Source organism: Macaca mulatta, chromosome 3, assembly GCF_049350105.2.
Source record: "Macaca mulatta isolate MMU2019108-1 chromosome 3, T2T-MMU8v2.0, whole genome shotgun sequence".
Classification (NCBI taxonomy): Eukaryota; Metazoa; Chordata; class Mammalia; order Primates; family Cercopithecidae; genus Macaca; species Macaca mulatta.
Window position 1 is genome coordinate 194617842 of NC_133408.1, and position 110385 is coordinate 194728226.

The 110385-nt window shown below is 48.2% G+C and overlaps 2 protein-coding genes across 35 annotated transcripts; one reads left to right on the top strand and one right to left on the bottom strand.

Moving 5' to 3' along the window:
* Positions 1-48348: 48348 nt before the first annotated feature.
* On the bottom strand, positions 48349-109547 carry LOC114677074 (uncharacterized). Of its 27 annotated transcripts, XM_077997795.1 has the most exons (12): positions 108701-109198; positions 106979-107039; positions 102974-103129; positions 100664-102870; positions 79181-79284; positions 78598-78931; positions 71651-71835; positions 64132-68853; positions 62202-62348; positions 60800-61521; positions 59799-60014; positions 48349-50907 (listed from the first exon to the last, which is right to left on the bottom strand). In XM_077997795.1, exons 1-4 carry the CDS (start codon positions 108736-108738, stop codon positions 102529-102531), a joined length of 597 nt encoding a protein of 198 aa, XP_077853921.1. In that variant the 5' UTR covers positions 108739-109198; the 3' UTR covers positions 48349-50907; positions 59799-60014; positions 60800-61521; positions 62202-62348; positions 64132-68853; positions 71651-71835; positions 78598-78931; positions 79181-79284; positions 100664-102528. The 27 variants fall into 27 exon arrangements, 6 of the variants coding, with proteins under 6 accessions (XP_077853921.1, XP_077853923.1, XP_077853924.1 ...); XR_013415737.1 differs by lacking the exons at positions 100664-102870; positions 102974-103129; positions 106979-107039; positions 108701-109198 and adding exons at positions 82845-84520; positions 84667-84846; positions 92175-92367; positions 94836-97498 and having other exon boundaries at positions 64132-71835; XM_077997797.1 differs by lacking the exon at positions 71651-71835.
* Positions 66832-79750, top strand: LOC106997743 (uncharacterized). 8 transcript variants are annotated; one of them, XR_013415727.1, is made up of 7 exons: positions 66832-67168; positions 68757-68939; positions 69078-69226; positions 69664-70050; positions 70406-71100; positions 73022-73181; positions 77411-79750. XR_013415727.1 is itself a non-coding variant. In XM_077997794.1 (6 exons), the coding sequence occupies exons 1-5, from the start codon at positions 67226-67228 to the stop codon at positions 70407-70409; spliced, it is 624 nt and encodes a 207-aa protein (XP_077853920.1). In that variant the 3' UTR covers positions 70410-70481; positions 70586-71244. The 8 variants fall into 8 exon arrangements, 1 of the variants encoding a protein (XP_077853920.1); XR_013415730.1 differs by lacking the exon at positions 77411-79750 and having other exon boundaries at positions 69030-69226; positions 70406-70481; positions 72629-73824; XR_013415731.1 differs by lacking the exon at positions 77411-79750 and having other exon boundaries at positions 69030-69226; positions 69912-70050; positions 73022-73824.
* Positions 109548-110385: the final 838 nt, after the last annotated feature.

A 110385-nucleotide genomic window follows, 5' to 3' on the forward strand; every position in this document is an offset into this window, starting at 1 on the left:
TCACATGCTGTGTAGGAAGTTTAATGACTTTTGCAAGCAATTAAAAAAATGACAAATCCTAATTTTGGTGAAGGAATGTGGGATACAGGACCATCAGCAGTGGGGGACCCTTGAAGGTTATGTCATTTGTATTTCATTTCTATTCCAATCGTGCCACTGGCCAACCTGGAAGCAAAGCGTACTCCCTTGAGCAGTGAGATGAAAGGTTTCTGGGAAGAGAGGGGGAGACATGAGATCACTCAGCAGGCACAGTCTCTAGTTTTTTACTCAGCTTCCACCACTTCCCACATCCCTTCTGGGGTCTGAGTATCCCCAAGGGTCCCAGAAATGCTGGTGGAAATTTGTAAAAGAATAGACCTGTGTTTTTGTCCATAATTTATTTTGTTTTTATTTACCAATAAATGTTTGATATATGTGCCAGAATTTGGTGTGAGCCTTGCTGTCTTCGGCACCAGGATGTGAGGTGTGGGGAGTGACTGGCACTCAGTTGTCTCAAGCACTATGAGTCACACTGAGCCCCAGCATCCTTTAGCCCCAGTATCCCTAAGTCCGAGCACCCCTCAGCACCAGGATCCATTAACCTAGCATCCCTGAGTCCCAACATTTCTGAGTCCAAGCACCCCTGAGTCCCAGCATCCCTGAGCCCCAGCATCCCTGAGCCCCGGCATCCCTGAGTCCCAGCATCCCTGAGCCCCAGCATCCCTGAGCCCCAGCATCCCTGAGCCCCAGCATCCTTGAGCCCCGGCATCCCTGAGTTCAAACATTCTTGATCCCCAGCATCCCTGAATCCAAGAAATCCTGAGTGCAAGCATCCCTGAGTTCCAACACCCCTGAATCCCGGCATTACTGAATCCAAGTATTCTGAAACTCAGCATCCCTCAGCCATAGTCCCTCTGAGTTTCAGCACCTGGGAGCCCCAGAATCCCCGAGTCCAGGCATTCCTGAGCCCCAGAATTCCATTCAAGCATGCCTGAGTCTCAGCATCTCTGAGTTAAAGTATCTCTGAGTCCAAACATCCCCGAACCCCTGCATTCCTGAGCTTCAGCATCTCTGAGCCCCAGCATCCCTTAGTACCAGCATCCCTCAGTTCTGACATCCGAGTCCAAGCATCCCTGAGTTCCAGCATTCCTCGGCCCCTGCATCCCTGAACTCCTGCATTCCTGAGCCCCAGTATCCCCAAACTCCAAACTCCCTCAATCCCAGCACCTCTGCACCCAAGCATTCGGCAGTTTTTCCTTTCAAGATTCAGATTCAGAGTCTGGAGCAGGTGCAGCAATGGCAGAGCCTGGTCACATGCTTGCACCCTGACTGCAAGGAAGGCTGGAATGGGAATAGATGTATCTTAAATTTCCGTGGTGGAAGGCAGGCCATGCCTTGGAAGAAGAGAAAAGAGTCCCCAGCAGAGTGAGAGGAAGATGTGGCTGCTCATGTACTTGTTCTCAGTAGTGAGAAGGGCCAGATCACACTTTCAAAGTCTGGGTATGAAGCACTTCCAATCGATGAAACAATACACTGTTAGCAAGAACACTTTGAAGGCCCCCAGCCTGCAGCTACGAAGTCCCTCCCTGAGCCAGGATGCAAGACTGTGCTGGCTGTGATAGCACAAGAGCATGTCCAGGCTGCCCTGCGGGTCTGTGCCGCCTGAGAGCTCCACACAACAATTCTCCCAGCACCCAGCTGAGCCCACGCCCACAGGGCAGACTGTTTACTGTGCTCCTACTGTTTCCCCAGCTGCTCCCCTAGAAGCTTGCTATTTCCTCAGATTGCAATGCGATTTCTCGGATTAAAACAACAGCCACGGGGTTTCCTTTCACCTCCTTGCTCCAGTTGCCCGAAGGAAGGAGTCAGAGGCTGAAAAACACCCAGAGACCATCGTCCCCACCCAAAGATCATTCTGGCTAAGAGGCCCCAAGCCTTTTCCCAGAAGCCTTATGAAGGGCATAGTCCCTGGATGTGCTTTTATCTGTCTCCTGCCTCCTTCCCTCTTCTCCCTCTCTAGCTCCATGGAATTTAGAACACTAGTGCCAGACCCACTTTCCTAGGATATGATTCAATGGCATACTGATTTTTAGTGACGTTTCTACTCATAATACTTGGGAATAACTGCATGTAGGGTCCAACATGCAGAACTGTGTTTCCTTCCCTGTGGGTGTGCATACACCCGCACACGCACACACACAAACACACATGCATGTTCATGCACAGGCACAGACACCCACACGCACACATGCATGCACACAGTGCATACACACACATGCACGTACACACACGCACGTACACACACATACACATACACACTTTGCCAGAGGCATCAAAATAGTAAGTAACTGCCCCAGATTACACAGCTCGTCAATTTAACTGGTGTCTTACAAATTGTAACAGATAAGAAAAGTGTGGCTCTTTGGGTGGTTTTGCTAATGGATAGCGTAAGAAAGTTACGGGGAGAATTTTAATGTGTGCCCCATACACGATTTCTGAGAAGGCAACATTCAGACCCTCGGAACTTTTGGCCAAACTCAGACTTTCCATGCCTGCTGTCTGGGTTCTCCCTGACTAGGGGTTGTTAACACCCTCCCGGGCTCTCAGGCAACCACGCCCATGTCAGTGCTTTCCAGATCTGTGTTTCCTCTGTCCCCTCAAAGTCAGGCACTCATTTCCTAAGGCTTCCCTGACATACCCTTGGGGTCAGAGGAGTAGGGAAAGGGCTCTCTGATCAGCCCAGCAGAGCTGCTCTCTGGCTCAATGTCTTAATAACAAGAAAATCTCCTCACAGTACAGAAATCCAGCAGAAATTCTAACTTGTTCCTCACCCTCACTTTATCGTAGCAAAAGATCCCTCAAAATTCTGCACATTTTACTTGGTTTACATCAAATATAATCCACGTGGTGTAGCCCTAAATGTTTCCATTGACCCCACAGACACGCGGTAAGAGCTGAGTGCGTGAAGAGCAGTCTCTGATCTTCATGCCCAGGCTGGGTGCACAGTTTCTGATTTCCAGAGACTGGTCTCGCGGCACACAGGGCGTGAAGGCGTGCTGCCTGTGTCTGCCCTAACAAGTCCTCCTGAAGGCGTTCCGCAGCCTTACCTGTGCTAGGAATTACAATTTTACTTAATAAAAAATAAGTGACTGGACTAATTATTAACTGAATGACTGAATGATGCCTGTCATTATGCTAACTATTTTACACATAATATCCATTTAATTCCTTACAAAACATCTGAGAAAAAGACCAATTTATTCCCGTTTTATTGACTGGACCCAGAGTAGTTGTCAAAGATGATGTGGCTGGTCAGTTTAACTGGTGTCTTAAAAATCGTAACAGAAATGAATTGTGGTTCTTACAGAAGTTTTGCATTAAGGGCACAGTACGGTGAGCCCAGTGGGACAGTCTTCTGCAGAGGCAGACAACCCCCACCCAGAACGTGCTTCAGGTGACATCATACATGGAAGGGCAAGGAAAGTTTATGACTCCCGTAACTGGGGACTCTGGGAAAAGCCAGTCAGCCTCTAGCTCGTGTAAAAAGGCTTAAAAGTAGGAACAAGAGACCGACCTGGGTTTCTCTGTGGTTAGGACGTGTTTTGATGTAGACTTTATTATTATTCAGGTCAGATCTGGGAATGGCTGCCATTGAAAAGATGGTGTGTTACAGATCCCCAGAGGAGGGGTCAGGCCACGCCATGGGGGCCACACAGGGATGCCCCAGGGTTGGTCAGGAAGCTGAGGGGAAGGGAAACTGAGCAGAAGTTTCTATTGTGGTTTCCACGATAAGGGAGGCCGAGGCAGGGTCAGCAGGCTCAGGACTGCCCAGCTTGAATGATTCTAGTCCTCTGGAGACAGGAGTTGCCCTGTGTCTGGTCCCGGAACAAGTGTGGGTGGACAGTGGCCTGGAGTGTGAGCCCACAAAGGAGGTGGCAGGTGTGGGCTCTGGATTGCAGGGTTTGCATAGGGAAAGTCTGTGTGGGGTGGACGATGGTTCAGGGAATTATATGTTTGTGGGAGGAGCCACTCCCCAGGGTCAGCAGGGTCCCAGGTATCAGAACACCACATACAGAAAATAAGAGACAGCTCATACTGATGGTGGGCTGGGGCGAGAGTTCCCAATGGGAGGGATTTGTGGGGTTTTAATCTCCCACTAGTGCCAAAGGAGGGAAGCATCCCCCACCCCTGGCTTTCCCAACAGCTGCCCAGATGTGGAGTGAAGGGGAGGAGGGAGAAACTTCAATGCTGTCAGCAGCCGAATATCAAAGAGTCGGGTCAGACTCCTGCTCACCCCGCTGAGGGAAAGAGCCAGGTCTCAGGCTGAACGCTGAAGGACCTCCCCAACTCTGGCGGGAAGCACAGACTCCTGGTCTGCAGACCCCGGGAGGTGTCTGGCTGCCCGTGCACCCTCAGCCCCTTCTGACCACCTGGCAGGCACTGGCTGCAGCTAGCTGCGTGCTGGTTCTGAGGACCTCCACTAGAGCAGGAGAGCTGGAGGCATCCTCTAGCAAACCTGCCTTTGGCTGCCTGCATCTACCCCTGAAGGGCACATTAAAATGAGGGTGTCCAGGAAGCACCCAGGCTTTGGGAGTAAGAGCATCTGGAATTATCTTTGCTTCCTTGTGGCAACTGATTGCCATGTGTATTAGTTTATTTTTAAGCTGCTATAAAGATACTATCTGAGTCTGGGTAACTATAAACAAAAGAAGTTTAATTGACTCACGTCCTGCATGGCTGGGGAGGCCTCAGGAAATTTGCAATCACGGCAGAAGGCGAAGAGGAAGCTAAGACCTTCTTTACATGGTGACAGGAGACAGAGTACAAGAAAAACTGCCACTTTTAATGCCATCAGGTCTTGTAAGAACTCCTTCATTAGCATGAGAACAGCGTGAGGGAAACCGCTCCCGTGATCCAGTCACGTCCCACCAGGTCCCTCCCTCCACATGCGGGGATTACAATTTGAGGTGAGATTTGGGTGGAGACACAGAGCCAAACCGTATCACCATACTAATGGCCTGGTTGGCACAGGGTGTGAGTGAAGGACTCTGTGTAAGAGGGGCCGGTGGCTTTCACATGCTGTTAACCATCACTCACAAGAAGAAGTATATTTTCACGTGGCAAACCACAAAAGCATGTGTACAGATAACTGACAAAGTTTCATGAAGCTTACTGTATGTGAAGAATTCCATTATTTTCTACTGTGATTGATTCCAACTTGTAAAAACACTTAGTCCTCAGTTTCTCAATTGATTTCACTATCTTCAGCATGAAAAAAGCTGGGCTAGAATACTGTGGATGGGTCTGTAGAGAGCACCCTTGACTTAGTGACTCCTACTTAGAGAAAGACCCCATCTTACACTTCAAAGTCATCACACCAGCAGGGATCAGATGTTCACCCAATCAATAGAGATGGCACCCAACCAGACAAGGGCATACATAGGCACACTCTTTACCATCTGTCCTCACCAGAGGACTCATGGGCTGTAAAAGAACAAGACCTCACCAGCTCGACATTGGCATCTCCAAACACCCCGCCTTACTGTCACCCATGATCAGCACCAGCCATCTGCCAACGAAGGCTATGCCCAAATCAAAGACTCTTCCTTGCAAGAGGTTGAGGACCGTCAGGATCAGGCCAGGACACTCTTCGTCCACGCCTCTCTCATCGAATTGGTTCATTCATCCTTTTTTTCCTATGCCCTTTTCTCTTGATGTTAAATGTTACCCTGATGTGAAAACTTTAATCTGTAACATGTATATATTGATTAAGTATGTTATCATGTATGGTTTGCAATACTGATTGACCTGTGGTGTGGCTTGAGCCTGCATGCTTGTGGCTCTGACTCCTGAGTAAACAGGAAGCTCTAAGGAGAACTGCCTCCTAGGGAAGCCCATGGAACTCGTGGCTTTTGTGATTGAAATAGGATCAGTAGAGTCTGACCTTGTGGAGAGACACAAGTGTGCGTGGACCTGGTTACATCTGACCTTGCACCACTCACAGCAGGACCCACCGCATCAGTGAGGCAGCCTCTGTAGGCTCCAGGCACTCTCCTGGGGGATCCGAAGGTCCTCTAGAAATTCCTGAATTGGAGGGTGTATGTGTATTTTTGTTTTCAAGTAATTATTACTGTTAATCCTCCCCACCCATATCAAAGCAACAGATGTTAACCATTGAATATTTGGAACATTTTCAACAAGGCAAAGGAGAAATTAAATCTGCAATAATCTCACTACCCAGAGAAATCCACTAAGTCCGGTAAAGGCATGCTTAATTTCACTTCTTTTTCTATCCTTTCTCTCTCCTCTATTCCTCCCTCCCTCCCTTTCTTTCTAAAATGACTGTCTTTATTAATCATTATGCTAGGAGCATTTTCTCATATTGTTCTTCAGAAAGGGAATTTAAATAGCTGCATGTATCATTTAGATAGAATTCTATCACTTATTCATTTCTTATTTTGAGACATTTAAATGATTTCTTTTATAAATAATATTGAGATGAACATCCCATTACATCAACGTTCAGTAATATCTTTCATTTTCTTAAGATATATTATTAGAAGAGAAAATTACTGGGTCAAACCACAGTTATTTTAAATTCTCTTGGTTTTGTGAAAGGGGAAAATAATACAAATGAAAAACATATTGAGTTGGGTTTATGTTCTCAGAAAATAAATAGTCAAAAAGCATCTGTATTTAATTGCACTACAGTAGGACAGTGATCACATGGGTTATTTTTCTTAATACCATCAAGATGGGTAGATTTTGTATAGGTTTTGAATATGTTATCTTTATGAAACGCTTTTGCATCAACCAGTAAAATTTAGAAATTACCATTCTTTTTCACACCAACTCTTAGCTCCGTGACACACGAATTATCTTAACCATGTTTTAAAACTTATGAAGTAACTAAAAGACTAAGGGTCCTTAATGTACCTAACATGAGAATTTATATTTCCTGCTTGGGTTTCAGAAGCTTAAGAAGTATCAATATGGTATGATGGAATTGCAAAATGTATCATCTTGGAAACTTTTTCTTAAAACCTCAGTGTTGTTAGCAATCACTAAATTGCGTAGACGCTTCATCATTTTTAAAGGACAGTTCATATTTCTGGCATTTTTATAAGTAAAGATGCACCCAAATGGCTTTTGTCTACCACTCATATTATCAAACTGTCTAACAGATTCTATCAGTTCATCCTCCTACATATATGAAACTGCCAAGTCATTACACACTTACTGCCAGTGTTTTTTAATTGTTAATAACTTAATAGGTTATAAAATGGCTTCTTCTTGTCTCCACCGAATTTTCTTTGATTACTAATAGGTTTGAATTTTGGGGGTTTTGGCCATTGTATTATTTTGCCAGATATCTTTAAACTTTTTCTCCTTCCTACAGACTTGAAAGAGCTCTTTATACAAGTATATTCACTGTTTGTTATATATGAAAAATATCTTCCCCAATTTGCTAAAAGTGATAACCAAAATTAAAACACAATAATCAATACTATAAATAAGCTTGTTAAATAGACAATAACATGACAACTCTACTGATAAAGTTTGGACCTGTGTTCCAGCCCAAATCTCATGTTGAATTTTAATCACCAGTGTTGGAGGAGGGGCCTGGTAGGAGGTGACTGGACCATGGAGGCAGATCTCTTATGAGTGGTTTAGCACCATCTCCTCTTGGTACCATATAATGAGTGAGTCGTCACGAGATCTGACTGTTTGAAAGGATGTGGCACCTCCCTCCTCTCTCTCTTCCTCCTGCTCTGGCCGTGTAAGACAAACCTGTTCTCCTTCGTCGTCCACTATGATTGTAAATTTCCTGAGGCCTCCCCAGGAGCTAAGCAGAAGCCACTACACTTTCCACACAGCCTGCAGAACCCTGAGCCAATTAAACCTCTTTTCTTTATGAATTATTCAGCCTCAGGTATTTCTTTATAGCAATGTTAGAATGGACTAATACAGAAAATTGTTACCAAGAAATGGGACATTGCTATAAAGATACCTGAAAATGTAGAAGCAGCTTTGGAATTGGGTAACAGGCAGATGTTGGCACAGTTTGGAGGGTTCAGAAGAAGATAAGAAGATAAGGGAAATTTTGGGATGTCCTAGAGACTTGCTGAATGGTTGTGGCCAAAATGCTGATAGTGATATGGACAATGAAGTCCAGGCTAAGGAGGTCTTAGATGGAGATGAGGAATGTATTGGGAACTGGAGCAAAGGTCACTTTTGCTGTGCTTTAGCAAAGAACTTGGAGGCATTGTGCCCCTGCCCTAAGGATCTGTGAAACTTTGAACTTGAGAATGATGATTTAGGGCATCTGGCAGGAGAAATTTCTAAGCAGCAAAGCATTTAAGATGTGATCTGACTGCTCCTAACAACCTATACTGATAGGTGAGAGCAAATAAATGATCTAAAACTAGAACTTATATTTAAAAGGGAAGCAGAGCATAAAAGTTTGGAAAATTTGCAGCCCAGCCATATGGTACAAAAGAAAGGCCAATTTTCAGGGGAGGAATTCAACCAGGCAGCAGAAACTTGCATTTGTAAAGAGGAGCCAATTGCTAACAGCCAAAACAATGGGGAAAAGGCCTTGAAGGCATTTCAGAGACCTTCCCAGCAGCCTCTCCAGAGCATCACAGGCCCAGAGGCCTAGGAGGGAAGAATGGTTTCTTTTTTTTTTTTTTTTTTTTTTGAGACAGAGTCTCGCTCTGTCGCCCAGGCTGGAGTGCTGTGGCCAGATCTCAGCTCACTGCAAGCTCCGCCTCCCGGGTTCCCGCCATTCTCCTGCCTCAGCCTCCCGAGTAGCTGGGACTACAGGCGCCCGCCACCTCGCCCGGCTAGTTTTTTGTATTTTTTTAGTAGAGACGGGGTTTCACCGTGTTAGCCAGGATGGTCTCGATCTCCTGACCTCCTGATCCGCCCGTCTCAGCCTCCCAAAGTGCTGGGATTACAGGCTTGAGCCACCGCGCCCGGCCGGGAAGAATGGTTTCAAGGGTCAGGCCCAGGGCCCCACTGTCCTGCAGAGCCTCAGGACGCTGCTACCTTCATCCCAGCTCCAACTGTGGCTCAAGGGAGCCCAGGTACAGCTTGGGCTGCTGCTTTAGAGGGTGCAAACCATAAGCCTTGGTGGTTTCCAGGTGGTGTTAAGTCTGTGGGTGCACAGAATGTAAGAGTTGAGGCTTGGGAGCCTCTGCCTAGATTTCAGAAGAGATGTGGAAAAGCCCAGAGGTCCAGGCAAAAGCCTGCTACAGGGTGGAACCCTCAAACAAGACCTCTACTAGGGCAGTGTGGAGGGGAAATGTGGGGTTGGAACCTGCACGCTGAGTACTCACCGGGACACTGACTAGTGGAGCTGTGAGAAGAGGGTCACTGTCCTCCAGACCCTGGAATTGTAGATCCACCAGGCGCTTGCACTGAGTGCCTGAAAAAGCTACAGGTACTCAATGCCAGCCCATGGGAACAGCTGCAGTAGCTGAATGCTGCACAGCCACGAGGGCCAAGCTGCCCAAGGCTTTGGGAGCCCACCCCTTGCTCCAGTGTGCCCTGGATGTGAAACATGGAGTCAAAAGAAAGTATTTTGGAGCTTTAAGGTTTAATAACTGCCCTTCTTGGTTACAGTACATGGGGCCTATAACCCCTTTCTTTTGGCCAATTTCTCCCTTTCAAAGCAGCAGTATTTACCCAGTGCCTGTACCTCTGTCATATCTTGGGAGTAACTAACTTGTTTTTGATTTTACAGGCTCATAGGATGAATGGACTGGACTTTTCTCAGATGAGACTTTGGACTTTTGAGTTAATGCTGGAATGAGTTAAGACTTTCGTGGACTGTTGGGAAGGCATAATTGTATTTTGAAATGCGAGAAGGACATGAGATTTTGGAGAAGCCAGGGACAGAATGATATGGTTTAGATCTCTGTCCCCACCCACATCTCATGTTGAATTGTAATCCCCAATGTTGGAGGTGACCTGGTGAGAGGTGATTGAATCATGGGGGTGGAGTTCTCATGAAATGATTTAGCACCATCTACCATTGGTACTCTATAGTGAGTGAGTTCTCATGAGATCTGATTGTTTAAAAGTGTGTGGCACCTCCCCTCTCTCTCTCTTAGTCTTACTCTGGCCATGTGAAGTGCTGGCTTCCTTTTTGTCTTCTGCCATGTTTGTAAGTTTCCTGAGGCCTCTCCAGAAGTGGCGTGGATGTCAGCATCATGCCTCCTGTATAACCTGTGGAACAAACAAACCTGTGTGTTCTATAGATTACCCAGTCTCAGGTGTTTCTTTATAGCAATGTGAATATGAACTAATACATCTACTACAAACCCAAAAGCAAACAGTGAAATCTCCTTTAATTCCACCAATGAACAATTACTGCTTTCATCTGTTCAGGTTCTATTCAATTCTTGACCTATGTGGATATTTAACATTTACCTAATTACAGTTAAGCATAATATAATATTCTAGTTTAATTCACTTGAATAACTTGTTGTAAGTACATTATTTTGACATTGTTTCGTGGTTTTCATAATGTAGTATCTACATCCAACTTAAGAACATTTTGATGGTATTGAGAAATAGAAAAAGCTATTAAATCAGCCAGAGTCCACTGAGCAGATAGCAAACATATCGGCTTTTTTTTTTTTTTTTTTTAACAGAAAAAAGCTAACATAAAGATTATCGACCAGTTACTTTAGATTTTTTAAAAGGCCAAAGAAAGCACCCAGGTATCACAGTAGGGGAGTGAAGGAGGGAAGTCACTCTAGGCCTGTAGAAGGAGCACTGTGAGGCCGAACCCCAGACCTTGACGGGGGTGCACTGCCCAGTGGGTGCTGGTGACTGTGGTTGGGTGCAGGAGGGTGCTAGATAGAGCAGCAGACAAATGCCAAATGGAGTCAGATGGGGCAGCTGCTGCTGGTAGAGTAAAGAGGCACTGCTGGAAGGCACTCACAGGGTACAGGAAGAAGGGGGCCATCCTCCTCTGCCTGGCAGAGCCTTCCGGGGAGCCAGTGGCAAAGCGAGTGTGTCTGCAGTCCCAGCATAACAACAGTAGCAGGGCTTGTTTTGCCCTTGCAGACCATTTAATCAAAAGAGCCTCTTAGGCCTCAGTCATTCACGCCTGCAGCAAATAATAATATTATTATTATTATTTTGAGACGGAATCTCGCTCTGTCACCAGGCTGGAGTGCAATGGCGTGATCTTGGCTTACTGCAACCTCCACCTCCCCGGTTCAAGCGATTCTCCTGCCTTGGCCTCCTGAGTAGCTGGGATTGCAGGGGCAGTTTTCTCCCCTATTAATCCATATTTGTGTAAGCCTTAAGGTAGTTCAGGGGAAATGGTATTTAAGGCAGGTGACTAAAACATAAGCCCTCTTAAAAAAGTAGTTTTAGCCTCTTAAAAATAATATTTTGCTTTATTTTCTGTATGAGTGGACATAGAGAAAGAAAGCTAAAGCAGTCCCTTTGCACCATAGCCCAGAGCAGTCTCTGCAGATGGAATGTGGAACCCTGTCCTGGCTGCTGAGGACTCACTGGCTTGCACAGGACTCAGTGCATCAGGTCTCCTTCATCATCCCAACACTTGGGAGCTACTCTTGGCCATCTTTTGACAGTGAGTATTAATGTTTAGTCTCCCAAACTCAGCTGTTCTTTGTAGGCAGCACAATACTGCATTGGTGTTATTGTTATTGGATATTTTGAAGCCAAAATGTGATCCTCAGTGGAACAATGTACTCTTGTCTGTCTCTGAATATGTGTGCTTTTTCCTTCTGCAATAATCAAATTATAACAGAACTGAACAAATGAGTGAGGTATGACAAAGGCAGGGCAAGGACATTTGAAAACGTGTGCTTAGAACTGTGAGAACACAAAATGCCCTGACTTCCGTGAGTCTGGAGCCCTTAGATCTCCCTAAAGATGCCACGTCTGGCTTCTTGCACCATTTCATCACTGTCATGTGAGGGCCGTCTCTTCCATGAACAAAATGTTTACTGATGGAGATGCTCATTGTCTTAGTTGTGGGGATGATGTCATGGGTGCATAAATATACATCAAAACTCATCGAGGGTGCACTTTAGGTATATGCAGTTTATCATACACCAATTATACTTCAAAACGCTGTGCAAAATGTTTACTGAGGTCCTACTACATGTAATGCCACATAGGTGGAACAAAAGTCCCAAGTGGCAATTCCTGCCAGATAGAGCTTATAATCTCAGCAGGGGGTCAAGGGGTAAATGTACAATAAAGCCATGGAGAGCACAAACCCCAGAGGAGTGGTACCCAGAAGGGAGGGTGCCTGGGCTCCTCCTGGCCTTGTCGCTGGCCATCCCGGAGGTGTCCATCAATTGCATCCACTTTTCTTAGCAGTAACACTAAGGGAGAAGCCAGACCCCTACGTATCCTTCAGGTGCCAAGATTTTACGTCTATGAATTCACAACTAGACTGTTCACAGGATATAGTAACATTTTTACTGGACCTTTATAGACAAATAAGATTGATAAGTGGAAAGGCAGAATGGATTGATCTGATTGGGTGAGAATGTGAAGAGCTTTTGACTAAGGCCACAGATTTGTGAAGACACCATTTATTTATTCAAATACAAGTTTATTTCCTTTTTCTTCACAATAGAGTAGTTTGCATGTCCACTTCTCATCTTTGTCAAATGAAATTATTTGCAAATGAAACTTGGACAGGGACCTCTGTGCACATAGTAAGGGCTCAGTAAATACTTACTTAATTGAATTCCAGTTAGTGCCCTGAACATAGTTGAACATCAACAGATTGGTATGTTTCAAACTTTCAACATTTGGATGGAAATAGTAAGTCCGTTTTCCTGGTATGACCAGGGATAGTCCGTGATACAGACTAGAGTTGATAATAAGTCATGATTTGTTGTTTTATTTTGTCTTGAACATGTGTGAAAATGAAATGCAAATGTGAAACACAGTTTAAATGAAAGGTGATATTAATTAATTACCATGTGCACATTAGGGCTGTAAGATATTTGTTGCAGGCTGGGCGTGGTGGCTCACTCCTGTAATCCCAGCACTTTGGGAGGCTGAGGTGGGTGGATCACCTGAGGTTAGGAGTTTGAGACCAGCCTGGCCAACATGGCGAAACCTGTCTCTACTAAAAATACAAAAAACAAAACAAAAAAATTTAGCTGGGCATGGTGGTGGGCACCTGTAATCCCAGCTACTTGGGAGGCTAAGGCAGGAGAATTGCTTGAACCCAAGAGGCAGAGGCTGCAGTGAGCTGTGATTGTGCCATTGCACTCCAGCCTGGGCGATGGAGTGAGACTCTGTCAAAAAGAAAGGAAAAGAAAAGAAAAGAAAAGAAAAGAAAAGAAAAGAAAGAAGGAAGGAAGGAAGGAGAGAGAGAGAGAAGAGAAAAGAAAGAAAGAAAGAAAGAAAGAAAAAGAAAGAAAGAAAGAAAGAAAGAAAGAAAGAAAGAAAGAAAGAAAGAAAGAAAGAAAGAAAGAAAGAAAGAAAGAAAGAAAGAAAAGACGTTATTCAGCTCATGGGTCTGGAGGCTGAGAAGTCCAGGAACATGGTGCTGGCATCTGACGTGGACCTTCCTGCTATATCACATGGCAAAAAGGTAAGAGCATGACAGCTCAGGTCTCTTTTCTTCTTTACGAGGCCACCAGTCCAATTACGGGAGCCACCCTGATGACCTTATCTAATCCTAGTACCTCCCAGGCCCCACCTCCAAATGCCATCAACATATAAATCTGGGGATTAAGCTTCCAACACATGAGACTTGGGGGACACATTTAAATCACAGCAGGTGGCCAGAACATAATACCACAGATGGAATGGCTTACACAGCAGAGATTTATTTTCCCACAGTTCTGGAGGCAGAAAGTCCAAGATTGAGGTGCCAGCAAGGTTGATGTCTCTGAGGCCTTTCTGTTTTGCAGTCACCTTCTCAGTGTTTTCATACCGTCTTTCCTCTGGGCATGTGCAGCCTGGAGGTCTTTTCCTCTCCTTAGAAGGACATCAGTCCTATTGGGTCAGGGCCTCACCCTTATGACCTCATTTAACCTTAATCATCTCCTAAAAGGCCTTATTTCCAATACAGTCACATTGTGGGTTTGAATTTCAACCTGTGAATTTTTAGGGGGAGACACGCCATGTTAAAGTGAGATTTATACTAAGAAGAGAAATGTTGTTCAATATTAGGAAATATATTACTATCATTTTTCATATTAGTAAGTTAAATGTATACATTTTATATATTATATATAATATATGTATATATACATCTATTCTTGGTGTCCTTTAATGACTTTTTACAGCTTCAGACACATAGACATATGCACACTGACATATGTGCATGTCAGTGTGCATATGTTCATATGTGACAGATACATACACATGCACACACCCCTTTGCTCAGGAAATCAAATTCAATTTATCTGAGATTTATCTACTTTGCTTGAAGTACTAATGACTAATATAAGGAACTTAAAAATAGGCAGAGAATACCTCCAGAAAAGCCCTCTTGTAATTAAGGGCAGCAAGCTAAGATGTAAAGGAAATGTACACTCTCTCTCTCTATATATATATACATATATACACACACACACACAAACATATACACATATTTATAGATTGATAAATATAGATATATATCTCTATATATGTATATCTATAATTCAAAGTGATCATTACAGTGGTGACTGTCTCTCTCTCAAGCTCTGTTATAATTTGATTATTGCAGAAGGAAAAAGCACACAGATCTAGAGACAGACAAGAGTACATTGTTCCCCTGAGGAGCACACTTGGGCTTTAAAATCTCCTATAACAATAACAGTCATGCAACATTGTGCTGCCTGAGAGTCATCATTGTCATGATCACTTTGAATTTTTTTTTGTTCTACATTTACAAGAGTAAGATTACTATTTTAAATTACTTGAATATTTTGTGGACTTTTATATAATAAATAGTTTGCCCCAAAATTATATTGGTATATACTACTAATAGTCATACAATAAGCATGCCAGTTTCATTGCAATCCCACCACATTTTGGTTGTATAATTTTTATTTGTGCCATCTAACAGTTATGAAACTATATTTTATAGTTAAAATATAGGTAACTATGTCCTATATTTTAATTTTCACCATCTGAATTACTAGACTTTCTATCACTTTCCTTGTATTAATTCACAACTCGTTTAGGATAACCCAAGGTCCCCTTCCTTTTATTCTACCAACTTTTGTCCCTCAATACAGGTCCCCTTCCTTTTATTCTACCAACTTTTGTCCCTCAATACAGGATACCTGGAGCAAGATTTTACTTCTATTTGGTTTCTGCTGGAAAACCTAGGTTGGAACTGAAGAACTTCAGTCTTAAAACATCAGCTGTTTGCCTGACCTGTTAAGGAGACTATTCTTACCTTTAACTCCTTTAACTTATCTTGGAAATCTCCTGCCTTTGTTGGGCTCTTTTATTGAGTTCATCTATCTAACCTATTCCTAACCACCCCTCCCTTGGTTCCCAGGCCATAGAACCTCAGAGCTGGCAGCAGCCCTAAGAGCCACATTCTCCAGACTCTCAGCCCAAGCAGCCATCCCCGTTGTGTATCCGTGGACTTAGTCAACCAGCGTTGGTGCAAATGACCAAGAGCTCAAAGTTAAGATGGTCAAAAATAGTTTTCTAGCCATTCTCCATGCATGGAGCTCCAGTCTGCTTGTGTCTCTAGGTGCCTTGTGGACTTAGGCTCTCCCATTTTAATGAGACTTCTTATACAAATAGCATTTCTAAAGTGTGAATGAAACTTCAGCCACTACGTTATCATGGAGATGTCCTATCTTCCCTAAAAGTGGCTGTCTCCAGACCACTGCAATCGTTTGTAATAAATACATGTAATGGGATCATCTATTGGATAGAACTCCAGACCACTGCAATCATTTGTAATAAATACATGTAATGGGATCATCTATTGGATAGAACTCCAGACCACTGCAATCATTTGTAATAAATACACGTAATGGGATCATCTATTGGATAGAACTCCAGACCACTGCAATCCTTTGAAATAAATACATGTAATGGGATCATCTATTGGATAGAACTCCAGACCACTGCAATCATTTGTAATAAATACACGTAATGGGATCATCTATTGGATAGAATTCCAGACCACTGCAATCCTTTGTAATAAATACATGTAATGGGATCATTTATTGGATAGAAAAAATTTCTGTTGTTAAGATGTTTTATTAATGCAGAAATCCACATGCTTCTAAAACCTAGCATTGGCTTGGGCAAAGGCATTGTCTCTATGTGAACACCTTTAAAAGCAGACAAGAATCAGTCAGCGCCTCTCAAATTGATTAATGTATACTAATACCCATTCCTCCAGAATTTATGATAGTGACTCCGTTATACAGGAAAAGTGTTCCTATCCCATAAGATACTGAAATGGACACCTACACTTATATCAAACACACTTGAAACAAACTGCTCAGTAGCACATCAGGGCTGCACGTGTCAATGCTGCCTGCGGTGAGGCTGCACCAGCTTCCCTCCCGGTGGTGGAACACATCACAGATGTCAAGGGAGAGACAGGGACTCAGGGGAAGAAGACCTGGTCCAGACAGCTCCCATGTGCTACAGACTTTTTCATCACATCCCGTGCAACTCACGCCCTTGTCTCATCTTCATGACCTATGACGACACCTGGGCCAAATCCCACAAACACAAAACACTCCTGACTCAGAAGCTGACGGCCAGTGTTTACACAAGTGGCAAGAAAGGCTTTGTGTTGAAAAATTGCAGAAGGAAGCCATCTCCTTGGAGGCTCATGCCTCGCCTTAACAAGAAGAGTGTTGTTCATATACATTTTCTTGATCAGCCCAGGATCCTCTAATGTTTTTTGAATGTCTAACATGTACCAACTCGAAGGAAATACTTCTAGCTTCAGAGAGAACAATCAGAAAGAATTCAGAAGTTTTCTGTGAAAACAGGATTCTCAGTGTCCTCATCTTTTCAACTTCATACAACTTCAGACACACGCACATATGCACACACACAAATACACACACACATCTTTGCTCAGGAAAATCAAACAGTTTATTTGAGATTCATCTACTTTGCTTGAGGTACTAAGGACTAATGCAAGGAACTCAGATAGGCAGACAGTAGCTCTAGCAAAGCCCTCTTGTAATGAAAGGGTAGCAAGCTAAGACATACATGAAACAACACGGTCTAAATATCTAGTCATTCTCTGTATGAAGAACACTAACCACATGTTAAAACTGTCCCTATCCATTCCTGTTCTTCTTGGTTATTCAAATGACTTTGGTTTTAAGACTTTTTTTAAGTGACTTAACAACTTATTAGCTTATTTTCCTGAGGTTAAGATGCTGAGCTTGCAAATACAATTTTGAAAGGAGCAATAATTGAATAATTGAATAGAATATTCCCTTCTGTCTTCCATGGATTGGGAAGTTTTTGCTATTGAATAGTAGATTCAATAGTAAAAATTAAAAATTCAATATTCAAAAATTATATTTGAATATTCAAAACTATTGGATATTTTTAATAGTTTTGATAGTTTTGAATATTCAAATAGAATTTTCTTCTGTGAATTGACTATATAAAGTGTTTTCTCTTTTCCAAAATAATGACCTGGTATTCCATATTTCTTTCCCTTCTGCGATGACTTCTGCAGAAGATGACAGATCATGGCCAAATTCTTACCAGTGTTGGGTAGGAAGATATGACCCATGGATTGGTCTGCCATTAGCTGTCATTGTGGGTTTTAAAAAAATTAAGTAGAGATGAGCTCTTGCTATGTTGCCCAAGCTAGTCTAGAATTCCTGGCTCAAGCAATCCTCCCACCTTGGTCTTCCAAAGCACTGAGATTACAGGCAGGAGGCACCGCCCCAGCCATCATCACTGTGGTTTTATTTTGCACTTTTATAAAGGTCCACCTTTGAGTTCTTTGCTTTACAGAACCACTAGTCAAGGGTTTTTTCCCCCCTCTTTAAAATAATGCAGCTCTCTATTGTGTCGACTAAAAGTTTCCTCAGCTCTAAAACTATGATTGTATCACTAAAATGTATATTTCTGTCCACATACTGACTTACTCAATTTCAAGTTACAAAACGTTTACCAGTTGTCAACAGGTGCATCAGCTCAGCCCTGTGACCGGTTCTGTAAGAGATTATGCCCAAGGTAAACATGGGACTCAGCTCCTGTTAGTGAATTTAAGAACCTGGCAAGCTCTTTCCCACTGAAGAACTGTGCAGTATTGAGCACTGTTTTAGTCCGTGTGATTCTGCCTTCCTCGGGGCTTTCGGCATAATTGAACACCTGCACAAGGATTGCCGGTCAAGTCACGGGATGTGTAGGATGTACCATGTTTTTACTTACGTGTTCCTATCTCCACTTGTGTGATCCTGAGCGTACAGAAATTCTAACCGGGCAGACTCTGGAGGAGGGAAGGAGGGCAGGACTGTTTACTGTGGCGCTGCTGTGAAGGCGGCATTGCGCGTCTATTGTTTCCACTGATTTCATCCTCATCACAATGCTGTGAGCCAGCTTCTCCTCGTTTGTGTAGGAGGAAGCTGAGGTTCACAGAAGTCAAATTATGGGCCCGAGGTCACCCAGCTAGTAAGTGGCACAGCCAGAATGCAAACATAGGCCGGCAACTCCGGCCCACATCTTCCACCTCCACCAGAGCCAGGAGCTGTGAGTGAGGCCAGGTGCAGAGATGGGCACCTGCTCTCAGCGTCGGATACAAAGGAGAAGTTGACAGATCATGTCCCTCCCTAGTGCCTCCTTCAGTGACGGGTCTCCAATCTCCAGTTGCTTCTATGTTAACACAATTCCAAAAACGTGACCATTCCAAGAAGGAAGATCCAGATCACCTTTACAATGGCTTCCTCATCTGTAAAGTGATGATAATACAGCAATATGATTATGCAAATCGTGATAACCTGGCTGGGGTCTCTCTGAAGCTCTTGGGGGTGCCAGGCATTGCCCTGCCCAGGTTACCTCCAAGCCTTATAACAATAAAGATAAGGAAACAAAGACTCAGAGATATACAAGGCCCTATGGCGAGTAAATGGCAAAACCAGGTATATGAGTTACCTACTGCTGTGCAAGCCACTCTAACCTGTGAGGGTGAGAACAGCGGATGTGTTAGCTTGCAGCGTTCACCACCCAAGAATCTGGAAGTAGCGTGGCGGGTGGTCCTGGCTCAGGGTCTCTCATGGGGCTCCTGACTCCGGGTCTCTCATGGGGCTCCTGACTCCTGGCTCAGGGTCAGCTCATTCAAATGGCTGAGGCTGAGGGCAAGTCTCAAATAATTGGCTTCTAACTTCCCTCTCCACGGGGATGCCTTACGGCCTGGCCGCTGTCTTCCCTACCACACCTGGCAAGGAAGGATGGGCACAGGGGAGTGGCCAAGAGGCCAGCCCTGCCCAATACTGGATCTGGCATCCACCATCTATGCCTTATTATCTTCATTAGAAGCCAGTAAGCCAGTCTGAGTCACACTCCAGGGAGGTGGTGTTGTACCAGGTGTGAGTTCCAGGGTACAGGGATGATTGGAGCTCCCCAAGCCTTCCCTTCACACCTGGCAACTGTAATCGTGTGATAAAATGTTCCAGTCGTTCCCAAAAAGCATCCTCCCCGCAGATGAGACGGTAAGTTTCGTGTGTCCAATCTCTTGCAAAGTTATTGACTTACTTTTTTTCTTTAAAGATATTGACTTTTTCATCAAGAAACTGAATTTTAGATAAATGAGGACATAAGTACAAAGTCCTCTGGGGCAAAACATTGCCTGAAAAGTTTTGAAAAACAGATGAGTCCCAGGAATTTAGAACACCTTTGGTCTCACTCTAACACAGCCCTAGAAAAACTGCAAACTGGTTTTGTCATGTCGGAATTGCTAGACAGTCAACCGTCTGCACCCTTCCGTTTTAAAAACTGCAGCCAATACAGACGCTTTGCAGCAGCATCAGTTCTACCCAAACCATCATCTGAGCAAATCTGCATTTTCTTCGGGCTCAGGCTTCCCGCTGGGGTCCACCAAAGGAAAATCCACTCTGCCCAGTGAGTCCTTGTGTTGGGAGCTCTAGGGCCTGCGTTTCCCCTTGCCTAAAAGTAGGGGCTGGCGGCACAGGAGGCCTCCTCACCTTTCTAGACTGTTTTCTGAGTACAGAGGAAATAAGCTAGGCAAAGGTTTGGAAGGGTTCTCGCCTGTCCTTTCTAATCTCTCACCCACTTTCGTTATTGTGCATGTAGTCTCCATCCTCTTCCAAAATTGCAATAATGGGGGTCGTGTTTTATTCTTTTTATTCTGACAACTACATTACCTAACAATTCTTTACACTAGTCTCAAAATACCCATTTTTTGGTAGGGGTGATACGGGAGGCGGGCAGAGAAGTGCTGGGTTGAAAAAGGCAGGGTCCCTGGTGAGGGCTCCACTTTCAGGCCTGTGCCCACAGACGTAGGTGAAGACAGGTACTCCTGTTTTCACACCCAAATGGTGCATTTTCCAAGACTACCCTGGCCTGCCACACCCGCATCCTGTGCCTATAAAAACCCTGAGACCCCAGCGGGCACACACACAGTGGCTGGGCGTCGAGGGGAAATCACCGGCAGAAGAACACACACACGCCGACGGGCCACTGATGGTAAAACAACGTGGACACAAACAGAAATCCGGCCGGGGGCAGTCGGAGGAGAGCCCGGCCTCTGAGTGGCCTGACTCCCAGGAAAGACCATCTTCCCACTCCATCCCCCCTTCTGGCTGCCCATGCATTTGCTGAGAGCTACCTCCACCATTCAATAAAACCTTGCATTCATTCTCCAAGCCCACGTGTGATCCAATTTTTCCAGTACACTAAGGAAAGAACGCAGGATACAGAAAGCCCTGTGTCCTTGCAATAAGCCAGAGGGTCTAACTGAGCTGATTAACACAAGCCACCTGCAGATGGCTAAGCTGAAAGCACAGACTGTGACACAGGCCCACTGGGGCTTAGGGAGCTGTGAACACTCAACCCTAGATGTTCCCGTGGGGTCGGAGCCCAGGCTCCCCACGACCTGCCCATCTGCATGCTCCCCCTAGGTGTTTGAGCTGTGGGCACCCAAGAAGTGAGCCACACACCTGTCACACGTCCTGCGAGGGGGATAAAGGAACTTACCCAGTTTCAGACGGAGGGACTGGCTAGCTACCAACCACCCAAACAACCAAAGCCAATTTTCCTCTGAAAGGGACCCCGAGGCATCTGATTACTTCTGTTGCTATAAAGGCCTTGGAGGCTGGGTGCAATGTGGTGTGTTTACAACCTGAACGACGTGGCAAGATCCTGTCTCTCTTAAAAAAAAGAGAGGTGCTTTGGTGAGGATGGAAAATTCTGAATGGCTCTGCCTTGATGTCTTATGCTGTCCTTATAGCGAAAGTGGTCTAGGGTGTCACTCAAACAGAAGACTGTCTTGTTTGGGACTTGAGAAGACTTTTGGTGCCTTTACCAGCAGAAAATAAGGAAGAAGGAGCAAATAAGGGAGGAACGCCAGGCACTGAGGGCCGAGGGCCTTCGTGGCCTGCACTGTTCTGCGGAGCAGGGCTGTGCATGGCTGAGTTGAGTCACGCTGCCTGCGTCCTGCACGCGGTCCTGTGCCCGGCGTGTTTGCGGTGGGCTGCTTTCTCCACACGTGTGGACATCTTTCGTACGGGGTGAAGGCTAGGCTTACAAGCCCTGTCTTTTGGATGTGGACATGGAGCCCTTATACATGTGCCTTCTGTGGCATGAAGACTGTCAACGCCTGGCAGGATCGATCGGTGAAACACCAGACACCAGCCCCTCGGCCAAGGCCTCGCCCAGCACCTCCTTCTGGACCCCATCCTGCCCCTGAGGCTGCTGGCTCCAGTGCAGGCCTGACTGTCACAGGCACCTACAGCATAACCCTGCCAGTGACCTCACAGCAGCTGCAGCACCGAGCTCCTGAGGCAGCGCCCTGAGGCAGGTGAAGCAGCTCAGGCCCGCGCTGCAGGGGAGCCACACCCCAGCCGGCACATTGGCAGAGAGGGTGCTCTCCCAGGAGAGAATGAAGTGCTACGTGGGCTCAGGGTTTCAAAAAGCCACTCCAGATTCACTCCTCTGAACCTTGCCCTGAGGAGCTCCCCAGACTCTGCGGCACCAGGTTCCTGGGGACAAGAGATTTTGTTACTCAGTGCTAAGCCTCTGGGTTCTGTCTTTATTTTTTTCTTTTACAGGGGTCTATGGGTATCCCCATAACATCCCTTTCTTATTAACTAATTCAAATAAAGATAAATAATAAACTGTGTGGCTCAATGTGGTTAAACGTATGTGGCATTTAGAGGTTTTGATGTTGTCGTAGACAAATGCCGCTTCTCTTCCAAATTGTTTCCTCCTCCACTCCAGGCCTTTCTTCACCCCATCTCCTCCCAGCCCCAGACCCGCTCCTCGCCTGGGCTCCAGGGTCAGTCGCCCTGTGGAGCAAGTCTGCCCGGGATGAGGCTGACACAGGAGGCTCATGGCTCAGCCCGTGTGTCCTCTGATGCAGCCCCACGTGAGCCACACACTACTGTGAGTTCATTTTGTATCAGCTGTAACCTGAAGAGTTTCAACCCACGAGTCAGAAGGAAGATGCTCCGAGAGACCACACAACCCAACCTTGTAGGAGACTTGCATCCGGATGTCGTTGGTATAGATGAAAGGACGCGGCCCAGCCATTGAGAACAGCCTCACATCCCCCTGTAGGCTCCCAGGATGTCCTGAGTCGCCTCATGTCCCCCGTAGGCTCCCGGGATGTCCTGAGCTGCACTTCCCACTTCACCCTGTCCAAGGCTGACCCGTCGTCCCCCAGCATCCTGGCTCACAAAGGATGGCGGTCCCCTGCCCCCAGGAGGGAATCAGCTCCTTGCAGCCACTGAGAGCCCACCCAGTGGCTCACCTGGACTCGGCCCCAGCACCCAGCCCACATCTCAGCAGGGATTTTCCCTTCCTGCTTCCGAGGCTAAGAGGACCCTGGAGAGGACTCTCGCCCCCGTGCTGCTATGTGTTCTGTGTCTGCTTTCCTCTTTCCAAGCCTTCTGTGGTCCCTGCCCTCTTGAAGGGCATATTCCAGTGAGCAAAATGGACATTAAAAAGCCAACATTCTCTTTCTAAAGCACAAACTGGCCCAGCAGTACTCCCTGCCACCTCCCCCAACCCAATCCCGAGGTGGCCACTGCAGGTGTTTTTGTCACGTCCCAATGAGGAGAATTTCAACCAGGACATCAGACAGCTCCCAGCGGTTTTAACCGCTGTCTGGTCATCTCTCCTCCCACTCCCATGCTGATCTGGACTGACCTCCTCACTCGCCTACCCCAAACCAGAAGTGACTGCCCTGCTGGGCAGGGAGCTGTGATTTTCATTTTCTTGGGCAGTGACAGATGATGTTGCATTTTCTGAGAAAATTAAGTCATCAACTCTCGGGCGCCCCTGACATCATCAAAATGTCTAGGCTGGAGAGCCATAGGCCCTCAATTTATTATTGGAAATAATGGGGAAAAGGCAAGCAATTATGTGTTGACGTCAGGCTCTGCTGCCATGAAGGAGTGGAGAGCTGTAATTCCTGCCCTTGGGTCATATCAGGATTTGGAACCAGAGTCCAATTTGAAATAACATAAACTAAAATAATTGATTAGACCAGGTGTCATTTGGGGTGCATCTCTCTGAACTGCCCCTAAATCCCTGCAGGTTATAATCTAATGCACAGTAACTGTGCCCATTTCCAGGGGCCTTGCAGGGTGATGTGGAGCACGTGATGGATGCTCCAAGCCTTGTCTGGACTCACCCTCCCCCACAAGACGCCTCTTATTTCCCTGTCCTTTCTGCACTGCACATCATGAGGCCACTGTCGCCAGCACAGTTAGAAGCCCTCGATAATGAAGGCAGTTGATCACAGCCAGAGGTGCCCATTAAACACCCAGAGTCATGTCACAGAGGAGGTGAAGGCTGAGTCTGTCAGGCAACAGGAGAGGTGGAGTTTCTGGGTGCCAGCTCCGGGACCTGGGCAAGGCCAGTTGAGCCAGGTAACATAGACACCAGCAGCATGCAGGGCCGGGGTTCTGGGGGTCCGCCAGGGTCTGGGGCTGCTTCAGCTCAAAGGCAGCCAGGGCAGGGGCCAGGAAAAAGGAGCAAGTGGTGCCCTGGGTCACTACAGACTTTGCCCACACGGCTGCAGGGGCGGAGACCCGGTGCACACCTCCCTGATGTCCAGGTGCAGACAGAGCTAAGTGGATGGGCTCCTTCAACAGCCTGAGCTGCTCAGGTGAAGGGAGGGTTTGTGTGCGGAGGGAGCAGGCCCCCGCCAACCTGACGCTTTGCCTTGAGTGTTTGCCTTCCCTCTCAAGGCTGTCTCAGGGCACTCGGTGTGCTCTGTGTGTGGGGCCTGGTCTGGCATCCAGGCACCCAGGACACCAGACCGCAAGGGGGACATGAGGAATCCACAAGGGGTTCTCTCCACGGATCCTCCACGTTCTCCTCCTTGCCCGGCTCCAGCAACCTCTATCAGTCAGGGGCTGTTTCCCCTCCACCCATAAGAACCCTGGAACACGCCTAGACTTCTCTGGGTCCCTACTCAGACTTTCCTATTTACTTACTTATTTGAGAGATACTGACCCCAATGTGTTGCCAGTCCCCATCCGTGGCCCTCGGGACGCAGCGGTGAGGAGGACTGGCTTCTTGCCCTGGTGGGGCTTCCATTTGGTCCTGGGGAGTCAGACACAAACAGCACAACAAAAAATGCAAACGTCAGTTATTTAAAGTGACTTAAAAGTAAAGTCAAAGTGGTGGGAAGTAACAGAATTCTGTGTTACTATAGGGTATGTGATAGGCGACATTCACTTTGTACTGATTTTAGGGGCAAAGAACTTCTTTAATATGCATATTTATTGCATATATGCCAATTTATAAGACATAGATATCTACTGGTTTCCATTTGTTTAAGCAGGAAATAATGAACACAAGAAACGGTGAGTCACTCCCAGAAAAAGGTAAATAAATACCAAGGAGAGGACGCAGATCAGCCCTGGCTGTCACATGAAATAACCAGGTAAGAGCAGATCCTTGAGGTGCCCCAAATGTCCCAAAGAGGAAAGCCAGCGTCACTTCCGAGGTGACAGCATTAGATATCCCTGGTAGCCATAACACGGTATGTCAATTTCCCCTAAATACTGGCATAGCAAAACAAGAGGTCAGTGGTCAAGTCACGTCAGATACTTTTTTAAGAAGAGAAAAATTAAGCAATGCATTCTTGAAAAAAATACCAAGTCTCAAAAATTAATACATAAATAAAGTGGAACTTTAAAAGATTCAAGACATAGCAAGCAACATTTGAGTATAGGCAAGAAGTCAGCCAGCTGACTGAGAAACCAGGTCCCACCTGGCCCCGGCCTAGAACTCACACACCAACAACTCAGCCAGCAAAGGCAGCTTTCCTGACATTCTGTTCGTGTTCTGCGAGTTTGGAAAGACCCATAGAATCATGGGATGGGTAAAAATAGAACCTGGTAGAACTCCTAAAATCCCAGGAGGGTCTCAGTAATTGGATCTTCAGGTCAAGGTAAGAAAGAAACAGGACAAAGAAACAAAGTGCGTACATTTTTGCCATCATTTTTGCTGTGGGATGCAAGTGTGTTTTGCAAGCATTTTCCTGTAACGTGGGCTTTGTCTAGCTCTTACGAGGGTTAGAGGGTCAGAAGTGTACACCACACAAACTTGGAGCCTGGGGGAGCCCTGAGCAGCTTTAGCAAGTTTGCCCTCCTGTAAAGGGTCAGAAAGAAAGTGTTTTTGGTTTTGCACAACTCAGCTGTCATCACTATTCAGCTGTGCTGTGGTGGGGTGATAGCACACGCACAAGTGGTGTGACTCTGTTCCAATAAGACTTCACAACAAACAGAGGAAGGCACCAACCAGAAGTGAAGGGCCCCAGGAGGGGCGTGGCCTCCTGTCTGCAGATGGGCCCGGTCAAGCCTGGGTGGACCTTCACAGCAGTGGTCACAGGAGTGATGTTGGCTGCAGCAGGTGGGAGGGGGGATGTGGCCAAGTCCAGCCCTTAGGCTTGTAAAGGACAACAGAGAGTCCTGGGAGGGACAACTGACATGTTGGGAAATTGTACCTGGGAACTGGAAACCCAGTCTCTGTGATTCTCAGGAGTGCCTACATGGCAGTCGGGGCACGTCACACAAGAGCACTGGGGAGCAGATGTTCTTTACTGGGTACGGGCACCCTTCAGGAGTGTCCCAGAGAAACTGTGGAAAACCAGGAGGACGCCCATAACCAAAACACGATTCAACACTCACCTTTACAGAGAGGGAAGCGAGTTCACACTGCCGCTCCATGCGCCCCATTTTCCTTATGTGCCACATAGAATGAGCCAAACTCACTGTCTACTCCCTGCCTGCGGCTGGAAGTTAGATCAAGAGGTTCCGCCCCTGAGCCCACACTTGTCCCGTGACGCTATCGATGCCTCTCTGATGGCTAGTGCCTGTCCCTCCTGTGCAGACATGTGGCCTCAGCCACAACACAGACCGACTCCACTCCTCTTAGGACGCCCGACTGCACTGAGACAGTTGCTACCTCCTTCCTGCCTCCCTCTACTTGAGTCCCAGAGACCTGGGCTGCCCTCCCTGCTTTTCCAGTGGGGCTCCCTCCTCTCCGTCAAGCTTGGCTCCTGGTCTCCCCTCCACTGGCCTCTTAACCAAACACAACACTCAGCAGTAGCTCAGCCCTGCCCTGAGCCTGGCGGGAAATGTGAGGGGAGAAGCAGCCAGAAGAAGCCATTTGGGGCCCTATAGAGACATCGAGACTGACAACCAGAAATTCCTGTTGAGGTGGGCACAGAAATTTACACTTACCATCAAGGATAAGTCAGTCCAGGGTGCCCTTACTGAGATGAGCCCTGTTGAAAGAGTCAGATGTTGAAGGAAACACAGAATGTAAAAAGGTAAAATAACTTCTAGGCAACAGTTTCCCACAAAATCAGTATATCTTTGTATTGACTTTTCAAATTATTTCCCCACCCAGGACAGCAGAGGAAAGAGCATGCATTTTTGAGGCAGACGGACCTGATTTAAAATCTAGATTTGGCCACCAACTTGCTGTGTAGCCCTTAGACAAGTTTCTTAAACCTCCACAAACCTGCTTCCTCGGGCTCAGTCAAATGAGAGTATTAATGGTATTTGTTTCATGCCTGTTTTGAGATCCACAAGGTCTCATCCCTGAGAAGCACCAAGAGTGTTCTGGTGAATGCATTGTCATCACCCCTGTAGCCACCAGTTCTCAAGGCAGCCCTGGATCTCCTTGTCCCGGGAACTGCTCCCCCTCTGAATCTGAGCAGCGGCTTCCAAGGCTCTGACCCCTCTCTCTGCTTCCTGTCTGCTGGCCCTAGGGCCTCAAGCCGCGATTCCTCAACCCTGCTGAGACCAGCAAGCCATTGACCCACGCTGCCTTCTCACTGTCCATCAACCAGCTCATGTCTCAAGATTCTTATTAATTTGAATGAAATTTCCAATATTCAACCATTTTTATCCACACAATGGCTATTTTATAAGGCTCAAACCAATCATAAAAATACAGCAATTTTCCGAGTAAGTGCATCCCAGACTCTTGGGTTCCCAGCCCGGGAGTCCCAGAAGGTGGACTTCGAAGGCATGAAACACACAGGCAGGATGAGGGTGTCGTCTTAGTGCCTGCAGCTGCCGGGTCTGCATAGTGGGAAGAAGGCAGGACAGCCCTTACAGGTGGGGCCAATCTTCTAGACTGATGAGAACTGAACCAGGGTTTTCTGTGTCTTGGTGACCCCAGACGCATCAACGTAAAGAGAGGGCTGGACTAAAGGTTTGTGAGCCTGGGTTCCTAATCCTAATTTTGTCACAATCCTAATTAGCCACATGATTCTAGGGGTCTCTAAACTGATATGGTCTCTGTTTTCCTTTTTTGGAACGTTGTGTTTTGCCAAGGGCACACTGCCAGTCCATGGCGCTCTCTCCACCGCACCTTTCTGGGAACCTCCGTGCCGCATCCCCCAGAGCGCCAGGTGTCTCCTCCGCTTGGCTTCTGTGATTTGTGAAAACTGGCTTCTTAGCACCCCTTCCCGAGAAGAAAATGAACCTGTGCAGGAGGTGACGTCACCATCTGGCCCAAGCTGCTGGAGCCGGCAGATGGAAAAACGAAAAATAGAACCAAACTCCAGGGAGGCAGTGGGGGGAAGATGCTGACCCTCTGGGGGCCCAGGGCCTTCAAATTGTTAATCAGCAGGTTAGAGACAGCCTGGTTCCCATCCTAGATCTACCACTTACTTTCTGGGTGACCTTGAGCAAGTTACTTAACCTCTCTAAGACTCAGCTGTTTGCCTGTAAAATATTATCAATAACAATTCTTTCTTTATTAGGTAGTCAAGAGAAAAAATGAGGAAAAAATACACAGGAAGCAGTTGGCATGGTGGCTGGGTCCACCACAAGGGGTTGGCATATACAGTGATTGTCATGATTGTCATGGGTGTGCGGTGCCCAGTGGATCTCACCACCAGAGTGAACTCCTCTGGTTAAAATAATTGAGTTACCAGAAGCTGTGTGTGAAGTAAATATATGGAAAGTTCAGCCATTCTCAAAGCTGTTTCACCTTCTCACGTCAGCAGATGCTCCCCGCATTGCCCCCTAAGATCCTTCCTGAGCTCATGCTGATCTGTCCACTCCAATCACTGACCCCTGAATCCTCAGGTGCTCACAGCCTGCTTCATGCCCCTTAGCCCTGAAGGGGACCATTTTCTCTTTCTGCCACATGCTTTGGGGCATATGGGGAAGAAAAGGTTTTGATCTTTCTATTTAGGAGCTCATCTAGGAAGAGAGCACAGGTAACACAAGAGGTGTTTGAAATGTATTTGTGTCATTGAAAAGGAAGAATCCTATTAATAGGAAAAGTTGTCCCCATCACCTGCCCCCCGCAAATATTCATTTAGGTTTTGATGTGTAAAGAATGGTGCACCCGACCGTGAAAGTTTTAGCATTCCACCCTACAAAATACTTGGGAAGGGTTACTTAAGACGTCTACACACGGTGGCTCACACCTGTAATCCCCGCACTTCGGGAGGCTGAGGCGGGCAGATCACAAGGTCAGGAGCATCCTGACTAACATGGTGAAACCCCGTCTCTACTAAAAATACAAAAAATCAGCCGGGCACGGTGGCAGGTGCCTGTAGTCCCAGCTACTCAGGAGGCTGAGGCAGGAGAATGGTGTGAACCTGGGAGGCGGAGCTTGCAGTGAGCCAAGATCACGCCACTCTACTCCAGCCTGGGTGACAGAGTGAGATTCCGTCTCAAAAAACATAAATAAATAAATAAAAAAGATGTCTACATAAATTGATGTTTCCTAACATTTTAGGGATCATAGACCTCTCTGAGAATCTAATGAAAGCTATAAGTCCCCTACCTAGAGAAATGCATGCGCACACACACACACATACACAGACACACACGGGCTTCTTGGAGGCCCTGAACACTCCTCTCTGAATGAAAGGAACAACTTCAGAGGCAGACAGACCTGAGCTTAAATTCTAACACAAACTTTCTTTCAATAGCTGCAACTCTGCAAGATATACTTACTTTTGCTGGATATATTTCCTCATTTTTAATATGGAGATAATACCTACTTATAGGGCTACAGTAAAGATGAAATAAGGTAATGTCTATAAAGCACCCAGCACATAGTATGTGTTCCAACACATGGTACCTGGTAACTTTCCCTTTAACAGCAAAATATATTGTTCCCCAATAAATTATTAGGTGTGTTAGATATACAAAGTTAGATTTAAAAAGAAAGATATTAAATAAAAAGTTTGAGAATATTTGCTAAAAATAAATAATCTTCTCTACAACATGCTTTCTCAGAGGCTTTGGTTTAAACTCTCAGTGTGATTCTACAAATGAAAGAAGGAGGATATCGCAATTTCACTTATTTATCTGACCTTAGAACATTGTCTCCATGGCCATCATCCGGACCCAATTTAGAAACTGTGGCCGTGATGGTCAGTGTTTCCACTAAACTGCCAGCCCCATGGAGAGTAGCACCAATTATATTCACTGTTTGTTAGAAGTTAATCAACCTAAAGTTAGAGGGGACAGTCCACATGGCAATCCTCACTTCTGACTTTAATTATATAAGTTTAGGGAGTTCCCCAAAACACTATCATATTTGTTAATTCTGTAGAAGGCTACACAGAACTCACTAAAAGCTGTGAAACTCACAGTTATGGTTTATTACAGGGAAAGGGTACAGATTGGAATCAGCCAAAGGAAGAGATACATGGGATGCAGTCCAGGAGAGCTCCAAATGCAGAGCTTTTCTTGTCCTCTTCTCACGGAGCCAGGACAGCATCAATGTGTGACAATACCATAAAGCATTGCCAACCAGGGACACTCACCAAAGCCTCAGTGTTCAGGGTTTTTGTTGGAGTTTCCTTGCATGGAGCATCACCAACCAGGGACACTCACCAAGGCCTCAGTGTTCAGGGTTTTTGCTGGGGTTTCCTTGCATAGGTGTGGCTGATTGCCCACAAAGTTCATCTCAATCTCTAGGATCTATGAAGGTCTGCTGATACCACAGGACTCAAAGCCTCCACCCTAAATCAATTGTTGGTGTTTCTGGGTGTGGCCAACACCCACTCTAGAACTATCAAGTATGGCCATTCCCCACCTTACATCACATTTTTAGACTTTACTGTGTGACCAAGGCTCCCAGGTGAACAAAGATTCTCTCATCAGGTACGACATTCCAGAAGTTTAGAGATAGCCAGGTCTCTTTTTATGGAAAGTGTAAATTCTTTACTACACACTGTTATATCTTAATAACCAGAAATTGGTGGATCCTCAATGGTACCTTGTTGTATGGATGAATAAATAAAATATATTTGTGGAATTATGAAAGGTCATGTTAAATCCCAAGCTGCTTGGGCTTTCCTGCCAGTTCTGTTGTCCCCAAACACCCACTTCTTATGCTAATTACTGACTCATATCTGTCTTATATAAATGTACCCTAATCAACAGCTAAGCAAACCTGCAGATTTCAAATTTGACATCCTTTCATGACTAAAAGACTCTTATAAGCAATAAAGGAGAAATTCCCTAAATCTGTACAGAATATCTAAAAAATCGTTAAGGAAAATTTCATTTACTTGTTAAAAGCGTTTCCTCAGAAGTCAAAAATTAGATAAATATGCTTACATCACCACTCTTACTTAACATTGTACTAGAGATTCTATTCAGTGAAATAAGGGAAGAAATGGTAATAAAAGGCCTAAAAAATGGAACAGAAGAAGTAAAATTTGTTATGTCATCATTCACAAATGACATGCTTGTACATGCAGAAACTCCAAAAGAATCTATAGACTATTAGAATCAATAAGTGAATTTAGCAAGGTGCTATGGTTTAAATATGTCTGCCAAAAAGCATGTATTGAAAATTTAATCTTAATGCAACAGTGTTAAGAAATGGGACATTTAAAGAGGTGGTTAAGCCATGAGAGTGGAGCCCTCATGGATTAATACCATTATTGAGGGATGGGTTTATTATTGTGGGGTGGGTTCTTTATAAAAGAAAGAATTATCCCCCCACCCTCTCTTGCCTTGTGCCACAGAATGACAGAGCAAGAAGTCCCTGCCAGATGTCAGCAGCTTGACATTGGACTTCTTAGCCTCCAGAACTGTGGGAAATAAGATGGTTTTTCTCTACAAGTTACCTGGTCTCTGATATTCTTTTATAGCAGCATGAAATGGATTAAGAAACAAGGTTACTAAATAGAAAGTTATATATTAAAATCAGTTGTATTTCTGTATACTAGCAAAATGAGTAGAAAATAAATAAAATGCACATGAAGCAGAATAAGAAACTTCAAATAACTAGGAATAAATCTAGCTAAAGATATGCAAAATACATACACTGAAAACTACAAAACATTACTGAAATTAAATAAGACCCAGTAAATAGAGAGATATATCATGTTCATGGATTGGAAGACTCAATATTACACATATGTCAAAGCTCCCAATATTGACTTACCAACCCAGTGCAATACCAATAAAAAGCCTAGATATTTGCTTGTCTGTTTAACTCAAAGCTGATTCTAAAATGTCTATGGACATCTGAAAGACCAAAAATAGTGAAGTCAGTCTTGAAGAAGTAGAACAAACCTGGAGGGTCTGCTTGACCAGATGCCAAGACCTATTTCAGAACTGTAGTAATAAAGACATTGTGGTGCTGACAAAGGATAGTAACGAGACTGGTGACCAAAATGCAGAGTCCAGGAGCAGAACTGTTTCAGTTGCCTATCGCTGTGTGACAAACTTCCTCACTACTTATCTGGGTCAGGAATTCAGAACAACAACAGGGTCAGTCCACTTTGCTCCACAACACCTGGTCCTTCCCTGTAATGGCCCAAACATCAGAGAATTGGCTGGAACAGCTAATGGTGGTGATGTATCTAGGGCTTCAGTTCTTGATGTCAGTTTTTCTCTTACTTCTCTGTGTGGCTAATTTGGGCTGCCTCCTAGCATGATGTTTCCAGGGTGCACATATGTACAGAGTGGCCATCTCAGAAGACCATCTGTCACAGCCCTACATTTGTACAGGCACCTATTTTGTGGCAAAGGTAACACTACGATGCAGTAGAGAAAAGATGGCTTTTTCGATAAATGATGCTGGATGAAATGGCCATCCAAAGGTGAAAACAAAATAAATCTTGACCCCCCACTTTACACTGTACTAAAAAATCAATTATAGAAGGACTGTGGATCTAAGTATAAGAGATGAAATAGCAATATAATTAGAAGAAAGCCTAGGGCAATTCCTTTCTGTTGTTGGAACAGGCAAATGTTTCTTAAGCAGGACCCACAAAATACTAATCATGAAGGAAAAAGATGATAAATTGACTACATTCAAATTAGGAACCTTTCATTATAGAAAAGGAACATTAAGAAAAAAAAAAAGGCAAGCCACAGACTGAGGGAAGATACTGCAACACATGCAGGGCTGATATTGAGAACATACATATATTTTAATGGTCTATAAATCCAGGCAATGGTAGGGAAACCAATATAAAAATTGAGAAATAAGAACTTCATAAAAGAGTATATTCAAATGGCCAATACACATATGAAAAATTGTTCAACCTCATTAGCCATCAGAGACATGCAGATTAAAACCACAATGAGATACCATTTTACACCTAGCAGAATGGTAAAATGAAAAAGACAGACAAAACGTGTGAAGAATTTAGAATATTCACCCACTGCTACTGGGTATGCATTGCTACAGTCACTTTGGAAAATTGTTTAGCAGTATCTCCTAAGGCTGAACATACATAAACCTCTACCTGAGTAGTTTCATTTCTAGGTATACATCCAATAGCAAAATGCGTAAATATATGCACCAAAACACATGTATAGGAATTGCACAGCAGCACCATCCTTAATAGGCCAAAACAGGAAAAAAAAATCAATGGATAGAACAATAGAACGGATAAATAAATTGTGGTGCTGTCTATTCAAGCAATGGACTATTCTGCAGCAACACAAGCTATGAAGTACGGATACACATCACACCATGGATGGGCCCCACAGACACACGAGCATAAGGAGCCAAATATTTAAAAAGTATGCTTTCCATGATTCTATCTAAGTCCAAAATCAGGCCAACACTGTCTGTGTTGCTGACAGATAGGAGGGGGGCTGTATATTAGTCAGGCTTCTCTCAGAGAGACAGAACTAATAGGATAGACACATATTTATAAAGGGGAGTTTATTAAATATTAACTTACATGATCATAAGTTCCCACAATAGGCTGTCTACAAGCTTGAGGAGCAAGGAAAGTCAGTCCAAGTCTCAAAACTAAAGGATGTGGAGGCTGGACGCAGGGGCTCATGCCTGTAATCCCAGGCGTGATTTTTTGGAAGGCCAAGGAGGGTAGATCACAGGGTCAGGAGATCGAGACCATCCTGCCTAACACAGTGAAACCCTCTCTCTACTAAAAATACAAAATAATAGCCGGGTGTGGTGGCGGGCGCCTGTAGTCCCAGCTACTCGGGAGGCTGAAGCAAGAGAATTGCTTGAACCCAGGAGGCAGAGGTTGCAGTGAGCCAAGATTCTGCCACTGCACTCCAGCCTGGCAACAGATTGAGACTCCGTCTCAAACAACAACAACAAAAAAAAAAAAAAAAACAAAAAAAAACCTTGGAGTATGATGTTTGAGGGCAGGAAGCATCCACCACGGGAGAAAGATGTAGCCTGGGAGGCTAGGCCAGTCTCAGCTTTTCACGTTTTTCTGTCTGCTTTATATTCACAGGCAGCTGATTAGATTGTGCCAACCAGGTTAAGGGTGGGTTTCCTTCCCCAGCCCACTGACTCACATGTTAATCTCCTTTGGCAACACCCACACAGACACTCCCAAGATTAATACTTTGCATCCTTCAATGCAACCAAGTTGACACTCAGTATTACCCACCACAGGCTGGCTTGGGGAGGGACAATTACCGAAAGGGCGCAATGCGTCTTCTGAGCTGCCAGAGCTTCTTGTCTCTTAACCTGGAGCTGGGCACGTGGCGGTTCATTCGCCATGTAGCATTACTTGAGCTGAACTTGTGATTTGCATATTTTTCCCTGTGGGTGTGTGTTATACTTCAATTAACTTAAGTAAAATAAAATAAAAAGTTCTTACTCATGTATTTACTTGCTCGAAATACTCCATTTTTCACAATTAGTGTAAATTAGAAGGGAGAAAAGGGGGAGGTTTGTATGTGAGACCAAGAGAAAAAGGAGAAATAGAAAAAAATAAAAATCAGCCAGATGCGGTGGCTCACGCCCATAATCCCAGCACTTTGGGAGGCCGAGGCAGGCGGATCACGAGGTCAGGAGATCGAGACCTTCCTGGCTAACACGGTGAAACCCTGTCTGTACTGAAAATACAAAAAATTAGCCAGGTGTGGTGGCGGGCATCTGTAATCCCAGCTACTCGGGAGGCTGAGGCAGGAGAATGGTGTGAACCCAGGAGGCAGAGCTTGCAGTGAGCTGAGATCATGCCACTGCACTCCAGCCTGGGAGACACAGCGAGACTCCGTCTCAAAAAAAAAAAAAAAAAAAAGAAAAAAGAAAAATCAGTATTTTTACTGAAAGCAGTAAAACTATCTAAGACATGAAAGGAAAAGAAGGTAATTCTGCTTCCCTGGTTGGTATTGTAATTAAATTAAGTTCTTGCCATTAGAGTTGGGAATGTCTCGTTCTCATTATATTTTGTATATAGGCCATGAAATCACCCTTCCAGAACACAGATGAGGAAGTAAATTGGAATTATTTTTAGTTCTCATAAAGGTTCTAGCCCCAAACAGAAAAAAAAGTCAAGTTTAATGATTCCTCCAAGCACTAAGCTAGAAACCATTTTTTAAACTCCTTTATTGTGTCATACCCAGGTCACTAGCAGACTCTGTATTTTCATAAGAAATTGCAGCTACTATCTATGAGCACTCTTTCTAATTTTCTGTACAAACTGTACCAGTCTTTTTCCAGAGAAAAATTACTGCACTTAGAAGAAAAAAATAGCTCCCTAAAAATGAATTGGGAAATTAAAGTGTAAGCAACAGCATGAATTAAAATGAATTATCCCAGAGAAAAGTAGAACTGGATTCCTACCTCACCCAACATGTGAAGGGCGGCTTAGATGAAGGGAAAGTCTACACATGCAGGCAGCAATGCAGGGTTCACAGAGGGAAGTTCGGGAGAATAGCTTCATGATCTTGAAGGGAGGGAAGGATTTCTTTTTTTTTTTTTTTTTTTTTTTTGAGACGGAGTCTCGCTCTATAGCCCAGGCTGGAGTGCAGTGGCGGGATCTCAGCTCACTGCAAGCTCCGCCTCCCGGGTTTACGCCATTCTCCTGCCTCAGCCTCCCGAGTAACTGGGACTACAGGCGCCCGCCACCTCGCCCGGCTAGTTTTTTGTATTTTTAGTAGAGACGGGGTTTCACTGTGTTAGCCAGGATGGTCTCGATCTCCTGACCTCGTGATCCTCCCGTCTCGGCCTCCCAAAGTGCTGGGATTACAGGCTTGAGCCACTGCGCCCAGCCGGGAGGGAAGGATTTCTTAAACAAAACTTCCAAGCAAAAAAACTGTAAGGCCCGGACACACACATAAATGCACATACATGCATATGATTACATAAAAAATAATGGTTTCTGTTCAACAAAAGACATCATTGGCAAACTAACAGAAGACAGAAAGAGATTTTAATCCTCCAAACTGGCAATTAAAAAGAAATCTTGAAGATCAACAAGAAAAAGATGGTGACCCCAACATTAAAGATGGGTAAAGGAGGTTGGGCATGGTGGTTCACGCCTGTAATCCCAACATTTTGGGAAGCGGAGGCAGGCAGATTGCTTGAGGCCAGGAGTTCAAGACCAGCCTGGCCAACATGGTAAAATCCAGTCTCTACTAAAAATACAAAATTAGCTGGGTGTGGTGGCTTACACCTGTAATCCCAGCTATCCTGGAGGCTGAGGCAGGAGAATCGCTTGAACCTGGGAGGCAGAGGTTGCAGTGAGCCAAGATGGCACTACTGCACTCCAGCCTGGGCGACAGAGCAAGACTCTGTTTCAAAATAAATAAATAAATACATACATACATAAATAAATACATAAATAAATAAAAATAAAGAGGTAAGGTAAAGGATCCGAATCCACTGGTTTACGGAAGAGGAAACCCAAAAGGACGCCCAGGATGTGAGGGCGATCTGGTTGTGACACCTGTCACCCCAGTGATCCCTAGGGTTTATTCGGCTGATCTGGTTGGCTAGACGGTGTCCCCTTCCTCTCTCACCACTCCATGTACATCCCTCCCAAAGCTGCATACTCCGTGGAAGAGGACGACCATCCCCAGTAGAGGAGGGCCAGTCTTCGGTCAAGGGTATATGAATAGCTGTGATCCCCTGCTAGAGCTTCCAAACAAGCTCCCAAAAGGACATCTGGCAAATAAAGAAACATGTACACAACTAATTATCAGAGAAACACAAGCTGAAACATTGTGATATCACTTTACACATTTTTGATTGGCAAAAGCTAGTGATTTGGAGCTGCCGAGGGCTGACAGGCTTGTGGGCAGCACAGGTGGAAGCATGGCTGGGGTGGCCATTCTGAACCATGCTTTGACATTGCTTGGTCAGGTAGACCTGCACACACCCTATGACCTGGCAGAGACACTCCTGGGGATGCACCTGTGGCCAGCGGGACAGTGGGTTCCATTCCACCCTTGCTGTCGTAGATTACACACCCACACCCTTTCCTTTCCCCTGTGGCTCTGATGCTCCCCCCAGCATGGGTGGAGGACACTTCCACACCCCATTGAGTTGGAATTCCAGGTGACTTGCTGGGGCTGGTGGACTCTGAACATGACAAGGCGGAGGTCTAAAGTGCGCTGTGTGTTTTGTCTTCATCTCATGGTGCAGCCATTCATAAGAACATGCCCTGGGTAGCTCCTGGTCCAAGGAGAGTGAAGAGAGATGGGAGCAGACCTTAACCCAGCCCGCCCTACCCCCAGCCAAGCCCAGCAGGTCACCTGGGTGTGTCTGTGTCCTCTGGCTGCCAAAGGAGACTGACATTTGAGTCGGTGAACTAGGAGAGGAGGATCCACCTTCAATGTGGTGGGCACTATCCAATCGGCTGCCAGTGCAGCCAGAACAAAGCAGGTGGAAGAAGGTGGAATCACCTTGCTTGCTGGGTCTTCAGACTTCCTTCTTTTTCCCCTGCCGGATGCTTCCTTCAGCTCCTCCTGCCCTTGGACGTCAGACTCCAGCTTCTTTGGCCTTTGGACTCAGAGACCTGTACCAGTGGCTTGCTGGGGACTCTCAGGCAGCCTTCAGCCACAGACTGAAGGCTACACTGTCAGCTTTCCTGGTTTTGAGGCTTTTGGACTAGGACTGAGCCACTACTGACTTCTCTCTTCCCCAGCTTGCAGACGGCCTATTGTGGGACATCACCTTGTGATCGTGTGGGCCAATTTTCCCTAATAAACTCCTTTTCATATAGACATGTATCTTACAGTTCTGTCCCTCTGGAGAACCCTGACTCATACTCCTACCAACCACCGATCAGTGAGAAAGAGAAAAAAATGCTTGTTGCTGTAAGTGCCTCAACTCAGGGTGGCCTGTCACACAGGGATCCTGCAGCAGTAGCTGACCCCTGAGGGCATGTGCAAGGGAACTCACACAGCATCACTTCTGCTGACCTGGTGTAGTGGGGTGAATGGTGGCCCCCAAAAGGAGTGCCCACGCGAAACCTTGGAATGGGACCATATCTGGAAAAAGTTCCTTGCACCATTAAGTGAAGGATCTGAAGATGAAGCCATCCTGGGCCAGGTGGGCCCTAACTCCAATGACAAGTGTCCACAGAAGAGGAGAGAAGTGGGGAAGACACACAGACCTGGATCGTTCTCCAAGAGAAACAGACTTCTTTGTTCATTAATCCACTGCATTGCTGGTCCCTTTTGTAGCGTGGTTTCACTTTACTCCAACGACTTCCTTTTAAAGAAAAATCCCACTTAAATAAATGAGGAGCACAGAGGTCATGGAGGTCATGGCTACAGAACAGTGAGTTACAGTCTGGAGTTTAGATTCTGGCATGTCCCATCCCACCACCTGAATAGTTTGTTCAGGATTCCCGGGACACAGCTCCTCTGAGGGAATCAGCTCCGCCAAGGAATAAAGGCTCTTTACCCACTCTCCTGGTGAGCTCAGTGAGTCAGAGCCAAGCCCTGGGGCACCACTGCCTGTGCACTCCACCTGCCACCCTCTAGGCAGCAGTTCTCTCTGACGTGTTAGGTTGTGGGGGAGTGGTGCAGATGAGAAGAGGTTCCAGAGCCTCCCCACAGTCACATCTCCTCACACTTTCTCAGAAGTCAGTAATTCCTTGAAAGTAAGCCTCTTCCTTTGGATTGAGGATATAGAACCCATGTATTGTTAACTATATCTTTTTGTATTATTTTATTAACATTTGCAACATATATCCTTAACTTTTCACATGTTGCTTAGAGTTAATTTTGTACTACTTCATGTGAAATATAGAATCCTTGCAACTATATGGCTCCATGTACCCTGCTCCCTCCTTGAATGTAACTGTCTTGTGCATGCCATCTGCACATGCTATAAACTCCACAATAGTACAATTTCTGCTTTGAATAGCCATATTTATTTTACACTCACACCCTAAGTATTAAGAGGAAAGTAGTCTTTTCAATGTACCCATTGATTTAACTTTTCTGAAGATCATCACCTCTTTCTAAAGATCTAAATTTCCATCTGGGATCTTTTTTTTTTTTCAGTTTGAAAAACTGTCTTTAATATTTTTACTAATGGCTAATTGTCTTGGTTTTCCTCATTTGAAAATGTCTTTATTTTGCCTTCATCATTGAAGGTTTCTTTTTTTTTTTTTTTTTTTTTTAATTTGAGATGGAGTCTCACTTTGTTACCCAGGCTGGAGTTCAGTGGTGTGATCTTGGCTCACTGCAACCTCTGCCCCCTGGGTTCAAGAGATTCTTCTTCCTCAGCCTCCAGAGTAGCTGGGACTACAGGTGTGAGCCACCACACCTGGTTAATTTTTGTATTTTTAGTAGAGACGGGGTTTCACCTTATTGGCCAGGCTGGTCTCTAACTCCTGACCTCGTGATTTGCTTGCCTTGGCCTCCCAAAGTGCTGAGATTACAGGCGTGAGCCACTGCACCCTGCCCTGAAGGATATTTTTGCTGAATATAAATTACTGGGTCAAAAGGATATGTTTTGTTTTGGTTTGGTCTCATTTTTTTCCCCTTTTGTTCCTTTAAAGACATGTTTCCATCGTCCTCCAGCAACCATTGTTTCTAATGAGAAGTCAGCAATGATCTGAATGATCATTCCAGCCTACAGCATATCAGGAAAGAGAATTCACTGGCTAAAGTTTAGCCTCAGTCCACTCAAGCCAGCCTCTTGGGTGGGTGTAATTCCTCCTCCCTTCTACAGGTGAGCAGCTTCCTAGAACACCAAGCTTGGCGTGTTCTTTTCACATCAGAAATTTCGTTCCTGTTGTCTCTGCCACCTCCAGTGCTATCCTTCCCTCTGCCTCCTGTAGACTCCCAGTCCCTTCTTCCTTCACACCCCTTCCCAAACACCACCTCCTCCACAAATTCTTTCCTGAAGGATAGTCTACTGAGAAGCCTCATTGATGTGCGTATTTTAGACTAAAGGAGCCAGTGGGACCTCCCAGGTGCCCAATCTATTCCACCTGCTTAGGTACAGGCATCCTTTTGCCAGTAGCAGCTACATTTGACTGAACAGAAAGATTCATTTGGTGCCTACAACAGGCACCACGCCCTATTAAATCAGTCAGAATGCATGGGATTGTCACAGTGGTTCCATTTCATTGTCACTTTTATGCAAAGATCTGCTTAAATCATATTCTGTTGTTTGAAGTAAAGTCAAGCACTCCCTCCCATTTGCCTTCTGAAAAGCTGCACCATCACACTAATGGGAAGCATGACTTTAACTTGACCCTTTCTGATGGGACTCTCACCCCACTGAATGCTGAAAAATCTTGGACATTCCAGTTCAGGGCTTGGCCTCACACTCTTCCCTGCCACTTATATCTGGTTGTAGCTCAGCCTCTGTAAAGGAGTTTAGGAAAACTGCACAAACTGGGAGGGTATCAGCCCCACAAGAATGCCCTCACTTCAGACACCAGCCATAAGTTCAGCAGTCCCATAACCACCCTCAGACTTGAACAGTTGCTAGAATGACCTACAGAACCCAAGAGAACACTGTTCTTAACTATGACAGTTTTATTGTAGTGAAAGGATAACAAATTAGAACTAGGCAAAGCCAGAGATGCACAGAGCAGAATCTGGGAGGGGTTGAACATGAAGCTTCTGGTCACCCTTTCTCCATGGAGCTTTAGATGTTGTCAACTCTTCCCAGTAAACATGGAATGCTGTCTGCCAGGGAAGCTGCCCTGAGGCTCTATGTTCAGAATTTTTATTGGGGCTCAATCATATACTGTCCATATGGACAGACCTACTGCATCACCATTTCCTCCAGAGGTCAGAACTGACTTGTCATTTCCCAGAGCCCTCATCATAAGTCACAGCTACATTCTCCAGTGGCCAAAGGCCCCAGGCAAACAAAGACACTTCTATCCAGGAAGACATTGCAATGACCTGGGGTCACCTCTCAGTGGCTGAGGGCAAAGGCCAGGCCTCTCTTTAGCCAAGGTTAATTTTTCATTGCATGGTTATTATTTATCCATTAGAAGAATTATAAAATATTTTATTTCCTTTCTGCTTTTAAATTTTTTCTATAATGAATGTTTTTACTTACATAATTCTTGTTAAGATGATTGTGAGGTGGGGCACCCCAGCTGGGCCTGTAAGCCACAGAATGACAAGGTTCTCCCTAGGGAAAAAGCCTCAGAGGTGAAGAGCTGAGACTCGAGCCAGCCACACAGACTCCTGCCACCAATCTTGTTCACCAAGAGGCGCGCTCTGTGTGCCGCTTCATGAATGGCAGCTAGTGTCCTTGACTGTCTGATTACTCCAAAATATTTACCTACTCTCAGCCTAGACAAATTCCACTCATCTCTGAAGGCCAGTTCAAGTTCATCCTGCGTCAGGAAACCTTCTGTGACTGTCTCTTGCTACCCACTCCCCTGATGCGTGTGTGGAATGAGATAGAACAGATGGTGGATTTGTCCAGATAATCTGCAAACAGGTTGTCACCTGACCTCTGCAGAAGCTTCCGACACCCTGATCCCATGCGTGGTCTCACTAAGAATACATTCAGACTAAGGCCAAGCTGGGCCAGGTCCTTCCTCCTTGTCCCCTAAGCACCTGGCCGAGCTGCGGGCAGCAGGCTCTCAACACACAGCAGCTGACACAGAAACTGAGCCATGTTTTCCTCCAGCATTGTCTTGTCCCATGAAGTGGCATCTGCAGTGGTGTGGGAGGAAAGCCCGGCCCCTCCACGAAACCAGAGGCCACAGAAACAGCCACTGCCTCTCCATGCTGGTGCCAGCAGCTCTTCTTGTCTGAGGAGGGATCATCTGGCTGGAGATTCCCGTGACTTGGGACAGGAGGAACTGTGCTCGGCATGGAAGGGGCACCTGTTCAGTTTCAGAGCACAAAGTGGGAGGCTGCAAAACAGCATTAGCCATACTCGCCCAGGAGTTCTGGGTGCTGCACTAAGTGGCCCATGGGAACCTGAGTCCTGTGGGGCTGACCCTGCCTGGGGAACTGAGGCTAGGAGGGGCCCCAGTGCCACCAAAAGAAGGGGGCTTCCATTTCCTGGCATCTTGGGAAGCCTGAGGGTGACCACAGGGCCAACCCCACTTCCCTGCTGTGCCCTCTCCTCTGGGGGTGCTGTGTAATCTGGGGCTGAGGAAATGCATGGCCCAAAGGAAGGGCACCAACGTGTCCAGACCACCCCCACACAGAGCCGCTCAGCCCGTGTGTCAGGCCAGATGCAGAGGATGTTGCCCGGCCTCCAGAAGGTCTCATGGGACCTTCCTCTCATGCGTGCTCCCACACTGGGTGTCCCTGTTGGGAAAACCCAGGCACTCACCCCACCTGCCCCCACAATGAAAGAGAGAGAGAGAGGGACCTTCTCTATGTGGCATCTGATCAGCAGGCTCCCTCCTGAAGTCTGTAGGGGAGAGCTCTGCTGTAGGGGTGTCTGTGTTGGGTGTATGTCAATCCATAGTGGACATTTAGGACAACGCTGCTGCCAGCCTCAGATGACAGGATGTGGTCAGATGAAGTTTGTATTTGCCTTCTTAATGAACAGTCAGTTACTTAGACACTTTTCTAGGACAAAGAGAAATGTGACTTCAGGTTTACAATTCATGTCTCTGAAAAGGATAATATGGTCAAACACAAATGAAATCAATAGCTTCACCCCACCTCCACACACCCTTTTTCCTCTCTAACCCCTCCCCGACCCCGAGGACATTAGACATTCAATTAATGTGATTTCCAAGTTCTGATCCTGACTGCCCTAGACAACTTTCTGATGCTGACTTGGATCTGCCTGTAGGGAGTACTGCTTTGTGGAAGACACTTTGAGTATTGTGATCCCCATATAGTCACTTCCCATGTGAGCCTAGGACATCCACTGGCATTCGGTCTTCTATGCCCATCTCGCATGCTTGGCAATGTGAGTTGTGTCTCAGAGAAACAGCGCCCCACCAGCCTTGACATAAATACATTCTATGCAGGCTCCAGGCCTGGTCTGACTGGGACTGCTCCCCGAGGCAGTGAAGGGCTCCCCAAGAAACTCTTCACGGGCTTTTCACTGTCCTGACAGCACCGCACTGCAGCCTGCAGCAGGAGTCGTGTTGCCACACAAGTTGTGAAGGCACATTCCGTGTCGTTCTAACTGCCCAGCTGCAATGTGGAGAGGCCGCATTAAGGTAACAACGCCGAGTTGCATTAGACTGCTGGGAACAGGACTTGATCTCTAGGGAAGTGGTTCTCAACCTCGAACATGCGTCAGAGCCCTGAACACCAACTGCTGGGCCGCCCCGAGGTTCTAACTCAGTAGCTCTGAGCTGGGGCCTGAAATTTTTCACTTCCAACAAGTCCTGCCCTAACTGTTCTAGGGATAATCCAGGGTTGATATTGCATCATCGAAGAATTTGTTTCATTGCAAGGCCAGTAAGTATCACCAGTTTGTAAGCAACTTACTATTTCTGTATCATCTCATATTCCAGGCATGAGAGCGTGAAGGAGCCTCTGCCTGGCAAGTTGAACAAAAGTGAATCCGCTTCTATCCACTTTTTGAAGGCCCACTGCCAGCTTCACCTTCAGATTTTACACATCCTCTTCCTAAACTTTAGAGTGACAACAAATGTAGTTCACACATTCGAACCAGTGAGTGAACGTTTGCAGTGAAAATGCGTTTACATTTAAAAATCAAATTGCAGCAGACCTTTCTGAGCTGGGCAGACCCTGTGCTGGGTCTATGACAGCACATCCCCCTCAGACACGGCCCGCACACTACACACAGCCCAGCGAGGGGCGTTCTGCAGAAATGTCAGCGAGCTCACGCATAACATGCCCAGAATCGACACTGCCAGCTAACTTCCAGTCACCTGACTGTGACACACTCAAGCCTGTGAGAGTGAACCCGCTTTGTAAAAACCAGGACTAGTCAAAGCCCATAATAAAGTTTTACACTTTGCTCCCCAGCCTAATGGAGAAGAAATCCAAGCTTGAAGGGAAAGGAGGGGTCTGATTTGGTGAAACAGAGATGTGAGGCTGAGGCTTCTGAGAATGTGGGTTTGGGGTAGGGGCGTGGGGGGACTAAAGAACAGGAAAAGGCTGAGGACACACAAGGGAGAAACCCGGGCTCTGGAGCCAGCTCCCCTGGGACAGACCCTGGCTCTGTGTGATCTTGGGCGAGTCTTAGCCTTTCTGTGCCTCAGTTGATTAGCTGTAGAATGTGGTAACTACTGCTGTTATGGACAGAGTTATGTCCCCACCAAATTTATAGTTGAAGCTCTAACCCCCAATGTCACTGTACCTGGAGATGGGGCCTCTAAGGAGGTGATTAAGGCTAAATGAGGTCAGAAGGGTGGGACCCCAACCCAGTAAAACTGTGGCCTTAGAAGAAGATGAAAAGCTCTCTCTGTTTCTTTGTTTGTTTTTTGAGACGGAGTCTGGCTCTGTCTCCCGGGCTGGAGTGCAGTGGCCGGATCTCAGCTCACTGCAAGCTCCGCCTCCCGGGTTCACGCCATTCTCCTGCCTCAGCCTCCCGAGTAGCTGGGACTACAGGCGCCGCCACCTCGCCCGGCTAGTTTTTTTGTATTTTTTAGTAGAGACGGGGTTTCACCATGTTCGCCAGGATGGTCTCGATCTCCTGACCTCGTGATCCACCCGTCTCGGCCTCCCAAAGTGCTGGGATTACAGGCTTGAGCCACCGCGCTTCTCTCTGTCTCTCTTTCTCTCTCTCTGACATATAAAGGCAGTCATGGGAAAACCAGAAAGAGAGGCCTCAGGAGAAACCAGCCCTGTTGATCTTGAACTGCGACTTGATCTCGGACTTCCAGGGTCCAGAACCGCGAAGAAATAAATGGTTGCTAAAGCCACCTTGTCTGTGACAATCACCCCCCTGCAGCGATTTGGTGAACTGGAGCTGAGCATACACAACACCCCTTCTTCTTCCCACTCTCCTTCTCTGTGCATTCTTTCACTCCCACCCCCACTCCCACCCCCAAATCTTCACAGAAACATCTGCTTTCAGGAATGTGTTCAAATCTCAAAGCCCGGGGCGGGACCCTGCACTACCAGGCGTGGCCACTGAGGGGCACTCACACCCGGCGGCGCGCGCTGGTTCCCACGCTCCGGCCACGGGACTGGTGCGCCCCTGGGACGCGGCCAGGGCGGCTGAACCCCTCATGTTTTATTCTGATGAATGTAGATTGAAAGATGGAAGCTATGTTAGTTATTTTTCCTTTAAATGGGCCTTCATTGTTCCACTAGGACGACATGTTGCTGCAATGGCTTGTCATTCAGCCTCCGAAGGAGACACGCGGCGACTAAAACGCACACCGTGTTTTGAAGACAGTAGGGGAAAAAAAAAAAAAAAAAAGAAAGCGAAGCAGTCACTGAGACTTTTTAAATTGATTACATGTGGAAATGCTAATGTTCCGGTGGCACTGGATTAAACAGGACATTATTAACATGCATTCCACCTGCTTCTGGTTACTTTTTAAATTTGGCTAACTGGGCATTTTATATTACAGGTGTGCGGGGGTGGGGGCTGACCTGTGGCCTCGCCTCGTGGCCCTGGGCCCTTCCCTTTCTCCCACTTGCCACGGGGGCCGGGCCCGGGAGCAGAGCTCTGCAGTCAGGGCTGCTGAGAGGCCCAGGGTGCAGAGGACGGGTGGGTGCCCAGGCCCAGGGCACAGGGCCAGGGGTCGGAAACCTGCCAGTCTTTAAAACTACATTTCACAAAGGATCCATCCCGACCCTCTGTCCATAGGGTGGGTCCTCCGTCAATTCATCCAGCACCCATCTAGCTCACCTCACATATCCTACGTATAATAAAATCGCAGGCCGAGCATGGTGGCTCACGTCTGTAATCTCAGCACTTTGGGAGGCTGAGGCAGGTAGATCACTGAGGTCTGAAGTTCCAGACCAGCCTGGCCAACATGGTGATACCCCGTCCGTACTAAAGACACAAAACTTAGCCCTGCATGGTGGCGCATGCCTGTAATCCCAGCTACTCAGGAGGCTGAGGCAGGAGAATCACTTGAACCCGGGAGGCAGAGGTTGCAGTGAGCAGAGATCACGTCACTGCACTCCAGCCTGGGTGACAGAGCGAGACTTCATCTCAGAAAAAAAAAAAAAAAAAAGGAAAAAAAATCACCCAGTGTTTGGCAGTCACCACAGAGCCAAAACCCACCCATCATTCAGGTCCACCCCAGGCTGGCTTCATTACTTTTGGGGGGGACTGGACCTTCATTTGACTTGCTATTTGCTATTGATTAGGGCCCAGACTTTTGTGAAGTTACATGTTAATTTGTAGATATTTTGTCACTAGAGATGCAAATGATTTCAGTCTGGTGGAGAATGAAATCACTGAAACTACTGGCCCCCAAGGCCATGGTTTTAGTTCCTAGTAGGATGTTGGTCACTTTGGCCTCTAACTTAGTAGACTTCCTTTACAGGTGCTATATAGGCTGATGAAACAAAACAAAACTCTGTCAGCCACTCTTTGAACCAGGTGTACAATTTTGACCCTTCTCAGTCTGGGCTAAGCAAATCTCTGACATGTGTTAATTCCAGATTTGTATGAGAGTCTTATATTTAACTGTTAAGTGTATAAGGCTGACTCAAGTAGTTAACTGAATCAGGAGAGAAATTTGAGATGAAGTTGAGGTTAACCCCTGGGGGAATGATGTCCGCAGCATCACAGGGAAGGGTTACCCTAAGCCAGGGGCATGCATGTGGGGAGGGAGGAAAACTGGCAAAACTCTTTCATCCAGAAAGATGAAGGCTGAGAGGAGAGGCAGGTGGCATTTATGATTCCATAGACAGTGTCAAAGAGAGGAACCTAAGCTTGTCTCTAAACCTGAGAAGTAGAAACCTCTTTTGGGTGAAAAGAGGCTGTGTGAGAGGAGAAAGGAAGGAAGTTTCTGCTTCACTGGTGTCAGAGGTGGAAGAACCTTTGACGGATGCTGGAGTCAGTCTGTGTCCCGTGTCTTCGAGGAACTAGCCCCGTGAGATATAGCCCTTGATCTCAGGGAGCAAGCAACCCAGTGGTGCCCACAAAAGCAACACCTGAAGATTAAATAATACAAAATACATTTCAGGAAATACATAGAACATTTCAAGCCACTGGTGCAGACAGTGGGAGCTCAGAAATCAGAGGAGGAGGTGCCCTGGGGCTGGGGTCTGTTATGTTGTACAGAAAAATGCAATGAAGGGAAGGACCTTGAGAGGAGCTGCTGATCCTGGGCTATCCAGTAGAGTCCTAGGTATAGTCACATGTGTCCCCATAAGACAGGAGACAGAGGGAGATCAGAAGCACCACAGAGGACAGACAAGGTTCTTGAAGATGGAGGCAGAGACTGGGGGATGCAGCCACAAACCAAGGAATCTCAGCAGCCACCAGGAGACAAAGACAGATTCTCTCCAGGGCCTCTGGAGGGAGTGGGACCTGCTGGCACCTTGATTCCAGACCTCGGGACTGCAGAACAGCAAGAGGAGATATTCCTGTTGTTCTCAGCCACCTAGTTTATGGTGATTTGTTGCAGCCACCCCAGGATGCGAATACCTTCCCTCACATGCCTAAGCTGAGATGGGTGGAACCGCAGGGCAACTGGACACACATCCCCCCTCCCCCACATCTCTGCGTTGCCCTTGGGCTGCCTCCCAGCATGGTGGTCCCAGCAGTCAGACTTCACAAAGGTGCTGGCCTCCAAGAGGACACTTCCCAGGACAGGAAAGCAGGAGCTCCAGGCATTTGAAGAGGAAGTTACCCAGCGTCATCCCTCCCACCCCTGAGCAAGCTTCAGGGCCAGCCCCAACACCAGGGGAGGGGAAGGAGCCCATTCTCCCCAGGAGAAGGTGCCAAAGCACCCACCTGGACGGGGTATGTGGGGCTGCTTCTGTGAGCACTGACCCCGGTTTCCAACCACAGACCATCCTCAGAGCTCAGCAGGTCCCTTCTCCACACCCTCAACCCTACAACCAAGAGTTTTCAGTGCCCCGGACCCTTTCAGAACAGGAATGTGTGGAACAAGCTCTAAATCTAGAGCGTAACTTAACACATATGTAAAATTGCTTTCTTTCAGGTTTTTTATTTTTATTTTTTCTTTTTGAGACGAAGTCTCGCTCTGACGCCCAAGCTGGAGTGCAGTGGCGCAATCTCGTCTCACTCTTTCAGGTTTATTTTTAAGAAGCAAATCTTATTAATTTCCGGAGAGGGAAATGAAAGAAGATACTGCAATGATAGTATCCACAGAACAGCTTCAAAATCACACAAAGAGACAGACTCATGCAGGTGAAATTGCAAAACTAGAATGGCATGGGGGCAGACACTGAGCTGTGGAGGGGATGGTGCAGAAGCCACATTCCCTGTTTCCTTCCATCCTCCTCCCACTCTCTTGAGTTGAATCACCCCATAGTGGGGCCTGGGCCTGCTTGTTCACCCCACATCTGATGCACGGTTCATTGTTACTCCTTCTTTTAACTGCATCATCCTTTATTTATAAAGAATTTGGAGAGGCAAATAAGGTCATATTAAAACCAGTTGGGGCATGATCTATAATGCATGGCATAGCCAACAAACGATAGTGAATCCTTTGAACACAATTTCTCCAGTGTGCATCTGGTAAGGAGGCTAAGTTCTTAGTGGGGCAGTGCTATTATTAATCAGAAAGTTTGAAGGTGCTTTTTGAGAACTAACCCCAGAGCTACAGAGTTGTGCCTCATTATCAGTATACCAGCCTATACTTTGTTCAGTGCTTTACAATTTAACCAGTGCCTAATTTCTTTCTCAGCGCTCTGTGAGGAAGGTGCTAACATTGGTTAAGGATGCAGCAGCCGTGGTTGAAGGAGGCTGCTTTGCCCTCTGCTTATTCTCAGCTGTAAACAGCTTGCAGGAGGACAATCTGCATTGTTCACAGGGAAGCAAATATGATCCAGAGGTCAGAGTCGTAAGAGCCAAGCAATTTGTCTTTACTCCTAAATCCACTCTGTGCCATCCAGGGTGAGATAGTAACACTGATTTCTGAACAGTGCTTTGTGTGTTACACAGCAGCTTTATATCCAGTGCCTCCTCCACCTCCTCTGCCCTCATTAGGGGTGGGATTGCCCCTGAGCAGGGTCCGAGGGGCAATGGATCGGGGTGCTGCGGGGGCTGAAACCTGCAACTTTGCAGGATGTTTGTGCAGTCATGACAGCCTCGCAGAAAGCCTGGGAACGTGGGGCGTCCTAATCATCCTGAGAACTCCGGGAGGAGGATACACCTCCGTGTTCCATGCCGTCAGGACAGAGCTGGGACACGCAGGCGGCAGCGAACACACACACAGCACAAACCTGTGCTTTGCTGTCCAGGTCAGTGCTTCTCATCCAGGGAGGTCTCGTCCCCCTGGACAAGCTTGGCCATGTCTGGGGACAGTTTGGATTTTCTCAGCTGGGGAGGGGTGTAGAGGGTGCTGCTGGCATCAGTGAATGAATGGAGACCAGGGATGCTACTAAACTTCCTGCAAGGTGCAGGACAGCCCCTGCCACAGAGAATCACCGGGCCCAAAGTGTTAATGGGGCAGAGGCTGAGGAAGCCTGGCATAGGGGCTTTACCTGTCATGAACATGGTAATCCACTGGCTGATGTGAAACAGATGCCAGGATCAGTCCCCATTTTGCAGTTGAAGATGATGCAAAATAGAAACCTCAATCAGCCTCCACGTCACACACTTGGTGAGTGTCACAACCACAGGAGTAAAGCAGAAAAAGGAACCAAGACAGGCGGGCGGGGCAGCGAGGAAGACCCCAGAAGCAACGGCACTGACTTGAAATTGGTTACACGGTTGTGGCCCAAGCAGAATAATCATCTCAGGTTAGCCATGGCTAACCTGAGGCTCAAGGAGAACTCTGTCCTGGACCCAGAAGGGGCCAACATTTTATGAATAACCCAGGCAAAAATTTGGTGGCAAAATTAATGACATTTTCAAACTGAACAAAGCTTGGAGAGACACTTAAAGTAGGCTATGACCACGGTATTAATTTACAGGGACAAATGTGAAGGTCTGCATTTGGGTGCAGAACACACAAGGCCTCCCTCAACAAAGCTCTCATGACAGAGACTTAGTCACCCCATAAAGCTGCCAATTTAGTGGAAAGACCAAAGGAGAACTGTAGACTTAGCTACATTGAGATAACAATCACATTGGGTCTGCTATAGGGATTGACAAAGCACTTTCATGTACATTTGCTTGTTGGATCAAGCGTAACATCTAAGACAGGAAGTGGTAGATATTATTAGGCCCACTTTATAGATGGGGCTCAGGGAAGCCTGCTGACTTCCCAAGAGAATAAAGCAACAGCAGAGCTGGGTTTGGAAACTGGGTTTTTGTTCCAAATTCCACGTTTTTCTCTTTGTGGCCAGAGTCCCAGGAGAGGTTGTGCGGGCGTTTGGAGCATCACTCCCTGGTGCTCAGCCTGGCACCTGTGTGTACTGCCTGCCGTCAACTCCTGGAGGATGTCGCCAGCCCTGGGACCTGCAGGAGGGGCCACGCTTTCCAAGCCGCAGACTCTGCTCATGTAGGAAGACGTCAGCAAGGTCCACACCTGAGGCTCTGCTGTGGTTCCAAGGGAAATCCCTGCCTTAAATCCTAGTGAATGAGACATTGAAGGAGCATAAGTTTACATTTACTTTTTAGTCATTTAGAAAAGCACATACAATCAAAAATTTAAAAGGATAAAGTCACCTTGTAAAGTGACTTTTCACATGATTTTGCATCCCTTGCCTCCTCTGCCGCCGCCTCTTTCTTTCTTTCTCTCTTTCCACATATAAGGCATTCACTTACTTGGAATCATACTGCATATAATCATAAATGCTTTAGGATGTGACAATGTAATGTGTATGATCTTTTTCAATGTGATCCACATTTTTCTTAGAGCATTGTGTTAAATACTGCATAGAATTCCATCCTATGACTGAACAATAATGAATGTGGTCAATGACTTCTCTAACATTTAGTTTCCAGCTTCTTACTATTAAAGACAACACTGTGCACTGGTTTTCATTTGTTTTTCGTTTGTTTCTTTGTTTGTTTTTTGGTTGGTTGTTCTTTCGCTCTTTGAATTCTCACATCTGGAGCTGCACCTTTGTCTAGAATGTTCCTTCTCTCTTTCGCCTGGGTAGCTCTGATTTCTCACGAAGGGTGGTGACTTCCTGTTGGCTGCCTTTGATATCAGTGTTGTCTCTGGGCAGCTTTTATCAACTCTGGATTTCTACAGGCGGCGTCTGATCTTTTCTCCAGTATTGGAGGATGCAGGAGGCAACTAACTGACTTTTCCAAAACCATTTCCCCATCCTTAGAATGAAGATTAAACCACTTGATGAGCATGACAGACTTTAAATAAATAATGCAGTTATGTTTTTACATTATTTAATAATGTATATTAGCTATCTGTAAACTGAAACACACAATCTGAACATAAATAGAAGAACGTGACAAAACCATTTTTGCTGTTAGTTTATAGTTTTTTTCTCCCCTTTTATGTTTCCAGTTCCAGCACACAGCCAGGCGTCATGCTGGCTTGCCCAAGAGGATGTCTGTGGCGGGCCAGTTAACTGCCCTTCCTGGCTTTCACAAATGAGAGTCTTGTCGTAGGTGTGCATGGACAGGGGAATAACTGGAGAGTAATCAGGGTCCAGAAAGCAAAGGGGATCTTCCAGGGGGGAAAAAAGACACCTGTGAGCCGTCAGGGACAAGAACATATGCTCAATGACAGCAGCCAGCCTTGCTAGAGATGGACCCCGGGCAAGGCCCAGGAGAGCAGCGCCAGTGACCAGAGACTCAGGAGCACCCAGCAAGAGCTGACATCCATGACCAAAGGCACATTCCCCCACCACTTGTCATGGTGTTGGAGCAAAAACCCCTTGGAGAACCCTGAGAAGTTCCAATTTGATTTAAGAAAATAGAAATCTTTAACTAGAAAGAGAGCAAGATGGGCTAGGGATGGGGCAGAGGCCATGGCAAGGCTCAGCCATACCTGTCTGTCATGCTTTATGCAAAAAGAAGTGGAAGACCCAAGGGAATGCAGAGGGACCTTCAGATTTAATAAACAGGACTCTTGTTCTCCTGGGAATACGGTGGCAGCTTAGTTTTGAATCTTCAAAGCTCCCCTCATGGAAACCATGGAGACCAACGTTATGGAAGAGAAGCAGGAGTCCAGGAGGTGTGGCTTCAGTAAGCCACCATGGCACTTCCTACCTCACAGGAAACTACTCCTTCCAATCTAGGAAAATCCACCTCTTTCAAATATGAATTTAAAAACTAGAAAGTACAGAGCATCTTTTCTAAGACATTATAAGAAAAAAAGATGATAAAGCAGCATTTTTTTCTTACAAATAACAAAAACTCAACATAAAAAGTGATAACACAAACTAGATGAGAATGGTAACCCAATATTCCTACACGAGTTTTTAAAAATTATTGATACAAAATAAGGAATGAAGTAAGAGACAAGCAGAAATGTACAAATTCAGAGACAAATATACAAAGAGATAGTGAGACAACAGGAATTATACCAGAAAGAAACTGGTAGAAAAAGAAAAATAATGAAAATCAACATCATGAAAATGACCATATTGCCCAAAGCAATCTACAAAATCAGTGCAATGTCTATCAAAAACCAACATCATTTCTCACGGAATTAGGAAAAACAATTCTAAAATTTATATAGAACTAACAAAGAGCACAAGTAGCCAAAGCAATCCTAAGCAAAAAGAACAAATCTAGAGGCATCACATTATCAGACTTCAAATTATGCTACAAAGCTATCATTACCAAAACAGCATGATGCTGGTATAAAAGTAGACACATAGACCAATGGAACAGAATAGAGAACCTGTAAATAAAACCCAACACCTACAACCAACTGATCTTTGACAATGCATACAAAAATATAAATTGAGAAAATGACATTCTATTTAATAAACGGTGCTGGGATAATTGGCAAGCCACATATAGAAGAATGAAACAAGTTCCCTATCTCTTACCTTATTACAAAAATCAACTAAAGATGGAACAAAGACTTAAATCCAAGACCTGAAACCATAAAAATTCTAGAAGATAACCAAGGAAAAACTTTTAACTTTTCTGGACATTGGCCTGGGCAAAGAATTCATGATGAAGACCCCAAAGTCAAATGCAACTAAAACAAAAATAAGTAAATGGGACCTAATTAAACTGAAAAGCTTCTGTGCAGCAAAAGAAATAATCATCAGAGAAAACAGGCAACCCACAGAATGGGAGAAAATATTTCCAACCTATGCATCTGACAAATGACTAATATCCAGAACCTACAAGGCACTCAAACAAATCAGAAAGAAAAAAGCAAATAATCTCCTTAAAAAGTGGGCAAAAGGCATGAACAGACATTTTTCAAAAGAAGATACACAAATAGCCAAAAACTCATGAAAAAATGCTCATCAGGGAAATGTAAATTAAAACCACAATGAGATACCACCTTACTTCTGCAAGAATGGCCTTTATTAAAAAGTCAAAAAACAACAGATATTGGAGCAGATGTGGTGAAATGATCATATACTGCTAGTAGAAATATAAATTAGTACAACCTCAAAGAAAACATTATGGAGATTTCTTAAAGAACTAAAAACAGAACTATCATTTTTTTCCCAGCAATCCCACTACTGGGTATCTACCCCAAGAAAAATAAGAAAAAATATATTTTTAAGAAAAATATATGTAAAAGATACCTGCATGACTATTTGCAGCACAATTCACCATTGCGAAGCTATGGAACCAACGTAAGCGTCCATTGACCAATGAGTGGATAAAGAAAATGTGTTATACATTCACCATGGAATACTATTCAGTCATAAAAAAGAACAAAATAGTATATTTTGCAGCAAATTGGATGGAGCTGTAGGCCATTATTCTAAGTGAAGTAACTCAGGAAAAGAACACAAAAAACTGTATATTCTCACTCATAATTGGGAGCTAAGATACGGGTATGCGAAGGCATACAGAGTGATGTAATGGATTTTGGAGACTCAGAAGAGGGAGAGAGGGTGGGGAGGGAGGAATAAAAAAATCACATATTTGGTTATACACTACTTGGGTGACAGGTGCACTAAAATCTCAGACTTTACCACTATACAGTTCATCCATGTTACCAAAAACCATGTGTACCCCAAAAACTATTGGAATAATAAAGTAAAAAAAGAAAAATAATCAAACAACAATTTTTAACTGATGACTAAATTATAGGAGATGAAAGAAGTGGATAAAATGAAACAGAGATACATAGGGAAAAGATGAAAATGATACATATAAAAAACAGCAAGAAACAAAAATGATAGCTGGAAAAGACAGTAAAAGGGAGCCAACGTATACATAATCAGAGTCTCTGAAGAAGAAAACCAAAACCCTAGACAAATATTTTAACCAACATTTTGATGCTTATTTAAATATTAGAACAAAATTTTAAAATAAAATTTTCTGAAAAGAAAAAAAATAGAATCTGCATATATGAGAGAAAATTGGTTAGTCAACAGTAACACAACTCAGAAAAGTTAATAGAGTGAAGAATACCAAGTAGTGGATACGTGAGATGAACAAGTCTAGGACTTGTACAATGTGAGGACTAGAGTTAATCAAATCATATTGTTACTGGAATTTTTGTTAGATAAGTAGATTTTAGTTGTTCTTGTCACACACACACACAAATAACTATGTGAGATGATAGAAAAGTTTACAGGCAGACATAAGGAATATGGTTTCATTCCAGACCACCACAATAAAGCAAATATCACAATACAGCAAGTCACACAAATTTTTTGGTTTCTCAGTGCATATATTAATAAAAGTTACATTTATACTGTATTGCATTCTACTAAGTGTGCATTAGCATTATGTCTTTTAAAAGTACATCACTTAGGGCCAGGTGTGGTGGCTCACGCCTGTAATCCCAGCACTTTGGGAGGCCGAGGCAGGCAGATCACAAGGTCAGGAGATCGAGACCATCCTGGCTAACATGGTGAAACCCTGACACTACTAAAAATACAAAAAAATTAGCCAGGCATGGCGGCACACACCTGTAGTCCCAGCTACTCGGGAGGCTGAGGCAGGAGAATCGCTTGAACCCGGGAGGTGGAGGTTGCAGTGAGCCAAGATCGCACCACTGCACTCTAGCCTGGGTGACAGAAGGAGACTCCACCTCAAAAAAAAAAAAAAAAAAAAAAAGTACATTACTTAATTTAAAAATGCTTTATTACTAAAAAGTGCCAACAATCGTCTGAGCCTTCAGTGAGTCACAATCTTTTTGCTGGTGAAAGGTTTTGACTCGATGTTGATGGCTACTGCCTGACCAGGGTGAGGGTTGCTGACGACTGAGGCAACTGTAGCAATTTCCTAAAATAACACGATGAAGTCTGTCATGTTAATTGGCTCTTCCTATCACCGAAGAGCTCTCTGTAGCATGCAGTGCCATTTGACAGCATTTTCCCCACAGCAGAACTTCCTTCAAAATTGAAGTCGATCCTCTCAAACTCTGTCGCTGGTTTATCAGCTAAGTTTATGGTATATTCTAAATTATTTGTTGTCATTTCAACAATATTCACAGCCTCTTCACCAGGGTAGATTCCATCTCAAGAAACCACTTTCTATTAGGGTGCGGTGGCTCACGCCTGTAATCCCAGCACTTTGGGAGGCTGAGGCGGGTGGATCACGAGGTCAGGAGATCGAGACCATCCTGGCTAACACGGTGAAACCCCGTCTCTACTAAAAATACAAAAAAATTAGCCAGGCGTGGTGGCGGGCGCCTGTAGTCCCAGCTACTCGGGAGGCTGAGGCAGGAGAATGGTGTGAACCCGGGAGGTGGAGCTTGCAGTGAGCCGAGATCATACCACTGTACTCCAGCCTGGGTGACAGAGTGAGACGCTGTCTCAAAAAAAAAAAAAAAAAAAAAAAAAAAAAAAAAAAAAAAAAAAAAAAAAATTAAAATAAATAAACCACTTTCTTTGCTCATCCATAAGAAGTCACTCCTCATTCATTCAAGTATTATCATAAGATTGCAGCAATTCAGTCACATCTTCAGGCTCTACTTCTAATTCTAGTTCTTTTGCTCTTCCCACTATATCTGCAAGGACTTCCTCACTGAAGACTTGAACCCCTCAAGGTCATCCATAAGGGTTGGAATTAACTTCTTCCAAGTTCCCAGTAATGTTGATATTTTGACCTCCTCCCATGAATATGAGTGTTCTTAATGGCATCTAGGATGGTGAATCCTTTCAAGATGGTTTTCTTTTTTTTTTTTTTTTTTTGAGACAGAGTCTCGCTCTGTTGCCCAGACTGGAGTGCAGTGGCGTGATCTCAGCTCACTGCAAGCTCCGCCTCTCGGGTTTATGCCATTCTCCTGCCTCAGCCTCCCTAGTAGCTGGGACTACAGGTGTCCACCACCACGCCTGGCTAGTTTTTTTGTATTTTTTAGTAGAGATGGGGTTTCACTGTGTTAGCCAGGATGGTCTCGATCTCCTGACCTCGTGATCCGTCTGTCTCAGCCTCCCAAAGTGCTGGGATTACAGGCTTGAGCCACCAAGCCTGGCCCAAGATGGTTTTCAATTTACTTTTCCCAAATCCATCAGAGGAATTACTATCTATGATACCTAAAACCTTACAAAATGTGTTTTTTAAATAATAAGACTTGAAAGTTGAAATTATTTCTTGATCCATGGGCTGCAGAATGGGTGTTGTGGTAGCCAGCATGAAAACAACAGTTATCTCCTTGTACATCTCTAGCAGAGCTCTTGGCTGACCAGTGCATTGTCAATAAGTGGTAATATCTTGAAAGGAGTCTTTTTTCTGAGCAGTAGGTCTCAACAGTGGGCTTAAAATATTCAGCAAACCATGTTCTCTAAACAAATGTACTGTCGTCATCTTTGTTTTTCCATTTACAGAGCACAGACAGAGTAGATAAAGCACAATTCTTGAGAATCTTAGGATTTACAGAATGGTAAATGAGCATCAGCTTCAACTTATAGTCACCAGCTGCATCAGCCCCTAACAAGGGAGTCAGCCTGTTCTTTGAAGATTTGAAGCCAGGCATTGACTTCTCCTCTCTAGCCAGGAAAGTCCTAGATGGCATGTCCTTCCTTGCTATTATGTCTGCATTGAAAATCTGTTGTTTAGTGGAGCCCCTTTCATCAATGATCTTAGATCTTCTGGAGAACTTGCTGCAGCTTCTCCATCAGCAGTTGCTGCTTCATGTTATACTATTATAATATGGAGATGTCTTCTTTTCTTAAACATTATGAACCAACCTCTGGAGTTTCCAACTTTTCTTCTGAAGCTTCCTCTCCTCTCTCAGTCTTCATAGAACTGAAGAAAGTTGAGGCTTTGCTCTGCATTAGGTTTTGTCTGAAGGGAATGTTGTGGCTGGTTTAATATTCTATCCAGACCACTCAAACTTTCTCCATATCCGCAGTAAGGCAGTTTTACTTTCTTACTATTCATGTGTTACAAAAGGAACACTTTTACTTTCCTTCAAAAATTTTTTTGTTTCCATTCGCAACTTGACTGGACGGCCCAAGAGGCCTGGTTTTCAACCTCTCTTGACTTTTGACATGCCTTTCTCACTAAGCAAAATCATTTCTAGCTTTTGATTGCAAGTGGGAGACATGTGACTCTTTATTTCACCTGAACACTTAGAGGCCATTGTTTGGTAACTAATTGGCCTAATTTCTATATTATTGTGTGTCAAGGAATAGGGAGGACCAAGGAGAGGGAGAGAGATGGAGGAAAAGCTGGTCAGTGGAGCGGTCAGGACACACAGTATTTATTGATTAAGTTCACTCTCTTAGATAGACATGGTTTGTGGTGACACCAAACAATTACAATAATGACATCAAAGATCACCAGTCACAGGTCACTATAAGAGTAATGAGAGAGTTTGAAATATCGCAAGAAATACCAAAGTGTGACAGATACATGAAGTGAGCAGATGTTGTTGGAAAAATGGTGCTGATAGACTCACTCAATGTAGGGTTGTCACAAACCTTCAATTTGTAAAAAATTAAATGTCCATGAAGAACAATAAAGGTGAAACACAATAAAATGAAATGTGCCTGCATTTGCTTCACTACAGTAAGCATTTTACTAACAATATGTATTTCTAGCATTATGCTGTAAACCTCAAATATAAAAAATAAAATTGATTTTGAAATGTCTTAAGTTAATGGAGTTTAAATAGAAAGGAAAAGTTCTTTAGGCATCCAGACAAAAAGATCAAACTACTCATGAAGGAAAAAATCAGATTAACACCAGACTTCTTCACCTCAATGAACTTGAGACCACATTCAATAGCACGATACAGTGGAATAAATGATTCTCTATCCAGTCCAACTGTCTTTGATGTATAAAGGTCACAGACAAATTGTTTGGAATAAAAAGGAACTTCAGAAAACATTTTGCACATAAATCTTTCATGAGGGAACTCCTAGAGGATGAGCAAGAACCAAGAGCAAAGTGGAAAAACTTAGGCAAAAGAATTAGCAACAAGAACATTGAATGTATTTAATTGCATATGTCAGCCAGAAATAGAGAGGGTGATAGTGAAAGCACAGAATATAAATGTTTCATGCTTTGACAATGCAGAAACCATAAGCCAACAAAAATTAAAAGGAAAAATACAGCGGAACATAAATTAACACTCTCTTCTTCATTGTCATAGCTGGAAAGCAAAAGATTCCATTAAAGCAGACCAATCAATCAAAAGAATTACATAAGAATATATAATTGTACAAAAGCAATACGCACTAAGAAAGATAATTAAAATTAACACTAGGTTATGCAGGAGCAGAAAAGGGAGGAAGAGGAGAAGAGGAATTATTTTATTGTTACTCAACATAGGAAACCAACAGATACTGCCTAAAGAATGAGAAAAATGTACAAAGTGGTATAAGTCTAAAGAAAGCTACTTGAACACAATACAAACATTCTTAAATTTCAAAATAATTAACATTTAAAAGATTTATAGGAAAAGACCACATAGCAGATTATATATATATAATCTATATAGTAAAAGATAATCGGTATACACTATCTATATGAGGATATATGTATGTATATACATTTGTGGAAACTGCTGTTTAAATATATGATTTTTTGAGGAATCTCTTTATATATAGAGATAGAGACATAGCTATATAGAAATATAAAGACTTGAGGAATCTAGAGAGATACCAATGTTTGAGAATTTAACTCACCTATTAAAATGGAAGACACTTCTAAATTGTATTATCGTGTTAAATATATGTTGCTGTGTAACAAACCAGCATTGAACTTAGTGGCTGGAAGCAACAATCGTTATGTTGCATCTCACAGTCTCTACGGGTCAGGTACTCAGAAGGGATTAAAAGGGATTGGTAGGTGGCTGTGGCTCAGGTGTCTCCTGAGGCTGCAGTCAGTTCCCTGCGGACCTGCAACTCTCAAAGACTGGACTGGAGGACTCACTTCTAAGGTGGCTCACTCACCTGGTTGGCAGGTTGCTTTCTCTCCACATGAGCCTCTCCACGGTTTTTTGGAGTGTCCTCATTGACATGGCATCTTGCTCTCCCCAGAATGAAGAAACCAAGAGTTCCATGGAGAAGCTGCAGTGCTTTTAATATCCTCACCTCAGGAGCAACACACCGTCAATTCTGTCATACTCTGTTGGTCACACAGACCAGTTCTTCTTCATCATAGGGGGACTACATAAGGGTGTGAAGACCAGGAGATGAGGATTATTGAGGGCCATTTTGCAGGATGCCTAGTACAATCAGGAATCAAGTAAAACTCCATGATTGTGTTCAAGAGATTCACCCAAAACATAGTTATTTTAAAAGGTTGAAACTCAAAGCACAGGCACAGCAAAAGCAGGGGTCTCAGTCCTTGTATGAATCAAGGTAGTTTTTCAGCCAAACAAAAACATTAAATGAAATAACATCAGGGTACTTTGAATCATTTTGCCTCATAATTTACAAAAAAAAAAAAAATTAGCAGTCATGAATATCAACAGACTAAGTATTGTAAAAGAGGCTTTCAAAAAGCAGAAATTACAGAGGAGACAAAGAAAATAGGCAAAATACATGATTTACAGGAGATTTTGTTCATTTCTTTTGCTTTGTGTTACCCTCTTCTCATGGTCCTGCCTTCCTTGGGTTATTTGAATATATTTTTTATTCCATTTTAAATAATCCGTTGTCCTTTCTGGCTGTATCTTTTTGTATTCGTTTATTAGTAGTTTCTCTAGGGATTACAATACGTACATTTAACATTTTATAGTCCACTTAGAATTAATATGTTACCATTTCAAGTAAACTATAGAAGGCTTACAACTCTATTGGTTCATTTATCCTCCCCTCTTTATGTTGTAGTTGTCATATGTACCGCATCTAAATAATAATTATACCCAGAAAATGTTACAATATTTGCTTTCAACAGTCAGATACAGTTTAAATATTTTAAGAAGAGAAAAAGAATTCATTATATTTACCTGATATTTACCATTTCTGTTGCTCTAATGTCATTCATGAAGTTCCAAGTGTTCCTCCAGATCACTTTTCCTTCTTCCTGAAGAACTTGGCTAAGCATTTCTTTTGTAGGTCTGTTAGTGACACATTCTCTTACTTTCCCTTAATCTGAGTATGTCTTTATTTCACTGTCATTTCTAAGATATTTTTGCTAGATATAGAATTCTGGGTTGACAATCATTTTCTTTCAGTAATTTACAGATGTTGTTCCACCATCTTCCTGCTTCCATAATTTATGATGAGAAATTTGCAATTATCCAAAGTACTGTTCTCTGATACATAGTATACTGTTTTAATCTGGTTGCTTTTAATTGTCTTTCCTTTACCTTTGATTTTCATTTACAATGCATTTTTTAAAGTTTATCTTGTTTAGAGTTTGTTAACCTCTTGAACTTATACATATATGTTTTTCATCAAGTCTGGGAAGTTTACAACCATTATTTCTTCAATATTTTTCTGCACCAGTATCCTCCTCCTCTTCTTCCGAGACTCCAAAAATAAGAGTATTAGACTTTTTGATATTGTTTCACAGGTGCCTGAGGCTCTGTTTTTGTTTTTTTTTATTTCATTTTTCTCTCAATCTGCAGGCTGTGTAATTCCTATTGATTAACCTTCAAGTTCACTGGCAATTTCCAGGATATCTCTCACAATTTTTGGCATTCAGGGGCCTCCTTTCCTGGTTCTTCTGGACAGAAAGATAGTGTTATCTCCAAGATTTAGCTTCCTGCACTGCCATGCAACTCTGCATGACTAGGACTACCTTAGGAATACAGTGGCAAAAGAAAGGACAAAAAAAATTAACAGGGATTATCCCCACATCTTTAAAACAATGAGCCCTTTTTCCAGTTTTTTCTGTCTGGAACATCAGGTTTTTCTTAGCTTTTTAATTATTTGTGCTATTATGTAGTTCCACATGACTGGGGCCATCTTTGGAGCCAAGTGGCAACAGTAAAGAGGAAGAAATAAACAGGGATTCACCCCACTCCTTTTCCAGTTCCTCTGGTTGGAGAGTTGGGTCTTTCATCAAAGTTTCAGGGCTTCCAACACCAGGACCAGCAGCACAGTGGTACAGCTCCACAGGTGGAGCTGCCCTTGGGTCAGGATCAAGAGAGGAAAAAAAAGGGGTAGTGAAAACTTCCCCCACACTCCCTGGCATGCAGGGGTCCCTTTTCCTGGTCCTTTGGCTGGAAAGAGAGGTTTTATCCCAGATTTTTGTCTTCTGGGCCCACTGCACAGTTCTGAGATTCAACCCACCCTCAGGTCAGAGATAACAGACAAAGAAAGAGGGAAAAGGCAAAACTCACCCCCATTTGGGGTTATTATCAAGTTTTGACATTAGTTGCCAATCCTTTTGTCATTACTTACTTTTTAGAGGGCTCAGGGAGTTGTTCCTTATGTTCCCCCCCCAAGTTTTCAGCATTTCCAGTGGGACAGTAGACAGCAGTGCACTTATTCCATCTTGGCTGGCACAAGTGGTCAGTTATAGAAAAATGCAAATTCTCTCAGTCCAGACTGGAGCAAATGTACAAAAGGGAGTAACAATATAAAAGACAAAAATGACATGATCAATTTAGTATGCCTGAGGGATATATGCTAAACTTTAAATCCTAAAAATATAGACTATATTGTCTTTCCAAGTGACCATGGGACACTTGCAAAATTAACTAAATAATAAACCACACAAATAACTTCCATTAATTCTAAAGTGGAGAGATAATGCAGAAAACATTTTCTAATCACAATGCAATGAAACTAGAAATTGACAAGAAAGTCACAAAACTAAAAGGGCCTCGACCTATACATTGTATGATTCCTTATTAATCAACTTTTGAGTCAGAGGGAAATACAAAGTGAATTACAGAATTTCGGAGAAACAACAATAGTGCAAACATTAAATATTAGAGTTGAGAATATAAATAAAGCAGTTCATAGACTTAAATATCCATTTCAGGCATAGATATTTACCAACACTGCACACCTTACTTCCTGTCCTAGGTCTGACTTCCACGGCCTTGCTGGACACAGACTCCAATGTCCGGAGACATTGGAGTGGCATCTTGTTATCACATACTTAAGAGACTACAGGTAGTATAAGCATAACTTTTATTTGCACTGGGAAACTAAAAATTTTGTGTGACTCACTATATTGCTGTATTCACTTTATTGAGATGGTCTAGAACCCAACCCACAATATCTCCAAGGCCGGCCTGTATGTGATCTCATTTACTCTTTATAAAGACATCTGGTGACGAAAAATCTCAGAACTCTTTCACAGATAAGAAAACTTAGGCTCAGATAGATGTAGGGAGAAGAGTGAAAATCCCCAAACCACCTTCCCCATCTTCTCCTTCCCCAGGGCTCACTCCTAATTGCCCAGTGCTGTGTCACGTGTCATCCAGACATTTTTCCGTGAATGTACAGGCATGACTATGCAGGAGGGCAGAGGATCGCTATGGGCCAGAGGCCTGACCCACCCTCAGAAATGGTGGCCAAGCCACTCAGGGCTGCTTCCAACAGCAACCGTGTCACCACGCTCTCTGGAAACTGGTGTGATCAGTCCTAGTGACAGCAGAGCAGGAAGGGAACTGGAGATCATTAGGAGTCACCCAACATGTCACAGACCGGGACATGGAAGCCAAGAAAGGTGTGGTTATATTCATCACCGTTAACGATGATCCTCAGTGCTGGCCACCAGGATCAAACTAGCCACCATTGCCTGAGTTCTGCATGCAGCTGGTCTGCAGCGCTGCCCCACGTGGGACCCTCTCCTTGAGGGGCACATGGCCTTGGGCAGAGCAGCTCTCTTGCCATGAGGCGATGAGGGCCCCACACCCCAGTGTTCACCGCAGCCCCCAGGATGCTCACTTTAACCTGGCGGTCACTGAATTGAACAAGGCACAGGTGACCCCTCTTTGGGCGTGACCTCCAATCCAAGCATCCTGCAGCTGACCCAAGTCCTCACCCTGGAACTCTTCCATAAGTGTCAGATAACTCTCAGTGCTGACTGGTTTTAGCTCAAGACCCTTTGAGTTTTAGGACCTTCCACAAAACACTTTGCAAATACAGCTCAGGAGCATTGAAAAAGAGCCCCTTCTCCAGCCAATCCCACGATAAGGGCGCCTGAGAGTCAGATCTCATCTCAACCAAGGCTGTGTACTGAATCACCCAGGAAATTCCCCACTGACATTCACATGCAATAGATGGTGGGATGGAGGCATCTTTTTTTTTTTTTAAGCATCTCCAGTTGATTAATGTACAGCCAGGTTGGGAATCACTGCTCTAGTGGAAAACTTACCAGGCATAGAAGCAGAAAACAAGGCTGTCTGGGAATCTGAGGGAGCAGGACAGCTTCCTTAGCCTGAGTGTCTTTATCCATCAGGGATAGCTGATGGAACAAAGCAGATTCACAGACAGGCTCCAGGTTGCTGGAGGCTGGGTACGGGCCCACCCCTTGAAGACGGCCCAGGGCCAACTTTTCCCAATTCACAGCAGGGGAAGTTAGTGGATAGAATTGCCTGATTTTAACTTTTGGTTTCTTTTCTCTCATAGTCTTTTCTTGGCCTTGGCATCTTCTAAAACTCCTCTTTGTAAGCCAACGACGAACAACACTGCCATTGTCCCAGTGAAGGCTGTCTTTCCCGTGGCTGAGAGGCCAAGCGGGCCAGAGGCATGGGTTCTCTGCTTCCTGATCTCAGGGCTGGTGCAGGCTCTGCACAGCTAGATGCTGACAAGGCCTGGCAAACAGGTGCTCAGTGCCTTTCTGGCTGGAATCTTATGCTCTGTCAGGTGAGTGCTCAGCAAAAAGTGAAGCAAATTTGGTCATGGTCATTCTGTGCCAGTGATGCAGTTTTCAGACGCTGACCCTCCGGGTCTGTGCTGATGACCCCTCATGGTGATCATGAACTTCTCCCCAGCCCTCCATGAGAGGACCCTCTGGAAATCTCTCACCACACCTTTCAATTTTAGCCCGTTGCTGAAATGATCACATACTGCTGATGAAGACGTTGGGACTTGGAGATGCGTTGACGTGCACATAACCCAACTTCAAATTCAGGCTATAGCATCCCTGGAGGTAAATATTGATTTGGCATTTCAGTTCTGTCAATATTTACCTCTGAAGTCAATAAAGCTTGATGTTTATCTCAATTGACATTGATATCTGCTTAAAGTTTATTTCTCACTTCCTTCCCTTCTTCAAACAGCTGGGGAAGAGCTTGTGTTGGGCGGGTCGGAGGGAATGGCCCATGGACCCGCTGGTGTGGAATGAGTCCTGAGACTCTCATTTCCTCTCTGGGCCTCAGTATCCTAATGAAGCAGCTACATCGTCTGGGGTAGATCCCCTGGGATTTGTTGTCACCTGCCAGGAAAATTTAGGACAGGGACACACAGGAGGAGTATAGGAGCGGAGGTTTAATAGGTAGAAGAGAGAAAGAGCAAGAGCTTCCTCTGTGGAGGAAGGGGTCTCCAAGCAGAAAGGACCCACTGCTGGTGAATGTACTGTGTTGTACAGTCATTTGAGGAGGCAGCGTCTGAGTTAGGTAGGGATCACAGATTGGTTCGATCAGGTGTGAGGTTTACACAGTGCGTGGAGAAGGCTGCTCCTATTATGCAAATGGGTTTTCCAGTTGGTCGGGGCCATCTTGTCTGCTCCTTACAGAACACATGGCTGGCAGAGAAGTGAAGATGGAACTGCCATCTGGAAAATATCTAGCCCTGGCTGGGCTCGGTGGCTCATGCCTGTAATCCCAGCACTTTGGGAGGCTGAGGCGGGTGGATCACCTGAGGTCAGCAGTTCAAGACCAGCCTGGCCAACATGGTGAAACCCCATCTCTACTAAAAATACAAAATTTAGCAGGGCGTGGTGGCAGATGCCTGTAATCCCAGCTACTCGGGAGGCTGAGGCAGGAGAATTGCTTGAACCCAGGAGGTGGAGGTCGCAGTGAGCCAAGATCACACCACTGAACTCCAGCCTGGGCAACAGAGCGAGACTCTGTCTCTAAATAAAAAAATAAATAAATGAAAATGTCTAGTCTTTAGTTCCGGCCGCTGTTCACCCATGCAAGCTCCCAGCTCGCAGGCTGCTCTTTGTTAGAAAATGATTTGGGACTGCTTTTCATTAAAAAGGAAGGCCTGACGGAGGACTCCCATACCCTTGCTATCTGCCTAAGTAATTCCTTCTTAACTCCTAGATCACTAGGTCGTTTCGGAGACCCCTTTGCTGCGGCCATCTCATGGCTCCGCTGTTGCATATCCGGAAGGACAGAGCAGGGGGTGGCCTCAGGTTTGCAAATGGTAAAACCTAAAAAATAAAACACCATTTTTCATTCGGATTGACTTTTTAAAAGGTGCTGATTTCAGCTGGACCTGCTTGGAAGCAAATTTCTGGGGAAAGTAAAGTCATAAAAACAATCAGATGACCTTAAAACTGGGACCATGGAGGTGGGGTCCCATCAAAGAATCCTGTGGGTGAGGCTCAGCGGAGGTAAGCTCCCTGCAACGTCTCCCAGCCTGCAGCCCAAGGCCTCTCAGACCCGACACTCTGGCCGGCAGCTGCAGAGGGACAGCCCCACTATGCCTGCCATGCTCAGAGGCACCGTGGGACCAGCATTGGCTAGCAGAGAGCTAGGAGGTCACTCAGGCCAAATGCTGGCAATTTCACGGAGAACCCACAGTGACAGAACTTCCACGGAGGACTGTCCTCGAGACAGTAAAATCAGTGAAATGGAGTCAGTAAAACCGAGTACACGAGGCCTGATGCCCGGGAATGGGAGGAGCCCAGGCAGCCTTTACCAGCGTGTGCGTTCATTCTAACATGTCAGCTCGACTGGGCCACAGGGTGCCCAGATATTTGGTTAAACATTATTCTGGGTGTGTCTGGATGAGATTAGCGTTTGAATCAGTGGACTGAGCAAAGCAGATGGCCCTCCCTGTGTGGCTGGGCCTCTTCCAAGCAGTTGGGGGCCTGAAGAGAACAAAAAGCATTGGCGAGGGAGAAGGCTCTCTCGGCCTGTTTTCAAGCCGGGCTGTCGGTCTTCTGCACTCAGACTGGAACTTACACCAGTGGCTCGCCCAGGCCTCCAGCTTGCCGACTGCTGATTTTTGGACTTGACAGCCTCCACCTCCACAGCGGCATGAAAAATTCCTCATCATCAATCTCTCTATGCATATATCCTATATATCCTTTTGGTTCTATTTCTCTGGGGACCCCTAGAACAACACGCAAGGTGAGAGGCCCTTGAGGAGGACTGACTGTGGCTCGCTGGTCTAAAGCTCTAAGCTGCTACTGCTGCTGACTCCAGCTCTGCAGAAGATACAGTGGTGACATCTCCTGGGTGAGTGTGAGCCTGAGGCTCTCAGATGGCTGCAAAGGTCGGGGTATCCAGGGTGTTATGTACGCAGGCAGCTTCCCCTGCGGGCTGTGCTCTAGGCTCAAAGCACAAGGGCTGCAAAGAAGCCCAGCCCAGGGTCCTGTCTGTCCGGTGAGCTGGGCACGGTGAGTATGGCTGAGGAGTCACAGCCGAGCACGCAGCACTGAGCGCAGATCCTGGAGGGACAGGGATGACCCTCAGCCCCCGCCCTCCGGGACCTCATGGTACAGGTGAGGGAGGGTAGGTGCTCAGGTTGGAGTCAGTGCAACTAAGGGAATCTGCATGTGCCCCTTGATGGCAGAGGGCCCCGGAGGCTTCCCCTCTCTCAGCACCCCGTGGAACGCAGCATCACCTTCCCCAGAGGACGCCAGGTAGACTCAGTGGCCAGAGGTTGGGGGGATTCTGCACAGGTGGCTCCGGGTGTGCTGGCACATACCACCCTCACCAGGGCCCAGGGCCCTTGAGCACCCCAGTGTTCCAGCGCTGGCCTTGAACCAGGGATGGTCTTCGGGTGAGGGCTGTGGGGCTAAGAGCCTGAAGGAGGGCCCTCGGGTGAGAAGGGGCTTCTGGGAGGAGCAGGAGACAGAGGAGGGGATTTGGGGGGAGAGGGGGAGGGGAAGGGACAGGGAGGGGAGGGGAAGGGATAAGGAGGGAAGGGGGACCGCCCAGCGGAGTGGGGAGGAGACACAGGGTGGAAGGCTGGGGGTTGCCCTTGAGGTTTGGTGTCCGAGTCTGGGATCAGGGTTCTGCTGTTGGTGGGCGATCCTGCTGCTGGCTCAGCCCAGTTCGGGCCCTGGCTGCCTCACTCAGATGAGGGGCCGGGCTTCCCTCTCCTGCTTTCCTGTGCTTGGACTGTGGCAGCCACCACACCCACCACACGGAGAGGGTGGTTAATCCCCAAACTCACCATGGAGTTCCCCCTCTCCCTGCTCACCCCAGGCCCTATGGGTGCCTTTCCTGGCCTCTGGCCTAGGGCTTTGTGGAGTGAACATTGGCTCCTCCTGCTTTTGGGGGCCACTAGCCAGTGAGGTGAGGCCAGACCTCCTGAAGGGAGGGTCCCGTGTCCCCAGAGTCAGGGGTCGGGGGTCAAGGGTTGAGGTCAGTGGGTGGGGTGGGTGCATTGCGCAGCGTGTGCTCAGGGCTGCCTGTGACCCGGAAAAGACTTTCTCAGGCCTATCCCCACCCGCACCAGCCTGGAGAGAGCCCTGTCAGGCTGAGCCCTGGGGGCTGTGCAGGTGGGGGAGGGAGAGCCCTGTCAGGCTGAGGTGGAATTTTCTGGAGCCCCGGGGGCTGTGCAGGTGGGGGAGGAGGACGCCCAGCATCGGATGAGCGGTGACTTCCGACCCACTGGGGAAGCCACAGGCACAGCTGAGTCGGAGGCAAGGAACAAGGCCTCCTGTTAGAAAGTCCCAGAAAGAAACAAACCCTCAGGGACCACCCAGAGGCCAGGATCATCCGAGTGGCCGCCCCGTGGGGTCTCCATGGCTGCACGTGCATCCTGAGGCCCAAGTCCTCCTCGCAGCGGCTTGACTGGGTGCTGGGGACTCTGCAGGGACCGCGCCGTCGGTGCTCCAGCTTTCAGGAAGCTCCCGCCTTGGGGTGAACAGACAGCAGGTAAAGAAGCCTCATGCAGGGCAGCAGGGGATACCCTGGAGAGGAAAGCGAGGCAAGAAACAGACACTGTGCCAGTGGCTCCTGAAGGGATGCACACTCGGGGATCTCGGAGAGGGTCCAGGTGAGGACGGCAAGGGCAGAGGAGCCTGTGGGAGGGGTAAGCACGAGGGAGGCCAAGGCCCTGAGATGTGAGGCCCACATCCTGCTGCAGGCGCTCTGCCTCCAGCAAGAGGTGGCTCTGGAGGACAACTCTCCACAGGCTTGGACAGCCATGCTCCCAGACAAGAGCTTCTGCTGTGCTCCCAGATGAGAGCCAGAGCCCCACCTGTCAGGAGGCCACACTCATGCCCAGGACTTCTGGGCCTCAGCAGTGCTCCCAAGGGTGTGGCACCAGGTGCAGCAGGGCAGGTATGTGGACCAAGTGCGCTGGGGAGGTGGAGGAATAGCAACATCCCGTGGGCCAACCATCTCTTGTGTGTGCACACGGCACCTGTGCACCCAAGGTCACCCGTGTGCACGCCACCTCTCCACTCCTGGCAGCAGCCACCCTTGCACCACGTGGCTCTGTGCCCTGGCTCCACAGGACTCCCTGCTGCTGCCAGGAGCGATTCCTGGAGTCCAGCTGGGGTCAGCAGGTGGAGGTAGCAGGGCCTCTGTGCTGGCTTTGGGACTGGACCAGCAGCATTGCAGACGCCCTGGCTCACCCACCTGGGCACACCTGAGGCCTCTTGCCCTTATCTCCCAGGGCCCTAGTGGTTCCCCTCCACCATCCCATCCCAAAGCTTCACCTTTCCAGTGTAGCCCCAGGCCCTAGAGCAGGCGTGTCCACCTTATTGTACACACAGCGTTTGACTCGGAGCCCGAGACATGTATCTGATACAAATGGGGCTGTTCTGGATGAGGGAGGGGGCACCCAGCCCCCAAGTCCGGCTCCCCAGCTCCCTGACTGCCCTGGCTCTGCTGAGCACCTTCGAGACCATATTGGAAGCTCTCAGCGAGGCTCCTGGACCCTGGCATCCCCGAAACCCCCTGAGGGACCCACTTTGCCAGCTGCATGTCTGTGTCGCACGGAGCTGTCTCCTTGCTCTGCAAGCAGGTGGAATGCAGGAGCAGGCAGGAAAATCATCCAACTCTTCCGAGTCAGACACTCGAGAGCTCTGCAGACACGAAGACAATGCCACGCCGCCCCCTAAATGCTTTTTGTTTTGGAAAATACAGCTGTTTGTCATAAGGTATTTACGTTGACATATAACAGGTTTATGATTGTTTTAATGAATTAATTGGTATTTTAAATGCTCTTAGTTTTGATGTCTAGTGTTTCTCGTTGGTGATTTCTAATGTCTAGTGTTTCTCGTTGGTGATTTCTAATGTGGCATCGTGGCTGCATTCAACCCCCATAAACACATGCTCCGTCAGGGCCTCCATAGCTCTTTAGACCCAATGTTTGAGTCCCGGGCTCCAGCTCGTGTCTCTGCCCCTCCCTGCTCCCTCAGCCAACAGCCCGGGCAACGCCCAAGAGCTGCCCTCCCACTCGGCTCCAGGAGACGTTTAAATGGGGCCTGACTCCCCCTATCTCTGATCTAAAAGATAACCGGAAGCAGCAGAGAAAACATCTGAAGTGCTTCCTGGACACACTGGTTAGGAAGTTTCTGCAAGAACCCAGGTAAGAGCTGGACTAAGTGGGAGTCCGTGGGTGGGAGGAGGGAGAACGCCTGCGTGGGCGTTTACAGAGATGAGTTTGCAGGGATAATGATGCCGGGGTTTCAGGCTTCAGGCCCAGCCCCAGGAAGAGAACGGCAGCAGGAAAAGTTAGAGAGCGAGGAGTGGGAGCAGGAGGTAGAGAGCTCGGCCCCTCCTTCATTGCTGCCCTCTGGGTGACGCTCAGCGGAGGCACCACATTGCGGCTGCGAGGGCCCCCGAGACAACCTCTGCACCGTTTATGGGATCCCATTAGGGGAGCAGCGGCCCTGCATGACCCCACAGGTGAGCAGGACACCTCATCACAGGGTAGGCACGTGAGCAGACCTCACCCTCACACAGCTGCCTCCCGGGCTGCCCAGGTCAGGTGCTGAGAACACAAAAGAAAATGAGACAAAGTCGCCACCCTGGAGTTTACAAGCTGGCGTGGGAGACAGGCTGGCACTGAGGACGACAGTGGAGAGACAGGGAGAGACAGTGGAGAGACACGGAAGAACCAGAGGTGCTGGGGAAGCCGGGTCAGCAGAGAGACCCCAGCAGAGTGGGAGCCGGAGGACGGCGGCGACTGCAGCCGACTGTTTCAGGTGGGTCCTCGTCATGAGAGGACCTTGAGCGGTCATGGGCTTCCTGGGAACCTGCCTACAGAGGAAACGATTACTGGGTGCGGATGTCTTGAACATTTATTGGATTCCACGTTGTCAGTCAATAAAACAGCTTTGCCAGCGTAATACTGACAAAATCAAGTTCAGGCTGTAAGCCCAAGGGCTTCCAAGAAAAGTGGATCTGGTGTCCAGTGGGGGCACTGCCTGGTTCCCAGGCGGAGTCCAAACTGGGGGGAGAAACAAGGACCCTGCCGGAAGAAGGGACCTGCCCGACTGGTTCCCCCGCACCCACGTCAGGAATTTTCCCAGAAAGCCATCCACTTTGTTAGACGCAAAATAAAGGTCATTTGGAGAAAAACCTGCCAGCAGCTGCTGCTGCTTGAAAATAGAAAAGATTTTAAAAGTAGCAGTGTTCGGAGGACAAGGCGAACAGATCACCTGAGGTCAGGAGTTCGAGACCAGCCTGGCCAACATGGCAAAACTCCGTCTCTACTAAAAATAAAAAAAATTAGCAGGGCATGGTGGTGCGTACCTGTAATCCCAGCTACTTGGGAGGCTGAGGCGGGAGAATCACTTAAACCTGGGAGGAGGAGGTTGCAATGAGCCGAGATTGTGCCACTACATTCCAGCCTGGGCGACAGAGCAGGACATCGTCTCAAAAAAAAAAATGCAGCAGTGGTTTGAAATCGTGCATTTTTATGTATTGTCCTCAAACATCTGAGGGAGATAAGAAAGAATATACCGCAGATGAGAATATTAATAATTATACATAATATATTATTTATATATAACATAATATAATATATTATAACATAATATATAATATAATATATTGTTATAATGTATTATATAATATATTATATATTACTTATAATAATATATTTATATAGGTATATCTTATATAATACATATATAATAGATTTTAACTTGATCATCTCTAATACATAATACATATATTATATATAACATATTCTATATTCTATATTATATTGTATATATTATATTTTATATAGATAATATATAATATATAGTATAATATAGTATATATTATATTTTGTAATATATATTATTATATTATACATTATATTTTATCATATTATAAATATAATATATACATATATTTATATTATTTATTATATAATATTTATCAGAGGCAAACTGCCTTGTAGAAACGATCCTGTGACCTCCATCATCACATCTGACTCAGCAGCCTCCAAATCCCCTACTTTCCCTGGCAGCCGCTACCCACCTCACAGCTGTCCTTTGCAGATTAATGTAAATGTTCCCTTAAATATTCATTTGCCCCCCAGCATTGACAGGTGAGGAATGATGTTGCTTGGGCTGTTTCTGCCCCAAGTGGCCCTGTGAAGCTGGGACCTTGGATCCCCGCTCTCATATGAGCCTCCTAAGGGGGCTCCCAGCTCCTGGACGGGGACTTCTCAAGGCCTAGGGCCCCCTCATCTGTCCAGTACAAACTTCCTCATCCAGATATCACCGTTCATTTCCCCAGGTTCTCCTCCCCACTAGACTCGGAGATTTTAACTTGATCATCTCTGCAAAGACCTTATCTTCAAATACAGTTACATTCTGAGGTCCTGGTAGTTAGGGCTGCAACACCCGAATTGGAGGGGACGTAATCCAGCTCCTGACAATACCGCATATGACAGCTGCGTCTCTGCCTGTAGTACTGTTTTTTCCAGTGAAAGCATCTGTGAATGTATTCAGAAAGCCTCCTTTTGGGGCCAGGCCTTGCAGAGAATCCTTCAGAAACTGGACAACGCCACCCAAGGCAGTCAGTGGGGAGGACGCATTGGGTGCCTCATTGGTCCCTGGATCTGCCTCACAGTCCTCTATGTTCTTCCTCATTCCCTCTCCTCTTTCTCCGCTTTGGTTGACCTTGAAGCTCATTCCTGGTGAAGGCCCCGGTGGGAGCAGTGCAGTGACAAGAGGAGCCTATTTCCGTCAGCACCCTCACGCTCTCCAGTGGTCCACTGGAGACACCTGTGACCTCCTGATGCTAAGGAGCCCAGAGTGGGCAGCCCTCGGGCCCAGGCTCCATCTGGGTGAGGCCTGTTTTATTATCAATATTCACCACAATCATTTGTGGGAGTGTAATGCTCATATTTCCATTTAATAGATGAATAAACTGAGGCAAGATATAGTGACTCAGCTGAGGCCACACCGCAGTTTAATGGGGAAGCCAGGATGAGAGCTGGCGGCTTCTATGTCTGTGATCTACACTCTGGTGGCAGAGGACGTCAGAGACCCATGTCAACGGTGAGGAGGTGACATGCTGGTCCCTTCCATAAAAGCTGTTTCATAAAATTAAAACACACACACAGTAAAGATCCAGATTTACAGAAGTGAGCATGAGGGGCTATTTACCAGTCAACAGATCTCCCCCAGTGGTTCTTCACTTGGGGCTGAGATGCTACTGACCAGCAGGGCCTGGGGAGAGAACTTCTTGCTCCCCCTAGAGCTGGCTGACCCATACGCAGGGGATTCTGAGCGCTAGGGGCTGGGAGCAGCATGTGCCACGTGTTTCCCAGGAGTTAGTCATGTTTGCTCCTAAAACCTATTGCAATCGAGGAATCTAATTAAACAACACAGCAACTGCAGAAACAGTGCAAAAAGAATGAGTGACTGTTTCTATGAAAACTTAGATGAACTACTTTGGAAAGATTCAATAAAGAGCATGCCTAAATATATATACTGGGGCTAGGAGCAGTGGTTCAAACCTGTCACCCCAGTGCTTTGGGAGGCTAAGGTGGGAAGGTGGTTTGAGGCCAGGAAGTTGAAACCAGCCTGGGCAACATAGCAAGACCCTGTCTCTACAAAAAAAAAAAAAAAAATTCAGTTGGGTGTGACGGCACCTGCCTATGGTCCCAGATGCTCTGGAAGCTGAGATGAGAGGATCACTCCAGCCCAGGAGTTCAAGGCTGCAGCGAGCTGCAATTGTACCACCCTGGGTGACAGAGCAAGACTCTGTCTCTAAAAAATACGTAAAATATGCACATCCAGATACAGTATTATGTGTGGGCGAGACACCAGTAAAAGATGGAAACAATCATAAAAGTCAGGCGGAATTCCACCTAAGATTATCTTTAACTCTCAATCTACCTTGTTTTAAAATCTTTTAATGAGCCATAAAAGACATACGACTAGTCTTTATTGTACAATTTGATGAATTCTGATCCTGTGGCCATACAGTTCAACACAGAGAACATTCCAGCACTCAGAAAGCATCCTAGTGCCCTCGTCGGTTGGTGTCTGTCAACCCCAAGGATGTCACAGTCATTTGGACTCCCCTGGCACAGTCATTCCACTTAGAGACCCTGGCAGAAGTCCCAGATCATAATCAGGAGTGAGATTTACACAAGAAGGGGCAGAAAGCCCTAGTCAGTAGTGACCCCAACTCCAAAATCACCCTACGCTCAAAAGAAAAGTGAAACTGTACTTTTTATGTTTGAAATTTAAGTAAGAGAGATGTATTTTTATTAAATTATTCCAACCTTTACAACTTTTCTATTCATCAGCCAACGAGCCAGAGAAAGGGGGTTTTTGCTGTAGTCGGAGTATAAAAATGAGCTGCAATTTTCAAAATTTGATCTCATCTAACTTTCTCCAGCTATGCCATTCCCGGAGCATCCTCGGTCCAGTGCTTGGTGCATAAAATGTAATAAAAGGGCGGCGCCACCACACCAAACGCTGGGGTGTCTGTAGCAGTGAGCGCGTCTCACGGGGATTTTGTCTGAATGCCTGTTCCTCCACTCGCCTAATCCATGGAGGTCAGGGAACCACCTACCTCAACGCACACAGTAGGTTCTTAATAAATGTTGGTCCATGGAAGTCAAGTCAGCCCATAAAGGGAAGAGTAGGAAACAGGTGTGCAGGGAGGGAGGAATAAAGCTGCCCTGGGCCTGCCAGGCCTGGAGCCACCCCGCAGGGAGCTCTGGAGCCAGACAGCCTCCGAGCACCCCCAGCTGAGGGAAGGAGCTGGGCACAGCCCTGTGTCCTGTCTCTCAGCCAGTGGAGGAGGAGCTTGGTCAGTCCCTACAAAGGCTGCAGTGGAGATCCGGCACCCCAGTACCTACCTACCCATGAAGGCACAGGAGGAAAATTCCAGAAACAAGGAGGCCCTTGTGAAGCCACACAGGTGTGGAACAGCGTGGCACGGAACTCCCGCAATGCCCATACCCCGTGAGGACCCCAAGGTCCCCATCTGTCCCTGGATGTAGTACAGTGGTTGTCCTCGAAGCCACTGGGGTCTCGGCCTGCTGGCTCTGCCCACGTCCCGTACTGGACGCCCTGGCTCATAACCCCTCCCCACAGCACCCCCTCCTGCATTCCTTGGCTCACCCATGGGTCCCTCTTGGGAACGGCTCCCCAACTCCACTGCTTCAGGGAGAAGCAGCTTAATGCTTCCCGAAGCTTCTCCAGCCCCACCCCACTTACCCCCATGATGTGAGCGCTTGGACCCACCGTCCCAGTGACCCTGCCTCCATGGTAAAAGAGGGCCTGAATGGGGGTTCTTCTATGCGGGGGTCACGGGCTGATTTCAGAATCTGCTGACTGTTATTGTGCTGCCTACACAGAAAAATGAACATAAGAGCTACAATTTGCATAAAAATTCGGGATTTAGGGAGCCCCCATAGAATCCCAAGACCAAAGACAGGTCTGTCGATGAGAAAATTTGGGGAAGTGACACCAGGTGTCCTAATCCCCTGAAGCCCAGAACGTGTGTGCACTGCCGCGCGCTGCCCCGGAGAAGGTTCAGGCAACCTTCAGGTGAGGACTCTAGGCCCCTCCAGAGAACATTCCTGAGCCCTGCGCCAACTGCCCTCTGTTCACTCCGCTCCAAGGGAGTCTCAGAAACCCTCAAAAGAGTGATAAGAAGCCATCTTACTAACGAATCTCTGCCTCTTGCTGTGTACCATATTTAGAACTCTTTCTTAAGCTGATAGGAATTTTGCTAAAAGCACACAGAGAATGTTTTCTCATTGCCTTCCTCTCTGAGTCACGTATTCCATTCCCCCAAACACTCCCACATTTAGTAATGTGAAAAACAATGAAAGATTGGAAAGCCCATAGATGAAGGTTAAATCAGTTCTGATAGACCCTGATGTGTGACAAAATATAATGCAGCCATTTAAAATGATGGAATAATACCTGAAATATAAAAACGTTTAAAATGCAAACCCCAGAAGCATCTATAGCATATCCCCAATTTTCTAAAACACACAGGCATACATAGGCTTCTGAGAAATGATTAGAAGGAAATATGCCAATGTGTTAATATTGGTTATCTCTGGTAAGACTAAAGGTGATTTTAATTTTTTTTCTTCTTTCCTGTGTTTTCCAAATTTTCCATGGTAAGCATACATTGATGTTAATTTTTTGATTGAAAATTCTACTGGCTTTGTGGCCTGTCCTGTGTAATCACAGCTGAGCTCACTCATCCTCTGGGCTGTGGAACCATAGCAAGGAAGGCAGCCTTTCCCCAGTGTGCCCTTGGGTTATCCAGATCCACCCAGAGCCTGGGTCTTGCTGGGTGCTGCCCGGGGGATGCCAGGACACGGCTGAGTGTTGGCCACAGCTGAGTGCAGACACACATGGTGCAGAGCACAGCGTGATGCGCTGCGGGATGATGGGCTTTGCAAACCCCAGGAAGGGACAGCGGCTAGGTGCTCTGCCCCAAGTCCAGCCCACCAGGCCTCAGTGAGCACCCCTGGCTGTGACTTGGGCCAGCCCTCAATCCACTCAGCCCCTGTCTCTCTGAACATGCCCTGCCTTCCTGCCGGGCTGGCTGGGCTCTAGGAGGGAGTGTCCTGTGCAGGGCAGGAGGCACATGTGAGCTCAAGGGCACACCAACCCTCTCACTAGTCATGTGTTGGGCCCAGCACACGCCCACTCTCTCGCTGCTCACCCCCACCAAGGTCAAGCTTCTGAACCCCTTCTTAGAGACAAGGAGACCTGGGCTTGGCCCTCGAGTTCACGGAGTCGCCAACATGACATACATTAGGTATTTGTCCTAACGCTCTCCCTCTCCTTTCCTCCCAGGTGAGCAGGTCCTGGGCACGGCCACACCCAAACCAAAGGTGCCCTTGGACAGGTCACTGTCTTCATTGCTCAGGCTGGTTTGAGTCAGGTTCCCATCACTTGTAACAAATCCCCTGGATTCCCAAGCCTCCGACCACACCCCTGCCTCAGGTCCTGTGCACTGCCCCAGCCTACAGCTCTCATCACCTTGCAGCCCATTCACCACTTTCAGCATCATCTCATTTTCCAACAGGCTGAAATCCAAATGTGGTCACTCTCATGATCCAGTACTCCCCGTGACCTGGTCCTAATCTGCATCTCCACCATCATTGCCCATCATTCACTAGATATGCACACGCCTACGATTGCAGGTACTCAGATCATGAGCACATATTGGATGAAGCAGCAAACAGCCCTGCCCCCGGGGGGAAGACAGACACCAAATGGGGAACATGATAAACAAGTAAATTATATAGTATGTGAGGAGATTGTAAGTGCTTCGACAGAAAAGAAGAAGGAAGGGAGGAGGGAAGGAAGGGAGGAGGGAAGGAAGGAAGGAAGGAAGGAAGGAAGGAAGGAAGGAAGGAAGGAAGGAAGGAAGGAAAGAAGGGAAGGAGGGAGGGAGGAAGGCAGAGGGGGAGGGAGGGAAAAAGGAAAAAAAGAAAGAAAGAAAATCTCCCTTTTCCAAAAACGAGAATCCTGGCTTCCAACAGCACTGATGGAATCTTGTATTTGCTCAATCCTACAAGACAGAAAATCATTACAGAATTGCTGCCCTGCACCAAAGTGAAAGCAAACCCACAAGTCGAGTTTGCAGATATTTGTTTGCAGGTATTTTGTCTGCAGGTCAAGGGTTGTGGTCAAGGTTCCACGTTCAATGTTACTTGAGTTAGTTTCTGTTGTGGTGCTGGGGTTGGTTTGTTGGTTTGGCTTCTTGACCTGTTTTGATTTGGTTTGGTTTTGGCGTGGTCATGTTATTATCTGACATACGATTAGCTCATATTTCCCACACTCTGTGATAAACGTTGATAATAAGTCAGTCTCTGTAGACCAGCTGGATTGTGTATTCTCCCTGCTAACCCCAGAGCACACTGAAGGCAGGTGCTTATTATCTTATTCATCGTTATATCCTTAACACCAATCACAATTTTTGTCACAGAGTGGGTGCACAGTAGATATTTGTTAAATTCAACCACTGAATCTAAAGGGTTTCTGGATAACTTTTTTGCAAAATCCCTGTAAATACCATAATAAACAATTTGCCTACATATTCATAGACTAGCATCCAAACCACAAGGAATATATGAATAATTCAGACATATGAAGAGGAGATGAATGACTCAGAATTTAGAACCCCACCTACTGTCCCCTGGTGAGGGGCCAGGGCTGCTCTCCAAGACCTACCTCAAGCCCTGTGCAGAACACGTAAGGTTCACCCACCTCCGAACGGATGCTGTGCTCCCTCCGCCTCAGGCAGGGTGCTCCCGCACACACGGGCAGCTGCTCAGACAGAGATGGTATTAGGGCCCGTGGGGATCTGGGAGTCTTGAACGCTCGTGGGAAGACCGATAGACTTCCAGGATGCCTTCCACGGAGCGGCTCGGGACAAAGTTGTGAATGCAGCGGCCAAAAGATCTGCAGTCCGTTGTGGGTTGAGTAGAGCTCCCCAGTGCGCCGGCAGCATAGGGAAATGCTCAGGAAAACGTGACGGCAGGTGTCCACTCTGAAAGCAGCCACGAGTCTTTGCTGAGGTCCTGCCGGGTCAGATCCTATGCTGGATATAACAGGGGAAGGCATGCGTTTGAAAGGATTTCTCAGCCGCAGACGCAAGCCACACGTCGCGCTTAGTGAGAGACTGACATCCAGGAACGTGGACCGAGGTGCAGCGGTGGGTCAAGGAGGCTGGACTTGAGAATGACTTTCAGCCGCCAGGATCTGGTGACCAGCTGGATGTCAGGGACAGAAAGAAAGGCCCAGATGGGGAAAACTCAGGGCTTCCCGTGTGGGAGGCTGCTCCACTCACCTGGACCCCAAGGGTCCTGGGGAAAGGGCCTATTTGACAGCAGAACGAGCCGCTCACAAAACAGGAGAGAGAAGACATCATTTCAGACCTGAGGCAGCGCAGACCTATTTGGAAAGAGGAAATACACAGATGAAGCCCTAAAATCAGTCAGGTGAAAGGAAAATAAAATCTCAGGACCCAGTTCATTCTGCCAAAGGGAAAAGCTAAGCCGGGAGCTGAGGCATGCAAGCCTCTGCCTTTCCTTCTGCTCCAGAGCAAATCGCTGCAGAGAACAGGCCGGGGGTCTCCACGGGGAGCTGCTCTTCTGCTGACTTTATCTTATGCAAAGATGTGCTGAGCACCAGACAAATACATGATGGATGATTCCTGTACCCCTGCTTTCCAAGGCGACGTGTGGATTCAGACATGTGACCACACCCCCTCCCCTTCCCCTCCTGCCTGCTTTTCCCCTTTCAGTACTAAATCAAAATCCTCTTTGGAAAAATCAGATCTCAGGTTGTTCCTGAGGTTTCATGTTCCTTTTCCCCAGGCACATTCTGAATGCTGGCAGAATAAACCTCGGAGCTGATTGAGGCCTGTCTCCGGCACTTTTTGGTTTACAACTATAAAGGGTGACTGCACAAGGGCTGAGATAAATGACAAGAAATTTATTGGAAAGCCATGGTAGTCATTCTGGAAGCCTTCCTGCAGTGGGGGATACTCAAGCCAGGCTTTAAAGACCATGAGAGGTGACCAGGAGAATATCCCTAAACGAGAAGGCAAATACTCAGAAAACACAAGCCTCTCAATCAAAAATTCTGTTTTAAGATAAAACGCTGGTGGAGGGGGACAGAGAGACAGAACCAGAGAGGGACAGAAAGAAAGGGAGGGGGAGAGGAAGGGAGAGAAATAGACACAGAGGAGAGCAGAAAGGAGGAGAAAAGATAGGGAGAGTAAGAGCAAGCAGGGAGAGAGAAGAGGAGGGAGAAATGCTTCATTTTGCTTGGGGACAGAGCACTTATGAAAACAATTGAAATCTGTCCAGGAAGTGCCTTCCTATTTTCTTTCTGCTTCTCTCTAAGTAAATAATCTAAAGCCTCATGTCAAGTTGTTTGCATAGCTCTAGTAGCTAAGGTGAGTTTATTTAATTAAAGTGATGATTTCAGGCCGCCACCGGGAGTGAATCAGAACTGTCTCCTCGCTGTTCTTCAAAACCCCATCAAGGTGACTCTCTCCGCCCGACCCTGGAGGCTATTTTTATCCTCTTGATCTTGGTGTGATTAGTAAAGGCAATTAAGCAGCCGGATCAAAGCTCAGGGCCTCACGCCTTTTAGATGTTCCTTAACAACCCTGGCAGGGTTTGCAGGAATAAGCCTGTGCGGAGGCAAGCGTGGCCATGAATAAACATCGCCTGAGAAGGCGGAGGGCTGCTGGGCAGACAGGAGCAGGAGGCCATCCAGGGAGGGGCTGGGAGGCAGGGAGCCCCGTCCCACTGCTCTGGGGTGCCTGTGCCTCCTCCTAAGAAGATGAATTCTTTGGGGTTTATGAAGAACCTCTCTCTTCTGCCTTAGTTCAGTAAGAGTCAAGCCCCTTCTGCTGTCCACAGCCATAAATTGAAGGCAACTGTAGGCCCCTGAGGCCCACCCTAAATTTTGCTGTGGTTTTTCTTAAAAAATAAAAGTGCACTGCATTTTTAAAAAGAATTCCTGAGACACAAGGACCAGTCAGTATTTACAGGCTATAAAACAAATAAACCAGGTTAGCCTCATTTTCCCATGGAACCTGTGTGAGGGGCTTAGAGGATTCAGGGTTCAGTCAGGCTTCCCACAGCAGGGCAGCTCCCAGAAAGAGAGGAGGAACCTGAGAGCACACAGACGGGCAGGGACCGCGCTCTTGCCCAGGCCCACAGCTGGTGGGCAGCAGACCCTGGCCTGGACCTTGGGCTCGGACCCCTGGCTGGATGCCGTGTGATGCTCCACGGGCTGCTCCGCAGCTGCTGCAGGAAGGAAGGAGCGGGATGGGGAGCAGTGGCGTTTGGAAGTCAGAGTTTCCACAAGCACCATTTAAGTGCATGGATTTCCCTCCCAGGGATTTCCTTCTTCCTAGACCTTGGGGGCCTTCATCTCCAGCCTCTCTGAAGGAATAAATTCTCAGAAAAACAGGATTCACACACATAGCCTGCCAGAAGCCTGTGCCACTGCGTAAGTATGAGCGACTACGGAAGACAAAGTGAACTCCGCAGCCGACGCTATGATCCACTCGAGCCTCGTCCAGGGCGTTTGTGGAGCACGTGGGACCTCCCTGCCATCCAGAAGCACAGAGGAGGCGTGTCCCCGCAAGAAGAACGCCAGGAACAAAGAGCAGGGAATTCTCTCGCATCCAGAGGCCTCCAGTGAGGGGCACTGGCTGCCCTGGAGGTGACAGAGAGGCCACATCAGCTACCTGCTGAGATGGCACTGGGAGCCTCATGGAGCGGAGCAGCTGATCCCATCCAGGGTGCCTGCTGCAGGCCTTTCACCACCTGGAAAGTCACTGGGAGAGGGGCTTGTTCAGGCTCTGATGACCCTGTCAGACAGACAGACAGAGTCCAAGAGAAACAGAGACACAGAGAAACAGAGAGAAGCAGAGACAGACAGACCAATAGAGAGAGAGAGAGAAAAAATACAGAGAGACAGAGATAGGGAGAAGCAGAGACAGACAGACCAATAGAGAGAGAGAGAGAAAAAATACAGAGAGACAGAGATAGAGAGAAGCAGAGACAGACCAAGAGAGAAGAAAATACAGAGACAGAGACAGAATCAGAGTGAGACAGAGAGACCAAGGCAGAGACCCAGAAAGAGAAAGAGAGAGACAAAGAGACAGAGACAGAAATAGAGACACGTGTGTCTCCCAGGCCGCCATCCCGCCCAGTGCCAGGCCTGGCTGCGGTCTTGCCCCCGGTGCCCAGAGAGCCCTTCTCCCATCACGGGCCGTCTCCGCCAAGCCATGTGCTGAGCATCACCTCCTGGGAGCCACAGTGCCCCTCACACCTGCAGCGAGGACTGAGGAAGCTGCAGATGGGAGCCGGTGACACAGTCAGCTGGCATCAGGCCTGGGGTGACAAGGTGCATGGCACGGCCAGGACAGCCCTGTGCAGGGGACGGAAGCTCAGGAGACAAGGTCAGAGGTGGTGGGGCCCCGCCACAGAGGGCACCGAGGGGAGGAACTGGGGCTTTGTTTTGAGAGTGTGAGTGGAGGCCATGAAACTGAGCCTCACGCACCCCCAGCCACCATGGCAGCCTCATCGACGGCCCTGCTGCTGCTGCGGGAATCACCCACGCTTCCCACAGACTTCCTACCGGTCCTGGGTGCAGGGGGCACCAAGGCAGGCCCTGTCCTGGGAGGCATGGGAGCCTGCTGAGGGCTGGTTTGGCAGGAGTAACGGTGGCCGGTTCTGGGAAGTAAAGTGCCCCCCCGCCTGGGCTGGCCAGCTTCCATGGGGGGCAGCACAGCCGACCTCACGTCACCAGTGGCTCACACGTGGACCGTTTGCAGGCCTGCCCTGCTGAGCTGTGTGAGCCACCCGAGTGGCCCCAGCACCTCCCAGCTGATGCCCCCACCTGCAGCCCCCAGGATGCACCCGCTTCCTGCAGGCTCAGACCGGACCGCGGGGCAGTGTGTGCTCCCAGCTGCCGCCAGTGCTCACCCGTTTTCTCCTGCAGGTGTTTTTCCCAATAAAATCCGTCTCTCATCCTGTCTTGGTGTCTGCTTCTCGGGAGACAAAGAGTCTCACACAGGAAACATGTCGTCAGTTGTGGGGGTGGGGTAGGGGAGATAATTGCCACGAGCCATGCCAGGACCCAAGAAAGGAGCGGCGGTGCCCTGCAGTAGGAGGCGGCAGCTGGATGGAGAATCAGCAGGGGCAGTGGCATGGCAAGCCCACCTCTCCCAGGGTTTGTGACCGTGATCTGCTGACCGGCTGGATAGGAACTAGCAGGTCACTGTCGAGACGTTAGATGCTGCAAAGCACGAGGCACTCCTCATAAGAACTCAGTAGTCATTAGAGGTCCTGTGTGGGAACAGTGCCGTTCATTACAATTGATCAGTGTTTGATATCGAAAGGGTCCGACCAAAGTGCCCGCAGGATGCAGAAAGAGGGTGTGATTAGCACAGGGGAGTTCAGAGTGGCCCCGCGCCTGCTTCCCAAGCTCCAGAGACGCTTTCTGCAGCAGCTGCGCTCCTGACAAATGTGGCTGCAGGTGGGATTTGGAGGAAGCAAGTGTGATTTCGATTCACTCGAGTAGCTCACTGCTCAGAAGAACCCTGCGGTTTCCACCAGTCCTTTAGAAATGCAGAGTGTGGGAATTCCAATGAAAAGGCCCTGAGGAGGGCGTGTGGTTACGGGGTCCCCTGGGCTTGATAAGGGGAAGGACAAGGGACAGTAGCACAGGCAGAGCCTGCATTGGGGATGGGAGTGGGGGCTGTGGCCTCGGTACACAGAGGAGGAAGAGCTCGGCAGAGTGAGTCCATGTCCACAGCCTGCTCCGAGGACCAGGGCAGCGACCTCTGGGGAAGAGGATTTTGAGAGATTTGAAGGCAAGGGCTGGTTGCATGACAAAGAAGTGGCAGGAAGAGGCTACAGGTCCTGTCAGAGCCGCGTTGCCTCTGCAAGGCTGGGCGCTGGAGAATTCTGCACTGGGTGGAGTAAGCGTGGTGACCCAGGGTTCAGGCCACTGTCCCAGGGCTGGAGGTTGCCACAGGGGGCTGTTGTCTTGGGCCCCACCTGCTCACTTCTCCTAGGGAGACTGGGGGTCTCTCGCCCCGCACATCTCTGTCTGGACAAGGAATTCGCCCAAGGGACCCCCCTGAGTCCGGAGGGAGGGAGGGAGAAGAGTTCTGGCCCCAGTCCTGCCCCCCACCCTCCAGCCCTGTCCTAGGTCTGCCAGCTGAGCTGTCCCAGCACCGTGCCCCGAGACCCTAGATCACATGCGCGTGACTGGCACTAAGTCAGACGACCAACCACTCAGCAGCACACTGCCTTTCCCCTGCCCTGGCCTCCTGATGGGGAAAACAAGACTAAGTCATCATGTCTGCTCACTTCCACCAGGGCTGACGAGAAGCTCAGGGAAGCCAGGGCTGGTGAGCAATGTCTGGAGGAGGGGATGCCATGACAGCTGTGCCCACATGGCAGCTGGCCCTGTCTCCCTCCTCCCATGGGGCCCGTCAGTGAGGACCGTCCCAAGAAAGAGGACATGGCATCTAGGCCAGCCAAGGGGAAAGGGCAAAACGATGAACCAGGGCCTCCGGGAGCCCAGAATTGCTGAGGCCACAGCAGTCCTGGAGCCCTACATGGCGGGGATTCAGGCTAAGGGCAGGCATGATCTGAAAAAGGAAAAGTGGAAGAAGAAAGAAAACCATGAGGTTAGCTTCCAGAGGCTGGGAATACGCCACTCCTGATCATAACAATAACAACAGCCACCAGCAGCACATGTGCACACACGGCACGTCCCACTCTCCAAGTTCCTCACATGTGAAGTTCCTTCTTCCAAAGCCCCAGCCTCATTCTGCGCAAGCTGCCATGGGAAAATACATCGGACGGGGTGGTTTATGCAGCAGATGCCCGGGAGTCCGAGATCAAGGCGTCGGCAGGGCTGGCGTGGTGAGGGCTCTGCCTGGGGCTGCGGGGTGCCTCCTCACTGGCCTTTCCTCTGCACACAGGAGAGAAGCAAGCGATGGTTTCTCTTTCACTCCTTATAAAGACACGACTCTAGAGGGTAGAGGCCCCTCCCCTGTGGCCTCACTTAGCCTTTATCCCCTCCCTATACACCTGTCTCCATGTACAGTCACACCGGGTTAGGCCTCAGCATGTGAGTACTGGTGGGACGCAGCCCAACCTCTAACAGCCCACTGGAGAGAGGCACAATCCTATTATTCAGCCCATTTTACAGATGAGGACCTGAGGCCCAAAAAGTTGTTTCTTCCCTAAATAAGTGGCAGCCAGAACTCAAACTAAGGCAGTTTCTCTATTAAAAATAAATAGCTTATAATCTCCGGAAGAGCGACCTTTCATGGCAAGAGGTGAGTGTCAGTTTGGCTCAGAAGGGAGAGGTCCTGTGTTGATATTCCTGTCCCACTTCTCATGTTTTCCAGCCTCCCTATCTTTGCTAAGGCAGCTCCCTCCTGCTGGAAGGTTCTTCTCGATCGTCTCTTTTCCCATTAAAATCTCATCATCTTTCAAGACCAGTTCAAGTGCTGCCTCCTCCAAGAAGTCCTCCTGATCACTCCTGGCAGAAGTCACCTCCTCTCTCTCTCAGAGCATATTCCATCACAACATTGCCGCCTGCAGAGTGGAATTCTGTACGTACGGATGGAGAAGCACTTGTTATGCTGGGAGGTGAGATGCTTCACGAGCTACCTGCCTGCTAAGCTTGCACGTTGTCTCCTGACTTCAAGAGCTTGTTTTATACGCAGAACACGAGACGCCTGATGATGTGAACACCACTGGAATCCTCATTCTGCTCAGGCGGCAGGCCCGAAGAGCACATGCAAAAGTCGGTGGCCTAATCCTCTTGGCATCTGTTTCAGTAAACGCATTGTCGTGGGAACACGCCAGGCCCATTTGCCCAGGTATCACCCACGGCTGCTTCTGCACTACAACAGCAGAGTTACACAGTCACAAATCCTAAAATGTTCACTGTCTGGTCCGTTCCTGACGTTTACCTGCCCCTGCCCCAAACCCGCCGCCACGCGGAGCTGATTCCTGGGCAGCGATAGATGGTGTCTCTTTCACTCCTTAATAAGACGTGATTCCACGGGGTAGACGTCCCTCCCTGTGACCTCACTTAGCTCCCAGCTGACCCAATCAGCTCACCTCCTCCCCTGAGGGAACCCTGCCATTCTCAGAGGAGGGAGCATCGTCTGACCAACAGGCTGAGGAATGCCAGCTGTCCACGGGCTGTCATCTGATCCCTCACTCACAGAGGAATCCTCTGTGGGGGTCAGAGTCATTGATCTTCATAAAAACAGTCAAACTCTTGTTATCTTGGCAGTACCTGCACCAGGCAGAAACACAACCTGCACCACATCAGCCTTGAACGTTGTCTCCTAGAAGCTTGTGGACGGATTTTATTCCGTATTAAAAATGATAAAAATGGAAGGTGTGGCATGTTATATAACTGCATCAGCTACAGACCATCACTTTCTTTTTTTTTTTTTTTTTTTGAGACGGAGTCTTGCTTTGTGTGGCCCAGGCTGGAGTGCAGTGGTACAATCTTAGCTCACTGCAACCTCCGCCTCCTGGGTTCAAGCAATTCTCCCGCCTCAGCCTCCCGAGTAGTTGGAATTACAGACATGCGCCACCACGCCCAGCTAATTTTCATATTTTTACTAGAGACGGGGTTTTGCCATGTTGTCCAGGCTGATCTCGAACCCCTAACCTCAGGTGATCCACACACCTCGGTCTCCCAAAGTGCTGGGATTACAGGCGTGAGCCACCGCGCCCGGCCCAGACCATCACTTTCATGTGTGGTTGCCAAAAAGCCTCAGTCAAAAAGAATATGTAGATTTACCTACAGGCCCAAGAAAGGGGCCTGTCGAAGTGAATGATGGCCCTCCCACGGGACGGCCCACTGTGCAACCATTACAAATCACGCCGAGGAAGGGAAATATGTATGAATATGAATCTTAGGGGAAAAAGGTTAGAAAAGATCCTATCTGCCAGCAAAAGAAAGAAAACGTGGACTTTATAAGGTCATTATGCAGAGTAGGGGCTTTGGAAATGTGCTGGCTGCCTTCATGGCTGTAGAACAGCTATTCCGCCTCGGACTCCCATCACAAAAACTGCATTCGGGGTCTGTGGCCTGCAGTGCCCCACGGATCACCACGCGCTGCTCTTTCTCACATTGGCTCAAGTTTCAGGGTGAGCGCGGGCATCAGTGCCACGAGGAATGAGGTGCGTTCGACTCTCCTGAGCACTCCCTGAAGGAGACGGACCGACCAGGCCTCCCAGGTGTCTGTCTTGGCAGCGGCCGTCCGTCTGGCTGGTCCGTCCGTGTCTATGTCCCTGCACTGGTGGTTCTGAAGCTTCACTGTGTGTAAAAAATCACAGGGGAAAAATGCAGCTTCCCTGGCCCCCTGCTACCAGGGACTCTGATTCCGAGGGACCGGACTGGGAGCAGGTTTCTTCCTGAACAAGTTCCCTGGGATTCAGACGCAGGTGGCCTAGCGACTGCCCAAGAAACACTGCTGGAGCCGGTGAGCTCCCCAACATGCCAGGCCAGAGGTCTCTCACTCCACACGCATTTCTGCATTTCTGCTGTTAGAGTCATTCTTTTGTGGAAACAGCAACCTGGGCTGGTCCCCATCGCTAAGACAGAATCCTTGGGCTCAGATGAGGCCTAAACAATGATACACCAGTCTTGTCCACTTCACAGCACCGAATTTTCTGAGATTTAACGAGAGCCGACTCACCGGGAATATCTCCAGAGCAAGGAATTAAATGCCTGACCAGAGCATAAAAGCGGAGGACAGAGGCCTCCACCCCTGGCTACCCACTGCCGCTGCTTCGGCCAAGCCATGCGACATTTCTGCCTCGACCAGTGGAAACCATCCCGTGGCAGAGGGAACGATGGCCCCAGAGACATTCACGTCTGGATCCCTGGAACGCGAGCATGTGTCAGGTTCCATGGCAGAGGATGACAGTTGCTCATTGGTGTCCTTGAGACCAGAGATTCTCCTGGATCATCCAGTGGGTGAATGTCATCCCAGGTGCTTCTGGTGAGGAGGGCGGGAGAGGAGTTGGAGGAAGGGCCGTGCTGCAAGGCGCAGTCAGAGAGATGCTGCTGCAGGCTGCAAGACAAAAGGGGCCCGAGCCCAGGGAGGTGGGAGTACTCCAACCTGGAAAAGGCAAGAAAACAGGGCTCCCCTGGAGTCCCCAGAAGGATCCAGCGTCCTGACACCTGGTCGTAGCCCAGTGAGACCTGTAGTGGACTTTTGAACTATAGAACTCTCGGATGATAAATTTATGTTGTCTGCAGCCATTAAGTTTGTGGTAATTTACCGTAATAGCAGCAAAAGAAAACTCCCACAGCCCTCCCTCACTTGAGGACCTGCTACAAAGCTAGGGAGAGGAAGGAGGCAGGAGGCTTCGCACCCTCCGTCTTTTCTGTTTTAGGGCCTGCACATTTCATTGTTCCTTGTTGATTTCTATCCTTATTGATCACAGTGATTTAAGGTAATATGAGCATCAAAGTGCTTTTCTGAAGACTGTTTGCTTCTTGCCAGTTTTATAGTGACCCAATAGAATAAGACCAGTAAATTTATTGATGGCAGAAATTAGCAATGTCCTTAAATGCTTTCACAGGGCAGACAAACGGAGATGCCTTAGTCTTTGTGGTAGAGTTGAGTCCGAGGCAGTATCTTCAAAGGTATATTAAGGTACTTTTGTGTCATCAGCTCTCAATACCTCCTTTGAAGGACTCGCTCATTCCCCTGGCAGGTGAATAAGCAGCTCACAGGGACCCCATGACCAAGGCCTGCAAGGGGCAGAGCCAGGCTCCAAACCCAGGCCCTGCACATGGCTCTCATACTCTGTCACGCTGTACCCAGAGCGTCAGTGCCTCTAATCAACCAACAGTTCAGTTCCCACAGTTCAAAATGGGCCTTATAGAACTTCAAAGCATTGATAATTCAGACATTTGCTTGGTAAATCCTCCATCACGGAATGTGATGAAGGCAACTTCAGATCAACAAACTGGTGTCTGAGTTATCACACATCCTGAAATTGGAGACGTCCAGTGAAAAGAGATTTGTCTAGTAAAAGTAATGTGTGACCCAAAGGACTTGTCTAGGAAGTTCCAGTAGGAAGGACTTTGCTGCCGTCCAACACGAGTTATTTTCTCCCAGGACTTTTTTCAACCTGCCAGCCATACACTTCCTGGACATGTCACCAAATGAAGAGAGAAAGGAAAACAAACAACAAAAAAGCTTTCTTTCAGGAGCTTTAAACTTGGCACTAGACAGATCCAAATTCGTTGGCTTCTGCACTAAATCTGTCTCCAGACATCCCTGTTAGGTTCTGTAACTAAATTGCCAACTAATAATATTTATGCTCTTTCTTAAACAAAGAAAATAGGAGCTGTTAGCAAGGACAGGGCAGGGCAGGCAAGCTGAGCCGGTTTCTGGTGCAGACACAGCCCAGAGCCAAGCTTCAAAAGGACAGCTCTGCCTGGGCCCTCAGAGACACGCAGCTGCGTCAGTTTGGACTCTGGGTGGTGCTGGATTGTGGGTAATTTGAGGAAATGACCAGCACATTAAGGAGGCTGGGAATGCTGGGGTTCTGGTGGGCTGGCGTCTCTGAGCCCGACGACCTCTCAGCCACCATTCAGCCTGACCCAGGACAGGCCTCCACCCTCCCATGTGCTCAACTTCTCACTCAACAGAGACGCGCAGCTTCAGCCAATGCAGCAGCACCATGCGCCCACCAGATGCCTAGTGTGGTACGTCCTGGTTGTAAATTAGATCCTTAAACAAAAATGTAAGTATACAAAAACACGGCCTCACCCCAAAACACCCAGAAGGTAATCGTGGCAAATGCGCTCTCAGCCGAACGGCCTTTTGACTGAGAGCCCTTTTGCAGCTGTTACCCCATTTGATTTTTAGAACAATTCCAGGAGGCAGCTGTGGCATGGGCATCAGTCAGGGCTCCACCGGAGGGCACTGAACCACAAGGAACCAAGGCCAGAGCCTCAAGCTTCCAGCAAGGTGGCCATAGGATGACACGAGGATGACAGCTGGGAGACTTCAATCCAAGTCCCTGCTCTGTCCCTTCATCCCCAGACCTGGGTTCTCCTATCTGTAAAATACACGGAGGGCCTGCGGTGATGCAGACACAGCATGAGAACACTGCTTCTCAAGTTTTATGGCATGTTTTTTAAAAGGCAACGCTCCAGACCCTATGTCCAGGGTTTTGTTTTTTTGTTTCTTGTTTGTTTTTTGACGGAGTCTCGCTCTGTCGCCCAGGCTGGAGTGCAGTGGCGCGATCTCAGCTCACTGCAAGCTCTGCCTCCCAGGTTCATGCCATTCTCCTGCCTCAGCCTCCCAAGTAGCTGAGACTACAGGCTCCCGCCACTACGCCACTACGCCCGGTTAATTTTTTTGTATTTTTTAGTGGAGATGGGGTTTCACTGTGTTAGCCAGGATGGTCTCGATCTCCTGACCTTGTGATCCGCCCGCCTCAGCCTCCCAAAGTGCTGGGATTACAGGCGTGAGCCACTGCACCCGGTCGTCCAGGGGTTTTGATGACTATTTCTGAGATGAAACCTTGAAATCCACATTTTAGCAAGCTTCTAGGCACTTCTGATGCAGGTGGTTCAGACTACTCTCAAAGCCTGGAAACTTTAGAGAGCAAAAGCGAGGTGATTAATGATTAAACTAGGGCAACAGCATAGCCTGAGGCTGACACGAGCGAGCTTCAGTGGAAGGTCACGGGAGGGCGCCGGCCATGCTTTCGGAAGACGTTCCTTTGTGTCATTGGAGGAATGGCGTTGGCTGATCTGGTCAGGGACTGGACTCGTGCCCGTCATAAACATCAGAAGAGGGTTTACTATCAGCTGTGGATTAAAACTCAAAGGCCAGAGATCAGGCTACTGTTCTTCTTCTCCATGAGTGCAAACGCTTTTCCCCTGCATCAGTTGGCTCCAGTAGGCTGATTCTTTTAAGGGTCAAAGTCCCGCACTCTCCTTTCTATTATTACCCTGTTTCCTGAAAGAATAAGAAGCAACAGCACATCTGAGTCACCTTTTATCATCCTAAGATGCAGCTCTTTAGTCTCTCTTTGGGGCACAGTCAACCGTGTCCAGTATCCATTCTGCCTGTCCTCCTCAGTCAGGAAAAACCAAGTTTGAGCTCTCTCGGTGGCCATCTGGAATCAAGATTCTGTGTCCCAGCCCCTCATGCAGTGAACTGCGGCCACGTCAAAGTTCAGAACATGGGATGGAAGTCAGCTTGGCCTGGGTACCTTCTTGGAAGTGCTCCAGAAGAGAAGGGCATAATCTTTCTTCCTCCCTGCTGGCTTGAGCAGGAATGTAAGAGCTGGCACCCTGGCAGCTCTCCTGGGCTATGAAGCAACCTTAGGAACAGAAGCCAAGCACAGTGGAACAGAGGGCTAAGGAGGAACCCAGGTCCCTGCCCCAGGGGCACGTCTCAGCCGAGGATCGAATGTTTCCGGGCGTCCTGACTATGACAGAGAAGTCTTCTATCCTTTTCACACTGCTGTTAGTTGGAATTATTCTTTGCTTGCTGTCATAACTAATTCTGACAGACACACCTTGCCTGTTCCCTCTTCTGTCAGCCGAGGCTGGGGAACAGAAGAGAAAATCAGGATGCCGCTGCAGGAGCAAGAGATCCCGGGGTGGTCATGGGAAGAGATCCACCGGGGCAGGTTCCCAGAATTCCTTTTCTCCACCATAATTCCATTCGTCAGCCATGTAGGAGGCACCTGTCATGTAAGCTGAGTCACTGGAGATGAAGGCACTTCACAAACTCAACGCCTTTGGCAAACGTACCCACTGTCTCTCTCAACAGCTGTGCTAGGTGGCCCAGCAGGGACAGTAAACGCATTGGGCACTGAGATCAGGCTCCCTGTCCACCGTCAGTGGGCACGTGCTCGGTATTGCACTGTGCATGGAGAATGCCAGGCCACCATGCAAGCCTCTGAAGGAGGCAAAGCGACTGCACCCCATCACCTCCGGGCCTAGCATCACTGAGGATCCCCACAAGTGTGACTCCTGCGGTGACACCCAGACTACCACCACCTCAAACGATCCCACCTCTGAAGCCATCAGCTCTAACTTCACCTCCGTGCTTCTAGACCCACTGAGGCACCCAGCACCCCCTCAGCCCGCTCCAGCCTTGCTTCCTTTCCAGCCTCTCCCAGAGTCCCTAGCCCAGCACCGAGGGCTCTCCCGCACCCTGCCCTGTGCACACCTCCTTGCCACGCAGGTCTGTTCCGGCACTTGCCCGTTTGCCACCGCCTTACCCTGGTGTTCCCAGAACTCCTAGAGAAAGCTTCAGTCACATGGGTGCCACTGCCATCCCTGCTCCAGCCCAGGGCTCACGGCGCCTAGCAGTGCTGCTGCCATCCTCAGAGAGTTGTTCTGTCCTCCTGCTCTAGGCTGCCAGGCCTCTGCCCTCTTCAGTTGGAGCAACAGGGCTTCCCCTGGTGCACAGAGCTAATGAGAAAGCCAGAGTGAAGCCCGCATTCAGCCTTCCTATGCCTCTCTCTGTCCCTTTGTCTACCTCTGTCTCTCTGTCCCTCTCTGTCTCTGTCCCTCTCTGTCTCTGTCCCTCTCTGTCTCTGTCCCTCTCTGTCTCTGTCTCTCTCTGTCTCTGTCTCTGTCTCTGTCCCTCTCTGTCTCTGTCTCTCTCTGTCTCTGTCCCTCTGTCTCTGTCCCTCTGTCTCTGTCCCTCTCTGTCTCTGTCTCTCTCTCTGTCTCTGTCCCTCTGTCTCTGTCCCTCTGTCTCTGTCCCTCTCTGTCTCTGTCTCTGTCTCTGTCCCTCTCTGTCTCTGTCTCTCTCTGTCTCTGTCCCTCTGTCTCTGTCCCTCTGTCTCTGTCCCTCTCTGTCTCTGTCTCTGTCCCTCTCTGTCTCTGTCTCTCTCTGTCTCTGTCTCTCTCTGTCTCTGTCCCTCTGTCTCTGTCCCTCTGTCTCTGTCCCTCTCTGTCTCTGTCTCTGTCTCTGTCTCTCTCTCTGTCTCTGTCTCTCTCTGTCTCTGTCTCTGTCCCTCTCTGTCTCTGTCTCTCTCTGTCTCTGTCTCTCTCTGTCTCTGTCTCTCTCTGTCTCTGTCTCTGTCTCTGTCTCTCTCTGTCTCTGTCTCTGTCCCTCTCTGTCTCTGTCTCTCTCTGTCTCTGTCTCTCTCTGTCTCTGTCTCTCTCTGTCTCTGTCTCTGTCTCTGTCTCTCTCTGTCTCTGTCTCTGTCTCTGTCCCTCTCTGTCTCTCTCTGTCTCTGTCTCTCTCTGTCTCTGTCTCTGTCTCTGTCTCTGTCTCTGTCCCTCTCTGTCTCTCTCTGTCTCTGTCTCTCTCTGTCTCTGTCTCTGTCTCTGTCTCTGTCCCTCTGTCTCTGTCCCTCTCTGTCTCTGTCTCTGTCCCTCTCTGTCTCTCTCTGTCTCTGTCTCTCTCTGTCTCTGTCTCTCTCTGTCTCTGTCCCTCTCTGTCTCTGTCTCTCTCTGTCTCTGTCCCTCTGTCTCTGTCCCTCTGTCTCTGTCCCTCTCTGTCTCTGTCTCTGTCCCTCTCTGTCTCTCTCTGTCTCTGTCTCTCTCTGTCTCTGTCTCTCTCTGTCTCTGTCTCTCTCTGTCTCTGTCCCTCTGTCTCTGTCCCTCTCTGTCTCTGTCTCTGTCTCTGTCTCTCTCTCTGTCTCTGTCTCTCTCTGTCTCTGTCTCTGTCCCTCTCTGTCTCTGTCCCTCTGTCTCTGTCTCTCTCTGTCTCTGTCTCTCTCTGTCTCTGTCTCTCTCTGTCTCTGTCCCTCTCTGTCTCTGTCTCTCTCTGTCTCTGTCTCTCTCTGTCTCTGTCTCTCTCTGTCTCTGTCCCTCTGTCTCTGTCCCTCTGTCTCTGTCCCTCTCTGTCTCTGTCTCTGTCTCTGTCTCTCTCTCTGTCTCTGTCTCTCTCTGTCTCTGTCTCTGTCCCTCTCTGTCTCTGTCTCTCTCTGTCTCTGTCTCTCTCTGTCTCTGTCTCTCTCTGTCTCTGTCTCTGTCTCTGTCTCTCTCTGTCTCTGTCCCTCTGTCTCTGTCTCTGTCTCTCTCTGTCTCTGTCTCTGTCTCTGTCCCTCTCTGTCTCTCTCTGTCTCTGTCTCTCTCTGTCTCTGTCTCTGTCTCTGTCTCTGTCCCTCTCTGTCTCTGTCCCTCTGTCTCTGTCCCTCTGTCTCTGTCCCTCTGTCTCTGTCCCTCTCTGTCTCTGTCCCTCTGTCTCTGTCCCTCTGTCTCTGTCTCTGTCTCTGTCCCTCTCTGTCTCTGTCCCTCTGTCTCTGTCCCTCTGTCTCTGTCCCTCTGTCTCTGTCCCTCTCTGTCTCTGTCTCTGTCCCTCTCTGTCTCTCTCTGTCTCTGTCTCTCTCTGTCTCTGTCTCTCTCTGTCTCTGTCCCTCTGTCTCTGTCCCTCTCTGTCTCTGTCTCTGTCTCTGTCTCTCTCTCTGTCTCTGTCTCTCTCTGTCTCTGTCTCTCTCTGTCTCTGTCTCTGTCCCTCTCTGTCTCTGTCCCTCTGTCTCTGTCTCTCTCTGTCTCTGTCTCTCTCTGTCTCTGTCTCTCTCTGTCTCTGTCCCTCTCTGTCTCTGTCTCTCTCTGTCTCTGTCTCTCTCTGTCTCTGTCTCTCTCTGTCTCTGTCCCTCTCTGTCTCTGTCTCTGTCCCTCTCTGTCTCTGTCCCTCTGTCTCTGTCCCTCTCTGTCTCTGTCCCTCTGTCTCTGTCCCTCTCTGTCTCTGTCCCTCTGTCTCTGTCTCTCTCTGTCTCTGTCTCTCTCTGTCTCTGTCTCTCTCTGTCTCTGTCTCTCTCTGTCTCTCTGTCTCCGTGTCTGTTTCTGTCTCCGCCTCTCTTGTGTCTGTTTCTCTGTTTCTGTCTCTGACACACACCCCTCCACCCCACCCTATCTGTGCCCCTCACCCCTCAGTGGCCCAGGGCCCCACTCTTCTTCTGTTTGTAGCCAGCCCCTCCTACCTGCTGGGTCCTGTCCCATTTCCTCCAGGTCCTTGGTCCATTGATTCTCTTTTAACTCCAGCCTATCCCTTTCAATTTATTGTTTTTAATAAGCAGAGAAATATTCCCAAGACTCTAATCTTAAAAAGAAAAGAAAAGAAAAAATTCTAACCTAGAAACGCATCCGCCGAACGTGGCCCCGTGACTCCCTCCCAGAGCAGGCAGAATCCTCCGGAAACTGCCCCCGAGGGCTGGCTTCCTCCCGTCTCTGGTTTCCTGACCCTGCAAATCTTCCCCCCAAGGGAGCCAGGGTGCTGCTGGGCACCTCTCTAATGTGCCTTCTCGGTGGCACGAGACACAGCCAGGCACCCTCCGTGAGGGCGGTCTCCTCTGTGACCAAGTCTCTCTGGTTTCTTGTCCTGTTTTGCCACCTGCTCTCCTCCTGGCCCTGTCCTCACTGGTTCCCTGAAAGCAGAGCCTGAGCCCGAGCTTGTCTCTGCTGCTTACTGGGAAGTCCCAAGGAGGGGTGGGGAAGGCCAGGAGGCTGATTAGGCAAGTACGCAGAGTCGAGGTCCCCACCTGGCCACTGAGGGCTCCAAACACAGTTGGCTGTGCTCTCTCGCAGGGCTGAGAGTGCCCCTGAGCTACTGAGGCCCAAGGTGGCCCATCAAGAGGACAAAGGGAGGAGAGCTCCTCACCATCCTCAGTCCAAGGCCCGCTCCTAGGACTCTTCTGTAGCAGCACTAGGTGCTGGGTGCGTCCCAAATCCACAGCAGCAGCAGCGAGCCCAGGGCAGAAGCAGCCAGCACCTGGGGCCTGAGGCACAAGCTGTGTGCTGTGCCCCAGGGGTCCCAAGACCAGATCACCTCGGTGGTGTCTGGGGTGACTTGGGGGGCCAAGAGTCCAGGAGACAAGTGAAGGCTGAAAGGGCCCAGGGCAGGGCCAAGGGGGGATCTCCCCATAAACAGTGACATCACCCAGGCCCTGCCCCCATTCTTCCTGCTCATGCCAGTCTCTCAGCTCCACATTCATACATGGCATCCACAGAGACCTCAGCTTCACACGTCAGAAACTAGGCCCAGGGCGGTGGTTTCCCAAAACTTAGAAACAGAAGTGCCACGTGACCCCTCAGTTCCACTGTGGGTCTCTCCCCCAAAGGACTGAAAGCAAGGACTCGAGGAGTTTGCACAGCCACATCACAGCAGCACCCCACAACAGCCAAGGGTGGAGGCAACCCACGTGTCCGTCAGCCAATGAGGGATAAACGCAGTGTGCCCCACCCATGCAGGACAACAGATTATTCAGCCTTAAAAAGGAAGGCAATTCGGACGCACGTCACAACACGGAAGAGGCTTGGAGTTATTACGCCGGGCGGGGGGACCCAGCCACAGGACAAGCACTGTGCGATCCCACTGCATACCCCCCGAACAGTAAACCCACGGAGACAGGAAGTAGAAGGGTGGGTGTCAGGGTGGGTGTCAGGGCTGGCAGAGGGGAATGGGGAGTTAGTGTTGAAGGAGGACAGGGCTTACTTTCGCGACAAGAAAGCCCTAGAGAGCCGGTGCAGAACAATGCGAGTAGACTCAACTGTGGAGCTAAAAATGATTCAGATGGTAAATTTTCTTACGTGTATTTTACAAAAAATTTTTAAAAACAAAGCTGCACTCATCTCTCCCTCCAGGCTTGCCCCTTGTCTGCATGTCTCACTCCTGGATGGCACCCCCGTGCTCCTGGTGGCCAGGCCAGGGGTGGGCCATCCTGACTCACTGCCCCTCAGCCGGTCCCAAGTCCTGCATCTCCACCCCAGTGGCGGCTGTCCTCCCCCATCCTTGGCACAGCACCCTTCCCTCCTCACCCAGATCACCCAAAAGCTTCCCAGCAGCTTCCAGCTTCTTGTCTGTTGCCATCCGTGTAGTTGCCCCAGCCGTCTATAACTTTCTGACGGTTACATCTTACCATATAATTATGTTCTGTGTAAAGCCCTCCTGCAGCCCCCGATGGCCTCAGGATCAAGTTCAAACCCTCAGCATGGCCCAGGGCCTCTCCGTCCCTCCCTCTGCAGGCCCAGCTCCCGGATGCTCCCTCCTCTCGCCCATCCCGGGGGCTGGCACTATTCTGCCCTCTGCGCAAAGTAGCCACCCCTGCCTGCATCAGCTCATCATCCTCAGAAGCATCTCTGGCCTTAGGAAGAGAACATCCCCAGCCTGTCGCCTCTGCAGGGCTGAATAGCTCATAATGTCCTTTGCCCTCCTCTGTCACGGGGCTAGTTTGCCCTCAATAATGAGGCCTGAGAGGGAGGACCCCGTCTGTTCATTTAAGCATTGGACACTTGGAGGCTGAAGCAGCCAGGAGGTGAGCATCATTTTCTCACTCACCCCAAAAGTGCAGGATGAGCCCTGCAAACCCAAAGGCCCCGGCATAGCCAGGTGTCTCCTTGGAAGTAAAGATCTTTTTCATGTGACTTAAAAGAAATTTACAAGGCTTCAGAGACCTAATGTGCTCCTAAAACTTGAAAGCCACTCTTGATAATAAGCCTTAAGAAAGCTCACTCATTTATGAAGCCAAAGGAAAAGAATGGAATTTAAAAGATCTGTGGGTAGAGCTCTTTTGAAAACCTTGATGCATTAGTCCGTTCTCATACTGCTAAGAAGAAATACCCAAGATCGGGTAGTTTATAAAGGAGAGAGGCTTAACTGACTCACGGTTCTGCAGGGCTGGGAAGGCCTCAGGAAACACGATCATGATCATGACGGAAGGGGAAGCAAACACATCCTTCTTTCACGTGGTGGCAGCAAGAAGTGCAGAGCGAATGGGGGGAAAGCCCCTTATAAAACCATCAGATCTCGTGAGAACTCACTCAGTATCATGAGAACAGCATGGGGGTATCAATTACCTTCCAGTGGGTCCTTCCCACCGTGCATGGGGATTATGGGAACTAGAGGTCAAGATGAGATTTGGGTGGGGACTCCGCTAAACCATCTCAATCAATGAGAAGGGAAAAATTGAATGATGTTATTTAGGTATCTGTTCGTGTATTTAACGAGCATGTGTTAAGCACCAAGTGTATGCCAGGAACAGAGGCTCCGGCAGGCAGTTTCCTGATTTCAGGTACAAATGATCCAACAAGGGAAACAGCCTTTCTTGTTTCAGCACAAGGTTATCAAAGGTTTCTGTGTTCTGATCACCTGGGTGTAGAACAACACTCGAGGCAAAGTCCTTACTTTCGTAATTTTGAGTTTTTGTCCGCTAAGGAAATAGGACAATATAAAATAAGATTCGGTAAATAATTTCATTCAATTGCAGATGGTAACCAGTGGTGTGGAAGAAAAAAATAAGGTGAGGTGAGTGGGTGAGTGGGTGGGAGACCCTCACTGAGTAAATGGCTTTGGAGCTGGAACCAAGTGATGTGGATAAAGGCATTTTTAATGGCAGGGAACGAGGGCTCTAGGCAGAGGGAAACCCACACGCATGGGCGATGCCAACCTTGTCACATTTGGGGAGCAGGAAGAGATGCGGCCTGCTGGGAGTAGGTGGGGCTGTGCGGTGTGGGCCTGTCGCCCACGCCGAGACTTTGGGATTTGTTCTGGGGAAGCTGGGAGGCCAAGAGAGAGCTTGGGGCTTAGAGCAGGGCAGTGTCAGGCCCTGATTTGTGTTCCAAAGCTCACTGGCTGCTCTGTGCAATAGAGGACGGGAACAGCTGCAGCAGGGAGCCCACCAGAGGCTGTCCACACACTCCAGGCGACCGTGATGCCCAGGGGCTTAGTGCGGCCAGGAGAGGCCCCATCCAGGTGTGTTTTGGAGAAAAAGACAGTCCTGCTGCTTGGTGTGGATACGCAGCATGGGAGGCATTGAAGAATAAAGGATGCTTTTCAGGTGCTGCCTGAACAACTGGGCAAAAGGCAGTGCCATTTACTTGGATGTGAGAACCTAGAGAAAGTCGAGCTTCTGTTCTGTAGAGTTGAAGAGGCCTTTGGATATCGAGTGGAGATGCACCATTAGTTACACAGTCAGGTCCGGAGTTCCAGGCTTGTAGACTGCAGAAGCTGCGAAAGATGGCATTGAAGGCTCGGAAGAGACAAGAGCGTGTGGAGGGAGTGTGATCGCTGGGCACCCTTCCACAGGGCGTAGGAACACAGGCCCTGGCAGTCGGAGATGCACAGAAACGACAGTATTGGAACTGGGTCGAGAAGAACACAAGATCTTTAGAAGTGGAGGAGCGACAGGGTGCTGCAGGCAGATGGAAGGCTAAGCGGAGAGAGGAAGAATAAGATGTATACTCCACGTGTAAAATATCTGGAAGCTTATCGGGAATGGAATGTTCTGGAGAGACCTAAGGGATTTATGCCACCCTAGGGAGTGTCACCTTGATTCCATAGCCAGTGGAGTACCAGGGACGTCTTTGGTTTTGTTTCTTAATTGACACAAGAACGTAGTGGACCTGTTAGCATCTTGTTCAAATATTGCCGGTTACATGTTGACTCTTGCTCAAAGAGGAATGCACACAAGTACAGGTACCACACACCCCAGAATCTTCAGCATAGTGCAAATCCTGTGAAACACGGGCAGCACTTTGTGAGCATGGACACACCAGACCTGTGTGGTGGATGGCTCCGGGCCCAGACTCTAGGTTCCAAGGCACCAGGTTCCACTCCCAGCTCCGTCACCTATGACCAATAATGTGACGTTTCTCCCCACACCGTGCCTCAGGGGTGAAATGGGGTTACGATGCCCTATGCCTCCCAGGAAAGACAGAGGGAAAGAACCCAAGAGGAGTGCCACACAGTGCCTTGAATGTGGCGTACCCCTGACTTCAGCTGCTGTATACAGTGTCACACCCAGAGTCGCGCGGTCTCTAACCTGCAGCCCACGTCTGCCTCTTGTTCACTTCTAATTACCCGGTACTTTGACAGGTCTCGGGTGTGACATTTAGATTCTGAAATGAAATGGAACTGAGGGTGTGTCTGTGGCTTGGCATCTGTCCCTGAGTCCAGGCCTGCTTTGGTGACCAGCATTCCTGGTCACTGTGGAGCCATCAGTGGCATGGGTTCTCATTCAGCTTTGGGGCTCAGGCCTCCCACTCCTGCCAGGATGAGGAACTCTTCACCCTCCTTATCTACATCATAGCAGCACACACCATCTAGCTCCTGCGATGACCCAGCGGAGGGGACTGAGGGGCAGATCTCAGGATACGATACAGGTCCCCAGGGTTTTCAGGACTCCCCTGAGAAGCTGGGGCTCCCTCGGCCTCTGACAGGGGCTGCAGCTCTCATTAATGCGCAGTGGGTTTTTGTGTCATCCCACTTCAGCCCACGTGCACCTACGTCCACCGACTCAAGCTACTGACTAGACAGAATGCAGGAAGCGGGGAAGAGGCCAGAAGAGGGTGCGCGGATGGAGCTCCTGCAGACGCCATGTTCCCTGGGAGCAGTCCCCCCGGGACAGGCCCATGGGAGCCCCAAAGCAGATCCTGCTCCCATCCCAGTTCAGCACTGGAAAGCCTCGTGCCCCGCAAGGCCCTGGGATGTTCAGCCTCTGCCTGGCCTCACCAGCATCACCCCAGGCACCGAACACATTCTCCCGATCCCCACATGCCGCATCCCACGTCCTCAGGATAAGTTCGAGGCAGCAAGAAGTGGGGCCTGTCTTGCTGCCCTGGCCCCGCTGCCCTCTGTGCACCCCAGGGCATTTTCCCCATCGACACAGTCGCCTTCTGAATCTCGCATTCTAGGAGACTATCTTAGCCTGTGCAGCAGGCTGCTATTGCAAAATACCATTGACTGTGCAGTTTATAAACCACACGTTTATTTCTCACGGTTCTGGAGACTGAAGCCTCAACACAGGGTGCCGACCTGCTCAGGCTCTGGTGAGGGCCTCCTCCAGGCTGGCAGACAGAGGACTTCCCGCTTGTCCTCAAGTGGCAGTAGCACGAAGGAGCTCTCCCAGCCTCTTTCATAAGAGCACTAATCCCATCCCTGAGGGCTCCACCCTCTTGACCCAGTCACTTCCCAGAGGCCCCACCTCCTAGCACCATCACCGTGGGTTTCAACATCAAAACTCTGGGAGGACACAAACACTCGGTCCATAACAGGTATCAGGATCCCATTAGCAATCCTGTCTGGCTCCATGAGAGGCTAGCTGAAACGTCCGAGTGGGCAGGTGGATCACGTTATGGGCTCTGTCTGCCCAAGGAGCTGCCTCAGGGCTCCACCCTGCCCCTGCCCCAGCCCAGAGGAAGGGTGGGGCCCAGACACCTAAGGAACCATAGTATGTGTGAAGAGGAGTCCCCACTCTTGTACCCGAGTGGGACAGAGGAGAAAAATGCACCTCCACTAATACAAGCGTGACCCAAATATCCAAGGCCTCACCAGTGTGGGGGAGCAATACGATGCCACAGCTCCATCCAGAGCTCCCTGGCTCCTCAGCCCCCACCTCCTAGCCAAGGACCTTGCCTCAGTTTCCTCCCCTGTAATTGCTGGGCCTTCCCAGGGGTACCTTACTTTTGTGCAAAACCACATTTCTGACATCCTGCAAACGCCCACTGTGCACAGAGAGGCTCAGCACTCCCACAGCACTCACCACATCGGTAAACCCGGGCAGCATTCCTTCCAAATGCAGGAGGAGATGCTGGTGGTGGCCGTAGTGGCCCGTCTGTGACTCCAGTGCACAGCACGGCTGAAAGCTCAGTGTCCGTCCTCTCCCTCCCTGCCCTGTCCTTTACTAGCAATGACATTTAGGGGACTGACCAGTTCTAGGCCTGAGTCTACTCTCAGCCAGTGTGGAGGTGCCTTCTTTGTCATCAACGATTAGTTGGAGTCTGGATTTAGACCCCTGTGCACACGGCATTCTCCTGGAAGCAAATCCTGTCTGCCACAAGGAAACCAGAGCCATTCTCCCAGGGAGAGGGAGCTGGCTGCAGAGAGGCTGAGGCTGTGGACAGAGTGGGGGACAGGCAGGCCCAGGTCCTCAAGAGGAGATGAAGGAGGTCGGGCGCTTGATGAGCCCGCTTCGAAACGCCCCCCATTTCTGAACTCCCAGCTTCACACACTCCAAATTGCTAATCGTCCAAGCCAGCTGAGTGCTTCCTAAAGGGCACTGAGGATGCAGGGGCCCTGGACCTACTGGGACACACCTGCGGCCCAGCCTCTCGAGGGCCCAGCCTGCCCGAACCCTTCTCCCCACCCACTCACCCGCTGCCCATGTGGCTATGCAGCAGGGAGCACCTCCAGACTCCCGAGGATCCAGGTCTCCAGGAAAGAGGGGAACTGGGAGAAGAAAGAGTCAAGTTGTTTCAAAGCTTTCCCGCCCAACGCACCACTTCTTTTCTGTTTCACCTGTACGCAAACTATGGCAAAATCAGAGTTCGGTAACTCTCTGTCTTCGGGTGACATATCTGCCTTTAGGAGATTTAAATGCTGAGTCACGTCATGAAATTCTTGACTCGATTATACGGAATCAACTTGTATGAGGCATCTGGAAATCTCTTTTGAGAGGTCAGAAGCAGAAAAATAAAACAGCATTCTCTGTTTCCCATGATTCATAAAACCATTAGCAATTCTCTGTAAATTGCTCAGAAACCAAAGATGAGCGGTGGATTTCTCAGCCACCCAGAGAGGGGCTGAGGGGCTCAGGACCCCTCCCCAGGCCCAGCTCCAATCTGGGGTAAGGCTCCTAGACAGGGGCCCTTCCTCTCCGTCTCCTCAGCGGTCCCCTGGCTTCAGGGCCACATTGACTGCCCCATGCTGGGGCTCTCCCACAGGCTGGCCCAGGTACCATTCACCTGCTCACTCTCGGGGCTCAGCAGCGTGTGCTGCCTGATGACATCAACGTCTCTGTCCCATGGGGCCTCACAGAGCTCCCCAAGAACTCCGTGTTTCCAGATGGAGGGATCGGAGACCCAGAGAAGTGACTGGCAGTCCAGGGCCCCACATGTCCTCAGCTCAGGCCTGGGCTCTGTGTCCATCCATAAGCATGTCCTGGCTCCTCTTACCTGCCCGGGGCCATCTTTATGGGGGATCCTCTGGACAGGACAGTCGGGAAGGGTCCTGCCTTCAGGCAGCTTCTCATGTAGCGGGAAGACAGACCAGAAAAGAAAAGAAACACACAGTGAGGCCTCAGAACTGCGGACATAGTGAGAATGTGCGTCCCTGAGGGCATCTCACCTGGCTCTGGAGGCCCTGTGCGTGGGGCAGCTTCTCTGAGGGGACATGATTGAATCTAGGCCAGGATGACGAATTGACCAGAGCCCGGGGTTGGAAGAGGTGGTGAGCGATGAGGCTGGAGACGCTGAGCCCAGCTGCTCTGAGTCTCTCGCAGACCTGGTGGAGCAGGGACACAGTGTCCATGCCCAAGGCGCGGTGCTCCGTGAGGACGGCCGGCCCACTGTGGACATCTCCCGAGCCTGTCGTGTGCTGCTCGGGGTGAGGACAGGGCTTCGGGGCTCGCACAGATCAGCTCAGTCTCCATAACAATGTCCCACAGACTGGGGACTCACACAAGAAATTCATTCTCTCATGTTCTGGAGGCTGGAAGTTCAAGACCAAGGCTAGCAGGGTTGCTGCCCTCTGAGGCCTCCTGTATTCATTAGTCTGTTTTCACGCTGCCAATAAAGACATTCCTGAGACTGGGTAATTTATAAAAGAAAGAGGTTTAATGAACTCACAGTTCCACATGACTGGGGAGGCCTCCCAATCATGGCAGAAGGTGAACGAGGGGCAAAGTCATGTCTTCCATGATGGTAGGCGAGAGAGCTTGTGCAGGGGAACGCCCCTTTATAAAACCATCAGATCTTGACAGACTTATTCACTACCAGGAGAACAGTATGGGGGAAACTGCCCCAGTGATTCAATTACCTCCACCCTGCCCCACCCTTGACACGTGGGGATTCTTAGAATTCAAGGGGAGATTTGGGTGGCAATACAGCCAAACCGTATCCCCTCCTTCTTCAGCTGGTAGATGGCATCCTCTCCCTACCTCCTCACAGGTCTTCCCACTGCATGTGTCCGTGTCTAACCTGCCCTTCCCATATTGCACTAAGGTCCACCCGTATGACCCCAACTTAACTCAGTTGCCTCTTGAAAGACCCCATCTCCAAATACATTCTGAGGTCCTGGGGATTAGGATTTCCACAGATGGATTTGAGGAGATGCGATTCAGCCCATAACAGGTGTTACATGGTTTTAATCCACCCACAAACCCTGCGAAACCTTCAAGCTTGACTCTCCAGGGGTCGAAGGGGATGCATCTTACCCTAATTCCCTCAGCCAGAAGTGGCCGAGTCACCTCTGATTCCCTAATGACACCTTTTCCTTCCACGTCCAGAGCAGCTGGAATGTCCCGGCAGTAACCTGAAAGGCGGTGAGTAAAGGGCCCTGGGAGCCGGTCGTTCAGTGTCTCCCAGGTGCTGAGGAGAATGTGAGAGCTCCACCCTCTTGACCCAATCACTTCCCAGAGTTCCCACCTCCTAGCACCACCACCGTGGGTTTCAAAAGAACTTTGGGAGGACACAAACATTCAATCCATAACAGGTGTCAGGATCCCATTAGCAACACTGTCCGGCTCCATGAGAGGCTAGCTGAAAAACTTGAGTGGGCAGGTTGATCAGCAGAGGCCCCCTCCACTCAAGATGGATGCAAATGTCGGGGTGTTGTTCTAACACCCGGGGGGTAATTCGGTGCTGTTCCAGTCTCTATCCTAAAGAACACGGAAGGAACTCAACCTGAAGATTCAAGATTCCTTAAAGAGTCCCCCAGCCACCTCTGGTGACAGCAAGGATAGGGAGGGGAAGAGAGGCCCTGCTGTTTCTGAAGGCAGCTGTGTCCCTGCCTTCCCTGGAGTTGCATCAATTTTCCAATAAATTTCCCCTGCTACCAACATGAATTGGGTTGGATTTCTTCTATTTACACCCAAGAAGGGACACTCGCTGATGCACGCTTTTCCCAGGTAACAAAGGTAAGATGACTGTGACATGGTTTATTTCCATTGTGCAGCCACGGCCTGTGTCTTCCAGAGTCTCAAAACTCTCCAGGGAGGGGGTAGCAGCTGGGGCCACCCCTACCCAACCTTCCAGCTCCTTAGAACTGCAGCAGGGAGGTGGCCGGGCACGGTGGCTCACGCCTGTAATCCCAGCACTTTGAAGGCCAAGGTGGGCAGATCACCTGAGGTCAGGAGTTTGAGACCAATTGGTCAACATAGTGAAACCCTGTTTTTACTAAAAATACAAAAATTAGCTGGGCATGGTGGCGGGTGCCTGTAATCCCAGCTACTTGGGAAGCTGAGGCAGGAGGATCACTTGAGCCCAGGAGGTGGAGGTTGTGTGAGGTTGCAGTGAGCTGAGATCCTGCCACTGCACTCCGGGCTGGGTGACACAGCGAGACTCTGTCTCAAACAAACAAACAAACAATAAAGAAGTGCAGTGGGAGGTGTCATGAGTCAGAGACTCCGCAGGCCCCATAAGTACAGTTTTTTCCAGCAGGAGGAGGGGCTGCCATGAGAGTCACAACCCCGCAATGGAAGGAGCCCCTTACAGGTGGGCGGAATGGGGGCTGTCAGAGCCAGAGGGCTGCTGTCACCAGGTGCTGTCCCCTTGTTGACCTTTGCCCTGTTTGGGGCTGAATTGCGTCTCCTCCTCTCCACATTCTTATGAGGAAACCCTGGCCTCCAGCACCTCGGGAGGTGACCTTATTTGGAAACAGGGCCATGCAGGTGTAATTAGCTAAGAAGAGGTCATCCTGGAGGAATGCATCCCCTAATCTGACTGCTCCTTATGAAAAGAATACCCTGTGGAGAGAAAGGTGTGCTTATGGAGGGAAGACCAAGAACAAGACACGGAAAAAGGTCATTGCTAAGCCAAAGGACCAAAGATGGCCAGCAGTCTGCCAGGGAGAGAGGCCTGGGGCCAATTCTCCCTCACCGCCTCCGAAGGAGTCAACACTGCGGATCTTGACCTCGTCTCGGACTTCCAGCCTCCAGAACTGTGGGGTTGTCCTTCCTGTTGTTTAACCTGCTGGTCTGTGGTGCTTTGCGGCGCCCACGACAAGCTCCCAGCATCCTCTCCCTCTCCCAGTCTGGGGTTAGGTCTCGGGGCACCTGAAGGCAGGTGACACAGGACAAATAGAAATGGGAGGGAAGGGGTGGGATGCTAGTGGGAAAGAAAGAATTAGGGTGAGTCTATACAGGAGGGAGGTCACAAGGTGGGGACCCAGGCTCGGAGCATCTCAGCAATAGAAGTCACAAAAATATCAAAAGGAGGGTGAAGAAGCTGGGCATGGTGGCTCACACCTGTAATCCCAGCATTTTTGGAGGCTGAGGTGGGTAGATCACCTGAGGTCAGGAGTTCAAGACCAGCCTGGCCAATATAGTGAAACCTACTAAAAATACAAAAATTAGCTGGGCATGGTGGGTGGCACAGGCCTGTAGTCCCAGCTACTCAGGACGCTGAGGCAGAGAATCGCTTGAACCTGGGAGGCGGAGGTTGCCGTGAGCCGAGATCATAACACTGCATTCCAGCCCAAGTGACAGAGTGAGACTCCATCTCGAAAAAACAAAAACAAAACAAGCAAAGGAAGGGTGAAGAGATTTGAGAAGGCAGGTCATTTAGCAAACTCTCAGTTGCCGGTCTTGTGCCTCTCCCTTCCATGGCCTCAGGGTGGGGCAGAGGTAAACTGCGATCCCTGGACAGGCTTGGATCCACAGTTGGCCCAGGGTGAACACAGGCTGCGATTCCAAGTTCTCTGGTGGCCAGATGCCCTCCTGGTCCCCTCCCCGATGGGGCACCTGGTATCCTACCTTCACTGCCCACTCACTCTCTCAGGTTCAGCCAAGTCCTGTGACAGAGGTGGTGTGACCTAGAGAGTCTCCAGAATGGCACAATCTGTCCCAGGGGGTGTTCCCACGGTGCACAGGGCAAGGTTATCCAAGTTCCAAGAAAACATTCTGTTTGTGGACCTGGCTCACCGGAGCACACGAGTGAAAGCCAATAGGAGTAAGCAGATCACGGCTCAGCTACAGGTGCCGGGTGGAAATCAGGGTTAACCAGAGGGCGATGGGAGAAAACAACGTGGGGCGCTCATTTAAATTATCTGTAGGACTCTGTATCATGAAGATAAACTTATTGTAGCCCTAGCTCATGTTTCCAGAGTAGAGTCCTGAAGAGAAGGAGCACTTACCAAGGACGAATGGGTCACTGCGTGGTCTGCACATAGCATCTGGAAAACAAGAAGCCGGAACCTTGGAAACAGAAAGAGTCGGAGTTGGTCGGGGAGCTTGCCCTGGTCACAGTGGGCTTCAGTCTAGAAGACACTGAAAGACAGAGCGAACTCCTTCCTCCTACAAACTGCTAACACAGTGCGAAGGAGGACGGGGTTTTGCAATATATACTGTCTCAAAAATGTGCACTCTCAAATAAATATGTGCTTGTAACACCAACCCTGGAGAGGAAAGTCTCTTTGGGTTGCAGTCCCTAACCTTTACCCTGAACATTAATGTATCAATCGGCAGCAGCCCTGGAGAAGTCGCTGATGGCATTAGAGATTGAGGGCATTCACTAAGCTGTCACAGCAGACCCAGACGCGGTGGCGGAATTAATTTTTCCTTCATTAATCATATCCTAATTTGCATGATTAATATGTCATAGTTGATGAACACAGGCGGATACAAATAAAATCACTGAACAAAAATGCCACCTGCTGAGCAAAAAGAATAAGACAAACAAGTGACTTGGCACAGCTAAGTGAGCAGCAGTCACTTTATTTCCCAAAAACAATATTCCAAAAGTTTGAAACATCGCCACTATTGGGGCCACTCGCTGAGGACTGCGGAGACAGACATTCCAGAGGTTTCCATGGTGGGATGAGCTCCAGGGTACACACAACTGTGACAGCTTGCCATTGGACAGTTCTAAAAACTCACCTTTCGAACCTCGCCTGTTTCCCAAGAGGGACCCAGGCCAAGGGGCGGGACGTTCCAGGACAAAGTGGTGCCACCTCATCAGCCCAGGCCCACTTCCTCCAGCTGCAAGCCTCAGCCATTTCTGGCCAGCGGCTCCGGGGCAGGAACTGGGGCAGGGCATTGCCAAGGGCACAAGCAGGGGGCAGGGAGCAGAGGAGGAAAGGAAGCAGGGAGCAACCGAGGAATGACCTTGGACCCAGGGCAGAGCCTTTGGGATGCTGGAAGCTGCTCAGGGGCCGTGACTGAGGCCCAGGGAGCCACCAGGGGGGACTCCGACCAGGGTCCTGGGGCAGGCAATGCCCAGCCTCCCTGTAGCGTGGGTTTCCTTTAAGGCCACGTGGCAGAAGCAGCCACAGGAGAAGCAGCGCAGCTTTCGGCAGCGATGGGAATGTCCTAGACCTGGCACATCCTGACAGTAGTCACCGGCACAAGTGATGGTGGAACAAGTGAATGTGGCCAGGGTGACTGAGAAACAGACATTTTCATTTCATTTTAATTAATGTTAATCAAAAAAGCCACAAAGGGCTAGTGGCCCCTGGTGGGGAGCTGAAGAGAGCATGGGGCCCACAGCACTTCCCTGGCTCTGGGACCTGGAGAAGCATTCCTCCTTTCCGGCTCCATCCTCCTCTGAGGCTGAGAGGTTGGACAGGGGCATCCCTGGAGCCCCCAGTCTGTACTTCCCGACTGGAGTGTGGAAGCCACCTGCTCTGCTTTCACCATCCTTCTGAAACCTTCGCTGGCTCCCTCCCCTCTGCTTGCAGAAAACTGCCTCCCGCCAGACTAAGTTCCTGGCGCCTCACTTTCCAGCCACATCCCCCACGTCTCCACCATGTGAACAGACCCTCAGCCCTCAAAAACACCTGTGCCTCCCCCACCCCATACCTTGTCTGTGCCATTCCCCATGGCTCTTCCCCACCCACTCAACGCTGATGGAGACCCACCTCAAGCCTGACGCTCTGGAAGCTTCCCAGAGCTCCATGGCCCACAAGCTTCTCGCTCCCAAATTATTTAGAAGGAACCTAGCCCCTGGTTGTGGTAGCTTGCAGTGCTGTCTTCTTTATCTCACTGTTACTTGATAGCAATAATGTTGCAATGTCTTGGAAAGAGTGTAACAACCTGGCAAGGCTGAGCACACCTGGCAAGGCTGAGCATACCTGCCGGACAGAGGCGGGAGGCGCCCAGCCTGTCCTCAATGCCAACTAGCACGGTGGCCTGAGGAGGTGACTACGTCTCCTCACGGTCTCCTCACCGGAAACACGAGGATCATGCTGCTTCCTCTCGGGGTTCATATAAGAGTCAGTCGCTCACCTGTGCTGAATGCCCTGCCCGCCCTGGCCTAGGTTCAGGGTTTTCAATCCATGCTGTGCTCCCGAAAAGACAGGCCACACCTCTGCTCTCCAGCACCTGAGGAAACACTGTTGCTGGTTGCAGGGTTCCTTAGTCTAACCCTAACACCTCAGTGGTTTCATCCTGGCCTCATGCATTGCACTAGTGCAATAAAGTTGTAAGAATGTGTTCCCTGCCATCTTGTTTCTATTTTGAACTATCTGGCCCAAACCCTTTTGTTTAGTTTTCTTCTCTTCCCTTGGGGAAAAAGAAAAGGAGAAAAATGGAAAGAAAAGGACAGAAAAGAAATGAAGAAGAGAAGCAAGATAGTGACTGCTCTGAAATGATTTGCACCTTCTCCAATACAAAGGGCAGTAAAATTGAGCAGGATGAGACAGCTGTGACTTCCTATTCCCTTTTCCCAGCTGCCAGGCTCAAGAATATGGTGGGTCTGAGGTTCCACTCCCCAACCCTGGCCAACGCTCAGACCTCGACAACAGTTGGATGCTCTACAGGGTTAACGTGAGACCTGGAAGGTCACGTCTCATTTTAACTTCCTCTCCTCTATTCCATAACACGATCTTTGGGGAGCCTCGATGGATTGAGAAAGTTCTATGCCTGCAAGGACTGAATTTACCATCAGTGCCTTCACCTTTGTGATAACCTTGTTTTCCTGTTCCTGCAGGGATGCTGTGCTGTATGAAGATCTTCAAGAATCCCGTGTGGGAGCCAAGTTAAAGCGGCTCCTTGTGGCTCATTCTCTGCATCAGGTCGCGTTCATAGACTCAAAGTCCAGAAACTAAACATCATTGAAAAGGAATCCTAACCTCTGGTGCTTCTAACCAGGAGCTGCATTTCTCTAGGACCCCTGCCTCGACCTTTCCAGCGCCCTGTGCCCACAGTGACCCTGCTTGAACCAGTCATAAGCAAGGCCCCCAGCTCCTCCCCAGCCCCGTCCCTCTGGGCTCTTCTACCTCCCCATCCAGTGGAAAACATTCCCAGCTATATAGAAGCAGATGGAAAGGGGGTTACCAGGGAGGCTAAAGAGAAATGGGGAGATGCAGGTCAAGGGGAGAGAGTCGCAGTGAGGTAGGAGGAATCAGTCCAGAGGCCAGCTTGCAGGAGGATCCCAGTTCATAGCACTGCAGCACACCCCGGGAATTCACCAGGAGAGTAGGTTTTAGACTCTCTTACCACCAAAATGAAGAAGAAGGAGAAAGAGAAGGAGAGGGAGAGGGAGAAGGGGAGGAAGAGGAAGAAGAGGAGGAGGAGGAGGACCAGGAGATGATGGATATGAGAA

Coding starts and splice junctions, on each gene's coding strand:
- LOC106997743 (XM_077997794.1), top strand. CDS start 67,226: ATGTACGCAGGCAGCTTCCCCTGCGGGCTGTGCTCTAGGCTCAAAGCA. Junction 67,330..68,756: donor TGTCCGGTGAGCTGGGCACG/GTGAGTATGGCT, acceptor GGGACTCTGCAG/GGACCGCGCCGTCGGTGCTC. Junction 69,227..69,914: donor CACCAGGTGCAGCAGGGCAG/GTATGTGGACCA, acceptor CTCTGCAAGCAG/GTGGAATGCAGGAGCAGGCA.
- LOC114677074 (XM_077997797.1), bottom strand. CDS start 108,738: ATGGAGCTCTGGGAAGCTTCCAGAGCGTCAGGCTTGAG. Junction 103,130..106,978: donor CAGTGACCCATTCGTCCTTG/GTAAGTGCTCCT, acceptor CTGCTCCACCAG/GTCTGCGAGAGACTCAGAGC. Junction 102,871..102,973: donor CACAGGGCCTCCAGAGCCAG/GTGAGATGCCCT, acceptor CTACATGAGAAG/CTGCCTGAAGGCAGGACCCT.